We start from the raw sequence: 142569 nt of genomic DNA, 5'->3' as shown, positions 1-142569 counted from the left end.
AAGGACTTGCAAATTGGCAGGTTGATGAATATGTGAGGTTAGTCTGGCCTCTCTCAGCTAAAGCCAGCTGCATCCACTATCAGAGGAAATGCAGCCCCAGCCGGAGGAAGAAAGTGTGCTGGGTCAGATGACTGCACAGATCGTAAGCATTTCCAAGCTAGAGGGCAAATCGGTGGCTTGTGGGATGCAGGACTGTGTGGCTGTGGCTGGGGGGGATGGAAACTTTAATTGGCCAATATCGTGTCAGAACCTATCTGGTTTGCAATTAGAGGCAGGTATGCAGTGGGAGAGGTGAATTGTTGGCACCTCCTCAAGCCCTTGAAGATGTTCCAGAACAAATACTCAGGAGAAGTCCTAAGCCAGGCTGTGCTGCCCCCGGGCTGGTGTACGGCAGCCCATAATATCTGCAAAGGGAAATAAAGTACCAGCACAGCTGTCACTTGCACAGGCACCCTACATGCAGCTCATGCAAATCCTCCACTGCTGCTCCCTGTTTCCTGCTTCACCGGTGATCATCACATGCCAGGAACAGCCTGGTGCCATTGGGACAGCCCACACAGACCTGCACTGCCCACCCCACCTTCTTTACATCCCCTCTGTGTTGCCTCTGCCTTGTTTACCCATCACAGAAACACTTATTTCAGACCCCAATTTATGCTTGGCATATGATTAAAGCACCTCTTTGCTCCTGGGTACAGAAGTGCTCTGCAGGCCAAATTGGAATTTTCTGGGAAGTGCTGCCTACCTCCATAACTTTTGGGTGCAGCTCAGTGGAACCAGCTCCTCATAGCCAGGTTAGAGGTGTCAGCTCATCTCTGACATGCCATAACTTCAAACCAGGGCATGAGGCTGCACTCAGAGATAACCAGAATATAAAGCACCAAAGAATTTGCACTTCCCAGAAAGAGGGAAAAGAAGACTGTTTTGTTCATCCCTGACTCCAGTGGGGACTTGCTGCTTTCTACACATCAGGCTCCCAGGGGATCCATTCCCTGCTCTGTGCCATAGAATGCAAAGCAAATCTAAATTAGACACTCTACACAGCATACAACCCCGTCTCCTAACTACAGCAGGATCAAAGATAGCTGTAATCCCACTGACATGGGTTAGAGTCACCTAATGAATGCTCTGGGGAGGAAATCTGGCTGGATTTGGATCACTTGAGAGAAAGCAAGCAGAGCTTCCCAGGCTGGAGACAGAAAATGGGACAGATCTGAGACTTTTCAGGGAAGTTCATCAAAGCCTGTGTGGGATAAGGAGTGAAAACCAGATGAGGAAGGAAGGAAAGCACTGGAAGATGGTGCTCTACATCCTTTCTCATCTCTCTTCAGAGTTCTTGGCCCTATAATCTCCATGTAATTTAGCATCATCTTCTGAAAGAGAGAATCACTCCTGCTTTTCAGATGGCTCGTTGCTGCTAAGTGTTTCAAGACTTTCTACGTTCCTGGATTTTAGGCCTGGCAGAACTGAAAGGGTATGGGATGGCTTTGGCATATCTGAGACTATGGATCCAGCTCCAAAGGTGTGTGCAAAGATTAAAGAGTATTCAAGCTCCTACAGGAAATGTTTGTAAAAAAAAATAAATAAATCCTACTCCTTTGGATAGAGAAAGTAGATTTAAAACTGCATAGCAAAAGCAGGTGGAAAACACGTACTCCTGGCCCATTCATTTATGCTGTGCCCATGAAGGGCTTGCAGCACTGGAAGGACTTCACAAGTCAATATGGACTGGTGTCACCAAGTTCAGCAAGGGGTTAGAATTACTTTCCTGCAAGCTCCTCAAGAGCCTCCTCCTCAGCCTTTTCCTTCATGTCCTACCTGGTGCCCACTGGGCCTCTCCCAGGACCAGGAATGGAGCAGGTAGGAGCAGGTATGAAGCAGGTATGGAGCAGCTCTCATTGTGACTCTGGCAGCTGGATTTTCCAAGCAGGCACCCAAAACACCAGCCCTCCAGAGTTTTGCTGGAGTTAATGAAGCAGCAGCCTCTCCATCTTGCTCCTTCCCCATGTATGCCCTGCTCTGACCTGGCTTCACCAATATTGGCTCCTGCTTTGCTGAGTGATTTCTCTTTGGTGAATGGTAGTGAGTTAATGAGTTTGTTTGGAGTGAATGTCTGCTGTGGAGAAGGGCAAAATACATCCTACACTGCAGCTGGGGAACAGGGGCCCAACTGGAACCTCTGGCAAAGGACCTTAGGAGAAACCCAAGGTCAGCCAGTAGGGTTTTGGAGCTGGAGTTATCAGGACAAGAAGACCACTATACTCCCACTGAAAAAGAGAAATTAGCAGCCTATAAGGGAGTTCAAGCCACCTCGGGAGTTGCTGGGACAGAAGCATCTCCTTTTGGCACCACAGCTGCCTGTCCTACACTGGATGTTCAAAAGGAGACATCCCAAACACATCCCATAACCAGCGCTAGATGGAGTAAGTGGGTAGCATTGGTTACACAACCAGCCCGAATGGGAAAACCCTATGTCCTAGGAATCCTAGAAGAGATTATGAACTGCCAGAAGGCAGAGATTTTGGAACAGTGCCTGAGAAGGAGACTTGTGCCCAAGAAGCACCACCATATGAATTACCAGAAAATGAAAGAGGCTATGGGGGCTGGGAGAGTGTTGATAACACAGCTGCATTTTGGCTAATGTGGAGCAGTGCTGTCCCTGTGACATTCCTTCTCCCCCATGATGGGATTGGGAGAGGGCAAGGTCCTGGTAGGGCACACATCCAGGCCAGCTGACCCAAAGCAACCAAAGGGATATTCCATACTATATATGACAATTCCATACTATATATGACATCAGCTCAGATATAAAAGCTAAGGGAGTGAGAAGGATGGGGGGCATTTGTTATTCCACAGTGTTTGCCTTCCAGAGCATCCTCACTGATGGGGATTAGAGATGAATGTTTTCCTTTACTTAAGTACAAGAAAACTTTTGTTTCTTTTTTTTTTTTTTGCTTTACTAAACTGCCTTATCACAACCCAATAGCTCCCATCTTATCTGGCACACAGCCAAATGGCAGGCCTTTTTTGGAATTCATTCTCAAAAGTGAAAAGAACCCAAGACAATATATTTTCTACACATTTCACTTCCATTTCTATCCCAGTAATATCAAATCCTGCTCTTTTCTTCAAACATAAGCCTTTCCTACATTCCATTTATAACACAGAAATAGAAAATATTCCTCTTTCACTCCAGCAGTTCTTCCCAGGTGTGCACCACATGGGCAAAAGAGCCCAGAAATACTAGAGATGAAAAATATAATAGAATAACCTAGAACAGAATGGAGCAAAACACTACACAAGATATTTTAAATGCAACATTGCAAGCCCATTTATATCCAAGTAACAGAAAATCTTGTTTTTTCACTCCAGCTATTCCCATGTGTACACCAGGGCCAGGACTAGACCAGTCACAGAGATGCACAACAGGGAAGTGGGGAGATGAGCTCTTTGGGATGCAAGCAAAACATGATGGAGAGGTATCACAGTGTTGGCTTGTTTCCTTGTGCATTTAGAGGAGCTTCAGAACTTTTGAAGTATGAGAATAAGAGAAGTGAAAACACTGGCAGACTAGTTCCTAGGCTGTTGCCAAACAGTTGCCAAACTGTTACAAAATCTTTTCTCTCACCTGATGAATAGTTTTAATTTACTTCCTTCTCCTTTATCCGTCTCTTAAATTGACACTGATAAAATGCAATTGCAAACCTTTCCCATACTTTTTTATTCCCCTATGACCAAAATGGATCCAGTTTCTTCTCCCACTCCAGCTCGTGTCTTGGTTACTGGATATGGTTTCCAGTAAAATTAATTCCTCAAATTCCCAGTGACCTTCCTGCAGCTGCCCATGGCTCATTGGAGAGGAGAAAGCTCAGGCAGCTCTGCAGTGGGGAAATAGACATCTTAGCAACAAGAGAGAGGAGGCAGCACCAAAATACCACCAACAGCTGCTAAGGACAAACTATTAGAGGGTATTAGAGGGTTGCAGCTGCTCCTCTGATTAAGAGACAAGGATAGAAAGAAAAGCATGGCAAGAGGGGAGTTAAAATCTGAAAGAGCCTGTCCTGCATGACCAGGGGTGAGGGAAGCAGCCTATGCTTGCTCTCCCTCTTACAGCACAGGCTGGGCTGTGCATTTCATTCACTGTCCAGCCTGAGCTAACACACAGCTCTGGAGCAAGGCCATGCTCTTTCCAGCTCTTTATTCCCACTGCCTGAACCAGGACTAGATGCTCATTGTACCACACAACCCCTCATGGGCCCCCAGTTCTACTGCAAAGGTTTAAACATACCTTTTTTTCTTAGTACCACCATAGGAACAGGAGAGAAGTTCAACATGACCAGATTATAAAAGATCCATACCTCTCTTTTCCTCTTGTCTTCATTGTCCTTAGGTGGAGTTGTTACAAACAGAGCTGAACAAGCCATGCTCCTGCTCCATCTCCTCCTTCAACAGGACCAAGGACCTCATCCAGGAGGGCAAAAATGGGTGGTGAAGAACTGCAGCAGATCTCTGGGATCACTCTGCTCCCTGCAGGATGCTGAGAAAAGCACCCTGAAGTGGGAAGTGAGACAGGGTATGAGCTCAGTAGCTCAGTAGCCATAAAGAAGGGTGCCTTGCCCAGAGAAGAAATGTGTAGTGGCTTCTGGAGATGACTCCTCTTATGCCTCTGAGGAACAGAGTGAGGCAGTCACCAGGCCTCATGGTACAGCCAGATGAGAGGCTGGCCCTTTGCAACATGAATAAGACCCCAAAATTGCCATCAGCAATCAAAGGGGTCAGAAAGCCCAGAACCCCCAAAACTCCTTAGCTTTCAAACAAGTGCCCTACCAATTTCTCGACCATTTTATTTTTGGGCACTGCTTTATTGATGTAGTGCAGGGGAACTGATCTCCCTAAAATCTGTGTTTCATTTTTCAATCAATTACTTCCTGTACACGATGTGCAGACAACATGGGCTGGCAATAAGAAAGTGCATGAAACTCAAGGCTTTATACTTTGAACCCCTTTCCACATTATGCCATGGTGTCCAGGAGCCCAACTGGAGGTAGAGGGAAGGGGGTGACCCAGAAATCTAGAGTTGCACCACCAGCATGATAAAGACAACCGGTACTGCAGAGCTGGTGTAAGCTCACAGCTCTCCAGCTGTTAGTTAGGGGTGTAACCAGCTTTCCTGATCTTAGGCATGTTTGCTCCTTGCAGGAGCAGCCAGCAATTTGAAGCAATTGCTGTTCCTAAAAGCACTGCTGGACTAGATGGCTTGAAGCTGTGAACTTAAATGGCAGCTCCCACTTGTTGCTACGGGTATCATGTTCCTTGACAAGTGTTCAGTCACACATTATTTCAAAGCCCCTTTGATTTGGCCACTAAGTTTTCCTGGGGTACCAAGCAGAAACCCAGGGAGCTTGGTCTGGATGTGGGAAAGGGCTGCATGCTGCAGAAACAGCTGTGGAGTGGGATACAAAGAGGGGAATGAGGGCTGATGCCATGTGTGAGCATCTGCAGTGACAGCTCCAAGCCACCATGGAGAAAGTGTGAGCAGCTGGTAGAGGATGTGCCCTTGTGCAAAGGGATTTCAGCATTCCCAGTCCTCCACCTTACATGGAGGAAGGGCAGGACTCAGCAAGGTCAGAAGGTCATGGCCTCCACACAGCCTGTTCAAGGCAGTCTTGAGAAAGGGGACAGGGTGACTCAATGCTGTTTGATGTACAAGAGCACTAGGTCATTAGCTGGGTGGAACCACAGCAGAAGAGGTTTTAGGGTGATACCACTCAAAGAAAGCACCTGAATTTCCCTTCTTGATACAGGCCCCTTTGCTAGCATAAGAGCCCAATCCTGACTTCCCCAAAAGTCCATGACTGAATGGAAACAGATGAGCACAGGCCCTAAAGGCAAGTAGCATTCCTTGAATGAGCTCAGCTGTGTACCACACAAATGCACAATTAGAAGAAAAAGTGACACTAAACGATTGATTGATTTGTCTAATCACATACAAGAAGTGTAGCTGGGAGCTTGAATTTGTGTTGAGATCCTCTCTGGCACCTCAGAAAGCCATCACCATTTTTTTTCCTAGTAGCCTGCCAGGCTCATTAGGACTTCTGAATTTGTTACAGAAAGACTGAAAGAGACTTTGGGGATATTGAAGTGAAACTGTCTTGGTGTGAGCCCTGCTGTGCTTGCACAGAACAGGCTGGTTAATGAGAATGTATCCTTCACCTCTCCACTCTGAGATACCAGACAGGGGCTTTCCATGGCAGTACAGCCATTCCCAAACTGAGCACCTCTCCTATGCTGCAGGCACAGGGGTCATATCTCATCTCTGACCTCCATGCAGAAGCAATTTCTCCAGGAAAAGAAGCTGCTCCCAGCACTGGCAGGGCAAGAACCTGGCAGCACCAAGGTGGCCATGGCTGTGGGACCCTGCCCTGTCTCTATATCCAAGGGAACACCAGTATGAGACACACCAGGCATCTGCCTACCCCACATCATCCTCCTGCTGCAGGAACCTGTGATGGATCCTCGGGGAGGGCTGAACCTGGATCTGCCTCCCCACCCTTCTTCTCCCCACTCCAGCTGGATCTAATGGCTCAAATGTTTTCTGTACCCTGAAGCAAGGAGTTTAATATACCTGATGACATTTTTACTGCCATTAATTCTAATGAATCCTGATATTCTTGCTGTCCATATCTATTTAGTCTTTCTCTGAATCTTGATGTATTTTTTGCCCTTGGGAATTTCTGGGGCATGCTCATTGCATGTCACAGAGGAAAATAAATTAAAGAAAAATAGATTTTCACAGCTTAAAATTTCCTTTCACCTGTTTCACTGTCATGATGTGATAAGAGAGACCAATTTATCATTTCCTATACTCCCAGCCTGTCTTGTGACTGATTTCCCAGGCTTTCAAAGTGGCAGATTCCCTCATAAAAGAACCATCCTCTGACTTGCCTGCAGGCAGGTGTGGGTTGAAATGCCAGTCTTGCTTTGTTTTGCATTTTTTCTTAGTGGTGCTGCTTAAAAACCCTGCCACTATGCCCTAGTCACAAGACAAGTAAGGTTTCACCTCTCAAGAAATCTGTTAAATGCATGGATGGGTTTTGCATAGAGTATCACAAAAATAAAAGAGTAAGGTCACAGTTGGTGTGGAAAGCAAGTAAAAGGAGGCCAGTAGAAAAGGGGAGGGAGGGAGAGGTGCTGAGCTGAAATGGGTGACCCTACAGCCATCCCCATCTTTGCACAGTTCCTCTTGTGTTTGACTGCTCTACAGAATGTCTTTGGGTGGCAGCACAGGCCTGGCTCCTGTGCAGGCAGGAAGGAGGCTTGGGGGAGGAAGAGCAGAGGAAGGTTGTGATGCACTGCAGGCTGGAGGAGGTGTGTGAGCTGGGATGAAGTGTCCCCAGAGTGTCAGCTCTCTGGAGTAGAGCTGAGCTCAGGTGTCCCCAGAGTGTCAGCTCTTTGTACCTGAGTTGGATTGAGGTGTCCCCAGGGCGCAGTGTCCAGCTGTCCAAGGTGCAAAGCCCAGGCAGGGCCATGGCCGTGGGTGACAGCTCAGGGCTGCTGGCAGGAGGTTGGCTTCTGGGCAGAGGAAGCTCTCCAGGTAAGCAGGATTTTAGAGCTACAAGGAGAAAAAAGAAAGTAAGAACTCTTTTTGTCATCCTCTGTCCGCCCCTTCCTGCAGAGGCCAAGCACAGTTTGGTTGCCTTTGGGGTCTTCCTCCTTTCATCCATGACCATTTTCCATCTCCAAAGCTGTCCACACACAGCAGCAGCCGCAGCACTCTGATTCCTGTCACCCTGCCTGCCACTCTGGGGCAGAGGTTTACTCTGGCCTCTTTGACGATGTGTCACTGTCTCAATTTAGAGACAAGTTTAGGAGAAGTCACTCTGAAATGAGTCGTCTCTCTAAAAGGTTCCAACAATCCCTTTCCCCCAATAGGAAATTAATACTAATGCGTGACTGTGGAAAAAACCCCCGACAGTTTATTAACAATCAGAATGCCCACAAAGCAAGGGGGGGGGGCGGGAATAAATAAATGCTAGATATTGAGCTGTCAGATCTTATCCCCCCCTCCCACACTGGAACAAAACCCCAAAAAGCAGGGAAAACCTCACCCGCGATGTGACGCGCGGAACAAGATGGCGCCGCCGCCTCCCTGAGGGAGAGAACCCCAAACAAACAGGAGCTTCACGCAGCACTTCGGGCAATAAATGAAAACCTGGTGACCCTCAGGCGTCACCCTCCTCTCCACGGCAGAGGAAGCAGCTGAGCTGGAGCCTCTTGGTTTCCTTTCTCTCCCCAGCTCGGCTTCCCGAGGTGTGGGGCCGGGGCGGAGCGGCCCCTCTCGCACACGTCCCGTTTCTCTAGTCTCGCACTAACAAGCCGGGCAGTTCACCTCAAAGACAGCTGAAGGATTTCTGCTGCAGCTTCTCCAAGGCCACGGAAGGGAAAAACTTCTCGCCTGGGCTAACAAAACTGCGGTAGCCAAGCAAAAGCAGACTGCACCGCACCTGTCTGGGGATGAGGTTTAGGAAAAGCTCGCCAAAGCACCCTCGGCCTTAAAGATACGACAACCACTTTGGGGCACAAAGCAGAGGATCATGGAAGAGATTATCATCATAAATCACCCCAGGATAACCATTTGCTCGCTTGCAGTGGAGAATTTTTCTCTCCCAAATACATTATGTTAGATTTCACTTGAAGAGCACCAGGTCTGTTGCTGTGCTGCCTTCACATGAGCATGAATGGACAACAGGTATGATTCCACATGCAGCCAGGGCATACTGTAGTTGAGGAAGAAAAAAGAGGTTTATAACTAAATACATAGTTTTTCTATATAAGTATATATTATTATGTGTCTACAAAAAATATTTAAATAAATTTGGGCAGAAGTACAGACAGATAGGCAAATAGCTCTGCAAAATCTACCAGGAAAATATCACTGGAGCAAAGTACTATCAAACCACAGAGCCATAACTTTGTTTCTCATGCAGATTTTGCTATCTCGAGGCAAAGGTGTGGAGAAGGAGTCAGCTTCTGGCACACAGGTGAGCACATTGCTTAGGACACTGTTATTCCACCCTCAATATAATGAGTCAGTGTGTTTATGCAGTTAAACTATTAAGATAATTTTACTCCTCAAGGTCTCAAAGCTCCCATAATTAGCCTCTGGCAATTTTAGGTTTGGAGCTATTAACATGGATTGGAGGTTCATTCCTGTACAATTGCCTGTCCTGGCTGTTGGCCATGTTCGACTGGTTTGGGGGTGCCTGGGGTAACTCTGACAGCTACAGGCTCAAGTCCTTACACAGCTACTCCTGCCTATCTCTAGTAACTACAGGCAATGGTGTTCCTGGGATTATAAAGCAGAATGCCCCACTGAAGTAGCAAAAAAGTTTTGGTGATTCACTGGAGAGTCCCAGGAAACACATAGGTACTGGGAACTGTCTGAAAGCAGCACAGAATAGAGATGTGAAGGCTTTTCCCTTTGCTCTGGGTGGTTTCAGCAAGAGGCCTTAATTACCTGGGATTTCCTTGTGTTTTCCAAGGTTTGTGCTACGTTGTCCAAGCTTGGCTTTGTAGTGCCAGGCTTTCATGCAGGTAGCAGCAGATTTGCATGAGCTCCATGCACAGCTGCTTTCCTGGAGCCAGGGTCTGGCCCCCAGAGCCCAGTGCAAGCTCAGCAGAAGCCCCCAGCATCACCAGGGTTTCTCTCCACAGACTTCATGCATTGCACTGAAGACAAGCTCTCCTCTATGAATGGCTGGGAGGGAGGGGCTGAAGAAGGGGGATTTCTCACCTTGAGCTCCTGCAGTTGCCCCTGAGGGGCAAAAGTGTCACCCACTTTGCTTTTCTGTTAAAAACAGGCCTGATGGGACCTTCTCTATTTAATGTTTATGTAACCCTGGCAAAACACCATGTAAGTGGACTTGAAGCAACATGTCCAGTTCAAGCACACCTGAACACCAAAGTTCTTTGATCCCTTTTGTTCTGCACTCATGTTAGATTTCCTCAGATTATGGCAAATCTGAGATTCATCTCTGGAGACAAATTTTGGGGTCAAAGCAGTTCAGCATTTAGTCCCCTCAGCCACAGTGTCCTGTGCTATGCTGCCATCCAGGGAACTCTGAAGGTAGCCAGGATGTGTCACTGAACACTTTGAGAGCTCTGGCATCCAAGACTTGGTCCCAGCCAGAAGAGTCTTCAGACAAGTTTTGGCTGGTAGAAACAAAATTATTATGGATTTGCTGCATTGAACAGCACCTTCCTTCAGCTGCTGGCCAGGAAAAATCATTTCAGAGGTGCTGGCAGCCAGCCCGGGCACATGGATGTAGGATTGAGCAGCCTTTGATCGGCTCAGTTTGTTAATCTGCCCACACGTGCCACATGCCTCCTCCCCAGGAGCTCCCAGCTGCTTTGGTGCCTGGCAAACCTCCCATATCCACCCTTCCCTCCCTCCTCCTCCCTAAGCACCTGCTTTCCATGACAAGGGAGGGAGTGGAGCCCTGGCTGTCCCCATCCCTGCCAGCCCAGTCATTGTGCAGTGCAAATCTTGCTCTCCAGACGTGTCTGCTCAGCTGAAAGGGAGAGACAAAAGGGGAGCTCCCTGGATCTTGAGCTGTGCATCAAGCTCAGGCATCTCCCCACCATTCCCATGCTCTCTGTACTGCTGGGCCTTTGGCAGCCCTCCTACCATGACCCTAAACTCATTCCTGACTGTGCTTCTCATGCTCCACATGGGCCCTTTGGGTAAGCAAATGCCACCCAAAATCTCTGCCAAATGTGAGCCCTCTCTCCCCTGCCTGCAGCAGCCAGGCTGGCAGCTTCCAGCCTTGTGCCCTGCTGGGGTCCTCTCCTCCTGGCCTGTGCAGCTGTCCTTGGAGATAGTGGCAGCTGCTGGAGTGGGGATCTTCCAAAGTCCCAGTTTCTGATGGGCTGTCATGGGAAGGAGTTGAAAATGCTGAGACCTTCCCTGCTACACTCCCTGGCAGGGTGGGCATCCTCAGGACCATGTAAAACCTCCTGAGGACCAAACCAGGTCTGGATGCTGTTTCTCCCTTGTTGTTGTCTTGAAAAATCAAATCCAGGATGATTCTAACCCTCCTGGATGAGCATCATGACATGATGGTACAGTGGTGTTTGCTGGTGAGGTGAAACAGCCCACTTGCCTGTCCCCAGCCTTCCCCTACCATTCCTGCCTGCTAGTGGCTGCTGCTGGGAAAACCAGCAATGCATCTTCTCTGGAAATAACAAGCATGTGATTGTTCCTAATCCATCCTAGCCAAAGCAGTCCTGATAAGAACAATCTCTCATCAGGAGTGCTCCTGATGACCTTGGACAGAAGCTGCTCTCCATGCTAACTGTTCCCAGCTGCACCAATATTCTTCCAGAAGTATTTCCTATGAATACAGCACTCTCCTCCTCCAGAAATGCCTTTGACATACAGGGTCACATCTCCCACTCAAACTGGAGTCCCAGACAAGAGTAAATCATCACATGCAGTGAGAGGTCAAAAACAGGGAGTCAGGAAGCACCCCTAGCTGTGCCTGCCCCCATGCAGCTGCGTCCCCTCACTCACCACTTACACACTGTGTATGATCCCTCTGGGAGCTTCTCTGTGTGTTTTAAGATTCTTTCTGTGCTTGCCAGGACATAAGTAGTGTGTGCTTAGGACAGCTCTGTGTCTGCTCCCTCATGTGATGTCATACCACTGCCATATGGCCCTCACCTAGTCCCATCAGTCCCATCAGGTGCTGGCCCCACCCAGGCAAGCAAAGCAGGGAGTTGTACCAGCCAGCAGGCAGAATTTGTGCTTCCTTCTCCCTGTCTTTACCCCACAGAAACTAAATGCAAATATGTCTTTAAAAAAACAAACTGCAGGGAGCTGGCAGGGGGCCAGGTGTCATGTCTGTGTCACTGTGTCAGCTCTTGCAGGGCCTACGGCAGCATCACCAAGACAACAACCTTTTGAGGGAGGAGCAGTCGGTTCCCCTGGAGAACAGAGCAGCAGCCTGACCCGGCAGCCTCCAAGGTCTACTTGGCTCTAGATAAGCATCTGCTTCCCCACACAGCACTTACCTCCTTTTCCAAGGCTCTCATCACTGAAGCTAAGAGGTTGCATGACTGATTTAGCTTTTCCTACAAATTAGCTGGAAGGTGAGTATTACTTCATGCTAGAGATAAAGGCACATTGATTGAACTCACCTAGAAAGCTTGTTAAAAAGAAGGAAGATAATTTAAAGCTGTAGAGCCCTGGTATTGCTCATTAGCTGTGGGCAGAAGCTTTACTCCATGTGGGAGTGCAGCTGATCTCCCTACAAACAATTTCTCACCAAAGATCCTGCTAGGAAACCATTTTATCCAACCACCCTGTGGCTGGGGCAGAAAGAAGATGAAAGATGCTACCTGGTAGTAGCATAATGTTTCCAATCTTAGGTTAAAATTAGGGGTTTTTAAAAAAACCCAGGAGGTTGGGAAAGTGGCGGGAAGATAAAAGGTTTGAGAAACAGAAGTCTGAGTTCCTTATGCCTCTGGGGTTTGGCACAGGGATCAAAGGCAGTGTGTTTGGCCCACGTTGCTTAGTCTGTAGCTCTGTCTCCCTGCACACCTGCCCGTGTCAAAACTGAGGAGAGCCAAGGCTCAGCTTTTCTTTGCTGAGGACCCACCAGTGCCCCACTGTGAGCATCCCCAGTGAGCTGAGCCTGGCTTTCTGCCCCAGCAGATGTAAAGATCTCACACTCACTCCCAGCAGCTTCCTCTTCCTGCTGATGCAGGGAAAGTCCAGCACCCACCCCTCTAGACATCTCTGCTGGCACTGCCTGGCTGCATCAAGCACGGTGGGGCTGGGACAACAAGTGCAACATATCCTCTGCCCAAAGGGAAGGAATTCCTGGATGGAATGCACACACCATTCAGCTTCTGGCTCAAGCAATATCTTGCTGTGGTCCCGATGGGGATAGCAATGTGGCAGGAAAAACTAGACTGGTAAAAAGACGTGTGTGGGGGCTGAGGTGGGGAGAGGAAGAAGCAATGTAAGCAAAAGGAGGAAATGCTATGGTGAGCCAGCTGAGACTGCAGAGAGAGGTCTTCTTCATGTGCCAGAGATCTGGCCAAGCACTGACTTCACTGTTGTTCTTTGAAGAGAGATAAAAACACTGGTTCACTCAGACCATGGCCCAAAGAGCTTTGGGAACAAACCTTCTGTTACCTTCCCCTGGAGCCAGCTCTGCTCCTACAGGGAAGGTTTGCCATCCAAAGACAGCTGGGCTAGGGTGAGAGAAAAAAATTAAATCTTTTGAGTGTTTTTTGGTGCCCCAGAAATTAAAGACCCCATCTAGCATCATAAGGGCACCTAATTTCTCATGAAATTTGAGTACATCCTGGAAAACTCAAGCCTCACCAGAGTGGCATGTTTGGGCATCTGACTGTATGTTGAATTTTCCTTACTCTCACTCAAAAAAAACCTGCAAATTTTTCTTGCACCCTGATTTTTAAGGGCAGTAATTAAACAGGGTTTTTTTTTTGCTTTTTTTTTGTTTTTTTTTAAATTTTAGTAAAGCAAGACTGGCAGTTGGAAATGCTCACTTTTCAATGAGCACTGAAAGCTATAAATAAGAGGAGTCCTGAAATGCATTCAGGTGGTAGAGACTGCAGCACGCCCTGTGTGCACACAGAGTTTAGAAATAGAAATTTTTAGAAATAACTATGGTGCTGGTGCCCCAGACTGTTTGTTTCCTGGTTCATGCAATAGTTTCTCTTTGTTTACCTAAGATTAGGCCCTATCATCCCAGTCTCCAGGTTGTTTAATAGGGAAATGGTACCTTTGTGCCTTTTTAAAAAGGCTTTCTGCATGGGGACTCAGAAGTGTTGAGAGATGACGTTTTGGAGATGTCCCTCTCACCATCCTCATCTCTTCCATAGACCTGTGTTGTACTGAGCTGTTTTCCTAAGTGATACGTTTTGGGAATTTGGGAAAATACTCTCAGCATGCAGTCTGAAAGCTTGTTATTCTTACTCACTGGAAGTGAAACAATTCCTTCCCTAAGAGAAGTAGAGACTTGTGTTTTTGGGTCAAAACCACACTAAACGTGTGCCTTCTGGGGAATGTCCTTGACACGTGTTTTTAAATGTGTGTTAATGAACAAACCAGTGCCTCCAAGCAGAGTCACGGCTCCCAGAAGAACATCTTAATCATTAACCATAAACTGCACAATTTCCCTGCAACTTACAGATCTGGGGTTTAGATGGAGATCTCGTTTAGGGCCATCAGGAAACATCCCAGCTGCAGTGCCTGGGAGGTGCATTATTGCTTACGTCGACTGAAGATATTCCCCCCAGTTACTGCTCTGCAGCAAGCACAGGATTGAACTCTGATATTCATCCCAGGAGGACTTTAGTTTGGTCTCTTTACAGCTTAAAGAGAGGACTCTCCCCTGGATTCCTCTTATCATCCATTTTGATCAAAGGCATCCAGACATTGCTGAGCTCATCTCAAGTTCAGTGGTTTTCAGATCTGCCCTCTAGCATGCAGGGGGGAAGAGTTTAGGTCAACCCCAAAAGGAGCAACTAGGCTCACATAAACTCACAAAGTTTTTAATCAAGGCATCCCCAAGCTAATTTGTTGGTGGGGGCTTTTGTTTTGGTGTTTGTTTTTGTTATGTAGTCATACATTCCCATAGCCTTGCATGAGTGCAGGGAAGCTGCTGTGTGAACAAGTGAAACTCGAGGTGTGACCTTGGAAGGCAGAGCTTGCTTTGATTTTCTTAAGGCTGAGGACAGGGGAGCCAAGGAGAGCTGGAGGTGCAGAAGTCACTGCTGGTGGTTTGCCTTGCAAGGAGGCTGCCCCAGGGGCTAATGGCCTCCCTTTGTCAGCCCAGCATCTTTATCAGCTGCCCCACAAACACTCTGACTCCAGTCAGTCACACTTGCTCCACAAACACAATATTTGCTTTCAAATCCTGAAGCCAAATCAGTTGCTGTAAAAAACATCCAGGTACCGAATGGCCTGGAAAGAGAGAGTTGGGTTTTTTTAATGTCTATGTGTACTCAGGACACGTCAAGCCAACTCTGTAAACAAAGTAGTCCCATCAACTGAAAGTTCACAGGGTTTCCAGCAACTGGAGGGGGAAACTGGCACGATAAAAGAAAAAGCAAAGTTTGCAGCCATCACCAGGCACATGAGAGCTGAAGAAGAACAGATTTGGGTCACTGGGCCAAAAATGTTCTCTTTTATCATATGTTGACAGAGTTTGTGCTTTTCTCTATACCTTAATGCAGCATCCAAATAACTTTGTCCTAGAAAGAGGAGACTGAACAGCTTTTCAGTAACTCATCACTGCTTGCACTGTTCACAGAAATCTTGATGTAATAAAAATATGGATGCATTGATGGCTGGCAGTGACCAGTCTTCTGCTCTGTATTGGTGATGGGTCACAGTTAAGCCAAGAAATCTGTAATTTATCTAGGACTTGAGAAGAAAGCACTGTTAAAATAACCTTTCCCTTTCTGAGTGACATCCTCATCTTCTGTATTATCATTCCTAGAAATCCTATACAAAGGGCAGTTGGCCTTTGTATCAACTGCCTGGTCCTGTTTCTTCAGGGAGCCCCTCATTCTTCAGGGAGGATGCAGGGAAGACCAGTGAGTTCACTGCCAGTGACCTGAAAGCCACTGGGAACTGTAGGAGAGGCTTATGACTAAAGCTTCCCCTAGGGAAAGATCACAGTCAGGAGAGGCAAAGTTATGTTGCAATTTCTGGGGAAAAAAATGTGTAAATAAGCTGTTGACCCACTGAACTCCAGCTACAAGAAGAGGATTAACCAAGTAGGAAGATCCACTGAGCTGCACTAGACCCTGAGTCCTGCTCCCTCAGGTCAGGTTCTGGTGAACATCCTTAGAGCTTTTAAAGTAGCTTCTTTAAGAATCATCACCTACTGCTGCTTCAGCTGGCAGCATACCAAGATCCACAGGATCATCTCCTGTTTGACCCAGTGGGGATGACCTTTTGAAGCCAAATTTCCTGCATCTCCTGCCTAGTGTCTTTGCAATTTTACACGTTTCTCAAGCTGAACACATCGTCCCGTTACACTTCTCAGAGGTCAGCAAGCTTGTACTCTCCAGTTTTGCCAGAGCCCACACAGTGTTGCAACACCAGCAGCTTTCCAAAACAAAGCTTGTTCAGTAGATGCACAATGCCAGCCTTACACTACCACTGAAGCAACCTATGATACACAAGTACTGGAGGTGAGGCTAGTCTTGGAACAAAATATTCTATGAGAACAGGACCTTAAAGATTTGGTCAGATCCCTGCCAAGATTTCTAGTCCACTGCACTGTTCAGTGATGACTTAGACTTGACATGAGGAATCCAAGACTTGACAGGGAAAGAACATAAGATCATCAAGAAAGTGTGAACCTGCTTGTTATGCCAAAGGCAGGAGTACTAAATTGTGTCTGATGCAAACCCATACTGGAAGAGTCCAACTGAAAAAGCTGTATCCAGAGACTTGATTTACAGCTGAATTCTGAAAGCCTGGGTCTCTCTCACAGGTGAAGATAAAAGTGAAACATTACCAGGAAGTCTGACATCTGAGATAGAAATGCTTTGCAGTATATAAATATTTCAGTGGGAGTCTGCAGTTTTGTTAGCACTCTGGAATGCTGCCTTCTTACATCAAGCAGCAAGTGAAAGCAAGAGGCCTAGTTTGGCTGTCTGAAGACAGTGAGGATGCTGGCATCCCCTTCCTCAGGGCATTCCTGCCTGGAGGACCTTTGCTGGACATCCCCACTGCAGCATCCCAGGTTCACTTGAAGCCACTCTCCTCTGTTGGCAGCTCTTGGCACAGTGTCAAGCTCACAGCCTGGAAGGCTGCAAGCCATGAAGCTGTCAGGCAAAAGCAGAAGCAGCATCTCCAGACTGGGAAGCCCTTTCCCTGGAAGATGCATGCTTCCATGCTGGCACCTTGCTCTAGTGCAGGGCTTCAGCTCACAGTGCCCTGGAGGAGCCTTGGCAGAGCAAGGCCCTGAGGATGCCCAGTGAGAACCAGTGACTTGTGCAACAAGGGCATTTTAAAACTGCTATTTACAGCCTCTTCAGTTTTGTCTTTCTTTTCCATTCCTTCCTCTTTTTTTTGGTCTTTACTTTCTTGGGAAGTGAGAATGCAAATTGTGACACAAAGTGTGGTTTCACATACAACACAGCTGGCACATTCAGCCGTGGAAACCTCTGCTTAAGTATGACTTACTAGTTCTTTATCTTCTTTTGATTAAATGGAACAGTAGAAGGAATCATAACCATGAGGTCCACTTGCTCCTCAGGAAAAACTTCTATTTTACTTTAGGTTGCTCGCACTTTCAGACTGGGATGAAAAGACCTCAGAAAATTTCAAAAACCTGAAGTTTGTCTTGAGTCTTCATCCAAAACACAATTCAATGTAAATGAACTATGATTAAAAAATGAAAAAATGATTAATCTTATTTCTAAAGACAAACCAGTGTTTTTCCAAACTACTCTAATGAGGGATTTGTGAAATAACCATTTGTCTTTGCAGCTGTAGCCTTCTAATTAGACTTTCATTCTAAGGTGAATTTTTAAACCCTTCAGACCTGAGACGTTACACACAATCCTCTATAATCTCTTCCTGAGGAAATTGTATTATTTCATGTTCTTTGTGTTGGGTAATTACAGCAGGCTTCTTGCCTCCTTTCCATTCCTTGTTCTCTTTATGTACTTTTGCAGTGGATTCCTAGGGCCACAGTCTCTGCTACTTTCCAGCATATTATTCAGTGAGATGCAGCAAGAAATGATGGACACAGGCTTGGAGGGATTATTCAGCATGGAAGATTTTGGTTTTTAACACAGAAACTGCAATGCCCTTTGCCTTCAGTACACTTATCTAGACAAACACAGCATAGCAGCTGCCTCACAGACTGTAGGAGGAAGTGCAACGGCAGGGAGAAAAAAGCACATGCAGAGAGGAAACTCTGAGAGTTTCCAGATGGCAAACACCAGAGCAGAGGTCAGCAAGTGTTTGAGATGATTGCAGGCAGGGCTTTCCCTCTGCCCAACCAAAGGCTGAGCATCCTGCTGGGGAGGAGATCTCTGTCTCGAGGCAGGACACAGGCAACTGATAATGCTTCAACTCTGTTCAAGGCTCTGCCTTTTGGTTCTACTTTATTTCTCATTTGGTGGGAGCTGGGAGCTTCTCATGCCCTCACAGAATGTCAGAGCTCTTATACAGCAGTTGTCAGCCCTGGCTTTAAAAATTAGGAAGGATGGCTGATTCTGTAAGGCTTTCTGAGAAGATATTTAGTCCAGCATGCTGGGCTGGAATTCAAGTGCTGTGTGCTGTTCCTGGCTCAGCCAGAGCGTGCCTGTGACCTGTAACAAACCCCCTCACCTCTGCTTGCTCTCCTGCATTTTCTAGCACCATTCCTCAGACAAGCACTCCAGTGCCTATGCCACATCTCAAGTGGCTTCTGGTCAGGATGTTTTCTCCAAAAGCAGGACTCAGTGTATTCATGCAAGGCAGACTGGACTGCATTCAGACTTTATTAGCTAATCCCTATTTAATGAGACTGCTGAGAAATCGTGTGTATATATATACACACACACACACGGCCTTGTTTGTGCATTATAATAGAATAGTACTTAATGCTGAGGAAATAGGAGCTGTGCATACTTTGAAAATGAGAGCCATAAAAAGTGAATCTTGCATTAGGAAAAAACAAGTAGCCTGTTTTTTAGTGATCAGCTTTGTTGCCTGGGTACCAAGTACAGAAGCTCCTTTTTGCTTCTTGCCAGAAGCCTGTAAGACTATGCTGTATTTTATTTCAGTCCAGAGCCATTATGGCCATTTATCCATCTCCACAGAAGTGCTCCATTTGCTGCTTCACATAGATCCAGGCTGGCATTAGGGACAATTCTCCCTGCCTGGTGAGGGAACTTGCCCAAGGCTGCCTCAAGGATCTTTCAAGGGAGGATTTGAATTTTCAAAAGCCTTATTGTCTTCTTGGTAAGGCCCAGAAAACAGTGATCCTTCACCTACCTGTTTTTCTGTAAGCCAAGGAAAGAATGCAAGGCTGTGCTGCCCAGCAGCTGCTGGCTGTATCAGCTGAGATAGCTGAACTGGGATGGAGAAAAAGCAGCAGAGATTGCTGGACTTGGGATTTTACCAGCCTGGAAAAGCTGTGATAACTTGCTGATGTAGTCTGCAGACAAGACAAGACTGGTGTCTTGAGACACCAGCAGATTCAGTGTGATTTAACACAGCATCACTCATCAGCTGAACCTCAGGAACTCACAGCACTGCAGTTGGAAAGCAGAATACATAAAGCTGAAGTGCTGGCACTGGGGCCAAGGGCAGTCATCTTTATTCTGGGAATGAATTTGCCTTCTCATTTTGTATTGCAAATCAGAGGATTAATTCTTCAGTTCCAAGTCCCAGAGACTCTTGCAGAATTAAACTAGGTTCCTGCCTTCCCATCAACATATCTAGTAAAATTGCAGGAGATATTAGGACCCTGAACAACACAGCTGCAAGCCCCAGTGCCCTTGAGGGGCTTCCACAGCCATAATCACTGAGGAGACATAATTACATCCACCTGGAGGAGTGAAACCCAGCTGATTTAATTTAAGCTGCAGTACAACCTCAGCCAAGTCAATATGCAGGAAAAAGCAGAAATTCTCATTGATAGTAACAATTTTCAAGACTGAAATAGTAAATTTCCAGTGAAAGAGAATTGATTTGCAGAATTAACATTTCCAGATTTTTCAGAACACCTGTCACTCCTTCAAGCTGACAGGAAAAAAAGCACCAAACAACCCTGGTGAAATTTTCCCAGAAGTATGTTCAGTGCTGGGGAACAGGGATTTTCCAAAGTAACATCTGGCCCTTAAATGAAGAAACCTAGCAGTGAAAACACAGCAGTTCTCAAACACTAAGAGATCAAAATACTGGCTAATCTCAGCTTCTTCCACTCTGGCAAGTACCTTTTGCATTTGGTGGAAAGGCCTATAGTATCTATAGTATAGTAGTATCACCACTATCAAGGATGTTTAATTTACTGATTGACTGTATCCAATTCAGGCCAGAAATACCTACTTTTCCAGTTAAAGAGAAGGCCCTGAAACCGTGCAGAGAAAATCCTTAATGAGCTGAAGGTGAGGCACTTTGAACATTTGCATTTTTTTGTCTTACAGTACGTAGTTGTAGGAGTGATGGGGGTACATGCTACACTGGGCCAATTACCCACTGAAGAGGTGGCTGAGATGAGCTGTCTGGCTGGACAAGCAATATAGCTTCTTTAAAAGTAAAAAAATTTTCTTCTTTTATACCAAAAGTTCACATTTTCACCAGTTAATAGCAGGTCCAGAGACAAGAACTCAAAGTGAAGATAACCCAGCAATTAAGAAAGAGCTCAAGCACAAATTATTTTTATAAATCAACTAAAAGAAGGATCAATCAGTAGGTCTTAAACTGCCTTTCTGAAAAGCAAATTAGCTGGACCGTAACCATTTTGAAGCTAAGGAACTAAGAAATACTTAATACTACCTTTATACTAAATCTTATGAAGGACCAACACATTTAAATAGCTGCTTTATCAGCCTATAAATCAGCTTTAACATTCAGTGACTATGAGTAAGAAGTTTTTACTCCAGTTCCTTTGTCTAGGCCAAGTTCTCCAAGAAACCAGAAGGAATTTGCCACCAATAGGCAAACAAAAAAGAGCAGGAAGTGACTAAGCATTGTCTGCTCACAAGTATTGACTGACCTATGTCCCTGCTAAGTGTACCACACAACACTCAGGAGCATCTCATCCTTTTAAAAACCAATTTACATACAGAAGGCAGATGCTGGAAGATGTTTTGCTTTCCTTCAAGGTCTTTCCTCACCCTGAGATCACAGTAGAAGTGCTGGTGTACAGCTGCACTTCTGGGACTTACCCAAGCATCTCACCAGTGGACTGGAGTTTCCTCTCTGAATTTAAGAAGCACTGCAACTCCTGTTCACCTCCAGTCACAGCTTTCATTAGTTATTACTACTGTGACTGAGTCCTCTTCCCTATTTGGTTGTGAGAAATATGAAGTGATCCATGGGTGGTTTCTCAAGAACTAAAATTTATTTTTGGAATGCTTTCCAAGATTCCAGACACCTATTACATATCAATATTTTCAAGTACCTGCAAAGCCTTGTTCTGAACTGTTTGTTCCCCCCCTTTCCTATACTGCCATTTCCACTGGGTTTGCTGTACTGTGTAGCAGTACTGTAAATAAAGCCTTCAGCAGCCTAGAGAAACACTGCTGTTCATACTGGCACAGCACATGAAGTGTTTAGAGTAAAATTCAATATGCTGGTACCTTCTACCTTTGCTTTGAGAGTAGTCTACAGGGCAGATAGAGTGAAGTGCTTCAACTGAAACTCTTCCCACCTCTAAAGCTGTAGATTTAGAAACTGATGCTAAGTCTTTTTCATTGCTTGTTTTAAACACCTTTATATTAGAATTCAATTATACAATAAATGCTGAAGACACATTTAAGTAGAAGGCATATCCCAGAGCACTGAACCTGTATCTCAGTCTGGCTTTGCAAAGATCCAACAGAGATTAAGGCCAGAAATGGCATCTGTTTTATCCTGCAGTTGTAACAGAGACTCAAGAACGTCAGTGTTTTTAAGTGCTTTATATTTATTATAAAGTATTAATAACTGAATGTATGGAAAATGATTCTCTGTACAAGAGAGTAATGACAGCTTTTACAAGTTCTGCTATACAGTACATGAAATGCTGCACATTTTTCAGCCGCTTCAAACAGTATCTGCTATACAAGTCAAAAAGGGTAAACTTAGAAGTTTGTTTATAATACAGTGTGTTAGAAAGCACAAACAAGTAACATTCAAAATAAACAAGCTCCCAAAAATCAAAAGAAATCTTTAGATGGCATGTACACAGATTATACTCAAGTTTCAATATACATGTTATTGTTCCCCACAAGATGCTCCACTTTACTGGATTCCTGGAACATGATGAGAATTGAAGGTGCAAGGAAAGCACCTCTCAAGCCACATAAGAACTGGATGGGCAGAACAGCAATTTCCTGAAGTGTTCTCCACAGTCTTTGGCTCTATTACAGCCATATACTGTGGCAACACAAGAAGAGAGATGGGCCTCAATTACCAGTACTGTCAATGCCAATCCAGATATCTGGGGAGCTGCTAGAGCAATTCAAGGCACTCTTCCCAGTGCTGCCAGCCTGCAGAACCCCCTGTGCAGGACACAGCATTTTAAGAGAACCAGGCTGGGCTAAAGCATGTTCTTGAACAACATGGAACGAACAGTTCAAAACAAACTCCTTCAGAATGTCCAGTTCAAAGCTCATTCCTACTTCACTTCCCAGGCACACCAGCCTAAGAGAAACATTCATGTGTGTGTCACCAACACTTTAAAGCACGCTGCTTCAATGTGTTTAGTTGCTTCTGGTTAAAGTGGTGTAAGGTATCAGCAGCTTTGAAGATAGTGTTCTTGGGGCATGGTGAACTGAAACTCACAGTAAGATTTTAAGCCTACTTCACAGTTTAGCAGTTGTCTCCTTTGCTTTTCCTTCTCCTTAAGAGGCAGTGTCTACAAGTCAGCTTTTACAGCTATTCCACTTACAACACAAACCAGAATGCCAACACCCCCCAAAAATGTACCCACAGCAAGTTTGCTCTGATGCACATGGTATTGACACTTAATTGTAAGCTTCTCCCATAATACAAAATAGCTCCTAGATTGAAAATATTTAAAGATATTGCATGGTTGTATTTTACTTTTGCCTCCCAATCTCATTCCAACTATTTACGGAACTGTAAACAAGTAATTTTTATAGTCCTCAGTACTATACACCTGCATTCCCATGAACTGGAATTCAGTGACACCTTCATTAGAGATACAGTAGCCTAAGCACAGTGAAAGTCCTGTCCAGCTGCCCTCTTCATACAGTAACCAACAGGCCACTCATCCCACGTTCACACCTTCAGCTTTCTCTTCTGGTCAAAGTAGGCATCAAATCTGGATAACGCATATTCCTGGAGAAATAAGGGACATTCAGTATTCAATACAATAAATAGCTGTTTTCTTTTTTGGGATGGGGAAACATGAAGGTATTAACTGTGTTACTTTCCTAATCCATCATCTCAATGCACTAATTAGCTCTATTCAGAAGGTTAATCTCTCCAGAGGTGTTCTGGCTTCTTAAAATTTCTTCCAGTTTTGTTTCAGCTCTAACATAATTAGCTGATGCCAAAACATCAGAAAAAACAGGTACTAAAAAGGCCAGGACTTCACTGAAAAGGCTGGCTCCTGCAAGTAAAATATTCCATGTACCTGCCAGTCCTATCACTTTACAGTACACTGAGCACAGACCAAGAGCCAGACTGATCAGCTTCTCAAGTACAAGCTGCTACCTGGCACAGATATTGCTGCACAATGAGCATCATCATGGGACAATGTGCACTTTGAGTATTCAGTTAGAAATTCTCACTGCATGTTGGCCTCTCTTGCCTGGGATGTCTTACTGCAATATAGCTGACACATGGCTATTCACTCTCTACATAACCCTGGGAACAATTTCTGAAGTTTTTATGATCTTAGATGTTCTTTACATTCTTAAGGAAAGAGCACAAGCTAGTTACAAATGGATTTTTAAAAGCTTTACTCCACTTAGAAGATACTAGTTGCTGTGAGAGGCCATTCCATTGCCTTTTCAATAATTTACCACAGTTATTTAGATTATTCATTTTCAGTTGTATAAGACAATTTAAAAACTTACCAGGTACCCAAACTCAATGGATGAGATCTTTGCTTGTATAATAGACCACAGACCCCAGAAGAAGTGTGACGCAAGGGCAAACCTGAAATTAGAGTTATTGAAATAAATACCCAGCTAAGTCACAACACCTTATTTCCACATCCTCTTAGAAAAGTATTCTCTAGTTTGGAGATGTCCACACCTTTTCCTCAACTATGATACTATAAAAATAATTCCCCATGGAGTAGTAATCTCTTTACTCCACTATTAGTGTGTACCACACATCTAAATGTTACAGTGAACAGATTGTTCTTTACCACATATAAGTAGCTTTCAATCTCTCTTGGGTCAAGTTCCTCCACCCAGTGAGATATATACAAGTATAGGTACCACAGTACAAGTCTGAAGATTTAGTTGTACAAGGCAAATTACCTGTTAACTTCTACCAACACTTCTTCTTCTAGTTTGGACTTCTCTTCATTGCTCAGATTTTCAAAGCCATCATGGAATGCAGACAGGTAACTGGAGAGGAAATGAAGCTGGAAGGCAAGTAAACAACCGAGTTACAACTTTTCATCTCCATATATATTTGTTTCTTTTAGAGCTACACAGACCTTCTAATAAATTGGCATTTATTTTTTTTCCAAACATCAGTGTTGGAGTTAGCTTTAAGATCAATGGTGTTTCTAACAATTGCCTGCAAGTCTGGTTTAAGAAAAGTTATGATTATAGGACAGGCAGCATATTGCTGCTGCCAACTAATTTCATAGTTGAAGTCTACAACTACTGGACTTTTTGTGGTGGATGGTTACACAGCACATAGTAAATACTCTATTCTGAACTAAGTTATTATGATTTTTAAAGCAAAGGTAGTCAGGATTAGAGAAAGTATTACACTTATGGAAGTCATGGAGGAAATATCTTGGAACATAGCAAGTCCAAAAGAACTGAAAGAGTTAAGAAATGAAGACTGGACACTGGAATTTAGCTAGGTCTTTTGTGTCTACCTGTTGTTTCTTCGAAGGATATTTAAGAGCACTGGCTTTGAAGAATGGGTACTTTTCATACGAGTAATCATACATCCATTCACAGAAGTGATTTCCAATATCAAATCCTCTGAAAAAGAAAAGAAAGTACCTCAATATTTGCAAACTAGCAATCTGGGGGTTTTTTTTAAGCAAATTTTTTTAAGCAAATCCAAAATCGAGTTTAAAAGCACTGGGCTACTTGATTTACTGCAGTTTTGCTGGAGGCAGGGAATTGATAATGAGAAAACAACTTTTTGCAAGTTATTATAAAACAGTTAATAAAGACGGGCAGTTAAGAATAAAAGCTACCAGCTACATGAGAATACTAGACTCTGCTACTGAACTTTATACCAATGGAGACATTAAAAATACTTGAGAATGCACTACATGTCAGCGTGAAGTTAGACATCTCTAATATTGACATTATTGCAGGCAAAGAGATCATATTCAAAGTTTTCAGCATATGCCACTCATGCATTATTGGAATTCACTGTTTTATTAGGTTCCAGCTATAGTGATGTTTAACCCCAGTGACTGTACACACTTATGTCATCCTTAAAAACACTTAACTGGATGGCTGAGGGAAGAAAAACAAGCATGTTGCAATAACCATATAGTGAAAAATTTCTATTCTCATCTGCATAGATGCAATAGCTATTAGAAAGGACAGAAGGAAAAAACACAAAAGGAAAGCTGCCCTACATACACACACAGAATCTACCCTTCTCAGCTTTCCACTTTTCCAAAGAAATTTTGACATGCAAGCAAGAAGCCATTTGTGCATAAACAAGTCTTATATTCTGAACAACCAAGAAGCCCCAACAACTTTACCGGCTGTGTGCCTAAGCTCAACAGCATCAGAACCAGAGCTGTTTTGATTAGTTATGTTTGCTAACAATCACTATCAGAGCAGAACAATTCACTAGAATAGACAATCAGCAGTGCAGCACTTGGCCTCCCTGTAGCATGGAGAAAGGAACACACTTCCATGCTGAAGAGAAAATAAAGTGTTTACCGGTAATTATAGCTGCTGTATTCAAAGTCAATGAGCATCAGCTTTTGGTTTTCTGAATTCTCTCTGCCTTCCAGAAGTAAGATATTACCTGAAAATTGACATAATACCGTGTATTTAATAATGCAGGGAAATCAGAGAAAAGCAATACTATATAACTCCAAGGAACATTGTTCAGCTAATCCCAGTTTCTCTTCTATCTGCACAGAAGAATTATAGGTGTGCTGGTTTTGGCAGGGGTAGTTAACTTTCTTCATAGTAGCTGGCAAAGGGCTATGTGTGGATTTGTGGTGTTGATAACACAGGGATGTTTTTGTTACTGCTGAGCAGTGCTCCCGTAGAGTCAAGATCTTTTCTGCTTCAAACCCCAGCCCAAAAAAGCACTGGGGGTGCAGGCAGAATTGTGAGGAGATACAGCTGAACAGCTGACCAGAGGAATATTCCATACTATATGCTCACTGTATAGAGTGGGAAGAAGGAGGAAGAGGGGATGTTTGGAGTGATGGTGTTTGTCTTCCCAAGTCACTGTTGTGTGCAATGGGGCCTTGCTCTCCTGGGATGATTGAACACCTGCCTGTCCAAGAGTAGCAGAGAATTAATTTCTTTGCTTATTTTGCTTTCTCTAATTAACTACCTTTAACTCAGGCCATGAATTCTCACTTTTACCTGTCCAATTCTCTTCCCAGTCTCACTGGGAAGACTGAGTGGCTCTGTGGGGCTGAGTTGCCAGCTGGGTTTAGTTAAACCACAACAACACAAAAAGCCAAGTTGCACTGGCTGTTCACTAGCTCCCCAGAAGTTGAGATATATATCTTTACCTTGTCAAGCTGAAAGCAAGGAAGATTTTTTTGTACAGGAAGAGGCAGATTTGTTCTCCAAAAGATCCTCTTCCCCACTTTAGCTTGCAGCTGGCTCAGGTGGCTCTGTCAGCCTTAGCAGCCCTTGCTGCATTGTTTCTTTTCACAGCTTGAGATCATAAATTTCACAGCATCTCTTATATCTGCATAGCATTATCACTGATCATGTAACACTTGGGACAGAAACTGCTTTTCAGCAGCCTGGAAGTCAGTCTGATCACTGCTGTTCTAAAATATGTGGCACAACCAGTACCTATACAGAAGGTTTAGGTGATTGCTTGTGTCTTTCAATTCACATAGTCACTATAATTCATCTAAAGGACATCAAGTCTGCCTCTGTCAAGTTCTGCAGTAGTGTGACCCCCTCTCTGCAGATACATCTGTTCTCCAACAGGAAAAGCAGTGCACTATTTCACACACATCCCCCAAACCCCTTGGAGCTTTAGGCTCCCCAGCTTGCCTCAGCCCTGTTATGCTCTGACTCCTCCAGCAGTGCACTGTGGCTTATCAGCAAGGAGACCTCAAACTCCACCACTACGGACACCTCAGGTTAGTGGCCTTTTCCCTTTGTGCTGCCTATCCTTAAGTGTCTATCCTCCAGGGCAGTTCCTCAGCCTTAGCTGACAAAGCTGAGACCACTGACAACAAAACAGTCCTGCACACAGTCCCACTAGAGCATCCTTCCAGCTCAGCCCAGCTTCCCCACTGTTCAAGTGACAGGGCACACAAACCCAGCATACCCAACACATCTTCAGCCTTGCTTCCTCCTCATCTTTTTCAGTAACTGCTCAGGAAAATTGTTATTCCTTCCATGACTCCCAGAAAACACTAAACCGTGGATAAGGTTTTCCTAATGTTTCTTACCAGTACAAGTTAAAAACTGCCACATCAAACTACCCTACTCTCCATTTTCACCACCCACTTCTTCAGCATCTTTCTTTTAAAATGACTCAGGTATACCCAACTCTGATCATGTGTATTGCAGCAAAGCAAGGTATGGTTAAAGAGAAAACACATAAGAGTCCCCTCATCAACTGACCTGTACTAACAGAGCATGAGTACACTCTTGGCTTAACCCAGTCAAGACACCAGGGTTCTCTGAAAAAGCCTGAAGGGTTGCAAAGCCCAAACTTTGCTTTGGTACTGTAGCCCATCGGAGTACACAGGCTACTTGTTCAGGGCAGTACCTCTACAACATGGCTACCTCTCAGAGAGCAAACAAGTAACCAGAAAAAGGTGAACAGGACATCACTGAGCAATACTGAAATATTAGCAGCTTACCTTCTTGACAGTCATTGTGGCAAAATACAACTGGTGAAGAAGTAGCTTCAAGCATAGCTCTAGAAAAAAGCAATAGAGCATCTTTTAAGTAACAAATTACTGAGTTCAGTTTCACTTCCAGATAATTTTGCTGTAAGATTTTGAAACACTATTCCCTCCCAGCAACAGCCTATTTTCTTAACTATGAACAAAACATCAGCAAAATGAAGTTTGACTTCGTGATCAGTAAGTCAGATCATCCATTTTATCACAGAATTTTGTATTTGTATAAGACCCAGGTTGGTCACAGAACTAAAACATCCCCGGCTTGCCAAGTAAACTGAATATTAAGTGTTATATTGTATAGCATGTCTGAACAAGTATACAGAAATCCATCCAGAAACCGTGGAGAGTAGAAGATAGTGGTAGACAAAAGCCTACCTTAGATTTTTCATTTCCTGGGGGAGATTGTAACTGAGAAGTTTGTTGAGTTTTCTGGTTTGGGATTCTCTGGTAAATTTAATTCTCAGCACTTGATTTAGATACCTGTTAAAAATACAATAATACAGGATTTGTAATGAGTATATTATTCTTCCCATACTATGATACCATTTAAACTAATATCGAGGAAGTTTGAAAGTTACTAAAGAAAACATTACTATTCTTCAAGGTAATTGAAGTCCTTCATGTGATAGTTTCTGGGTACAGTGAAAGCCTGTGTTCTCAGGCATCCAGGAAGAATGATCTGCTTATCAAAACTACAACAGGTCTCCTTTTTCTCCCTCCATAAAGTATTGCATAACTTACTTTTCCATTGTTCCAAAAAGCCACTTAGGTTCCTTATTAAATGGCATTTTCATGCCATGAAATCTGGCCATCTTCTCAGCTATTTCAGCAGATATGTCAGGTAAGCTTAGTTCTTCAGTGTTCAGTTTCCTGCTCTGTAATAAAATACAGTATACTTAAAATACAGTTAATTGATGAGTTACAGAACTGTGATTAAATACCAGCACTAGGCTATATGCAGTATAGTGTGTAATACTAGCATAGTACTCAAGCAATACTCTTATGCTCACAGATGAACTTGCAAAGTTTCTGCCTTTGGAAAAGCTGTTAGCCAGCCCTACTTACAACTTAATCAATTCACTTCTAGATTCAAGACCTGGGGAGTATCACATCTCACACTAAGAATATCTTCAAAGCAGATCAAGTATAAATATTTAAGAACATCAAAAGCATCTGCTCTTGTTGCTGTTAAAGGCAAGTGTTACTCCACAGCTTCCCCATGCTATGTTTGGTGTCTAACAGGCTTTTTATCTTCATTTATTAGCCTCTGCTAGAGTAGAAGAGTTTTTAGATATCTCCCCCTGGCAAGAGTCTACAATGGGGCTCTCTAACACCCACTCTAACTGTATCAAATTACAGCCAGAATTACTGCAGGCAGCCAAGTATTCCATTCCCACATCCCTGTTTTTCTGGGCAGTCCAGAGACCTCCTTGTCATGATCAATTAAAACAGTTTCCAGCAGCCCACTAACTAATTGAGACCAGGACTTACGGGAATGAATTCCTCCAGTCGCCCTTGTGGGAAGATTCCATACAGCTTTGGGCCAAGCGCTCTCTCTGCAAGAATGGCAAACATAACACTTTCCAGAACCATGGCTTCTGCCCCCTATCAAAAGAATTCAAGTATTAGTTGGTGCTTGCACAGAAATTAACTTGGGTGTGCATAATAGCTAAACTGTTACCAAGTGAGAAATTTTAGGGTTAGCTTTGAAAAGACTCAATATTTTACTAATCGGTTTCTTGACTAACAACTTTTAGTCAGCACAGGAGCAATACAAGTATTTTGCTTTCAAATTTAAAGCTGGAGAGGAAAGTCTGTGCTACTTAACAGGTACTGTTGGTGAGTCAGGTCAAAAGAAAACTGAAAAGAAAACCAAAATACCCTCTCCTCTGTAAATTGTAGGAACTCTGCAAATTAATTTCCTGGTGAGTTCATCCCACTGAAACACAACACAGGACCAACAATATTATCCTATATCAGCTATTTTAACACTCTCCAGAACACTGCCTCTCAAAAGGACATTTTAGCTACACAAGTGAATGAAGTGAACAAACAATAATAAACACTGTTTTATTGAACAACTTCTAATTTAGATGAATGACTTATTTTCCTTCCATTAAGCACATTTAAGTATTTCTTTTTATTATTTTTTCAAATGAGGAAATAATTTAAGCTTCTGCTAAGGAACATGTGTGTGTGAATAAATGTTCTTCCCTTTCTACCACTAAACATACCTCGAGCTTTAGTAACTTATCTAATATATTGATGAAAGGTTGTCTTACATCAATAGGTTTGGTTCATAACAGTGACAAGCAGACAGCTTTTAAATATTTCATATTTCTATTCATTTTTAAGCATTTATATTAAATCTCAAAACCACAGTTAAAAAATCACTCAAGTGTAGCTTTCTGGATGGGTAAGATTATCTGTAAGTAAGCAGAGGTCACATTATAAATCTCTGCTTCTAGCAATTATGTTCAACAAAATTCAGCTCTACTTAAATCCTAAATATCTGCCAAGCCTCTGCCTACTTTTGAGCAGCTCATCTTAAAGTCTGACCCATAACATTTAAAAGTGTAAGAATGAAGAACATAACATTAATAAAGCTCAGGTATCTCTGCCCACAGATCTTTTTGCACTATTGCAGTCAACACAGCATCAGACAGTATATAACTCTATAAAAGTTCCACTCTTAAGTACATTCCAAGCAGCACTGTTGATAAATTTTTTTTATTATTGTCCCACACATTATTCTGAGATATTCAAGAAATTCTAGTATTTCATATTGAAGTGCAGTAAAGATCATGTAACTGTGTTCTGAAGCAGACTTAAAGACCATTTGTACATGAATGTACTGCATCCATGTTCCCTACCATTTTTTCATCCCAATTCCTCAAAGCACCAAATGCTTTATCCTCTAATGCACCAAAAAAAAAAAGTTTTTAATACTTTCACATGCCCTTGTCATCAGTGGTCTGAACTCTTTCCAAAACATAATGCCAAGCACCAAAAAGGAAATTAGTTACAAGCTACTGAATGCCCACTGTGTTATTAATCAACACTGACATGGACTGCACCTGGTAGAACAACAGGCATTTTAAAGTCTGTTCCCATTAAGGTGTCAGTTCCTTGTTTCCATATCTTACTGAAAAGCAATTCACTATTCTTGGATAACAGGAAGTATAAAAAAAATTCTGTTATTCATTAAGGCATCTCTTCATGCATCAGAAGTGCAAACACTAGAAGAACTTCCTCTATTGAAACCAAATGGTTATTTGAGCACAAGTCCAATGAGAGTTTTGGACCAATACCATCCATGTAATCTCAGGCACAAAGGCTTCTCCTTCGCAATATCCAAGGGACCTTTTACCAAGTCTCCACTCCACACACTACTGTCAAACACAGGACAGGTGTGAAAATACACTACTAAAGAACATGAAAAAATTATATAACATACTTCATATGGACACTGAATAAATCTAGCTATCTGATGCTTCAGATTAATGCTCAACTGATGACTTTACAGGATCAAGCATTGTAACTAAGGAAGTTACATACCTCAGTGCCTCCAAATACTTTGCAATACATTCATGCTGCCAAGACAACAACCTGTTATTTTAAGATCTAAAGCTCTGAATTTTGAGCAGTTCCAGATTCATCCATAAGCACTTGTATTTAGATTTCTGGAGAAAATTGGACCACTCATGTTTTTAAATGAATACTTAAAGATCAATGTTTTGTTTCAAACCTAACGATTATAAAATTTGTTTACAAGACTTTCCCAGGACACAACTCCTATATAGGCAAGGATATATCAAGTCTTTCTACACTTCAGTTGGAACTGAAGCTTCTGCTTTTTTCCTGCCTTAAAAATTTCACTATAAAATACACAAATTAGGCATAATCTAAGGAAAATTACTGCAAAATATAGCAAAACCAAAGCAAAACAAATAAATTCCTGTTAAAAAGCCTTACGAGCTGACAAGAGTATCCAATGTTTAGACAATTGTCACACCCCAGGCAGCTCAGAAGCTACAATGCTTTTGCTAGTGAAACCAGAATTTTATTCTCTCTAAAGGAGATCATCTCCTCTCATAACCTAACATAACACTGATTCAACAGTGAAGTTTCAGCACTATGAGATTAATAGCAGAAAACCACTATCAGCAGAAAATTACTATTTTCAAGCAACAAATACCACAAATGAAGTTCATTTGAACTTCAGTTCTGAAGTTCAAAACCTTGTTTCCTGTACTGCAAAACTTTATGAGCTTCTGTCACCAGGGTGGGGCTTGTTTGGACTTTTGTTTTCTTTTATAACTTTTTTTTTTTACAGGATTGTGGTAGAGGAGAAATCAAGCCATCTCAATTTTTCATCTTTGAAAAACCTGAGGTATGAAACCAGTACATTTTTCAGTTCAATCTTAGTTCAACTGATTGAAGCTGTTCCAGTAAGCTAAACAAAATTCAACAAAATTTCAAAAGCAGTCATTCAACAACAAAAAATTTAAAACCAGCTTCAAGTCACTAGGGAAAAATACCCCCAAACCAAATAAATGCTTGAAAATGTTTCAGATGGCATTGCCAGAAGGCAAAAAATACAAGGGGAGAAAAGCAGCCCTTATCAATTGAGTACAATGTACTTTTCCCTAGTCACTGCCAAAATCATTACAGAGCTGAAAACAGAGTACATAACAACCAAGGCATCTGGCTAGCATGCTGCAATGTTATCCCGTGCTGAAAAAATACTGCCACAGTGGAAATCTAAATTACCAAATCCCATTCACATGACTTTATGAAAAGACACACTCAGCTAAATATGCTTCAGGAGAAGAAATTATTCCAAATGTAAGAACTTTAAAGTTTGCAGAGCAGAGATGATTCAAGCACAGTGCTAATCAGGAACATTTGATGTTCAAGAGCAAGTTCTTTTCAGTACCATTTACTTTCCTCAGAAGTTCATCAATGTATTCAAAAATTAGGGATTAGGTAAATTAAAAAACTGATGTTCACCTATTTAAGAGTCTAATACTAGAAACAGCAGTACTGACACCAATATTCAAAATGGCAAGAAACCATTTAGGGAACTGTTTCTTCATAATGTGGGATGCTTGAATCTTTGCAAACTATGTCCAGACACTCACATAATGTTGTTTCTGTGAGCAAATATATTTCTTCATTACTCGTTACATTTTTCTAGACACAGTCCAGATGGATTAACTACTGGTTTAAAACAAGCACGATCACCACATTTCCCTATAACCTATGACATTCTGTGAAAAAAGCAAATTTAATTACTCACTTGCAAGTCATTTTCCTTCTGAGACTGTACAGACTCTCCCTTATTACAGGACCTCTATGAATGAGAAAAAGCAAACACAATGAGAAGATGAAATTTGAAGTTATTAACCTGCAACCACGAACAAAGGGAGTAGAAGTACCAGCTACAGTTCACTAAAAGTCTCAACACTGCCTTGGATCTGTGACAGCTCCAGCACTAGTATCCATCTGACCTCTGACCACCACACTTTCAACAATTCCAAAATCTTTCAAAAGGATGTGCCACTGAGACCAAACCACTTGTGTAAATACCTGATTTTCACTTATATTCTTATTGTTTCCCAGTCTTTCAAAACAAGATTTCAATGCACCATAAGCTCAGAGGAATGTTTTTAATTAAGAGAAAATTAAGTCCCTCTGCATGACATCTGGGATGAGATTCTTCCAGCCAAAGCACTTGAGACGCATTACAGCGATTACATAAAAGCCTTAGAAGGACTATTGGAAGAGGCATGTTATGAAGGTTGCAAAGCACTTCTTTTGCTTATTACCTTATTTTCCAAATTTCTTGTGGCTAGAATTTCCTTATTTAGAGTGTGTTGTCTTGGCTATATGTCCAGTGTACCACTGGGTGTGCAAATCCAAGATTTAGAATGAATTGTCCATGCAAGCTAAAGGTGTCTCAGTAGGAGACACAGTATACTAGCAAAACTTTAACAAGTTCCATGCATAATGTATTATGCTAGGGTTGTTAAGAGTCATTATAAAGCAGTTTCAGAACATTAAACCATACTCTCAGCAACTGAACCCTCAATGGCACATGCTTTTAATAGAGCTGCACATTTTAAAATTCAAGATGTATTAAAAACCTTGTCCTTTAAAGGGCTTGAAGGTAAGGAGAAGAGAAAGCAAATATCTGCTTAGAATTAGTGACAGTTTGTGGCTGCTATTTATGTTGCAATTCCACCATTGACTGTTTAAACCAGACTAGCTTTAGACTAGCCCATAAAGGCAGCCTGAATCTCCACCTTCTGAACACAAACATTGCATTCACAGAACCATGTGCATACCTTCCTGTTCCAAAGCTAACATGTCCAAAACAGGGGTGGAAATATGAACTTAATGGAATACAGTTAAGCAACACCAGCTGCCTTAAGTACAATACAACAAGCTAATGATTTACACAAGATCTGCAGTTACAGTGTTTCAGAAGCTATAGAAGAAGGATAGTTAACAACAATCCATGGTCTTTCAGCAAGTACTTCCCATAACACTACTACATGAGTTTAAAACAAGACAATATGGAAGCTACTATTACTTTATATTACTTTCAAGGAAATTAAAAAAAGTCCAAACATATTCACTACAGCTAAATATGTAACTACTCATTAGCATTAAAATCATTTACGGAGGGCTTCTCTGAACAAGCATGTTCTACATCAATACCACTCATTTTTCTTGAACAGACAGAAAGTTACTCACCATTCAGGAGTCTTTCCTGATAAATGGTGCTCTCAGAATGGTTCAGTTCAATCAGAAGGTAAGCACGTTAGACTTTTCCCTAGAACCTGAACTGGCATCTGCTTTCCAGAGATCATGCTGTATAAAGAGCTAGCCAGTTCCAAGAGTCCACCTCAAATTAGTATTGGAGACAGCCTAATGGCATCTTCTGTGCCATTAGAAAGGGACAGTTAGGGCTGTACTGCAGAGTCATCACAAGAGGAGACTTCCACAGCATCCCTTCCCTCTTTTCTGTTCCCTCAGCATGAAGCATTAGCTTCCAGAAGAAAATGAATACAGGTCTGCAAATAACTTGCAAATATGAATGGGAGCTTGGAGAGGATCAGTCTTCACAAGTGGCCATGTACTCAGCCTAGGATTAGGAAATTCTTCACTATATATGGGCAAGGAGAACAAAGCAAACAGGATGCAATATTATGTACCAGAAGTTTAAGAGTTTTAACAGATTAAAATAGTAGAATTTGATTATTTCCTGATTCCACAATCACCTCTGAGAACAGTGGTTTAAAATGAGGCATCTCATAATTTGATCAACCTATTTAGCTCACTTGTTCCTGGTGAAATCAATTGATTTCAGTTTTTCCATAACTCTAATAGCTCACTCCAACTAATGTCCAATTCTAGGAGTTATTTACATCAACAGAAATAAGGCAATTTTAATTACCTGAAAAAGAGAATCACTGAGTAGTTGCTAGAGCTTTTTAATCACTCTCTCTACATGGAAACTAACTAGAAATGGACATGTGTTCTACAGCTTCAAGATTTCTTCAAATATTTGTTCAGAGCTTTTTTTGTTGTGGGAAGATTTATTCTCAAAGCCCTGAGAAAGTTCACTACAGTTTTCGTAAGGGAGGACAGCTATATTTAAGAGAAGTTGTTTAGAGTCTAATTTGTGATCATGTAAATTGATTTTAATGCAGGATACAAGATAAGTCCTAGAATGGGAAACTGTACACATTGATCTGTGCTCAGATGACCAGACAGTGTTTATAAATCTGGCAATTTGATACAGAAAATTGAGTTCAATGTTTTCTTCCTAATGCCCCCAATTTATTTCTTTTGTAGCTGAAAGATGAAGTCTCTTATCAAAAAACACAAATGATGCTTGGCCAGAATTCTGTACAGAGAAGGAACTTTTATCTCTTTTCTTTCATACATAACTTTGAGCGATGCTCACAAATTTAAATATAATACAACTCAATTTTTCTGAGCTTACTCAGCTTTAGTTTTCAATACTTCAAAGTACTGCAATACATTGAATTAGATAAATCCCTAGGAATTCAGATCTTAAATCACAGCATTACAAAGAATTGTCTCAGAGGTTAGAGCTAACTTGTGCAGGAGAAACTTTTCTAGAAGCTGTTGGCAGACAATAATTTGAACTTCATTGTATGAAACAAAACCAGCTTTAGATTCAGCAATAACTTCAGCTTCTAAGGATCTGCCATTGATCACTTAATTAGACCTGAAGGAACTGATGTTAATTTGCTGAAGTCCTAAAAATCTAGCATGTGAGGAATTCCCAATTCAAGCTCTACAAAAGCCACAACTCCAATCCTCTACATTTCAAGTTACCATTCGGTTATGAGGGAGCAGAGAAAAGGATGGGACATTTTTGACATTTTGTTTTTGCTGTAAACATTTAGATGCACAGACAGTAGCTGGTGCTACTTAAGGCTTACTTTTAAACAATGAAATCCAGTACTAAAGAAAATGAAAGCTGTAGAGAATGCTCCACTTCAGAGATCTCATACTATACCGTGAATCGTGTCTGTCACCTGGAAACCAGAGTGCTCTAGGCACGATCGCATGGGCAAGCCTGCAGCAGAGAACACATGCATATACAACTAAAGTGGTACATTACCCCCAAACACCCTTAATGCCACCCAACACAAATATATCCCCGTAAGAGCTGCTTGGTTTCTTTCAAGCCGTCTGCCAGTGCCAGGGATTTGTAGTTACTCCATGCTACAAACAGACATGGACACCAACAACCACAGAAGACGTTGATAATTACAGTTACACAGCAGTCTGCATTTTATTTAGTTACACAAAATAAAAGGCAGCAAGGCAGGTATGGAAAAAGGTTTACCACAGAACTGTGGCAATTATTTATGCTCATTCTGCATCTGCTCACATGGAAATTGAGAGACCAGAAAGGAACATTAGGTATACTGGCTTGTATTTTGCTCATTTGTATACAAGATTTTGTTTTGGCTGTTGTAAAGTAACAGAGCCCCAATGAGTCAGTTCAAGGTTCTTTTGACATGTGTAAAAGAACGGGAATCAATCCCTGAGTTACCTTTTGATAGGTGAACTTAAATTTCACCTTAATTTGAGATTATTTTTTGTTGATGCCACCTTATATTGAAATCCCATTAGCATTTTCAAGATGCTGTTTTGAATTTAAGTAGAAACACTATAGTGATATGAATATGAAATCCAATTTTAAAGTCTGGACATTAAATGGCATATTGTTGGATAACCTTTTGTTTCAGTTGTTAACACTAATACAACCAACAGTTAAAGACATTTTGTCACAAGTTTTACTTTCAATGCTCCCCTTTAAATTTAGCAGCTAAACTGGAGCAAGAATGAGTGAAGCAGAGTAAGACATTTCCCTTTTTTCAGTGTAGGACATATCTGCATTGTGCCTCAAACATTGGAGTTTTAATGTGGTTAGTACTTTAACCTGTCACAAGTACAATACTCGTCTTAAAAAAAAAAAGCTCTGCTCAAGGATATACTCAAGAGAAGTCCTTGATTTATAAACATCCATGCCAGTGCGACCATTCATAATAATGGCCGAGCCAGCACAGTTCATCTCCACCCAGCTCCCCCCAAAACAGTCATGCACACAAAAAATTGGCTTAAACATATCAGCTATGACAGAGGAAGGCACAAAGCCTTCCCTGTGTGGCAGCTTTAGCCAGCTGGCATGGTTTATATTGGATGAGTTTCATGTACTGACATTTGTGTCTTCCAAGAGTCATAATAAGCAAACTGGAGCTATTTTCAAACTGCAAAAAAGGTTCCTTTAAAAGGTGGCTCAAAGAATTATGGTGCCAGTATCATTCATTCTTAAGTTAGTAATCAGGGATCCATTTTTCACTTGTATTTAAAATTTTAACTTAAACTTGTCTTCTATATGTACAACAATTTGGTGCAGTTACGATAGATACACAGTATTTACAGTAAAAGAATAAAGAACTTATCGCTGGTTTGTGCTCCAATTTCAACAGAAGGTAAAAATGGACAAGAGTTAAAACATGCTACAAAGGCTCAAACAAACAAATGGTAACTACTAATACCCAGTGGCAGTTACAATTAAGTCATTGAGAATTAAGCTGTGATTTTAGCATAGGTCTCAAAACTCAACTTACTTAAACAGTGCTCCTTAATTTCTACAGGGCTTTTAACTTAAGCAACTTTACTAAAGATGTCAAATTACTCCCACTTAACAGGCTTGTCATAACATTCTGCTTATGCCACCTAGAAACTCATAGGAATACTATGTGAGGTTTTCAAAATACCAATAAAACAGTTTGCTTATATTTTAACTTGCATTTAAGGTAAAGGGGCTGGAAGAGACAAATGTTTGTTGACAAAAATTGTGAACCTCAATGCAATCAAAGTTTTACCTGGGGACTTTCTCTGCTTACTTAATCATTAGTGAACTGCACCAACAAGAGCAGTCATTTCACTGCCACTATGGAAATAAAGGAAGTTAGACATCTCAAAAGATCCTTCAACACCAAGAGCAGAAAGGTTAGAAAGTTATGAACACACTTTCAATTTTCAAACCAAATTAGTTCTGATTTTAGAGCCCAAAAATTTATTTTGATTTCTTCAGTGGATAGGGGCAGAGAAAAGGCAAGTTAAAAAATACCCTGACGGAAGAAGAGGGCAGCCAAATTCTGAAGCCCACTTTATTTTCCTTTGAAAAATAAGGGAAAGGCCATATTTCTTTACAGCTCTTGGGAAACAGAAGCTCTACCACTACAATAGTTTTACAGCCCATGTTCCTACTCAAGCTTTCTACATATTAACTCCTCATTACATTTAAACCATTAACAACTCTTGAAAAGAACCCCAACTTAGCATCAATCCTAAGAGTCATTTTGAAAACAAAGTTCCACACTACCCTTTTTTTCACTCTGCTTTTAGTTTCTCTTTAAAACTAAAGAGTATTTAAGCTGGTATTACTGAACTTCCACACACTTCTCTTGTTTAAGAGTTTAACTTTCCCAACACACATATGGTGTTGTAACCAAGCAATTAATACTATTCCAAACCACTAGAATATTTTAAATATTTCTGGCAAAGTTTGTTACCACGGGAAAGTTAACAACTCACATAATATAATAAAAGAACACTTCAAAATCAGTAAAGCAACGGTATCTAATAAGACTTTTAATAGTAAGCTTGGTCAAGACAGCAGAAGCAGGAAGAATGGGCTGAAATTTCAGGAACAGAAAATCTTCTGCAGATATTGGATCAGTTGTTCAGAGCAAGTAACTGAGTACTGGAAAATATAAAATTAATGGATAAAAAACCACACCCTCTAAGTCAAATGGAAGCAATTGCCAACATACAGATGTAATGGTATGAAGCTGCAATTTCTCATAAGGTTAAACACTTACGTTATGATTGCTTATTTACAATATAATCAAGTGTGTAGCAGAGATGGATAAGAAGATCTGCTGTACAGTCCTAGAGTAGCAGTCTGTCAGCTTTAGAAGAGACCCATTTACAAGATAGTCTTGCTTTTCAATGTTACTATTTGAAACAGATTTGCCAACCACTTCACTTAAGGTGTGACAAATTTCAATACTATTTACATTTTACTGACCAAATAAAAGTACCATTAGAAGAGTTCAACAAAATATCTGGTTGAGCTTCTATGCCAGCTATAAGGCATTTCACACATTCAGGAAAGCATGATTTGGAATGAGATGACTGTACAGTATTGATGTTCACGCTTCAGTCTTATTCTAAAACTAGAGATCAAATTTTCCAGCAGCATAATTACCCATGATATCTAATAAAATGCCTAAGCAGTGTAAAAGTTTGACAAAACCTTCAACTAATCTCCAAGACTGGTAAGTGCTACCAAGATTAAAATTAAGCAGTTTAGTCTCTTGCAATCTAGCTATTTATGTCAAAGTCCTACATTCTGTACAGAAGCAAATTTTTCTGAAACACCACAGTCCAAACTTAAGACCATAAACGAAACATTAGTGCCCAAACAACCAGCAAACGAGCCTTCGGCTAAGCCACGCCAGTCAGGATCTGTGTAGAAAGGTGTGTAAGTTCTAGACAATAACAAAGAAAACTGCTTTCAGCTTGCAATCTACCCCCCACCAGAGAAACATTATTCCCTAAAGGATAAAGCTGCGTAGTGTCACAAATGAAGATCTCCAAACACATTACAGTGAAGTTACAGGAACCCTCCCACTCCCAAAGCACTCTATGTACTCACCATCTGCAAGATTGCACCGTACAAACGCAGGAGAACTTTCCGTGGTTCATCTGCAACTGTCTCAATGGTATCAGGTAGCGAGCACTGAAACAGCATGTTGCTGAGGCCACCTCTGGAGACAGAGAAATACAGTCATTAACTAACTTGGATAAGTACACCTTTTCAACAGATGAGAGGTGCACTAAACATCCTTTTGGTGTGATTAATTGGTCTCCTCTAATAAGAAAGTTTTCCAACAGTACCAATAACTCATAGTATATGAGACCTCCATACAACATTGGTAGCTTCATGCTTCTTAATGTACAATTCACCACTCTGAGCTATTGATCCAAATCACAGCTCAAGCTATTAACAAATGGATGCAAAATGCCACAAACAACTATGTAGACCTAAGTATCCAGTCTCAGTGATGCTGGAGTCTTGACAGATATACTTGGCTGCACAAGCAAAACAATTGCAGAATAAGTTTAAAACTGTGCAGTGAATATAAAAGTCCAAGTCCGAATTAAGAGCTGCTATCACTGGGATTGGCAGCTACAAAATTCAGCTATAAAAATTTAACCTGACTATTTGTGCTAAAGCATTGCTGATGAAAGTCTTATTTCTGATGCCTTTTTTTTAGGGATACATTTTCAATATGAAAATTTACAATTAAAGCAGTTTTTTGTTTGAATTAAGTTGCTTATGTTGCTTATGTATTTGACAAATCCAAGATCACACTCAGTTTCTCTGATCTAGTATCTATCTAGCTTGAGAAAGCTGTGGAAAACAAAGCAAATGCTGTCACTCTTTCCTGTAAAAATACTGTTGGTAAACAGCAATTACATGAAAAAAACCAGCCTGTTTGTGTATCATCTGAGTGACTGAAGCATAGATTTTTCAAGATAAACAAAGATGAGTTTCTAAGCTTCTTGATGTTCTTGTAGTCCCTAAGAACACCCATCTACTCAACCTACATTTTCTTTACTGCATTGCCTTTCTGCATTCTTTTAATTATTATGTTCATTAATGAAATTTTCAAATTTTCCTTCTGCAAGTGATTTTGCCTATAACATAATAATACTTTGCAGTGATCTTGGATTACAAGAATCTACAGCAGATCCAAAATGTAGTGGTTAAAATGCAGTTCTCAGTCCTAACCTGACATTCTTTTCAATGCTTTTTCAAATATTCTTCTGGGCTCTCTTTCAACACAGTGGGGTAGCAGAAAAGACTTTCTGGGAAAAAAAAAAAAAGGCTACCAAGAAAGAGATGGGGGCTGGCCTACATATCCAAAGTCAACAACTGAGAAGAAAAAAAGAAATCTCAAGAAAACAGGGTAAAACAGCAGCTGCACAATATGCTTAAGAAAGGAGACCGAAAAGAACCAGGTGGCTTGGCAGACATCCAAAAAAAGGATGTTTAGAGACAAGATATGAAGAAACTTTGAACCATGAAGGTGAACAGGTTGGAAAAAACCCCAAGAGACAGATGGAAAGGATATCAAAGGAAGAGCAGAGCCAGCTATTCAAAGGCAATCTGAACATTGGTTAGTTATACTAACTACACTTCTGGCTTCATCCAAACTGTGCTAGACAGATTTTTGTGAAAAAACATTTGTCACCTTTTCTAAGCCTCTGACAAACTTTGGTGAAAGTATCAATAATTAAATAGAAGAACTAAGCACACTGAAAAATACTTCACAAGAAATAATGGACAAAAGCTCAAGAATCTGTATAGTTACATGACTTAAACAAATGCTCAGTCTGCACAGTGGGTGAAAGCCCAGAAATTCTTTTTTTCTGCCAGACAAGCCAAAGTGGAGTCTCTTAGTGATGCTGAACTTCATTAAACAGACGTTTCACTAGAGCATTTAAGACTTCAAAAGTTACCTGGAAAAGTTATCGAGGAAATCCATACAGGAGCATAATAAAAGGCACTGTTCTTTTGAAAGGTCCTTAGACTCAACAGCTTGTTTAAAGGTCAAAAGGGCACATCTCACTCATACAGACAAAGCTACCAGTTACTTTACTGACAGTTGATCAAGAACATGATTTGGCAATGTTAATGGACACATGGGAGAATTCACATTGACTGAAACCAGAATCAGCAAACCGATATGATGCAGCTTCCAGAGATGAAAGTGGTGAGAAGACTTTTGCCAAAAAAATCCCATCTACCAATTAGCATGACTTTATACATTCCTAAGTTTCTGCTCATCTTTTCTTCTGCCAAATTTAGAAACCACCAAGCCATTTTGAAGTGGTGTCTCACATGAGATGTTTCCAATAAATGCAAAGATAACTGTGCTAAAATGTAAGGCTTTGGAAAATAAGTACCCAAGTCAGCAATACACACTAACACAGATGGAAACTTAATTAAGCAACTCAAACTAGACATATCAGACTAGTCTACTATTTAGGAATTGTACTGGTTTTGTAAAAATTTTCCCCTTTCATTAACACCTTATGATCATGTCAGTTGAGGAGAAACGATCTAGAAAAACAAATACTACCTGCACTGGCTCTCAGTGAGTTGCCGATTTTTCAATATGGCTTTTAAAATAAATTTAGAAATGAGCAGGATGTGCTTTAACTATACTTTTATACATCAGAGCTTTGTCAACTGTATGTGCTCCCTTAGATACTTAGGATAGATCTGTACATGTTTTGCTTTCAGACAAAAGTAGAAACATTGGGAAAGCAAACTGACAACAGTATCCTTTGAAACTGTCCCAGACTCTATGCTTGATCAGGTAGAATGATCAGTCTGGAAGATGTGAGTCAAATGGTGCATCAAGGGGAAACTCTGAACTAACATCGGTTTAGTTAAAGCAAAGTAAAGATGCTATTTAATTCTGCAAAGAAGGCAAAGATCTCCAACACATTACATCATATGGCTTACAGAACGTCGTCAATTTACATATTCCTGCTGCCAGCGTGCTGAGTCACAAGCACTCGTTACTGTGTGCTGTAGATGACTCACATCACCGGTACACCGCGTTTACCTGACGACTTCCCAGTGCGGAGCAGCCAGGGCCAGCCCGGCTGGATCCTTTCCCGGCAGAGCGCCCGGGGCGCGGTGCAGCGGTTTCTGCCGGCTGCATCCCTCTCACGGCCGGGCCGGGGCCCCTCCCCCGGCGCGGGCCCGAGACGGGGCCGCCGCCCGCCCGCACCGGCACCCGCTGCGGGCCGGGGTGCGGGAGCGCACCCGGCACCGCCCCCGCGCCCGCTAAACCCAGCTCGGGAGCGATTTAAAAGAAGAAAATGAAATTAAAGACGGAGCCCCTCGCCTCCCCCGCCCGAGTCGGCTCGGACCCGCGGAGCGGCCCCGTTCCCGCCCCCTGCAGGAGCCACATCCCCCTCCGCGCTGACCTGATGGGGCTGATGCACAGCTGCTCCTCCCGCAGCCCCCGCCAGGCCCCCGGCAGGAACTCCTTGCACCACAGATACGCCCGGCGCCGCGTCCGGGGGTCGAGCGGCGGCGACTCCTCCTCGAGCGGCGGAGGCAGCGCCGGGGGCGGGGTCGCGACGCCACCGCCTCTGCCCGCCGCGGTGGGATCCTTCCCCTCGGGCTCGGGGTGAGCCAGTGGCGACGGTGGCTGTCCGGCCGCGGCGGACCCGCGGCCAAGAAGGAGCCCGAGCGGGGACGGGTCGGCGTCGCCGTTGCAGAACTTGGTTTTCATGGCGCGGCGCGGGGGGGGCGCGGTGGCCGTTGGGGCGGCGGGCGGGGGTGGCAGCTCGCGTGCGTCCCTCCACCGTCAGTGCCGGCGGCGAGTGAGCTCCGCGCTCGCGCCCGGCCCCTCTTTTTATACGGCGTCCCGGCACGCGGGCCCGCTCGCGCCTCACGCTTCACGCCTGTTTGCCTGTGATTGGCTGGAGCCGGCTCTCGGTTCCGCCCTTGGAGCGGGGGTGGGTAGCGGAGACGGGAGAGGGCGCGCGCACCCGGCTCGCGGCGCCTCCAGGCGTCTGTGATTGGTGCGCGCGCGCGAGGGGAGCACGAGGCGCTCGCCCCCGGGACGGGGGCTGAGCCTGAGCCTGAGCCTGAGGGGAGCGCTGAGGGAAGGTGAGAGGGAGGGATGCAGGGAGGGAGACAGGAAGGGAAGGAACGAAAAGAAGGAGGGCGCTGAGCCTCAGGGCGCGCTGTGGAGCTGCCGCCACTGGGTCCGCGGTGATGCGGTGCGGGAAGGAGCCGGCACCCCCTCAGGCAGAGCTGGCCTTGCTTAGGGCTGCACAACGCGCCGGTGTTATTCACTCCGTGACGTGACACCGAAATATGTGGGAAATCTCTGCACGGTACGAAGTGGGTCGCGGCGACCAGCAATACACTTATTTAAACTCCGCTGCTTACTGAAAGTTACCGAGTTACTTAGTTACGGTGTGAGGGCTGGCTCATGCCCGCATGGTAAACTGGTCTGTCGTGGCTCGGGAGAGGATCGCGCCTCAACAGAAGGGTAAAGTTACGGGAGCAAGAATAATGTCTACACGCAGCATTTTCGAGCTGAGTTTCTTATCGTTTTGACATTGGAAATACGCTTTCCTGTTTTGGGAAACGCCAGCACCTGCCTTAGGGTCCTTCCCCCGCAGCTCCCGCGTGTGGGAGCGGTGATGGCACAGCCCGCTGCGGGAGCCGCGGCTTTCGCACCCCTTCAGCCCAGCGGGTGGGATTGTCGCCTAATATCTTATATCACCTCGTCATAAATGAGCAGTAAAGCAATAAATCCCTGCAAGCCTTGAACTACCTCTGCACTTCCCTGATTTTTTCCCCCTCTCCTTTGGCTGTTTGCCTTTGATAGTCTTTTTCTGTATACTCGAGACTTGCGGCCTCTTGTAATAAAAGTTGTCATTATTGTGGTGATCATTGGTAAAGATGGGGATTGCTGGGTTGTGAGGGAGTTCCTGATAGGCTCCTTCCCTCATCCTTCCCCAAACTATTTCACCACATGGGCTGCTCTCTCATTCTGTTGCATGCTTCGGCACTCTAGTGCTGGAAAATCCCCACCGAGCCTATGGATTTTCTGGGAAGTGGCAGTTCTGTTCCAAAGCAGAACTGGCTTTGGAACAGGCTTTGTGCTAGCAAAGGAGCTTCAGCACAACCAAAGCTGTTTTGGCTGAGGCGTACCAGACCCTAGTTAAGAGGAAGAGTGATGTATGAGTTAGGGATGCCAAACTGGGACAGAAGAGACAGAGATTTCTTTTTATACTTCAACTCTTCGTTTGTGAAATAAAATCCTTTAATTTGGGCACAGATTAGGATGCTGGAAAGGAGACATGCAATTACTGCTGGAGATAGCTACTCAGGACTGCAGAGGAGTCCTTTCTTTTTCAGGGTCCTGCTCGAGCACCTGACAACATCACTGATGTTGAGTAACTAAACAGAAAAAAAAAAATGTGGGAAGAAGTGGTGAAAATAGCAAAAAAATTATGCCTTACACGCAGGTCCTTCTGTTTCCGAGTGCTCGAGCTGCACACTGGTTTGTCATGACAGCATGAATAACAGGACTTGGTTTCCTTTCCTAATTAGAGTTATTTGACTGTTTTGTTTTGTGTTGTTTTTTGTTTTGTTTTTGTTTTTTGCTATCAATGTAGAGAGAAAAGGCAGTAAATTCAGAGAAAAGAAACATTTGATTTTCCTGGATATAGAGTGCTACCCACTTTTATTTGACAAGAAAACTCCACCTTGTTGCTACTGGCCATTTCACTGACAGTTGTTCAAAAGCTTTGCTTCAAAACTTCCAATAATCTCTTCCAATGTATCAGAGAATGTAAAAGGAGATAGGAAAATTATGAACGATTTTTTTACAACCTTTTTATTACAACACACCCTTTCTTAGTGTAAGTTTAGCTTGGGTTTCAGTCCTTTAATGACTTCCGTTTTGATAAGTGTCCTGGATCCATGTGAAGGCCACATGCATGTTCCCTTTAGATGTTTGCTCTGCTCATGGCACCGTTTACTGGTTTCATGTTTTCTTAGCAGTGAGCAACTCATAGCCATTCATTGTTGGTTTTACAAAAAGGGTGTAACTCACTTGAAAACAGTTCACTGTGTTTTCCAACAAACATGGTCTCTCTCCTGGGGGCGAGTGGACAACACAATAAAGGCAAGAACAAAATACTCATAATAGAGCTTGTGATAAGCATAAGGTGAATAATCATAAGAGGCTGCAGGTTTAGTTGATATGAAGGGAAACAGATATAATACTTGCCAAAATGACTTTTGTTTCATTATGCCTAAAAGTAAATATTGGTTATTGCTTAAGATGATGGTCATGTTTACATTGTGGGTAGGAGTTCTTTTAGCCACATACCCTGCACTGTACATTTCGAGTGTGGTTGGCTGGAGTGGGCAGGAAGTAATGTGGCAGCAGTGGCACAGGCTTGCTCTGACTGAAACCCTAGGCAGCAGTGCCAGGAATATGAAGTGCATGGTCTGAAGGCATGATTCAAAACTCAGTAGAATATGTGGAAAGATAGGAAAACAAATCTTCTCTTAGCCAAGAAAATTTTCTGCTGTTATCCAAGAACTTCCCCAGTTTGGCCCAAAGCATTCAGGAGGAGCAATGCATCAGTAATTTATACTGCTCTTCCATACAGTATGCATTAAACAGATAGAGTCTGATACTCTCCTTAGAGAGCTCCTAAGATGTGCTTGTCATAAATCTTAAGTCCACGTTCAAATAAAACAATTAGGAAAAAAAGAAAACAAAACCATTTAGTTATATGTGCAATATTTTTCTGCTTCTGAGGAGGAATCAATTACATTTGGATAAAGGTTGTAATCAAATTTAACAAAACTAAGGCTTCTGCTAACTTCAGAATTTATTGAAACTTAAAAGGCATCAGAAGAAAAAACCTTAAAGAAGAGAATTAAGTACTGAATTAGTGGCTCAGAAGCTCCAAGACTGACTGACTAGTTGAAGTACTGAATTTGGATTTGTGAAGCCTGATTACATTCTTGACAGCAACTGATGTCTGTTTCCATTTAGAAGCACCTTGTTGTTAGGACCACATGCAATATCCTATGCCATGGATTAGTCAATCAAGCAGCCATCTTCTTCAGTAATGGGAAAAGGCAAATGTGTCTTCATGATCCTTATGTTGAATTTTACACCATAGCAACCAAGCTGCATTAACACACTTTTGTAGTAGATGCAGGTTCTATATTTATGTTCAACTTCTGTCTCAGCCTAATAGGTTAATTTGATGTAGCATCTAATAAATGAGACCTATTAAGAGAATAATTCCTCAGCTGCCTGTATCCTCTGGATAACCTGGCTTTCAAGCCTGTGAAGGAAGTGCCTGAGATAAGGAAGGTTAGGCCACAGACAAACACATAGTGACTAATTCTGTTGTAAGCAAGGTACAAGCTGGACTAAGCTCTCCTTTTCTGGTGTGAGCAGAGCCTTGAGACTTTGTATGACCTCTGCTGTCAGCATGAAGGGAGACAAAACTGCTCATCACAGAAATCTCCTTCCCCTTAGACAGTAAAACACTTTTTTTTTTAATATCTGTCATTTACTTTGCCTTCAACTCCATACCATGACCATATAATCTGTTATTTCCATGGCTGAACAGAATATAATTGTCAGTGAGTCCACTATGTCCTTTGAAGTAATGGAGACACTTTTGCAAATCTTGATGGAAATTTCTATTTTTCATTGCCTTTGAATGCAGCCTTAATCATATATTCAATCAGGAAATAGTCAATCATGTCTCTTGTCTATGACGGTATAATATGAGCCTTTTGTTAATTTATTAATTTGTGTGATTTAGTAAAGCTTATTGGAATATTTTCCCCCATTTTTCTGTAAAACTTGTATACCTGCAGCAAAGGGAATTGCAGTTGGATTGGTGCAATTTTATGTGATTTTATTCACACCAATTGCATTGTTACAGCAGATATCTCTTATTGCTCACAAAAAAGCAAAGTCTACAATTCTGACTCATGAAGCACTCAACATTTCTTTCACAAATCTCTCTTTTTTATTCTGAGCAGCAGCAGATTTTACTGGCAAGATCAAATGCCATCTAAGGCCAGATCTGCCACATGGCATAAAGGGAATGACAGGGTGCAGATACTTATTTCATTTGGAAAGCTTGCAGACATCATAATGGTAGTTGTTGATAAATTGTTGATTCTTTATGGAGCAGTAGCAGGTTGGTACTGAATTTGTGAATCCCCTTTCTGAAGCTAGGCTGAGTCTGAGACCTTGACGTGGGAACTGTGCAGTTGTTGCAGTCTGGGTGAGAGCTTGGGGCTGTCCTTGAGTCCCTCATTCTCTTGGTTTATCTCCTCAGTGCACTGCTTAAAGGGGAGCATTTTGCCATAGCAAGGCACTCCCAGCCTAGTCCTGCATTCAGGTTGCACATGGAGCAGGGAGCCTGCTTTTGTTTTTTGACTCCTTGGTTCTACATCTGGTAAAATGCTTACTGAATATTACACAAAAATGAATGCTGCTGATTCTTATTCCCTGCATCAATGGCCAAAAAATTGCTACTTTGAAAGACAGAGATTCAGGCAGGTTTGCAGTTATGTTAGACACCTAGGCAAGGCACAGCTGAAAGAGAGGCTGCACAGCTGTCCCCCTTTCCTCTCCTCTGTGATTGGAAGGGTGGTGGGATCCTGGCAGACAACATTCTCCTAGATCTGTGTCTCCAGCAAAAACACTGCATGGAAACATAGACAGTAAGCAGTCTAGGAAAAATAGGGGAGCATAATATTTCACCTGAAGCCCCCTTTGCTTGTCCCTTCCTAAAAGAATTTGCATCTTCCGTGCTTTGACGTTGTGAAACAGAGAATTTCAGGGTTAAATTTGAGACAATCAGAGGTTGCTTTATTCTCCTGCTGTGTTTTTTTATTTTCCAACACCAAATAGCAAAAATCCAAAGTGCAGCTTTGAAGTAAACCTTGCCAGAGCACACAGGGTTAAGGAGGGTAAAGGGGAGGGGTTTACCTTAGGCACTGCTTGGTATTTGTGTCTGCTGTGAATGCAAGGGGTGTGTTCCACCAGACAGCAGCCCTAGCGAAAGGATAATATGCTCATTCATTTGCTATGTTGGTCTAAGGTAACCACAAAGACCTAGAGCTTGTACCGTGCCAGGTACTCCGAGCAGCACACTAAGATAACATTACCTGGCCTTGGTCCCAGAGAATGACTTTTCCCAGAGTCAAATTGACCAGATTTTTATTATATTACAAGATCTTACTCTGCACCAACTTGGGTTAATTGAAGAAGTACATCTTGGAAACTTATTTATGTTTTTTTTACTGGTTTAAAAATCCAGTAGTAATAAACTAAATATTCTCTTACGTTTTTTAAAAACTCTAGCCTTGAAACTCCTGGTTGTGGCATCTGCTGTGGTACAACACCAGCTCCAGATGTAGCTGCAACCCACAGAACAATACACCATGACGTGAGTATCACCTTTAAATACAGGCTCTCCAACATCTGCTTTACTTTTGGACGAGAGTCAAACTCTTCTGCAACCCTATCCCAGTTCCTCCCAGCGCCCCCCGCCTCGATCCCAACAGAGTTCAATAGTGCAGCCACGAAACCTTTGTCAAACGAGATTCCTGTAGCAACCTCCCTCCTTAGCCTGGGGACTGCACAGAAATCCCTTTGCGAGGGAGTCCCTCCCAACGTATGCTCAAAGAAGAAAACAGTTGCTATAGTAACCAGTTCTCTACCTGCACGGAATTGGCTCGCTCTTCCCTCTTAATCTTCTCTGGTTTTATTAGCTCCGGGCGAGAAGCAGCTCGTCAGGTCAGGGCTGTGCTTGGTTCTGCAGGCTAGAGGAATGCGTGGAAAGCACTGAGGGGGCGCGGGTCGTCAGCCATCAGGTGGCTGTCACTTGCTAACTTTGCCTGCAGAACAATGTCCGGTGTGAGGGTTGCCAGCAGCGCTCTTTTGTGGCAGAGCCACCCGAGCTGCAGAGGCGTAGGCACTTTGCTTCCCCTTCCTGCCCCAGCTTGTGGTAGAACCTTACTGTTATCTTGATCTAGAGCAGACCCACCACTTGCCAATCTGTAGCCTTCCTTGCACATCCTTTGCAGCCTCACTGAGATAGATTTCAGTGGAAAAAGAAACTGAATACAGTTTAGTTTCTTTGATAGCAAATTTTTTTGCAACTCTTACTAGGGTTAAGAATTACCACAAAACACTGAAAACACTGAGAAAATTCTAAATTATACTAAATTTTTTATTTTCCAATATGTCTGCTGTGGCCAGGCATTAGACTAATAGTTTTCTGCATTATGAATTCCATTGTGGAAGTGTATAGCTAGGAGCCAAACAAACCTGCTGTAAGGAATAACATTCCAAACCCACCTCTAGTTCTGCCTGTGCAATACAGACAAATTGCCTGCACAAGGTGGGATGTGTTCCCCTGGCAGCAAGTGAACTCGGGAGGGTATGATGTGGTGACTAGGGAGGGGGAAAAATCCACAGAATTAACTACTGATGATGTAGTTATGGCCACTAATAAGAGGTTGCAGAGGATCGTGTAGGACAAAGCGAGTAGTGCGCTATAACAAGGCACCAAGCACTGTCACTGCTTGTGTTAAATGCTCAGAGCCTCTGTGCTGTGAAGGACTCAAATGCATTGACTGGACACTGGGATAGACTAGGGAGGAGCAAGCTGCCCAGAAGACTTCCTTCTTATGTTCATGTAGCTGCCATTACCATAATACTAAATGCTTTATATTTAAGTACAACACAATAAAAAGATTCCAGAACACGCCCACATCAATATGTTGCTTGAACAACAGCTAGTAGTAAAATAGAAATGTGCATACTTTTCTAAAACATTTCAAAGTCTATTATTGATCCAAATAATGAGGTAGGTCACAGACTAATCTTAAAATTATTTTGACCTCTAAAATATCTTTTTTTTTTTCACTCTGTTTTTGCTTGTTGTGCAACAATTTGCTATGCTAAGCATGTACAGCAATGGACTAATTGCAAGCTGAAATAACTGATTTGTGATGGAACTTGAAAATCCAGTACTGCTGGTTATTCAAGCATGGTGCAGTTTCCCCTTATGTTAGGATGTAAAAAGGTGGATTCCAGATATAGATTCCAGACACCATAGTTTTGACTCAGGTGCTGATTATGCTTAAGCAATTGGCATAGCTTTTATGGCATCCTGGCAGTTACCCATTTAAGTCAAAGAATGGTTTCTAGCCGGTTATTTCCTCATGGGCCATTAAACCTCTAACAGTCAGCATAAGGAGGTGGCATGGGGAAGTTTTGGAATCTTTGGGGAGCCAAGCCTGCAGCAATGGCAGCAGTGAAACTCTGCCTGGGGCAAGACACATGTTCTAGGCAAGAGCCTCACCTCTTCACCTCACTCAGACCTATTTGTTCCTTGCCAGTGATAACAATTAACAGTCTGAGGTTAAAGACAGGTCATTGAGTTAGAAAATGATTCCAAACAGACACAGTGTGATTATTCATGGTGAGCTGACTGCCGAAGCAGTGGTCACTGGACTTGGAGCATACACGTGGAGGTAAACACAGGAAGGTCACCAGAAGAGAGGTTTGATCATTTCAGGGGCTGGCCGTGTTTTTCCTCACATGCATATACACACAATGATTTTCAAGTGCTCTAGCCTGAAACCTAGAAAACTACAGGTCTTGTCTGATTTACACATACACTGACAATTTCTTTGCCTAACTGATGAGATTTAAATCATATTGCTATTTATAGGAGGAAATACATCACTCTAAAGTTTCTGTGCTCATTTATTTTATATGTGTATATGTATAAATGCTCCCAAAAAATCGAATGAAAATGTTTAAGTCAGTCCTCTGACTTAGTATCTTTGACTAACAATACCTTGTTATTGTACAGGACTTTAGACTTTCAATAATATTTTAATTGCCATATTGGCATAAAATGAGTGGAGTGGATTTTTGTGTGAAGCACTCAAAATCATCCAGATAAATGGCCTTCCTTCAGAAACAGTCACTGATAATACCTGGGAGATGAGGGTAATTTTATTGACAGCTGGAGTGATTTTGTGATATGCCTAAACTACCTTAATGCAACAGCTGTAGACTGGCTTTTGACCCCAGAATTAAGATCACTGTTAATTGTTACCAGCATAGTGCTGTACAGAGCTTTTTAATAGTACATTACAGAGCATTTTGAAACACTTGTGATAGCAATTACTCATGATAACTAGAAAATACGGGTCACCAAGAAATTAATCCAGGTTAGAAACCCTCTGAAAAGAGAAAGAAACCCATTGCCTCTTTAAGCAGGGCACACAGTACTCGTTTGCAGGTATTTAACAGATGTATAAATTAAATGCAACATGATAGAATTAATTTTCCCTTTCCATTCTGATGATAACACGTGCCGACTGAATTTACAAATCTGGTTTGTTATGTATTAACCAGTCATCTGTGAATGTGATTGAGTAACACAGCAGTTGTTGCAATACCAAGACTCCCACATAAATCATGCCTGAGTCCTAAGTCAATATTGGTTCAAATATTGATTCCCATGAGAGATAGGGCTGCAGTTGAAGAGGTTACAGGTGCCAACTGAACCACTTCAGAGAGGACTGCTCCCTCCGTGTTCATTTGAGATCGACATCAAAGTGCTCACTTCAGTTTGGATTCATGAGAAAAGAGCTTTTGCCTTCACTTTTGATACTGACACTCTCTATCAGAACCTAGTTTTGATATGCTAAAATCAAAGGTATCACATCGTGTTTAAGCACTAAGTTATTCAGTTATTTATACTCCTTATTTATACTCCAGAGAGATATAACATCTGGGAAGAGCAGAGTGAGACACAAGAAGTTCTTCTTCATGGGGCACTAAAAGCAGAAAGGGAGGGAGACATGCAGGTATTTTTTCCTGCTTATAGATACTGTAACTGCTACACAAAAATAAATGAACAAGCAGAAAAAGGAATGTGAAGTTAAGGAAACATCGAATATCAAAATGAAAAACTGTCTTCAACACTTTGGAAAATAGGAGTCTCTCATCAGTTTTAGGAAGCTCGAGGGAGAAGGAATGCCACATCCCATTTGTTTTTACTCTAACAAGAGTGAGCCACATCTACACAGGCAATCTGGTTTTCCATTGCAATACAGTGATCTCCCTCACTTAACCTTGAATCCCAGCTGCTCTTCTGAGTAGGACAAGCACAGATCCTTCTGCATACATTTCGCAGTTAGAGATGTAAACGAGAATGAGTTTCCCCAGTCTCCTGGGCACTGCTGCCTTGGCAAATCCTTAGGCATCAGTTAGAGAAAAGAGTGTGTGTGCTCCATTGCAACCATTCTGAATCAATGCACTGCGAATAACACAAGCTAGGTGCTATAAATCTTCATGTGTTGTAGATACTCATTGTAAGAGTGGCACTGTAATTGCAATATTGACTAAAGCAGTTGCTAAGAAAAGAGTTTATACCAGAAAAATGAAGTTCCTTTTTTGAGCAATTTAAGATAAGTACATTTACATAAAAACAGCTCAACCTGGCCTACTTCTATCTCTTAGAATAGCTCATCGTTTCTATTATTTAAAGGCACAGAAAATAAATCTATGAATTATCTTTCAGACTAACACTGTTTTCTTAGTAATATTTGTAACAACTCTATTGGAATCAATGCTTAGAGCATCACACCACATGAGACATGATATAAGTCATAACATTTGGAAGTAAATAATACCTAACTAGTTACTAAATTCAGACTAATTAAAATAATAGAATATCCTGAGCTGGAAGGGACCCATGAGAATCATAGAATCCAACTTCTGACTGCATGCAGAGCAACCTAAAAAAAGGCTAAGCAAGCTAAGTGTGTTGCCCAAATGCTTCTTGAGTAGTCTCAGCTTGGTGCTGTGACCACTTCCCTGGGAAGCCTGCTCCAGTGCTTGAACACTCCTTTAATGAAGAACTTTTTTCTAATGTCTAAGTAGTCCAACAAAACATTCTCTAAGTGGCATCTTTACTGTGATATGCTTTCCACAATGCCATAGCACATAGCAGAAAATTGTTCCTTGAACTCTGTGCAGACTCTCCTTGCCATGGACACATCCCATGCATGCCAAGCTGAATACTTTTGGCCTGCAGTATGTGCTGTGGTTGAGCCTCCCTACGCTCCATGGAATGAAGAACAGAGCAAAATCAGTTATCTCTCTATTCCTTCTAATTGCCAATAGCTGTAAGACAAAATCCCTACATGTATCATTCCTCAGCACGTTGTGCAATTTTAAACCCTTTCCTTACAAATGTAGTTAGCAGATTGCTCTGAATTGCACAATCAGTTCCTTTGTCTACTGCTTGACAAACTAGTGAAGTGTTAAGGACTGTTTTTGCAATTCAGCTGCTGTAGCCGAAACAAACATGGTGGTTCCCAGCTCACTGTAGCTATAATTTTTTCCCCTATATCAGTGTCAGGAATTCAGTTTGCTAGTCCTCTTCAAAATAAGCTTCCTTTTTGGGACAGGATTTGGCCAGGTGGAGGTCTGCCTTAGCTTCTCTTCAGACTTTGACATAGGGCTAGTAAATCCACCATTTTGGAAGAGCAAAGGACCTTCAGCAGCAGCATATAGGACCTCTCTGTTGTGAATTCCAGTAGGACATCAGGGATCTCAGCTATACAGCTCAGCAAAACATGTCACACCTCACAGTAAGACATCTGATGATGCATGGAGTGATTCCTTGCTGAATCTGGGCAGGAGGATGAGTGACCATAGCACCCTTTCCTCTGCATATCATGGTGGGATCTGTGCCCCAGCTGCTTGGGAAAGCTTGTGCTGCCATTTGGAGAAATGCCAACAGCAGATTCATCAGCAGCTTGGAGAATGAAAGGTGTGTGGTACACAGCAGAATCACAGTTACATTAGACATATGCTGAAACAACTAATTTAGTAACTAACTTCAGGAATTGCTGCTCTGGACTTGATGTACACCTTTTCTGCTGAGAAAAACAAAAGATCTCTTGACCCACTTTGCAGTTCTCAGTACCACATGGGAGCAGAGAAAGTATTGTAAGCAAGGTGTGGTTGATTGTTATGTCATTCCCTCTCCACCCTTCTCTAGTGCTGGGTTCAAGGAGGTAATTTTGTACCAGTGACACAGCCAGTACTTTATGTAGAGGATTTTCTCCCACCTTCTCAACAGCAGCATATAAGAGTAGTGTGCTTTCTGGACATGCTAAATATCAAAATACTCTATCTCAATAATTGGGTCTGCTATGAGAAATAATTCTAGCTCATCAACCAAAAAGTATTGTAATTACAGGTTTGCACAAGAACAGGAAAAAATCCAACTCAATTTTAACTCCAAGCACAATATCAGTAAGATTCCTGTCACTCGGAGGTTTCAGGACTGTCTTACTGAGCTTTCAAAGAATAAGCTCTTCCAAACACAAGGCATTGATTTGTTTTCTTATTCCTGCACATAGATTTTGCCACACATTGTTTTGCAAGGCTCTTTGAAACCTACATTTATGCTAAATGAAGAGCTAGTGGATAAGATTTTTTCTTTGTGGAATGATGAAAAAGCCCATTTAAACCTTCGTAAGACATTTCCTTCTTTCATGTGTAACATAGCATGCCAAGGCTATGGCTGTCAAGGCTATTGCTAAGAAAGTTTTGATTCAGGAATTAATTACTTGCTTAGCACACTGACAGGGTATGCAGGATGTCAGTAAGGTGCTCCCCATGCAGGAGGTTTGAAGTGTGCAGCTATCCTCTTGTCTTTTGACAAGAGAATTTAACAGGAAGACAATTTCCCTCCTCCTGGAGGTTCATTGTTGAGAACATGACAACTAAACCACAGCCACATTGCATGACAACAGAAGAGCAGAACCAGGTCAAATCTTCCATGTCATTAGCCTATTTGGCTTGGGCCATCCTATATTTGTCTTTAGAAGGACACCAGTGTTCCCCTACCTACCTAGCCATTGCTATTCCCTGGCACAGTCCCAGCAGCCCTGTTATCCCAAGGAGGTGAGAGGCAGAGGTACAGCAGAGATGGCACCAGGCTGGGTCAGGCCATTCTGGCACTTGTGCATGACCCATCTGTCAATACAGCCTGAGGGATGCTGCCAATCCTGCCTCTTGCTGCCCTTCAGAATTGCTCCCCGTGGCTGCATGCCTGCATGCCACAGAAAGACACTGTTCAGTTAAAGTTCAAACTGAATTTGTAGCCAAAAAAAACAACTCCTGGTCCCTTCCTGTCCTGAATTAGAATCACTTCAAAACAAAGAGGGTGACCTCAAAAAACAAAAATAGAAGTGCTATGCATCACCTGCCTTCCTAGAAAAGCCAATTTCCATCATTTGCACCTACTGACAAGCCTCACAGGAAGCTTCAGTTTTGTAAGACTACACAGTCCAGCAAGCCAGCCCTGAAATGGATGACTTGCTGCCTGCAATATTTTGTCCCTCACACTATAGGGGTCTGTTACACATATTTTTCCCCATCAAAAAATTATCCATCTTCATGTAAACTTGGTAGAGTCACAACCTGAAAAGGATTTTTCTTGTTCTTGATAGGTTTTTCATTCACACTCTTATTGTGATCCACATCTTCCTTCCATCACAGTGCAGAATGACTTGGGTCTTAGGATCTTCCCTAGAATTTTATTACTCCAAGGTTGGGATTTCACCACAGACACCTGCATCTTGGTTCACCCCAAAATCCTGTGTGCACTCAACAGCACCAAGGGCAAGGTTTACCTAACCCTGAAAATTCTTCCTACAACTGCTAGTTTCTTTCCTTTGGCTGTTAAAGGAACTCAGACTGTCTAGCTTAGTGTTCACCTCTACTTTGCAGATACTTAGAATGATGATGTACACCATGAAAAGTGACTCTGAATTCTGTCTGAACAGAATTTACCCTCCTGATTATTTTCTCACTGTTCACACATATGAAGGGAAGGTTAAGCATGCCAAGAGCATGCTCCTTTTTTCCAGTAGAAGGGCCAGACTTCCTTTTGGTTTGTAGCTTTTGCAGCAAGGTTTCTTTCATTTAAAGCACAAACATATGAGATTAGACCCACCTAAATTCTGTATAGTCCTCAACATCTTGAATGAGACAGCCTCTGTTATGCCATTAAAGAGCATTTGCATTCCAGAGAGATGCAAAATGCTCACACAAGATTCAGCCCATGTGTTTTCACAGTTCTGGCCCTTACAGGGGCTTTTTGATCAGACATAATTTGTCATCCTTGGTTTCAAACTTGGCCACTTGTTTGTGATAGGGTCCCCTTGAAATGACAGAAGACTGCTATGCACACACAGAAGAAGAGGTAGCAACAGCTAGAGGCAGCAACACAAAGCTTAGAAAAGTCTACTGTGTCCTAATGATAAAAGCAATCTAGGACAGAAGGGAGCAGATTTGTGCTGGGAGGGTGGGAATGTGTGTTGGCCTGCTGGGAAGAGGGCAGAGGGCTTGTTTTTAGATGATGGTCAGGATTAGGTAGATCAGGTTGTTTGGGGAGGGATGAATGTGTCTGTGTCTCTTTGTTTCTTCAGAAAAGAGCTAGAAAAGTATCAGAATCAGCACAAAGTTTGAGCACGCATTCTGCAAAGACAGAAAGAATGGTATTTTCTGGTTTAGCCTAGTTGTTGCTTTTGGCTGATAACCAGTAAAAATAAAACTTTACTGTTATTATTACCACATTTCAGAGAACAGTGTGAAGGACAATCTTGCCACCAGAGAATAACACAGGAGAGAATCTAATAGCTCCCTCCTATCCTTTTCTCTTAGACTGTGCTAAAATGATAACACTTCCTTATCTGCAAACTAACAATAGCTCTGCAGCAGCATAGGAAAATTAAACAAGCCTTGAGTCAAGGGGATGTAGAGATTACCTCTAGGCACTGACTAAAGCTATAGATGACATACTCTTCTGAGGAAAAAAATCAACCTGAAAAAGGAGCAAGTTTTGAGGTGTTACCTGAAACTGTAGTCTTGTGGCTCATCATGTTCCACCTTCAAATATCTTCCCCAGGTGCTGGTCACAAGCTAGCAAGATCACAGACATGAAATGTTTTGCCTTTAGATCAGAATGTATCCCCTGTCAATAGCAGATAATGCTCTAGCTGTCGATTTCATCCATGCAACAACAAAAATAGGGAAGAAACCCTGACATTGAGCCAGCCATCAATAGACAGGCACTGCATGGTGACTGAACTAATGTGCCCTCAGGAACTGTCCTGCTACGGAGAGGTTTCCTGCACATAGCAGGGCAAGGAAGAAGTAAACTGGGAAATTTCTGATCTTTTATTTATGTTCAGAATCAGGTAGTTTGCAGCTGAATGGTAAATTCTTTCAAAGCATTCTTAAAGAAAAGACAGAAATGTAGCTTGGAGCATGTAGTTTCCTTGCTAGCACTGCATTAACTCTGAATAACTCTGCTGCACTGCCTCATGCTAAGCAGAATAGAATCCTTCTACTTAGACAGCTTTTGTGCTTCTAGTTACTGAAATCACAGGCAATATACTTTGCATTGTACTTGTATGATTCTCCTTCCATGCTACATCAACTTACTTAAAATATTAGAGACTTCTGAGGAGGGCTTTGCTCCAAGATATACTTTTACAATGTTCTTAGCTTTCCTCTCTGTAAGGTGTGTGGTGTGTTCTCCCACACCCACCCTTTGGCCTTGAGAAGCCAGTCCCTTAACAAGCCACGCCACGCTTTGTTTGTCTTAGTAATTCTTACCCAAGGTCTTTATCTTAGAATCCTGTTTGTGCAGCTTTGGACAAGATTCAGTACTTGGAGGGGAGGGTGAGTGAGGTGGGAAGGATTTTTGCGTGCCTTTAGTATTTAATATGTTATCTCACCTGTGACTATTAAGTAGATGATTTACAAGCTTGTTGACACTGAGATGGTGTGAGTTTCTGCCTCTTTACAGTAGATGCAAACACAACTTGAAAGAGCAGCTGTAAGAGGGGTAGGGGCTATAGAGAACTACGGTTTCCAGCCTATGCACAAAGCACCCAGGAAGTCTTTGGAGAAGACACCATGGTGGGTAGCACACTGCAAACCCTTCACCTGCTCCTGGCAGGTCTGCTCACAGCAGCAGCACACTAAAATGACATCCATCTTCTCTTACAGCTGCAAATTTACAGCTTAAAATGCTACTCCACACAGTGAATTTGCTAATGAGAGAGTTGTGTATCAGTCCCTGACCAGGACACACTTGCCAAGGCCAGGCTGCTGCAGCCTGAGCAGCATGAGCTGCTGCTGTGGGAGCTCAGCAGCACAATGCAGGAATGCCTGGAATGTTTCAGTCAGCAGGTACTTCAGAGATCCTTCTCTAGGAAATGCCTGCATTTCTCATAGAACTAATCCCCCAGCCCACTGCCCCTCTGAGACAGTAACAGTGGGCTCCCTCTTCTCATCTCCAAGCCCCACACAAATCAAATTTTTCTCTCCATCTCCAGTGTTAAACCCAGCTCTCCTTTGTGAGACAAAATAATGGGAAATGAAAATTCCACAAATCAGCAACATACCAGTGTCTTTCCAAACATGCTGTGGGTCTGGATACAACCCTGAAAGGCAGGCTGCTTTTAGAGGATGATCCCCTCCATAGCTGTGGGCCCAAATGCTTGCAGCCCATCAATTTAACAGCTTCCAACAGCTAGAAAAAGAAGTTGCTCATCAGCCTGTTTCAGGCAAGAACTGTCATAGTTTTAAAGACCATCTCTGCTTTTGGATTAATCTTTCCTATACTGTCTCCATCTTCCCCTACCTATCCTGAAACACCTTGCAGATACTATGAGCTAAATTTTCTGATGAGTGCTTCTCTGATTTTTCATATGTTTTAAACTTCCCACCTCTGCAAACCAGTGCTTGGTAAAAGACCTTTGTCCCCACCACACTAATCACCAGCCCAGCATATCAAGGACTTGCTCTCCCCTGTCTAGGGCTGTTGTGGGAAAGAAGGAGATAGAGTATGGAGCCCTCTTTAATACATCCTAAAAATGCTTCCTGAACTATTCCAGCTGTGAAATACCTCTGTCCATTGGATTAATTCTTATCATTTCTGGGCAGATGAAATGACTGTCAATAAACATCTTTTTCTCATTTAGAATTGGTTAAGAACCTTCACTTCTAGAAGGAAAGAATGTAAATCACTGTAGCTGACACTTAAATCGACTTAAAGGAAGGGTAGAGGTGTCAATTTGAGGGGAAATGAAAGCAGGGCTAGTTGCCAATGTAGCAGTGTAAACCTCTGGAAAAACACCAGCCAATAACATCTCCTTTCTTGTGTCCAGGTTCACTTGTCTTATTTGAAACAAGATGCCGTCAGCCAAACCAAACACCTGAAGTTCTATACCACCATCTGCCCATTAATGAGATTTGTGTTAGGAACACATGACCAGGGACAGCTGAACCATCTATTCCAAAATACCTTTAAGCCACCCTGTGCAAATAGAGGTCTCCTAGGTAAGCTGTAGATGCATATCTTGTACACAGGCAGGATATGCAGAGTTTTCTGAAAGAAGAAGTAAAGCAAATGTCAGTGTTTCATACACAGTGGCAGACACAGTTGACTTGCTGAATATAAAATATTAATTTAATATATAAATATGAGAGGAAGGAAGAAATCAATTCACTTAACTCTAATTTTCTCTATGCTGGCAATCTAGTAAAATCCAATAATCTCGGTGTTTAAAGCAGAGATTCCTCCAATGTTCAACCCGTTCATTGTCACTGTTGACCTATAGCACTGGCACAGGGCAGCTCAATCCTTCCCATGCATATAGGGCATGGAAAGGCTTGTTGGATAGGATGCCTCCACTTCAGTACCATGAAACCCCTCCTGTGACAAACTGCTGCTGCCTAGGGCTCAGCAGAAAGCCCTGGAAATGGGCAGGATCCCCTCCAGCAGATGAGCAGCAGCAGTGTTAGAGACAGACAGAGCTGCAGTCCTGAGCTGGGGAGCCTGGGTACCAAAGCTGCAGCCTCAGCATTGCTGAGAGGTGGGGTGTCACTCCCAGCTGGAACGTGCAGGACTGTAGTGTCCTGCCAGACAAGCTGCCCTGGCCAGGTTTCCCAAATGCTGTACCCAGAGACACACTGTACAGAGCATGCCCTACACAGAGAACACCTCAGTTGTGCTGCAGCTATTCCTCTGGGACCCAATGTCACACACAAATCCTAAGCAAGGGGAGAAATCCATCTGCCAATCCAGAGAAGCTCTGAACTGCAACAGGATGGGCAGCGCCTGGTCACGTGCTTCCTGTTCATTTTGTACTCCTGTAGGCAAGAGGATCCATCCTCAACTTTTCCCTGAAGCAGAGCTGAGTAATGGGGCCCTGCCTAGATTGCTAAAGGGAAAGTAGGGCCTGTCCTCCATGTGCACTGAAATGAACTTCAGGAAAACGGTAAAAAACAGCCACCTGAGCTCTTGAATACCACTTCTAAGGCCCAAGAGAGAGTTACATCAGCAAAAATAGGGCAGCTTCAAGGTTTTATTAACTCAACAGTGCACTGACATCCACACTACAGGCTTTGGTGAATCTGCCAAGTGTGTGGTGGAGTTGGTAGGACAGATTTCACTCAGTCTCTCAGTGGGTCTGGTCTGCCACTGACTAGAACTTCAAAGAAGATGAAAAATGTTACCTGCTCGGACTAGTGCCACAAACTTTAGAGGAGGAGTTAATTTGACATGTCTTAACTTGTACAGAGAGAGGAATTTCCTTTAAATCATTATTGCTCTACCAGCCATAAAAATCTCAGATTTCTGTTTGTGCATGACACTTCTTCAAACAAAGGATATACTGTATGTATGGTTAAAATCCAGACCCTGGGAACTACAAAACTGACTGTGTCTTCTGAAGAAGTTGCTTCTAGAAGAAAACCCAACTTGGGAGAAAGGGCAAAGTTTTTCACAAAACTGGGAGAAGAAACAGAAAAGTCCCTTACTCTTATATTTCTGCTTTCTACAACATAGTGTGTACGTTTCAGTCTTTCAATGCATGAGAAAATGGTTGCACAGTTGCCTGGAAATCTCAGTGCAAGGTCCCTCTGCTTCAGCACAGTTTAGTCTCGTTAATCTTTCCAAGGTCTCCCCTTTCCACTGTCTGTTGCCCTTCCTTCTCTTGGGCCATTGCTGTCTGTTATTCTCTCCTGCCAAGGTGACTCTTACCTCTCTTCTTGTTCCATTCTTTCTATCTCCCCCCTTCTCTTGCTACTATCTTTGATGCAAATGACACCCACTTTCTCTGTTGTCTCTTGCTTACTCATCCAGTCTTTATCCCTTTCCAGAGTAGCTGAAAGGCAGGAAATAGCTAGAAATAGGAGAAACACCAGCTTTCAAACCTGGCTACAGGACCAATGTTTCTGCTGTCCCTCATAAGTGAAAGTCTTTGCTAAGAGACTTTGCCTTTTTGCTCTGGGTGAAGACACTGTGTTCTCACATAGTGTCTCAGTTTGTAACAAAAAGGTTTGTACATGCTGAGTGTAAGAGCAGAGGAGAGACAGAACAGGAAGGGCTGGGAGGTTGTGTTCAGTTTGAACTGCAGCACATAATATTTCCAACTGGGAATAAGGGCAGTCCATGGTATCAGCTGCTCTGTTTCTGATGCACAGATCAGGAGACCTCTATTTTCCACAGCCCCATGTTCAGCAGGTAGCATGGCATATGCACTTCTGCAAATGCCAAAGCAGACAAATGATGCTCACTCAGTGGCAGTGATCTATTGATATTCCAAAATTAGAGATTCAGCTCCATCCCTGCACACTGAGTGCAGCAGTTTAAAGCACCATTGCCACCCTTGCTGCATAGTTTGCTCTCAGTGCATGAGTGACATAGGATGTCCTCTCAGTGCCCCAGAAGCAGGACAATAGCATAGGATTTACAGAGCCTGAGGGAATGATTTGCTGGAGCATAGTGTTGGCCTGATGCCACTGCCATGGAGGTCAGGGTCGAATCAGCCATTGGCTTATGAAGCATCTGTACTATTGAAAAATGGCACCCCTGGGCTCTGTGAACTTGGGCTGCTTTCTCTATCCCACAGTAGAATTGAAAACATCTTTCATCTGCAGCACTGTGGAGAAGATGGGCAGTAGAGAAGAGCTATCTAGACAAATGCCCTTTTCTCCCTAATAGCACTTGGAAATCTGCCCTTTAACCAGACTCCAACACAAACTTACAAAATCCCAACCATTTAAACAGGAACTTCCTCCCTACATAGATGTGCATGCAAGTAAAAGTGAGAGAGCTCAGCAGTGGTCAGAACCCATCTAAGGCCACATACAAAACTTCAGTTGAACTTAGCTTAGTAAGAACCTATCCTGTTTGGTATTTTTTCTCCATGTTTAAATAAATGCCCAGACTCGAGCAAAAAGGGACACAACAAAAATCCTGGGAGACCCACTATGCATGTTTGTCACAGTGTAAGCATCACTGTTTGCTTTTAAGTACAGAGATATCCAGGCACTGCAATGCCAGCAAGTAGAAGGAACATCTGAAAATAACTTTCAAACTTAAGATACACAATTTAAGTAATGAAACATAGAAGCAAAGAGCTAAAAGGACACTAAAATGAAGCCTAAAGAGACTGGGCAACATCAGTCTCTTTTATCTATCATGCTGCATTCCTTAACAGGAAGCAGAAATTCCTTGCCTAGGGATGTCTTCTGGACAAAATATTATAAGACTGAGATTGTAAACTGTCTAAGACTCTTGTCCCTTGGATGTACCAGCCAACAGGTCTATGCTGAGATAGCAAAATGAAGTAATACATTCTGTTATCTCAGAACACATTATAAGGTTGGATGTGGTATTGGTATTTATGAGGTGGAGATGGTATTTATATTGACGTTCAAGTCATACTTTTTTCAATAAAAATGTAATTCTGTGGCCCTACAGTGATTCTTCAGCTGTGGAAGTCCAGAGTCTAAGGTCAGGCCTTCATAAATGGGAATTTACTCATGCTCAGCTGACTGATGTTGCCCTTTGAATGGACACATCAATGATATGAGTTAAACTGCCTCACCCACTTCCATTTACCTCCTTCCTTTTTTATACCATATTGTGAATGCTACCTGAAAGCAGAGATGACAACTCAGACCTGCAAGAGTGAACTTTGGCTGCTGTGTGAAATGTTTACCCTGACCACTGTGTCGTGTCACCCACCAGGCTGCAAAATCAACATGAACTACATGATCTGATGGTTCAGATAACACTCAACAGGGACAGAGCACACTGTCATACTCCAACTGGTGCCTTGTGAATTGCACACTGCTTAGGTGTAATATATCCCTCCACCCAAAGAAAGGATACACAGAGCTTTACATTCTGTGCTCATGTACAGAAAAGGGGATGTAAGCATGGCCTACATACTGTTAAATGGGAGTGGAGGGGGCTGCTCACAACACAAGGTGTTTTTCAGGTGCTTGCATGGCTGCTTGTACTCTTAAAAGAGGCTATACTCTTAAAAGTTTACCCTGTTTCAGACTGTGGCTCTAGAACAGTAGTCTCCTAGGAGTGCTCTTAACACTGATACCTTGCACTGTCCTCAATCTGTCCTTCAGAACTCTGCCCGATGCTCTCTGGAAAATTTCCCAGTGGTTCAGCTGACAGCAGCATTAAAAATCACAGCATGTGTCTGTAGTCTTCTTTGTATCAGACACTCAGAGATAGCACACTGCAGAGATGCAATTGTTGCAGCTATGTGCTCTCAAAAGGCTGCATCTGTCTCAGGGAATGTCTTTACCAGAGATGACCATCTCCAAGCAGACAGCTGCAGATCTCATCCAGTGAAAACAGTTTATTCCCCTAACAGCTATATAACTTAAAGTCTTTGCTGCAAAATCCCCTACTCAAGTTCTGCCCTTAATTTGAGGGTCATCCATGCACAAAACCTCTTATATCTTTCCAGGGGCACACCACAATAAAGAGTAATACTATTATTCATGCCAGTTATTGCTACGACAGCCTCCCTGACACACTAGTTTCCCAGGAATGCTGTTGAACAGATACCTTGTGCTGTCCTCCTCATCCTGTCCTTGAGAATTCTGCCTATTATTGCTTGGAAATTTTCCCAGAGTGGTTCAGCTTACAGCAGTGCTAAGAATCACAGCATGCGTCAGTAGACGGTTTTATATCAGGTACACTGGGATACAATGCAGCAGAGGCTTGAGTATCATAAAGTTAGCTCTGTTATATTCCTCCTTTTTGGTTATGAAAAAAAAAAAAATAAAGTAGCCAAGGAAGGAATAAATAGTGAAGTAAGTCAACAAGAAACCACAATCCATTCCTTAAGTGGTAACCAGGCTACTGTGCTTTGGAACTTTTCCTGATACAACAAAAGACACCATGAAGACAGGAACTTTGGCAGCAGTGGTTTTGAACTCCACAACCCCCAACTTTCCTCTGTTTTTCTATGCATATGTTACTGGAAATATAATCATCTGCTAGGAAAACAGTCAACCTCCAAATGGAGCAGCATCAGCAAACCTCTGGAAGTTACTATTGCTAGAATAAAAAGGAGATTTTCAGCAAAGCAGCCCTAAATTCCTGAATTAACCGATGGCCTCCTTTGCCTGACCACTGTCACCATAGTGACCACAGGAGCTGCTGCTGAGCTGAGCCACTGTCCTGTGGATTGGGACGGAGGCGAGCGGGGCGCCGTGCTGGGAATAAAGTGGCTTTGACTCAGGGCCCAGGGATGGGGATGTGGGCTGTGGGACCAGGCACTGGGAGCAGCCTTGGGCATACTGTGGTGGGAAAAGTGGCTTACAGAGAAAAAAGGTGTAATTCCTGCCCAGACTGCGAGTCTCAAAGGGCCAGGCACTGCCAGAGCAGTGGAAGATTGCCAGAGGAGTCAGACAGTGAAACAAAAAGAGTTGATGAAGATGCATGAGGAGAGAAGGCATTGACAACAATAGAGCAAGGATGGTTAAGCTGGAACTGGAATAAGCAGATTCACCCTTCCTCAACATCATTTGTGTGGACTGCTCCCTCTTCTGGGGAAAACTTGGCCCAAAAAAAAAAAAAAAATCACAACCCAAACCGTCCTCAAGTAAATAATGCTCCCCCAGAGTTCGCAGGCACACAGGCCCCCTGCTTCCAGGTTCAAGTTGCAGAGAGCAAGGTGCAAGACCCCTGTGCTGCCCTTTCCAGACCGTGTCCTGGTTGAAGGAGCCCAGGGTGGTGAAGCCAGCTGTGACCTCCACACTCGTGCACAGCTAAGCCCTGCTCCAGGCTGCACAGACAACAGCAACACTTCTCCCTGCTTGGTGCTGCTTCCAAGCACCACTCAGACCATCCTCCACTCTCAAACCTCTGGAGTTGTCCAGTGGTGCAACAGGCGAGGATCCAGGAAGTGCTTGCAAGCATTTTTCAGAGTGACTGCTGGAGTACAATTTCCTTTTTGCTGGGAATTGGACAGAAATCACCACTTCCAGTCCTTAGTGCTGGCAAGGACTGACAGTTTTTAGCCACAGAAATACATTTTCGAGTCTGTGAGTAAGGAAATGGAAGGACAACCTTGAAACATACTCTCATGGTGAGAAATATTCACCACTTATTTAATCTTTGCTGCTTTAGGATTCCAAAGTTCAGTTAAAATCTTTGCAGTGAAGCTATCTCAGAAGATCTTGCAATACGATTAGAACCAGCTGGTAAAAAATGACACGTTACTGCAGCCAGTAAATACCCACATGAACCAACCCTAGAGAGGTGAAAGGCTGTGCTGAGTTTAACAGTTCATGAGCATATACCAGACTGCCTGATACTGGTGTATGAGCAATGCCTCTTTCTCCTAAATCCTTTCCCAGCTGATAGCCTCTGATGTGGAAAAGTGATGATTTAAATGCATACAATTAAAAATGAGAAAATAATTATTTCCATTTTACAAAGAGAGGGAAAGACTTGCCTGTAAACAGAAAGCAGTGACAGAGTGTAAAAAAAACCCAGCCAAACAGAAATACTTTCTGAAACCTTGGAATGTTACCAAAGTCAACCACCTTGTATACTTGCACGTGCTTTGACAGCTTTGTGGAACCTTTCATCCTTGTGTTGCAAGGATGTAAAAAAGCCTTGCTTGAGTCTTAATGATCTTTGAGAGTTATCATATGATACCACGTCAGGCAATCATGCAATCAGCAAAGGTCACAAGACACACAGCCATTCCTCTTGGCTTTGCAGCTGCTTTCCACAGCCAAGACTCCTCCTTCTTACACTATTTTGAAGTCAAGTGCAGCAGCATTCCTGCCTGCCAAGCACTGGGGATCCCCGCCATAAGTCAGGCCCTGTAAGGGGCACATAAATTTTTGTGTCTACAGGTGCCAAAAAGAGAACCATAATGGATTGGCAACATCTAATTAGTCTAAATGGATTCTTATTGGCTGCAACTGCATCTGCTTGGCAACATAAAAGAGGTGCAAGTCACACTTGTACAGATATGATAGGTTGGGGCAGGGGTGAAGGCTTTTCCAAAAGACAAAATCAAATGTAGGAAAGTAATTGTTGCCCTGTATCTTCTACAATCTAAAAGGAAAAAAAAAAGAGGCATTCTAATTATTTTACTGTTCTAACTATGTGAGATACAGGTACCTAATTCAAGGCTCATACTACATACATAAAAATTCGCATAACTAGGAAAAGTCCTTTTCCTGAGAAGCTTACAGCTTTACTGGACTGAAAGGCTTTATTGGGTGATGGGCAGAATCATCTCTGTTCTGCAGACAAATCACAGATCAGGACCCAGATTTCAAATGCTTCAGTGATGTGTAAGGCAAGTCTAGTAAGGCCAGGCTGAAGGAAACACAGGAACAGAGTTAATAAATATAAGCTGGGAAAGTTCAGGACTGTAATAAATAATACCCAGTGCAATCTTCCCTGAGCAGTACAGCCAAGGAGTCTTGATTCCCAGGCACTCAAACAGCCTCCTTTCCCAGAGACTGCCCCTCTGCTTTTGGGAATGCAGCATGGAATGGCAGCATGGGATGGCTCAGACTCCAGTGCACAGTGCTATACTGTCACCAACCCACCTCCATCACAGATCATGTGTGCAGACTGGGAGGGCTGCAGTGAGAGGGCAGATCCCCTTCTGCCTCCCCAGTCTGCTACTTCTGACAGAGATATTTATCAGTAAGTTGTGGAAAAGCTCAGTCCTCAGGGCCCTTAACCCACTGATAACTATGACTACTCAGTCACTGATTAAAAGTATCTAAATAGGCTGTTTTGGTAGATTTTATAGATTTGGTAGAGCCTCCTATCTCCTCACCTTCCTTTTTGTGAGTCAATTTGACTTTCTGGAGCACCTAACCTAAGCCAGAATTTCAGAGCAGATCAGCATTTGGGTATTGTTCTCCTTTTTCTAAACAAGTGAAATTTGGATTCTGGGACCCAGTACAAAGGTACACAAGCAACTTAGCCAACCAAGATTGCCTGCTCCCCTGACTGGATGCCTCAGTCAGTCAGGGAATTCTTAAACCTCCACAGAAGGTCTTTTCTCTGCACTTTAACCAGTGTTTAGGAGATCAGTGCTATTTCAGAGTGTGTCACTGCCCTGTTTTTTTATGGAACTAATTGCTAACTGTAACTCTGATCTCCTTCAAGACCACTGGGATATGTGGTGGACTGTTGCTGCATTGTTCTGGGTAATTCTGGATCTAAAAAAAGGGATGGGCAAAACTAAGAGTCTGTAGACTAAACCCCATGGTTTCTCTGAGAGCAGGAAGGCAGGGCTGCAGAACAAAGAAAAACAGCCACATAGTTAGTTGAAGGATGGTCAGGTAGTATTCAGCTACATCTTTAATTTTTTGTATTCATCCATAATTTTTTATTAAGATTTCACAGAAATTATTCTACCAGGTCTGCTCAGATAATAAATACCTCCCTGTGTGGGGGAGAACAGCAAGTAAGCCAAACATGAGAGAGTTCAGTATTCCAGAAAGAGATGCTGCCTAGATGGCCAGGATCTTCCTACTGCTGATAGCATGGAGGTGCAATCCCATAACAAATACTAATTAAAAAATTCTGCACAGCAAAGGACAGGCAGCAGCCAACTTGCTCTCACTTGATTTTGGGAGCTGTCAGACCAGCCAACAACCCTCCCCCCTCAAGAACCCATCCAGCATTCCTGAGGTAAGTGTTAATGCTGGATCTCGACCAAGAAAGAATTCCTATAGACTCAGGAGACGAAAGGAGGATGATACACTGCTTGCTTTTTTCCACTCTTCTCCTCATGCCCCACTGCTCCTGCATTGTTGGTGCCCCTTGCACAAGGACCTTTAACACAGTGACAAGCGGCTCCCAGCAGGATGCAAGGCACAGCAGCACGCGCGGCCTGCCTGCCCTTGGCCAGAGTTGTTTTGACTAACAGAAACAGCAGAAACTCGAGAGACAGGCATGGAGAAGGCTGGAAAGTGCTGAAGGGGTGAATTCCTGGTGGAATGCAAAAGAATTAAAACCGGCAAGAGCACAGCAGCATTCAGCATTAAGTTATTCCCAAACTGTCCTTGCCGAGTATGGCTGGTTGTTTTCTTCCCCCATCTAATGCTCAGATGCACTCCCGGGATACCTCACAGGACAAAACAATAAATGGCCAAAAAGCCACTAACACAGACTGGTCTCCTCACTGGGAGCAGAGCTGCTTGGCTGAAAAGTCCTTCTCTTGGAATCTAGTGCCACCTTGTGCTGGGAACGGTAACAGTCAACGGATAAAAGCTTGTCCGGACCAGCGGAGAGAAAAGGGAGGAGAAACCGTCATTGCATTGTGTTTTGATCTTTCCTCTTGGTACAAACCGGCATCACTCCCAATATCCCGCTGTAGGGCAGTGTCCTTTTATGAAGGGACAGGAGGGCTACTGCGAGCACCTATTGCAGGTTTGCCCGGACCCCAGACAGTGGCCGAGTGACACCTCCAATGCCACCGTGCACAGATAGCTGCAGCTGGCAGATGCACAGGCAAGTCCAGGGAGAAACATGGTTTCACCCCAGACAGAAAAATTTTGCCGAGTATTACTGACATCCCCTCTGGAGCCTAGTTTGCAACAGGTAAACCCACAAGTAGTGCAGGTGTGGAAGATGAACCAGTAAAATGCAACAAGCATTTAACAGAGCAATTTCCAGATGCAAAATACTGCTATCCTAAACCAATGCGCAGGTGAGAGGAGCCAGTTGGTTTCCCTGGGGAATATAAAAGCAGGGTATGGTTTTCTAATTTCTTTCTTTTTAAATTATTTGAGACTTTTCTCTAAATATGAGTAAAAATTCCTTCTGGTCAAATTTCAATTTCGGAAAATGTGGCCTTTCTACACTGAGTTTAGGGGAGCTTTAGCATTAGTAAGCTTCATGGCTTTGTTTTTTAATTTGTTCAAAAAAGAGAGGTTATTACTTTGTGAAAAATTGTATTTCAAAGTCAGTCACAAAGGTTTTGAACTGCTGTTGATTATGAAAGTTTTACCTTTTTACTCCATGGAGTATCTTTGCAAGTTGGCTGTGGAATTGCAGTATTGCTTTGATTTTTATTCATTTCAGGATTTCTTTACAAACTCAAAGGAGGAAAAGAAAAACATTTTGAAAAATATTTCTGTTCTAAGGTAGGAATTCTCTTGGAAAGAAACAGGGTGTGAGTATCCTGCCAAAGGGGCAGGGTGAATGAACACATGAGTATACTGACAGGGATGGGGCATGCACAACTTCTCTGGGCAACCCGATCCAGTGTCTCACAACCCCACAGTGAAGAATTTCTTCCTAACATCTTGCAGTTTATAGCCACTGTCCTTGTCCCTTGTCCTATCACTTGTGCCTTCCTGCAGGCCCCCTTTCAGCGTGGAGGATGCTCTAAAATCTCCGTGGGCCCTTCTCCAAGCTGAATAACCCCAGGTCTGAGCCTGTTCTAATAGCCTCCCTCAGGCTCCAGCCTCATGGAGCATAGGGTGCTCCAGCCCTCTGACCATCTCTGTGCCCCTCCTCTGGACCTGTCTGTGTCTTTCCTGTGCTGAGCACTTCAGATCTGGACACAGCACTCCAGGTGGGATCTTAAAATAGCACAGCAGAGGGTGAGAGTCACTCCCTTGACCTGCTGGTCACATTTTACTGGATCTACCAGATCAATTCTGTTGTAGTGCGGAATTACATGGGAATGACACAGAATCAGAGAATATTCTGAGTTGGAAGGGACCCACAAGGATCATCAAATCAAATTCTGATATGAATGGGGAATGAAACAAAAAAAAAGGACTAAAAGTCTAATTATGAAATACAACTAACTTCTGATAAAACATCCTACAGCACCAGTGGAAAAACCTATGGTTTGTTGGATCCATCAATAGCTCCACACTTGACAGAAACTACCAAATACACAATCTCCGCTTGTTAAGCCAAAGCCTTTCCAAAGCTACAGTTTCACTGGCTCTATATCTGTTTCAGCATTGAGATACCTGCACATGCAACAAGGAGTCCTTCAACAACACCACTTGACTACCCAAGCTCCCATGTCTGTGGCACGAGTTGTTCTGATAAGATTTCTTGTAAGGATGAATCCAATTAAAATTACAGTTAAATCAAATGTAGATGCCTACGAAGAAGTAATGGATTTCCTTTGTGGGGAGAAGCAAAACTGAAACAACCTGTACACCTTGCAATAATAAAAACAGTTGTAAAATATTTGTAAACAAGGTATGTGAACTCAAGCACAACAGCCACAGAACTTTCCTTGGTTGGCAAAAAGTGGGAGCTATAGAAGGCAAAAAAAGAGCAACTGTTAACTGTTGCTACCATGGAGTGATGCTAAAGAACAGCAACCCACCATAACCTCCTTACTTTCTGAAATCAAGAGTTTACCAAGGTGTAACAGAGATTATGCCAGGCCATAGGTTGACTTAAGACCCAGCCCAAACAAGAGAATACTCATGGGGAGGGGGATTTAGGGAAAGGCATGATACTAGAAGATACAATGTAAACTTTGTAGACTTTCAGTTGGTCTCATTCTGCACAGCTCCCAACCTTCAACTTTTCATTCTAAAAAGGGCGACCCACCATACAAATATGGGAAGTAAAGAAATTCTGCTTATGAGTTGATTTTTAAGAAGGTAAACAGGCAGTATGAGGCAAAATGCACAAAGAGAAACCAGAAAAAAACCCCAGCTAACAGGAGACATGAACATACTTTGGCTATGTGAGGGGTTGGCAGCATAACTGCATGTGACAGGATGCTCCCAAATCTGCAGCCAGCCAGCCTGCCATTTTCATAGCGCTTGGGATGTTTCTTTTATAGCTGAACAACCTGTCACACAAAACACACATCGAGCTAGCAAAGCCCATCTATAATATGCTTCCTCCAGTCCTTCAACCTGCTATAAGGTGCTGTGGTCACCCCAACCCTATATTCAGGTGTGGCATCTTTTCTTACCACTATCCTGGGCAATGAGACGTCAAGGCTAGGCTTGTTCCCTGACCATAGTCAAACTACTGTGCTTTGCAATCTGGACAAGAAACATGGCCAGCTTGTTAGATTCTCATATGGGTGACAAACACACACCTTCCCTGCTACTAAGGTTATGGAAACATTGAGATCCACCAATTCACATATAGATGATGAAAGAAAACCAGCCACTTCCTGCATCATGGGAAGGGGGCACAACTGGACTTGTGGAAGATCTGCCTGCCTGCCCCACTTGGGGGAACACATTTGTTTTCAAGGTATCTGTAACACAAACATCTGTATAGCAGGACAGGGCCATGGAAATGACTGGAGGTTTTGTTCCAGATTCTCTAAGACAGGAAGGTTGTTCAATGAACAAGACCAATCCAGACATCCCAATGCCCAGAGTTACTTGTACTTACCTTAACACTAAAGGAAAAGGACAACAGCGCTCATTAAGGGCCTGGCTGAACTATGAGGTAAGAGGATCATCCACTTCAGGAAAACAGCTTCTCCCTCTTAGGGAGGATTCACTTACAATTTCTTCTGTTTTAACATCTGCTCTCATTGCCTGATGCTGGTTTAGCAAGCCCTAAGCTTGCTTTCAAGCACACTGGTCATAAATACCTGCAATGGCAGGCACTGTTTAGTTGCTGCATTGACTTCCTTTCCCTCACACATCCAGGCGAATTACATTACTGCAAACCAACCTCCCACTACACCCACCAAGGCTGCCAGAGGAGCACTGAGTATGAACCTGCAAGCAGCAGCAGGGGCACAGAAGGGCTGCAGGTAAAAGTGTGCAGCCAGATTTCTGGTACAGCTAGAAATGCTTGTAGAGCATCCAGTGATGATGGCTGTGAATTCTAGAGTAAAAAGCTGTATTAGTGTCATTTGTCATCAGCTGTTTCCTGGACATTCCCAACTTTAAGGCAATCCCTTAATAACACATCCCTCTCTCCTTTAACCTATTTTATGATATAATCCAATTAAAGACCCCATAAGGCAAGTCACCACAGCTGTGAGCATACTCACCAAATCATTTGTGTAATCTTCCCTCAACCGAAGGCCAAGGTGTGACAGTGTGGGTCATGGACTGCACATACAGATCCACCCACGTTCTAAAACACACACCCTGGCATGACACAAGGCCTTTCCCAGAGACTGACAAAGTTAAAAGTATCAGGCTCAATTCTACACTTAATTCTCTCCACTAATGCTTTCACCACTGGGTAACACCCAGTGTAACACCCTGGGTAACACCACACAATGGTAACACCCAGTGGCCATATAACTGAATCTCTTGATCTTTAGGGCAGAGAAAGTTGGACTTGACATGAAAATCCTGAGCAGCCAACAGTGGATTCAGCTGACCCAACAGCACCTGTTTGAGGATGCAACTTGTGTTTCTATACACCTAGATACAAAAACTCAAAACCTTAATCCACAGTCAAGTAGAAACACAAATACCACAGACCAAAGCACTACACAGTTATGTCAACTCTGATGTTTCAGACCCGTTTGAAAGAAATGGCTTAGAAAGCTGATTTATACATACAAACAATCCATTGTGCCCAGAAGTTTCCTAACATTCTTTTATTAAAAACCAAAGAGCCAAAGATCGCCCTGATGCTCTTCATTGTTATAAAGCAGACTCTGAAGTATTAAGTGAACTATGTATGAGCAAAGAACTCCAACTGATGCAGAGTTTAAAACTAGGTTTACAGTTTCCTATTTTATTGGCATGGATGTTTTTCTAAACTTAAAAACCCTTCTGGCAAGTTATCTCAATTTCTTATGACAAAATTTCTCACAACACACAAATATTTACAACATATACATATTTTTTCATTCTTTTACAACTGGTTCTTAAAAGACAAACAATTCTTAGGTTACCACAGAACAAAAGCTGTGACTTAGTTGTTTTTAATTTGATAAAACTATCATAAGTTAAAGTGAATAGATTTTTCTTTAAATTCCTTGTAGCATTTTACAAGTGCAACAGAAAAATATGAAGAACCAATTTAGGATAGCTGCAGTTCATTGGATAAATGTTGCCCGTCGTAATCACATTATTTCACAGCAAATTCTTGAAAAAATAAGCACCAATCATTCTTGCAAAGAACAATTTTATCTAAAAGTATTGAAAAGTGTTAAATACAAGGTGTTTAATTTACGGTAACAAGCAATAAATACACCATATCCAAACTTTATTCTGCATACTGCTACCCTTGTACATATAATGTACTAAAAAGTCAGCAAATTGTCAACACCTTTTCATATTTTTTTTCTCTTTTTTTAAAGAAATCAATTTGACTTCCAACCAACGGTTTGCTACTATAACAAAGGCCACAAACAGTACGTCTGGGACAGCATACAGTGTTAAAACTGACAAACTCCAAGGGGGAAAAACCATCTAGCAAATAAATTGGAAAGCTGTAGATCATTGCTGGTGATGTTAACATATACTAGAAAACCTTAATATGCTGCTACTATGATTTTGTAAATTGTTTAGTCAAATACTGTAAGAGCAAACTAACGCTCCTACTGATCAAAAATAATTCTGTAGCCACACTGTATTCTCATTGTCCTGCATGGAAAGATCTGATGCAATTTCGTAACTTTGCTTGAGCCTTTATTTTACAACAGAGCATTACCTCTAACTCGGAATTGCACATAAGAAGGCTATTAAAAAGTACAATAAAAATCTGCACAAATCAGACTTAAGAAGAGTCAGTATGCTGTACACTTTCTACAATATTACGTTGATAGGTGAATAAAGAAGTGCTGCCACTAAGTTTTTCAGAAAGTTCTTTAGTTGAGGAATAATCAAATGGAATTTTTGTTGGATTTTTTTTTTATTTTATTTTTTTAATTTTTGTGGTTTTTTTAGAAATGACATCCAGGTCAGTTTAAGACCTATAAGCTTATGCATTGAGCCTTAAAGACTGATCTTCTCTCCTCCTGGAAGAAATATCAATATCTATTGAATCCTTGCCAACAATAAGCCTTAATCTCTTCGCTGGAGGAAGAGGAATAAAGTCATCAAATTCATCATCATAGTCATCCTCCTCTTCATCATCCTCTTCTGATGAAGACTCATCTGCTGTTTCCTCTTCATAGTGACCATAATCATCTACTTCCATTCTTGACTCCAAAAGGGAGAGAGTTTCACTACAACACACACCATTTTCATGAAGGTCCTCTGAGTATGTCCCTCTGTTTTCGTCCTCTCGTTTTAGCTGTATTTTTAATTTTGTTGAACTATTGCCTGATCCTGAGTTAAACCCATTATTTAGCTTTGCTACATATAAATTATTATCTTTTTCATGGTCTTTACTTAATTTTATGCTTATTTTTGAAGAATTCATTCCATCACTCTCTTGATCATTTGCCTTGCTACTGCTATCATGGCGCCTACGAAGAGTCAGTTTAGGGATCCCAGAGCTATTTTCAAGGATAAGTTGTGCATCATATCTCGTGATTCGTCTTTTCTTTTTACTTTTTGCAGTTCTAAAGCTGTCTTTTGCTTTAAAGTTGTCAGTTGTTATCGAGCAGCCACCAGATCCAGGGATACAGTCTTTAAAGCCAACTGGTGTGTCCACCACGTTATTCCTCTCTTCAAGTTCTGAACGAGAACTAATTAAATCTGGTACTTCATCCTTCACAGGTGTATTGTGCATAGTATCAGTTTCCTCTGTTTTTGAAGATGGTTTCACAAGCTTTCCTTGTCGAGATTTCTTTTTTGATGTGCCTGCATCACTTTTCTGGCACCGACCCTCCCCTTTATGTGACGGTCCATGAGCAACGTTGCTGTCGTTTAACGCACGAGACTGCTGCTCTGCAATGTCCGATTGTGTTCCAGTCAAGTTACTCTTATAGCTATCCAACGTATTTGGTTCAAGCTTTGTGTCAGAGGTCTCCTTCAAACTCATCCTTGTTCTCATTGACCTCCTCGTGATGTATGTGCAGGGTGCAATATCACCATGCTCGTAAGCACCTTTCACAGAATTCAGTTTATGTTCTCTAGCAGCATGCCTCGTTAAGCATCCGCTAGAGACTGCAACTTTGACTGGTCCCTCCAATTCTTTATCCTTTTTAATGGGCAAGTTTTTATATAAAACTACTTTAGGCTCTTTGAGAACTAAATTTCCCATTTCAAGCTTTCGAGAAGCATTCTTTTGCTCTGGCCTTTTGCACTGATTTCTCAACTTTATCTTTGAAAGTAAAGGCTTTGCAGGCTTTTTCAGTCTCTTTGGTACCCTGGAATTATTTAAATGAGTTAGTTTAGATGAGGTAGAATTTGATGATGCTGGAATTCTTGATATAGACTGTCTGGTTAATGTTCTATTTTTGCTGTTCTTTTTTACGCCAATTGAAGATTTTCTGTTAGCTGAAAAAGAAAAAAAATAGTTTTGTTATGACACTGCTATAGCCTGAATTTCTCACTCCCAAATACTGCAGTTACTTAATTTATTTGGGGCACTTCAAAAAAATCCATGAGACAGTATGTAGTAAGGAATGAGACTGCTTAACTGGCAACTCAACACATGAAAGGAATTGCCAAACAGGCCACACATACATCAACAACTCCAGGTACACTTCCCCTCACTACGCCCAGTATAGCAAGCTATGTTGTTACTGAACCCCAAGCACCTTTATCTAATGTAATGGCTTCAGTTTCAGATTAAACTACTGCAGTAAGCAAAGGAGTTTGCCCAGCAGAGGTGCAACTCTAAATACTGGTCATTAGAGACCATAAAAAGATTTGGAGACATCTTTTAGGTTTTCTTTTTTCTATTACTTGGTTTCATATGTTTTGTTTTTGTGTTTTGGTTTTTTTTAGTATCACAGCATCAAACAGGAGACAGATGGAACCGCAGTATTTTACATAGCTCCTGACCTATTTACCAGTTAAATCAAAGTTCAAATTATTTGAATTTTGCCCATACTGAGGTTGGTGGAGGTGGGGAAAGCAAAATAAATCATACTCACTACTTCATGGAGAGATGTCTTGTAGGAAGATTACAAACAAAAATCCCTTCCAATTTCTTCTGAAATCACTAACTGTGCACTTTCTCTGCACAAGAGGTGCCTGAACTATCAATTCTGGATGTGGAAAGGGAGGAGCTGCCCAATTTAAAAGACCTCTAAAGGAAACAACTATTTGTTTAATAATATCTACTAAGAGTATTTATTTAAAAATTCATTTCCTAAGAATTCAAACTATGTAAGTTCTTTCCCAAACCATACTACTGCCTGTGGTAGTTTACTGTATTTTGAAATACAGAAATTACTGGCAGGACTTTAACTGACATGCTTATAAAAATTTGCTTTTGATATTAAAAAAAAAAACAAAAAAAAACCAAAAGAAGAACATACCACCTATTGTTCTTCAAACACTTGTTGAAAACCATAAATTTGCTGTTTAAATTGCCTTCAGATTCCTGAATAAATTAGCTTTAATGACCAGTACATGAGAAACATCTCAGCACTAAGAGAGGAATTCTGTGACTGTGAAAGTTTTCCATGTTTTTGTGAAGACTTTAATGACTCCAAGCTCTTCCCCTTACTTACTTGCATTACCTTTTTCCTGAGTGGTATCTGCATCAGTGTTAGAGCTGACAGACTGGCTGTCTGAATTCTTGCTGCTGTCACCCAACTTTTTAAGTCTGTTCAATCGTTTGTCTGTTTCTCTCAGTCCATATTTACTGTTAATCACAGGAGTAGGTGCTGGCAATCCCACTCTTGATTTAAAAGCACCAGTTCCACGTCTACAAATAAAAGGCAGACACAAGGTATTAATAAATCTTAGTGTAAACCCAGAGCTTTGTTTCATATACAGCAATGTATATCTGGATCAATGATACCAGTAGTCACAGAACTTGTTAACATTTTGTGGGTTGTTTTGTCTTCTGCCTGTTATCTTGGGTGCCTAAATGTCTCAGTTGGCCAGCAAGAACAGCAGGATCACCTAGGAGGAGTACATGGACATATGCAGAGAGATGCAAATCTTCCTGGTGGTAACTTCCACAGGCTTGAAAGAAATTGTACTGGGCCAAATCTCCAGTGCTCCAAACACACCCACAGATCCTTAAATGGCAGCATTTTACCATGGCAAATTAACACTCTTTACAGCATAGTTAAAATTGAGATATTTAAATTTTTTTTTTTTTTTTTTTTTGTGATTTAAAAAGTGCCTTTTGCCTCACTGGTTTTGAAACAAGCAAAAAATGAGTCCTTATTAACTCCCTCTGAAATAACATCTTATATATTTGACTGCCTCTACCAGAGCTTTGTAACAGAAAAGCAGATTACTAAAGTTAGAATTACCCAAACATTAGCTTAACAAAGTAACATATTCATGTACTTAAAATATAAAAACAACAAGTTAATGAAAATGTTCAGACATATAAAAGTAGCTGTCCTGAATAAGAAAGTATGCCCATATTACACTGAAATCAATGATCAAAAGAACTTGAGAAAAACCCCACATTGCTCCAAGTAACAAGGGAAGAACAATTCTGGTGCTTATTTATTCAACCCTTTTCAGTCTCCAGGACTGAAGTACATTTTTAATAGCAGCTTTCAAGATAAAGTCTGAGATTGCACCCTTCACTTGGAATGACCTACCAACATGACATGAGTTTGGAGGCCTACACCAGAGCATTTTCCCTTTAATTTCAAGATTTGTTAGTGACCAAAGCAGCCAATAAAAATGAAAGCAGAATTATTAAACTATTTATACACAGGTGTACTAAGCTATTTCTCAATATGAGCAATAGTTTGTCCTTTATAAGGTTTTTCTTCCTACAGTTAGATCAAACAGAATGGTGAGTTCTGTGCAGCTCCTCTTAATTGAGTGAAGCTCCCAGATGATGCTGAGCCTCTCTGCTCACAGCGAGCAGAAGTTTCAACATGGCAAAAACCAACTATGGAATTATTCCACCTGATTTTGTGAAGAAACCAGGTTGGGACAGCACATGTGAAAAACAAATACTGAGTGATGGACAGAGAGAAGCAAATACTGTCCAAACCAGTAGATATTTACAAACACACAAATCCCCAACTTCTAACAACAGTGGGTGAAAAACTACTTTGCCCATTCCCAGCAGGAGAGAACTTCAGGCCCACAAATAAAACATTACTGGAATTTGCTTTATAAAGTGCAAAGAGCAAAAGTTGGGGATCAGTTCACAATGATCTTGTAGAAGCTTTTCCTTCCAATTCTACTTTACTCAGTACAAGTATTATTAAGAATCTAAACTGTTTTGTTCTGTCTCATTTCAGGCTCATCTCCAGAAAACAGAATCAAAAGATTAAGAGAAAGCAGTTTTCAGGAATCACCACCATTCTGCAGCAACACAGAAAAATCATTACAGCAAATAGGTAGGAAGCAATTATTTTGTGCATGGGGTACTCATAATAAAAGACTTTTAGTTTCAGAAAATAGATCATGAATATGCCCAATTTAATTTGAAAGCTATTTATATCAATGCATACCTTTCACAGGTGTAACATTCGCAGTATTCATTATTTTCTCCAAAAAAACCATCTCCGTAGTAACAAGAGATTTCTTCTCCAGGTTCAATATCTCTTAGAGCTTTCACACATGCTGTATCTCTGCCCGTTGATACAAACTGGAGAAGGAGATGATAGGAAGGGAAAAAAAAGGTTAATCATTAAGGCTGCACACTATCTGAGTAAGAAATAGAAGTAAAACAGGTGGGGGAGAAAAGTTGGAAGGAAAAGAAATAAAAAGTGGGGTACTTCATTAATTTATTAATAATTTCTTGCTTACCTTACAGTTAGGTCTGCAATCTGAAAAAGGTCCAAAAGATAAAGTCAATTAACTGTGGATAAGACCTGAAACATGAATAGTTGTAGATATCTAAAGTAAGGATTCACTTTGACTTCAATTACTGCAGAATCTCAACTAAATACTGGGAGTTAAGTTAGTACTGCACAAAGCCAGACATCAAAAGATTCCTGCTTTGCTATAGCGATGTTTCTGAGCTCTTCCCTATGCTACCATTAATGTCCAGTTTCCCTCCTCTTTAAGGTAAACAGGATCATCTTCATCTTAAATCCTATCTGCTATTCTTCTGCTACACAAATGCAACACAATCAGCTAAGCTTCTGGTGCAAAAAGTAAAACAGCCGTAAGAAGTTCACCTAATAAAGATGTTACTATTGACTTTCACAAAGAAATTACTATTAACTCTTACAGTAGAGTTCACAAAGAATTCAAGGTAACCCACAAAATGCTCCACTAATTTAGCTGCCAGCTCCAAAGTCTCTTTCAAGGAAGAAGGCATTGCTTTCTAGAGCTTCTCTGAGTTTCACAGTTGATCAGCTCTGGCTGGGAAAATCCCAGTATGATTTTGTCCTACAGTAATACAGTATGCCAGATTCACACATTTTTCTCCACGTTCCTGTGCTGTTTGGCTCACATACAACACTCCTGAATTTCTTATGCCCTCCAACATGCTTCCTATACTTACTACTCACCATGATTGATAAATGCAGCAGGACCAAGCCACAGTTGTGCACAGTTTTTTCTTGTGGAATACATGACGCTGAAGTCATTTTCCCCATGTCTCAGCAGCATGTTTTCTTCCATTTCTGATAGTTCAGCAATACAGCCCACAAGTAATTCTATTTTATCATTTCGTTTCCTTTAATGTAAAAACAGTAGCAGAAATAAGACTACATGTACCAAAATTACAAAATTATTTCACAGAAAGAAAAGCTATTATATAATCAATTACATCAAACCTGACGTCAGAAACAATTACCACTATTGTTTCTACAGTTTCCTGAGACTGCAGGCAAGAAATTGCAAGAGTTGATTACTTCAGCTTCTGCAATTGTTAAAACCAAAAGCAAGATCTTTTCATTTGTACATACTCCCTCCCCATTGCTACTTGAGAAATTTTGACTTCCTCCAGCTGCTCTTGCTTGTGTTTCCTAAACTTCTTCCTGTGGCCAGGAAAACCCAGCATAATGAAAATGCTTAGAGCTCCATGGCTTTTCAAATGAGGCCCAGTAATGACACACACAAAGACTGGAATTCAAGCAAGATGTTTTCCTCTCTCATGAGTAGTTCTTCAGCATGAATCTGGCCCTTGAAATAGAGTGGGGAAGGGAAATGACACCTACAAAAATCAACAAAACCACAAAGCCTCTGTGTGCAAAAGCCAGCATGCCATCATGGCTAGAGCAGTGCAAGGGCACTGAATGCTCAGCCTGGTAGAAGCAGGGTGTTTCCATTTTCTTGCATGGGTGTTGCTTCCACTGCTCTTCAGAGTGGCATGCCACATTTTGGCCATACTATTTTGACACAGATGAACGTGGAGATAGTAAAGATAAAAGGCTTCACTTCTAGTTTGTGTAAGTGTAAATTTCTCCTTTGACAGAGAGGGCTGAGAACTCTAACCAGTTTTGAGTCTTGACAGGTTTCCAGATATCAGCAAGGTAAGATGCAGCCCTCCTGTCTTGCTCACTTCTCAGGCTACTCTAGATTTTGAGCATGAAAAGTTAATCTATTTTCAACACATCTACATGCAGAGCTTCTACCCCCCAAAGAATCAGCCAAGGGGTAAATTCAAACAACACCACCAAAACAAACCAAACAAACCCAAAAGCAACCAACCAAAAACCACAAAGCAAACACCCAAAAATCCAAACAAAAAGCAAAGAAACAAGCCAACCAACAAACCCCCCAAAAATCCAAACAAACAAAAAACCCCAAAACAACAACAAAACCAAAAAACAAAAACGACAACAAAAAAACCCTCCACTCTATCAGTATTTCTGGGTTGTATCATGATTGTGAAACTTTCAGCTCTGGTCATGAAGAGCTGGAATCTTGCCTCAGCCTATTTAAAGCCTCCTCTACAACACATGGAGGTTGTGTTGCCACCAGCAGGGCGTCCAGGCACTCAATCCTGGTGTGAACAGAAACACATTTCCTCACCTCATGTGTGCAGGTATGAAAGGATACTGCCACAAAGCAAATACAATTGGTGTCTACATTTGACTTAATTTTAAAATCTGAATTAAGCCACAATCTGCTGATGCTGCCATGCACATAATCAAACCCAGATGTGCCAAAATGAGATGAGGAAATACACTGGGGCTCCAGCCTTGTGTTTCCAGGGGAGATTCATCTTTAACAATCAAAATATGCAAGTAACACTCACTTAAAAAAGGCAAAAAACTCACTTCCCCCACAATTATTTGCTGTGTAACAAATGTCATAATATCACATTTCTTATGGAAGGCTAACAACTCTTGAGTAGAGAAAACAATTATGTGACTGAAAATAAGATTAAAAAAAAGAGTAAACACTATATGTATAAACCCAAATATACAAAGGAGTATCTTCCAGAGGCATGGATCCTGTATTAAGTAATTATCAAAACCAGAACAAATTCCATCTGCAATTATCTATACAAAACGATCTATTTCACTGGTCGCAGTTTTAATTCTAAGTAACACTTTAAAATGTATTTTATAGAATCTTTCAAATAGACAGAAACAGAATGCAACAGTAAACTGTATTTCTTACCATTCTTTTGTTGCAACGATTTTGGCTCCATTTTGCTCAGAAGAATACCGATTGCAAGGCAGTATCTCAAACCCACTGTCAGTTGCAAACATTCGTAAATAAATAAATACCTGCAATGAAAAAACCCAGTACTTGTCTGTTACAAGCAAAACGAAAGCTGTGAGGAACTTCTTATATAAATAATGAAAGTGAACTGTACAAAACCACACACAAAATGGATACTGGAGCAGAATAGGGTCTGCTCAAATATGTTTCTATCTGTTTTATAATGTTTCTATATATTTAAGCTATATATATTATGTTGATCTTATTTCTTCATAGTAACTTGCAGGAATCCTCACACAGGTAATGTGATTTTTCCAAAGAGTTTAAGAAAATTAAAGATAACTGGACTGGTACAAAATTGGTCCAACTAACGAAAATGGATAATTTTTTTGTTAAAGTAACTGAACAGCTGCATTCAAGAAACCTCGTGTCTTTAAGAACCACTGAGACCTAATAATCTATAGGAATCAATTTTATTACTATTAATTATTATTAATAATATTAAATTCTGAAAAAAGATATTTCTTCTACAACAAACCTAGATGCTAGATTCAGGCACTGTTGAATTATTTTTTTTTAGTTGAGGTATGACTGTGTTACTCTAAAAACCACTTTAACAAAGCAGAACTTTTTCTGCTAACTCTTTCTTACATTACCAGATTTGGTGCATTTTAAAGAAAGCCCAATTCCTTTTGGTTGTACCTGGAAACAAAAGACTCATTCCTGAAGAAGTGTTTTTTTTTTTTTTTTTTGTTAAGTAAACAATACTATGGTTTTTTTGCTTTAAACTTTGAGAATAAAACATATTGATGCTACATATAAAATGGATTTGGGGAATCAAAAGTGGAAGAAGAATAACACTCCCAAAGAAAGTCCCTTTACCCACAACAGCTGGGGTATTCTGAGGTAACAAGGCCAGACCCCTTTCCTGTATCTTCCTTTTCCACCCAATTTGATTTAAAACAACTATAAGTAAAAAAAAAAAAAAAAACTAAAACAACCCCTTCCGCAAACAAAAACCCCAACCAAACCACAATATAAACAAATGATGAAGGGGAAAAAACCCCTTTCTTTCTACACCCTATTAATAAAAGGCAATGTAAATTAACAAACAAACCAAAAAAAGAGGGTGTGTCTAGTTAGGCTTTAAAAAACAAAGGAAATTTCTCATAAAAAAAACCAAAAACAACATATAACAAAGCACTTGATTGCTTTACTATTGCTTCATTCTTAAGAAATTTTTTACATTTTCTTTGCCTTTCACCCATCTGAAAAAGCACATTAATTACAAATACACCTACATGTTCCTTGAACAACCTTTCCTGCATTTTGTTCTTGTTAAGAAAATAGTGCCGGGCCCAGTCACCTGACGTCAAGGACTTGAAGGCTTTTTCTAAGTGCTCATCTTTCTTAAAACGTTCAATCACCTCTTTGAGTTCTTCTTGCCTTCCTTTAATAGGTCGAAATCTGAAATTAAAAATAAAGCTATTCCAGTCCACCATCAGTTACTCACAGCACACAGTTCATTTGCCACCCATATTAACTCCCTATATAAAGGCACTGACCAACTTTTGCCAAACCCAAAGCCTTTTTAGACCGATAAATCCACTATGTAGGTTTCCATGGATTGCAAACTTAACAAGTGCATTCATATAAAATATAGCTCTTAATGACAACACAAGAAGTATCTACAAACACTAACACACAGCAGAGATGCTGCATCTGTAGAAGACTGAAGTTCCACAAGTTAGCGCAATAGTAGGAATTTTTCCCCCCCAAAAGAATAAATCTTTGGCATGTAAATAAGAAAACAAACATCAGTACATTAGCAGAGAATTCTGCCTTCTTCCCAAACTTTGAAATTTAAGAAAAGCTACCCTTTCTATCTTCAGTGGGAAAAAGCAACAGAAAAACCTGCACGACTGCCAGAAGTGGAAGCTCCATTTTGAGCTGCAAAACCACCAAGAGAAAGCAGCTCTTAGTCAAGAGATTTTGCCAAATCTCTATAAACTGCCTTAGACTGAGCACATACCCATATATGCTCTGCTTTGGGGAAGAGGTGGGGTATGGGTATTCTTAAATGTATGCCACACCCCAGGGGACTATTCACAAAGACAAAAATTTCCCAGGATCATGAGAAACAGTTTACTGCAGCTCTTTTTACAACTTGAATGTTTGGCTTACAGAGCATGTGACAGAAGTGCTAAACAAACTAAAAGTTTTGAGGAAACGAGCAAGAGAGTCTCGTTACTTGTTGCTGGAAGTGCATTACTATGCTGATTTTATTTCCTTTACTTGCCAAATGAAATCTGTATTTCATTACAAAAGTAAACAAGGGGAAAAAAAAATTCTTGAAGTTGATGGAAGAAAACCTCAATCAACTTCCTTACTGATACCGTATTTTTTAAATTGCCACATCAACTGGCTTATTGTCACCTTGGAACACAGAAGGTTGCAAGTAACTTCTTTTAAATGACCACATAATATTTGCTTGTTCCATGAAACTTGTATAAAGGAAACAAAAATGTGTTACCTCCTGATTTTGTTTCACTTTGTAAAATACTAAAGAGTCTAATCAGAAATAAAGTAACAACCATGAGGACTTAATTTCCTTCCTTAGGAGAAAGATGCTGTATTTATGCTCCTGATACAATGAAGACACATCTCCTAAGAGCAGAATCACTTTCAGCAGGTTTGCAGTGTTCCATGCTGCTGCTTTTATAAATCTCTCAGATCTCCAAAAGCTTCCTTGTGACATGGTAACTAAGCACCTTTTAGACCTTTTCGAATCCAGCAAAATTTATCAGCATAAACCTGTGGGCTTTCAGAGGACATGGCACAGTAAGGAGTTCTGAGCAGACATCATTTCTCTTCCGGCTGGGATATGAATTCAAACAAGACAGCAGGAGTCAGTCAAGAAACAGATGCCTGCTTACAACTGTAGCACACACCATGCCACAAAGTTTCAAATCAAGTTCTTTACTGCAGAATAGCCTTGTATCATCATCCCAAAAAGCTAACTACCTAACAAGCTGAGGAGACCTTATCATACAAGAAACCTCCCCTCAGACTAGAGATGAACAATCATTAGTTTTGTTCTGCAGCACACCAGTCTTCCTCAACTTGCCAGACACACATCAAATATCTCTGCTCTCCCAAAACCAGAAAGACTTTGCCCAGATTTGGTAGTGATAAATCACAGAGCTTCCTCATACATGAAGGGAATTTAAATCATGTAGCCTGAACTGAACTTGACTAGTTTCAGAACAGGATTTGCTCTCACTTTCAATTTCAAGCAGAAAAAACTTTCCCAGCCAGGAGCCAACTGTACTTACACCAGGAGTAGAGCGCTCATCAATGTGCACAAAGGAAAGGGTAGTATCTTGCTTAGACTTCTCTCTGCAAACATTACAGGAGGGGAAAAACCCACAGGATTTACAGATAAAATTGGTCTTCAGCTATGTCTGTTCTTGCTGGGCTACATAAGTGATTGCCCTCTTCCTTACAATGTATTTTACATGTAGAAATCCACCATCTTTTAGCTAAGTGACCTGCAGGAGCATAGATGGGTGGAAAAGCCATCACTTTTGAAATTGCATTAGCACCTGAGACAGGCAATGTACGTGCTGATAGACATCATCACACTTACTCATCATCAAGAAACTTGGTCTAGGCTAGCTGAAGAAAGCAGTATCCCAACTGAACCACCAGGGTAGAAAAGAAATACAGAAAAAAAGAAAGAGGGCAGATGCTAAGCTTAACAGTGGCTCTCAAGACCTATAGAAAAAGAATAAACACCCCACATTTTCTAGCAATTGGAAGCACATGTTACCACCCCAAGTGCTCATATTTTATGTCTTTCACAACACATTAATCTCAGAGGCTGACTCGATGTCTACCTGACCAGCTACCTTAGGTAGCTTGGAAGCTGGCCCCAGCCTTTGAAAGTCACTTTGAATGGCACACCTCCATGAACCATATTCAGCAGGTGTCTCTATGGATTTTTGTTCCAGGCAACACACTGCTGGTGGAATTCATTTAAAGGATTAGCAGAAAGTTTTGTAACACCATTCCTACCAAGTAAAATAGTTAGAGTATGCCCAAGCCCTGCAAAGGCCAAAAAGATGGCTGGAAACAAAGGGATGAAGAGATTGTAAAAGCCCCAAGATATTACAAGGTCAGATGAATGCTGGACTGCATGGTAGGTATTTCAAACAGGAACTGGGTTTTTCAAAGAATGTGACACTGAACCCAGAGTTTCAAAAATTAATTCCAAGGACTCTCTGCAGCACTTCTATCAAAATGTTGTTCTTACATAGTGACAAGACAGAGATAATGAGAAAAGATAAACAGGAATCCAAACAAGCAAGAAGTACACAGAAAGATGCTGGAAACCAACATTATGCTCAACATTACACTCCAAGGGCTCCCAAACAGATGAAACACTGTGCACCCTGAGCTTAAGTTGGAGGGCTGTTCACACTTCAACAGCACACGTAAATAGCACTGAGAGCACGTGGTTTGTAAGCAAATTCAGAATACTACAGTGCAGATTCCTCATGAAAGCTTTAGTCTTTCACAGATGTATCTCCATATAAACTTTAAAAGATATCTTCTCACTTGAGAAGAACTGAAGAAGCCAAGAAAGCCTAGAAGTCCAATGTTCCTTAAGAATTTGGGTCTGCTGATAGATACTTCACTTCTCCCAGGTGTATAATTCATTAGTTTATTCATTAGTTTTCTGCAACCAAAATACCAATTGATTTTGAGAAGCAACCTTGCATCCTACCATTTTGGTGTTACAGGGCCTCCACATTTACACATGACATCAAAAAAAACCCCAAAAACCTACACATCTGCTGAAAGAGTCTACACAACTCTTTCTGAACTCCACCATGAAGAGAGCCTGAAAAGGCCCCACAGCTAAATGTATACATACAAAATGAGCCAAAGAAACTGGCTTTTAAAGTATCAGTAAAACAAGAGACAAGTTCAAAGAAGATACATAGAAAGAGCACAAGGAAACCAACAGAACAAACCAGCCAACCCAGTCTCTGAAAAAAAGGCAATTAAAACCAGAATTATTTATCAGACTTCTGGTTTCCTCCTCTGAACAGTTACCTTTATTAAATTCCAGCACGGAACCGAACAAGATACTTTGGAATTTGAATCTGCTCACAGGTACAGACTCCTTGAGCCACCCTGTGAGCAGCTTCATAGGTTAGGTCTCATGGGACATGAAGCCTGCTGCCAGACAATCAGGTGTTACAAGTGAGCCAAGAATAAAAACCTCTGAAATGACAAGTATCTTTAAAGAAAATAATATCAGCCCTTTTTCCTGACAACCTGCAGAACAGAAACTTTTCACACTTCCCTAGAAAATATTTATTTTTTCCTAGTCAACAAGATCTGATAAAGCTGTGGCTTACTGCAGTTTCAAAATCAGATAGAAGATGATTTCATCCCAGTCAGGGGCAAACTGACATGGTCTCAATAAGGAAGATGTAGGAAAATGGCTTGGGGAAGCAAAGCTCTTTCTCTCTCAAGTTTCTCTTACCTCAGGAGTACTTAAAGACTCTTGGAACTCCAAGGTATAAAGCCAAAGGTCAGTGAGATGCTTGCCTATAAAGGAAGTTAAAGGAGAGTTTCTGGTAAGTTCAGAAGCACAGTACCTTGCTCAGTCTCAGTCACTGAGAGCAGTGAGTTTGAACAAAAAGGATAAATTGATCCTGCAAGAGATCCAGTATGGCACTCCACACAGCATACCAGTGCATGATAAAGAGTTTTACTTCCAAACCTTGTTTCTTAGCTTCTGACTAGGGAACATCAAGAAGAGTGAATTTATCAAAATCGTATCAACCCATCAGCCTTTTAACAACAGGCACATTGTCTGGATGCTATTTCTACTTAAGCAGCTCTGAGAAACAGCAAGTTTATGTTCACCTAGTAACCAGAGACACAGAAACTAAAACCACAAGCCTGTTAAGCATTCAAGACTGCAGAACAAGAGCTGAAAATCATCTATTTAAAAGAAGCATAAACAACTTATTTTATTAACATACATTTTGGCTTCCTCCCTGCTCAACCTTGTTGAACAAGTTATGATCAACTTGTTCTGCATTTATTGCCAGCATTTTCATACAGAAAAAAACCCCCACATTCTTTAACGGCCAAATTTCAAAATAGCACTTCTAATGAAGAAAGTAATCCAAATTACTTAAATTTCTTGAACTGACACTAAATACACACCAGTGTGGTCACAAATATACCTGAGAATAGAAATAAAGAAAATTCTAAGACACACAATTTAATTCCCCCTAATATGGTTAGCAAAGTAGTACTTTCGAAAAATTAAGTATGGAGGACACAGGAAACCCCCCAAATTAACAATCTAACACTGTCCTCTAATCCTGTTCTGATGCTCCACATGGTGAATTTAACTTAGCAGTTAACATGACCACTGGATGCAAGCCACTCCATGTTTTGAAGATGTAACAATTTTTGCTGAAGCTTATTTCTTACAAATAAGAAAACTGTAAAAATAAGGTGGTGGGTGTTGGTTTGAGGGGCAGGACATGGTTGTTTAGGGTGGTTCTTCGGTTGTGATTTTTCATCACTTTTTCAGCCCCCAGAACTCACTCAAGATGAACACTGAACCCTTTAATTATTATGTTGAAAGGAGTTAAAGAAAACAGAGGAGATTCAGCACAGGCTCATAAAAGCAATGATATGGAACTGCTTTGGTCTCTACAGCCTAGTGGTGACTCTGAGGGATGAAGACTGATGTACCTGTCAAGTTCTGTCACCTGAGTCAGTGACTGCTGTTGAGGCAGTGTTGAGAGAAGCAGTGTCTTGTACATCATCCCCAAGCACTTAACGTTTTCAATGGAAAATGTGGAAATTCTTCCAAGTTTGATCCTTTAGTCCCCACATAATCAGACAAAACCATCCACATCACACACCTGTTGGTAACTTCACCAAAAGCAGCAAACAGACTGCAACATATCTGACTTCCTAAACCACTTTAAAATTTAAGACACATTGGAAGTGCTCTCAGTATTCCCTAGCATGATGCTGGTGCTTTAGGGAACCAGGAAACAACACTGACTGGTAACAGCACCAATATGATTGGGAGTCTGGCTTAAGGTTTAAAGAGTAACACCTCTGTATTTGAGATAGTATAAAGAGCAGATTAGCCACTAAGGCACCTGACTTCAAGATTCAGTGCTCAGTCTAGGGCAAAGCACCCAAAAAGAAGAGATGGTAAGATAGGAAAGAACTCACTTGGCATACTGCAAGTATCAGTTTTATCCTCTAGTGTTTATCAGCCTTCAACTTGGGAAGTGTAGCTTGCAAAAATGAGTTTTCTTTTTACCACAACAAACAAAGGCTGATGTAACAGGATTTGTTCAAGAAGCAACAAAACCTCTTAGAACAGCAACACTTGACAAGAACATACTTTCCAAGACATGGGAAAGTATCTTTTAAAAAATCTTCTGCTAAGCTGCCATTCTGTTGAGGTAAGAGCTATGAATTTGATGCAAGAATGACAACTGGGCCTGTAAAGAGGGTTGGAAGCTCTGAAAACAACCTGCTTTCTCTTGAAAATCCAAGAGGATGAAAAAAGATACTTTTTGGTAAAGCCACTGAGGACATTTCCAGAGCTACATGTTGTACTGTCCTTCAAATCCCTAGTGACAAGAAAACATTACAGAGGAACACTGGACAGGGGGATTCAGTTCTAAGCTTTAGTCTTCAGCTCTCAGACATTCCTGACTTGACAGTTTATAGAGTCAACAGCCCTATCCTCAAGATGGTGGGCATTCACAAACTGCAGGACTTTATTTTTATACACCCAGAAAAAAGCCCTCCAAACCAAAACACAGAAACTCAGCAAGCAGAGTAACAGTCATGTTCTTGTCACCACCCTACCATAAGATCATTAACTCAATAGAAAGAAGATGGAAAACAATGACATTTCAACACCGATTTAGATACTTTACTATGAGGGTCTTTTTTCTTCAATCAATATACTCTGGACAAATCATATTTACAAACTCTTCAACTGGATGACTAAGTAGAAAAAGCACTTACAGAGAAGACACTCATGCATACAAAAAGACCTGGCTTCCAGAGGTAAGGGAAGTAGAATTTCAGTAAGTGATCATCAATTTACAATGGGCTGCAAAAACACAAACCTCTTACATGTTTCCAACACAGCACAGCAGAATGGTGGTAGACACTTTCACAGACATCTTCAAACAAATCAGAACAAAGGAATAGGAAATCTCAGCTTGCCACCACAACTGGCTGTCTTACTTTAAGTATATCTCCATACACAAACTACTTATCTAATGTGACTCCATGGCACTGAAGCAGAAGATGCTCAAATATAAACTGCAAATCTTCATTTCTACTACATCATAATATCTGGGTACCAGTACCTGGCATTTTGGAAGCAGCATAGTTTTTTCATACCTGTTTTGCCCCCAACTTCCCTCCAAGATATTAAAACAATAGTAAGGAACTCTAGAGCTCTCAGGAGCACTAGAAAGACTACAATTTACTAGATGGAAGAAGATAATCTAAGCATGACAGCCACAGTAACAAGCAAGTGTCATCACTGCACCAAAAAGACAAACAAGAACTATGCTGATGCCTGGATTTTAGTTATTACAACATCAGAAACTTTCTCAGTAGGACAAAATGACAGAGGCAGAAGGTGTGTATCTGGTAGGAGATAAGCCTCACCTAAGTATTTCCCATAGTGCTCCAAAATGATGAACTACTGTCCTTGAAGACTGCCTGTAACTGTTCTCCAAGTAAGAAAGAAAGAAATACACGATGATTGCCTTTGTGTAGCCTTTTGGTTCAAAATAGTAATTAAAGAAGTATTTTAGTTGCCAAACTATTAATATAAAACAACATTTGTGAAAGTAGCTTCTGCAACTATTAAACATTATTTCTATAGCAAAAAGCATAAGAACTAACAACCTGTACATAACCTGCAAACTATCATTCATGACATGAAACAAAAAATTCCTTTCAGCATAAATGCTTTGCCTGATTAGCTCCTGAAGATACAAAGACACTTCTAACTGAACTGTACTGTAACAATATCTACAATGTGCTACTATAACCAATAGCAGGAAAGAAAGGAAAAACTCCAACATCCTTCTTAAAGGTGGATGTTGCACTCTCCAGCAAGAAGAAAAGATCTTTGAGCAAGTCTTTACAGTTACTAGGACCACGCTGCTGCAATTTCATGTGCAGTTGATGCCATCAGGCTATACCAACAATTACTTATGTAACATGAGAACATCAATTCCTCTAGCAGTCATTTTTGAATCTATCAGTTTGTTGCATACGTATAGTTTGCTTAACCGATACTGTGTGTATGCGACTGTGCTGCACAGGTGAACAGTTCTTCAAAAATACAGCAACAAAACCAGCAACGGGGCTGAGAGTCTGTTTCCCATGATGCACTGCCTGGAAATTCCAGTTCTTATTGCACAGTAGTAAGCACTGCCCTTAAGAAATTTACAGTTTCCCCATTGAGCTATCGATACAGATCTTGTAAGTGAACAAGCTTAAGAGAGATCTGCAGAACACAGCTATTATCATCAGCAGTACCTCTGTAACAGAGGGAAAAGCATCAACAGCTAAACCCTGAGATCATACAGCATTCACAACCAAAGCATTCAGACAGATGTGCAAAAATAGGTGCACCTCTGGTAATCAATTTTCCAGCTGGCACATTTATTTATCTTATCCATATAGACACATCTGAGTAGCAATTCCTTCAGCAAGGGTCTGCAAGAATTTCAGGTCAAGTAGCACCAATACCGAACTGCTCAGGAGCTACATCTTTCTTCTGATGTTTAAAAGTAAGAAAGGAAAAAAAACATATCCAGGCACATGGAATAAATAGAAAAGTTACCAAACACTGGCTTCTGCCTTTGAAAGATTTCAAATGACTACTAATTTCTAACTTACAATTAGTTAACTGTTAAAGCTGGAAAATGGTGCCTTTTATCAACCTGTTCTACAGCACAAATACACAAGACTAATGGAAGGACCTATGATGGAGCATTGAGAGAGGCTGCATTTGTACTGTTGAGTTCCAGACACACATGCAACACCATTTTAAAGGCAGAAACTACTCACAAATTTGCATTCTTTCACTTTCTTAAAACAGGCATGAAATTCCATGTTTTTGCTGATTGACATCAACTAAGAAGATGAACTCTTTTCTAGAAAAATAAAGACAAGTTACCTAGTATTCATTTTGTGTGTCTGAAAACCTAAATATGGATCAAGAACCAAACTAGTTGCTAGGTCATCATTTTCACAGAGTTCCTTGGCAGACATTCCAGAGGAAGGCACATAACGACTTTGACCCTCAAATCCTGAAGCACCGCTACCTGCAAATAAGAGAGCACAAATTAGATATCATTTAAGGGACATTACAGAGCCCACTTACATTTGGGGACAGACAGACACACAGGCTGGAGGCAAAAATGCAGAACAATTGAGGAAGATGATGAAAAATCTGGAGAAGCAGAATAAAGGACTTTAAAGGACATCAGAATAAAGGACTTGAATTTGCATTTAATCCTTCATCCCAGACCAAGAGCAAAAATAAGAATCCATATTCCTTAAAACCACTGCAGAATGGCTATTGATATAAGTGACTGGATTAAAAAATGGGGTTTATGTCTATAAGTGTATTCACTATAAGTTGGGCAAGTACTTCAAGTAATGTTATCCACTTAAATCATACTAGTTGTCACTTAACGCCAATCATATATTTTATAATTACAACAGTTCAAAATTTATTTTTCACCCAGTTATTCTTGGCTTTTAAACTGATCTGAAGAGATCTATATTCCTGAAGGAAGTTAACACATCCAGAAAACACATAAATAACTAATATTTCTGATGTAAGCTCCAGCCTGACTGTAGATCTCCCTCACGAGTTAAGGTAAGACAGAAGTCTGGCTTGCAAATTAGGAAGTGAATCATAGCACTAAGCAGCAGAAACATGTACATACATCTGCTTGATCTTCTCTCAACTCCATTTTTGCCTGTCTTTGGATTCTCCTTTCCTGCATGCTGCAATTTGGTCTGTGTGTGGTCATTAGATGACTTGCTTCCACTTCTCCGGCCATTCACTACCATGTTCTTGGATTCTCCCAGCCACTTCATACCCACAGACAATCTGACTCAGTTGCATTTAGTCACTTTTCAAAAGGCTTGGAGAAGTGGATGAATAAATTCAGTTCCAATTCCTACTGGAAGTAAATACAAACATAATTAGAACTTACTGGGAAACTGTTTTCAAGACACAGAGTTTAACAAATAATAATCATAATAATACCCCAACAATAACAACAATAATAATAAAAGAAAACTGAAACACACCCCACCTGCACCACCTCCCAAAAGAAAAAATGAGGAAATGTAGGAGGAAAGATGGCAATCTGTATTTGCATTATTAAGAAATAAAAGCCATTCATTAGAACCAGTACACAGAACTGTGAACAGGTGAAGTACTGTCCTACAACTTACAATAGCATCTGCCAGAATTTTAAAGATCATGAATTGCTAATGACAGCTCATTTTTAAGAGCTGGATTATACCCATGGATACACCTGTACAAGCAAACGTACACATGGATAAACATGCCCAGAGCTACAAGACTCCAGACCCAGAGTATCTTCAAATACATATCCAATTAAGATTCTATCTCCTAATATATAAAACCCATAACCTATTGGGAACTCTACAGCAAAGACTATTTTACAAGCATTCTCCAAGAACTAAAGATGAGCAAAGTTTAGAAAAACAAAGGAAAAAACCTAACCAGAAAATGGACATTTCTGGAACGAGGTTAGGGGAATGATGTTAAATCTTTATTCAAAAATTAGAGTTCAATAAATCCTGGATGATGACCCAGGCTACTATTCTTACTGTTCCATATTACAAAACAAGCCAGTCACAACACACCTGGTTCAATATGCCAATACTAAGCAGGGTATAAGGAGAGTTTCAATTTTACAGTACATAAATGTCTAGCAAAGCACATGCTAGTTTTTGTCTGCAGTTTCAATGTCTTTAGCATAAATAATTATAAGAAAGCTAATAACGTTTTTGTACACAGTTGAGTCTCACTTTGTATAACTTGCAGGAAAAGATCTGATTTACACAATTATTTTACAATTGCATTCACGCATTAGTAATTAATTCCCTTGATTTTAATTCACCCTCCTCCCTACTGCTTCCTCACAAAGAAATAAATTGTGCCTTTTCACTTTACTGTAATAATTTAAAAAAAGCAATGCTTTGCTCACAGCTGGTAACAGGCCATTGTAACACACATTTCAATCTGGTGGAACAAAGTCACAACAAACTAACAGATGTATGAAATATTGTCTTTTGTATAAATTCTGTTTTTTTATCAGGTAAGCCTAACAAATGACTAGATTTCTGTTAGACACCTATGTGATCCAGTTACCTAAAAAAATGTTTATGGCCAGGTGTAATCTAATTATTTACAAAGATGCAGAAAATTGAAGCAATTAGGGAAACACAGTAAAGACAAGTGTGTTTTATATAAACAGATGCATTGCCTTAAACTCTTATTAGAACATATTGCCCAGAAACTGACAGGTTTTCAAACCTGTCACAAATTGTTACAGAAGGGCAGTACAGATCATCAGTAAAGTGTAACAGAATCACACTGAGCCAAAGCTGGCTCAGGTACCACGTCAATATCAAGAAAAAGAACTGAGATTGTTTCAATGGACAAAGAATTTTTTTCGCTGCCAGTAATAGAAGAGATTTTCTTTAACCTCATTAATTCAACTATAGGTATACCCAGTCCTTTTTACAAACTACCTCCAAAATACCCTTGGATAGGCTTTTTGAAATTGACAGAGCTTGTCTGATAACATACATCTAAAAAAAAAAACCCAAACAACAAAATCTAAGAAACCCCCTTAAACTTTGTTAAGCATCCAACCTGAACTGTCAGAAGCCCAGCTCTGTGAAGATCTGCCACTAACTGATTTTGATGTAAACACTTAATGACAAATCCACTCTCAAACTTCACTTTTCTTACTTCTCAATCTATTAACTTTATGGGCCCATATACTCTAATTAACTCCTATTTCACCATGTTTTTGTAGCATTGGTAATGAAAAGCATTAAAACAGAAACTACATTAAAGACTTGCACAAAATTCAGTCTTGGTGTCTTTACACACCAGTGCTGAACTCCGCGCTGTGCTGTGCTACAGCTCAAGAGCAGGTGAACAGGTGAATGAAATTACCATGAAGTCTGACTGTAGATGAACCCTGTATTGTATCCAGCAGTCTAGGGGAAGTGCTTACTGTACTGTTTTCTGACAATCTCCAGGTACATTAGCCCCAGCGGGCTGAAGGAAAGGTGTTGTCTGCACGGAGAAGGAAATGCATCTTTCGCAAGGGCCATTTGGGCAGGGTGAGTACTGTCTGTACTAACACACTTCTGCTTAACCAGTAACAGCAATGACAAGGAGTGCCACTGCAAAGGTAAGAAGTAACATGGCCACAGAACGATACTCAAACTACACTAAACATTAGGAAAAATACTTTGTTCTGCTCCAAAATAGATTGATACAGACATACCGACATAGCAACATGAGTCCTCCTCAAGCAAAATCAGGTCACTTAGTGATGTAAAGCAAAATTTTGGTGAAAAATCATTATTTGTTCATCAGCCTGATGAGCTAGAAAATATTTGCCTCCATCTACTGCTGTCTCTAGTTTCTAATATCAGCCAAATGACAAACTTGAAGACTGCAAGTGTGTTCTTCAGCCTCTATTCAACAGGACAAGAGAATGGGCAGAAACAGATGCACAGCAGCTCCACCTGAATACGAGAAAGAATCACTTTACTGTGCACGTGAACAAGCACTGGAACAGATTGCCCAGAGAGGGTGTGGAGCCTCCCTCAGTGGAGATATTCAGGATCCATCTGGACACGATCCTGTGCCGTGTGCTCTGCAGTGGCCCTGCTTGAGCAGGGAGGCTGGGCCAGAGGACCCACTGAGGCCCTTTCCAGCCTGACCCATTCTGTGACTCCTTCGTCCAGTACTCATAAACTGCTTTCTAGACATGACATCAAAAGACAAAAACAACAGCCAGGATTCCTTTCCCCATCAGTATCACAGCTGCTAATGCCAACAGAGAACCTGAAAGGGAGCAAGAGATGCACCACTAACCACTACCACATGGTATTTAATACATCATCCAATGTGATTTGTTCTCACTGCTTTCTACTTCAGATTGATATGACAAGTACTGTAGGAACTGAGGGAGAAAAGGTAGAGATGAACACTACCTTCCCATTCAAGGAAACATTCAAATATACCACCACATACTTTGAAACTCTTGCTACAAAGCTCTGCCATCAAAATCTAACACCAAGCCTGGACCACTTAGGACTTGGGGTTCACCTACAACTATGAAGTTTACCAGCACAATTAGAGCTTCCAAGGGAACTTTTGTATTTCAATATTAATGACCCCACTGCTGTTTTAACCCTTAATTAATAGCATCACTACATTTTACATTGCACTGCCTTTAGCAATTCTATTATTGTAGTTTGACAGGCACACTTCCTCACATACCAAAATACTCAACTGGTACCTCTCACTGCGGTATCTGGCATTTCATTGCAACAGTACTCTTAAAAATGAAAACTCAAGTATCATTTACTTAGTTCTAAATTTATTAAATTTATTAACACTTTCTGAGCATTATTTGCATGTCTCTTTTGAAATACAGTTTATGGATCTAAAAAATTATTTTTAAGAACTCAAACATCTACATTTTGGCTTGCGTTTTTTTTTTTTTTTTAATTTTTTTTTTTTTAATAAATTAACAATAGTTGCAAGAAAGATTTCCTCAATGAAACAGTGATGCAGAGCAAATATAAGACACACAAAAAAAACCCCCAAACCAAAAAACTTAGACTCAGATCTTCTGGACAAATCAGAGGTATCAAGAGAAAAGACAGGTTTCATTATTGATAGCCCTAGAAAAAGTTACAGACCTCTGAATTCCCTTCTCTGGGAAGCAAAAAAATTAGTTTTCCTGTGGGTTCACCAGAATAAAAATGACTGATCAAAATCAAAGTTGAAGGAAAACTTGCAGAGCTTTAAGGAGCTATTCAAAACAGTCCCAAGTCTTGTTTTGGTTACCATGTTTGGGATAAACTGGTTCAGTAAACTGGACCCCCAGAAAATGTTTCTGAGTGTTTCTTTTTTGCTAGTTAGTGCTGAGAATACACTCAGTGCAGAACTGGGCATGGATCAATAGTGGCATGGGGAGGCTGTAAGACTGTGGCAAACCTGCCTCAGGTCAGGCCAGACTGTTGCAGAACTGCAGCCCCAGGATGCAGGCTGGGGAGAGAGCACCTGGATCCAAAGCTGACCCAAACCCAGGCTCCAGTCTCTCACCAATAGCTCGGCCTGTACATTCCCCTTTTCTCTTCTGCAGACACGTGATTTTTGTGTATCCATCTGGATACTAATCCAACAGTACAGGTACAGAAGCAAACCAGTACCAGCACAAAACGAGTGTCAAAGACCGAATTAACTTCAGCAGCTCCTGCCCCTTCTCCTCTGTCCTGCCATGCCCTCTACTGGTTGTTCTCCCAGGGTGAGGCTGAGCACAGCACTCCAAAGCGTGTGTGATTCCCTCAAGTCACTGCAACAACTCCAGCGTTCAGCAGTCACAGAGACAATATAAAAGTTTGCTGCTTCCAGGAGAGGGAGAACATCCTTCCTCTCAATTCACACAAACATTTCAAATCAATTCCAGTGCTCCGTGAACCTCTCCACAACCCAAATTAACTCTGTGTGCACAGCTATGCGACAGGTTCAGGTTCAGTTCAGGGCACCCTACCATGGCTGAATCAAACAGTTCAATGAAGACTCCAAACCAGTGTAACTCCAAAAGCAGCGTTGCTGCCTCCCCAGCTGCTTGTGCCCACTTCCACACCATTCTCCCTCTGTGCCAGCAAAACAAATCCAGAGCCAAGTGACCTGAATGATTTGGTCACCAAATCAGGGGAATCATCAGACAATTCTGAACCTGGCTGCTTGAACCATGAGTGGATGTTACGGGGCAGGGGGAATACACAAGGTCAGAGAAGTGGTCAGGATGACTTAAGCTGGGACTTCTTTGCATCCTCAAACCACAGCTCTGGTTTGGCACAGGAGTATCACACCTTACATTTACAACGCTGACTTGGGCAACTGTCTGTTACTTTAAAGCATGTGCTGTCTGCAGTGAAGAGCATACTGGGAAGTGTAGTCCTGCAATAAGATAGTGCTAACAGAGCAAAAAAAGCATTCAAGAGCCCTAATCAGTACTGTTACTGAGTATACAAGGATACATCATCCCACTCATTCATTCTATATGCAATACATTAAGCAATTGCTTTAAATAAGTCTGAATTTCCAGTTTGTGAGCTCTAGTGGGTGTGAAGCAGAGATGTCTGTGTCTATCTGGTCCTCATAAGAAGAGGAAGAAAGAAGAAATAAGAAAACAGCCTGATAAAGAAACAATAACATCCAACTTTCTAACCAAGTAAGCCGTAATTTCTTCCCATATTGTTACTTGCAAGGAAGAAAGCTAAGAACTAAAGGGAAAAGTTCAGTATTAATGAAAATTGAAGCAGCCGCATCCATAGTTAGAATGGTCAGATTACGGAAACAAGGCATGGCTCTATAAGAACTTATCCTACAATACATTTTAATCTCATTGAAAAAAAAAACCTGCCAGTATGTAACTATTAATAGTTACACTATTAACACTGATCAGACTGCCATTTCATATCAAAGAATCAATTAGGTTGGGAAAGACCTCTGAGATCATCCAGTGCAATCTGTGACTGAGCACCACCCTGCCAACTACACCATGGCATTAATTGCCACGTCCAGTCTTTCCTTAAACACCTCCAGAGACGGTGACTCCATCACCTCCCTAAGCAGCCCATTCCAATGTCTAATCACCACTTCTGTGAAGAAATTCTTCTTTATGTCCAACCTAAACCTCCCCGGCACAACTAAAGACTGTCGGTTTGTCCTGAGACGTGTTGCTCTGCGCTGACTTTAACGCACCAGAAAACTCCACGAAGTTCTACACTTCAGGTTCTCGCACTGCCTGTGACACACCCTGACAAAACACCACGCACTCTCCCTCTCACTCACCGGCTTTTCGCGTCTCCGAGAGTAACGTCTTAAAGGTAACTTTACTTTAAACTTTCAGATACAGATGTTGGACAAAGACGTGCCTTTTAGCCCTTTCCTAACGGCATGTATCTTCCGATGAAAAATCACAAAAAACTACCCCACAAAAAAAACCAAACATACCAAAAAGCCCCCAAGGCAACCAGTCCGGCCATTCCATCAAACCGAGGCAAGATCGAGAGGGTCACTAAAACCATCGAGCCAGCTGTGGAACTACCGGACCCGGCGGAAACTCCCGGCCCAGAACGCAGGGCCGGGCCGGCGGAAGGGAGCGGGACCGGGTCCGGCCCGGGCGGCGCCGCCCCCGCGCCCGCTGCTGCCCCCTGGCGTTCCCCGCCCGCCGGCGCCGCCGCACGCCCCGGCCCGCACGGCCCCCACCGCCCCCGGCCCCGGGGCCCGGCCCCGCCCGCGGCCGCCCCTCCGCCCGCGGGTCCCCGCTGCGCCCGCCGCTGGCAGCGCCCCGACGGCCGCCCCCGCCCTGCCCGCGGCGGCCCCGCACGCTGCCGGACCCCGGGCGCGGTTCCCCGCGGTTCCCCCGCGCTCAGGGGCGCAGCCCCCTCGCCTCCCCCGCACCACAGAGCGCACACAGACCCTACTCAGAGACCCAAACTCACCGCCCCGCGCTGGGGTCCCCCGCCGCCGGCGCTGCCCCCGCTGTCACTGGGGGAAAATGAATCATCAAAGGCAAGGGTGCGGGGTGGGGGGGGGAAGGGGGAAGGGAGGAAGCTGAAGGGGGGAAAGTGAAGATCGAGCCAGGGAGGGGCGGAGTGGGAAGGAAAACTAAGGAAGGGGGGAGAAAAAAAAAAAGCGGCGATAGTGATAAAAAATAATTCCGAGTGGGGGGAGGAAAAAAAAATGGCGGATTAAAATCCAAGATGGCGGCGCCGAGGGGCGAGCGGCGCAGGGGGGAGGCGGAGGGGAGAGTCGCCTGGAGATCCCTCCGCCGCGCCCCGCGAGAAAGAGTCCCCCGGGCTCCCCCGCAGAGACCCCGCGGGGTGGCGGCGCGGACCGGCCGCAGCTTCCTCCTCCTTCTCCTCCTTCCCTGCGGGGAGCCCTCGTTCTGCCGCCCTGCCGAGCCAGGCGAGCGCCGCGCTGGCCGCCGCGCCCCGAAGTTTCTTCTTGTTCCTCCCGGCGGAGCCCGCGACCTCCTCGCCCCGTCCGGGGAGACGCCGAGTGCCCCTGCGCTCCCGGCGGCGGAGGGACACCGCGGACACCCGCCGCCGCGCAGCCCCGCCGCCGCGGAAGGATACACCGCTCACAGGGAAACACAGCCCGCCCCCAGCCGCGCCGCTCCCCGCCGCCGCCACCGCCCCCTCCCGCCGCCGCTTCACCGCGGGCGGCGCGGGGGCGGCTGGGTCAACGCGTCCGGCCGCGGAGCGGGGATGGCGGCGGCCACGGGGCCCATGACCGCCCGGCGCGGCGGAGGGATCCCGCCGCGGGAGGGGAACGAGGCCCGGGCCGCCCCGCACGGCCGTGTGTGCGGGAAGAAGTCCCGCTCCGGGATCCCTCCGCGCGATGCTGCCCTTTAAACGCGGGGGACTCCCCGCCGCGGGGCGCGCACCGGGATGGTGTCGGGCTTGGGTTCCTTGTGCCGCCTCGCGGTTCCTCTGCCGCGCCCGTCTCGGGGGTCCGTGAGGCGATAGCTCGCCCTGCCCCGCCTGAGAGGGGAGTGGGACCGCAAACTCAGCTCTTCCGGCACCTGCTTCCCCCCAGCGCCGCTGCCTGACAGAGGCATTTAAAAATGGCCCCCGCGGGCCGGAGGGGCTGGGACGGCACCTCCCTCCTCCCCTCCCTCTCTTCCCCCCGGGTCGGGCAGTGCCGGAGGCAGCGGCGGCGGGGCCGGCAGCGGGCGGTGGGGCGGGAGCGCCCTCCAGTGGCGGGGCGCGGCTTTCCCCGCGCTCCAACAAAGGCGATGGCAATGTCGCGATAGCGGGGCGGGAGGGGCGGCTGCGATACCGCCCGAGCATAGGAACGGGCAGAATGTGGCGAATAAAAGCCTGTTAGTGCTTTGTTTTAGTACTACATTAGCGGGGCTTGGAAAGCTCGGAGGCCAACGTTTTCCTGATGGATGTTCAGGAATTCTGTGATGTGCGTGATATTTCACATTGCTTATTCTGTGTTTTGTTGCACACTAAGCTTGTGGTAGTACAAATTAATCTCCAATAGGAGCTTTATTTTTATAAGTTCCCCAAAGCTTGCGTTGTTTGCACTCATTCTAAGACAACTAGAAACGTCTGTGGAAGAGGGAAAGCTTTTCCGTGTAACACCTATCCTGTCAACAGCTATAATACCAAATTCTCAGCTTTATGCATGATGCTAAAGATTTTCAATTTGACATAATTTTGCATGTGACTTTGTTTAATTTTGCTTTAATAACACCAGTGAGACGATATTTGGAAATGCCATGTGTCTCAACAAGCCAAATTGCTAGGCAAATTGATTTTCCTCTAATTTGATAACGAGAAATTCCCTCTGAAGCTGAGATTTTGTCTGCCCATTTGCTAACCCATTTGCTAAAACAGACTTTTGCAGGTGAATTATAAAACGTCTAAAAGATTTAATTCAAACAGAAATGCAGGCAATGGCCCTGTGATACTGTTAGTAACAATGCCTGTATACTGCTTTGTAGTGCACCAGGTTGCTCTGTAGGCTTATGGGGATGGCTGCAATCCTTTTGGAAGGTTGCATATCGTTAGATTGGAAGATGTTGGCTTCAGTTTTTGAGGCAACAAGAGTTTTCCATAGCCCTGGCAATGGCTGGTGAATCTCAGTGTGGTTGAAAGCAGCACACAGAAAAAACCCTATTTACATCCTTTCCCTAGACTCCAGCAGGTGATCTGGTGACAAAGCCCTGGCTACTTCTGAAAGGAGTTTTTTTATTTTTCTCCCCAGAGTTCATTTATCTGAGAGTTACTTCTTCTGTTCTGGTGATAATTCCAAAAGTTTAATTTAAAATAATTATTATTTCCACTTCAATTATAGTTGGGTTTATTTCTTCTGCATTGTAGCGATTTTGCATTATAGGCCTTTGATTCAATAGAATAAAATCCTGTCTTCAAAAATAAGAAAGCTGGGTGGTCAAACCGTGATAGGATGTTTCAAAAGTAAGTTTACTGTGTAAAACGTGCCTTTTGTTTTGGGTATGTTTGGTTTTTTGTTGTGATTTTTTTTTTTTTGTTTGTTTGTTTTGGTTTGGATTGGATTTTTTGGACACTAGCAGATACATGGTAACTATATCCCACTAAATGTAATTTGGGTAATTTGCTATATTTTTATAGTATGTTCAGACTTCAGTTTAGAAACTATTTAAGTTTTACTTTCTAAGTTAATGTTACCACATCAGTCTAGACCCTCACCAGAACATGAAAAATCCCGGGTAATAAACCTCTGTTGTTTTCTACTTAGTTTTCAAAGGATGGGAATGATGGAATAATTTGTTAAAGGTGTAAAAATTTCAGTCAGTCACATGTTGATTTTGTGACTTCTGGAGATTTTTTTTTTTTTTTGCTACTCTTAGACTAAAATATTTTCAGCATGCACCAAGGCCTAGATAAGTTTCTGTGTGCATTGGCAGGAATCAGTAGTTTTAAATTAGAAAAGTAGTCTTCCTAAATTGCTACAGTTATAAAAACATTTGTTTTTTGCAGATTTTATAGATGTTCCCACTTTGGGAATAGTTTTTACATTTTCAGCGTCTCATATATGCTATGACAACACAGTTCTAATACTGTAAACATTATTGGTCATCCAGTTTTTAGTGAAAATTTGTAGTTACTAAAATATTAATGTGATGAGTTGTTTTGTATCAGCCATATCTTTTAAGAAGTAAAAGGTGAACTTTAGACTTGAGTTGCTGCACTGTGATCTCTGGGTCTTTGTGTGGGCCCAGACCTCTGCCCATGGCTGCAAGATCAGAATTCAGCCCTGAGCCTCCCTCTTCCAAACCACCCCTGCAACAAAACCTTGCCATTGATATGAAGCCAAATCCAGCTTAAGCTGAAAAAGATACAGCTCTAGTAGAGCAAATGGTGTTCTGTGCCTGTGTGCCCACTCTGACTTTATTTGCAAATCTGATTTACAGGCTGTGGCAGTGGGTAATTTGGAGAACTGCAAACATACAACCACGGTTGAAAAGTTCATCACCTGCTTGACAGTTCTATTCTGCCATGCATTGGGGTTTTATTTCTGAGTTTTATTCTGCAGTGCTTTTACAGAGACCCAGCATCAGCAGCTGTGACAGACATCTGGGAGTGTTCCTGTGCCAGTGTCAAAGCCAACTTGTCCTGTATGTTCTGGCTCTTTAGCACACCTGCCAGGCTCTAAGGCACCCTCATGCCATAGGAGTTTTAAAGCACACATAACTCGTGCTATGTCTTAGGTAAAACTTGTGTTGGAATTCTAAACTGGAAATACTGTGCCCAAATCTTTGCTTGTGGCAATCTTAGGAGCCCAGCAGTGTCACCGAGTGGAGGTGAACTATGAGGAAGCAGACAGTGTTACAAGGAAGGAGCCAAAGGAAATCATCAGGTGTAATGAGCCTGATCTTTAATTTATGGTGGTGTTTTATATTCTGTGCAGGGCAAGGAGTTGTTCTGTAGCCATCACTTTCACTACTGGGAAGAAATTATGTGCAAAGAGGTTTCACACTGCAAGTAACAACCCTCTTCTGTTGGCCTGGTCACGCTGAGAATTTGTTTCCTTTGTGTGCTGGGTGGGTAAATACCTTCCTGTGGTACCTGTGAGAGGATCAGTCCCTTCCCTCTGTGCAGGAGCAGGATATTGAGCACCAGCCCCTGTGCCTTGCCTGAGGTGGACCCAGGCCATCAAGGTGTGACCACCTCTGGCTGATGTCACAAGCTGGTTTTGACTGACAGTCACAAACCCAAAGCTGGATATCACAAGTGACTGTACTTAGGAAGAAAATCAAAGATGTTTCCCACCAAAGTCTTATTAATTTATCAAAAATGTATGTATTTTTAGTAGCAGATGGTCAATAATAGATGATAGATGGCCTCCTCTGTGTAAATTAATGGCTGTAATTCACTTGAGGGGATCTGCTGATGTCATAAGCTGCCAGAGTGGAGCTTGAGTGATTTATTAACAGCTGCAGAAATCCTAGGCTGAATGACATCCTTGTATTCACTTCGGGTCTGCAGATTTTTATTTATAAAATGTGTAGGTTTGAATTTCTTGATGATTATAGGGATCTCTTCTTCTGTGACTCTAGTACAGGGGCACAGTGAAGAAATACTGACTATAAAAGCTCAGATGCCTGCCAGTGCTTAAAGGCAGATTTTCTCCACTGGTGCATATCAACATCACCCCTTTTCTTTATTTTTTAAAATCTGCTGATCAATATCTGTAGAGGTTTACAAAAATCCTGTTTCGGGTTTTGTTCCCCCCACCATCAAATATAAATTATATCCTTATCTTCAGGTACAGGAACCTCTGTCACTCAGTGTTGTAGTCACAGCTTCTGTGCATATTGGGCTGTGTCCAGCACAAAAAGCTGGGACAGGGTTGAGGGCTAAATGGAGTTTAGCTGTAAGTGCTATGCCTAATAATAACTGGATTCTGCTGTTTAGAAAGAGGGCAACAGACACAGAAGGCTAGAAAAGGTGCCTGGAAACCAAAAGTCTTTGTGTACAAGGAGGAGACTCTCCCTGTTCAGGAATAAAAACCTTCCTTTCTTCCATAAAGTTCTTGAATGGTGAAAATAAAAATTCTCTGAATATGGATCCTAGATTTATCACACCCTACTAAAATATGAACAAATGCAAGCAAATGAAACAATATTAATTTCAATTCCTTTTTCCTCCTCCCCAAAAAATTGGAGCTGATTAGGATGATATTGAATCCTGTTTCTCAAACAAGGGATGCATTTCCAAAATGTAATTCGAGTTGTAGAGGAAGAGGAAAAGAGAGATGGGAATAAATTATGAAGAATTGCATGGCAGGAAGGAACAGTCAGAATTCATTTGCAAATAACTATGCATATTACATTTGCTAAAGATGCAGAATTTCTTGAGAGAACTCAAAGCAAATGTTTGGATGCTAGTTTGAACCCAGTGAAAACCCTTCTAGTTTTCTCTCTTTTCTCTCTTCTTGGAATTAGTTTTGTTTTCTAATAGTTAGATTTCTCCAGTCCTTGGAAGAGTGCTGCAGTTATTGTTCTCAGCAAGGAATGCTGATTTATTATGGACCAAATATTGCTTTGCTCCTGCTTTCCTTCACCAATGTCCATCTGTCTGATCTGTCTCTGTGTAAGAGATACAAATAGAAGGAAGGTGATATTTGTACAGAAAACAAAGGTTAGAACTTGAAGAAAAACAGGCTCCAGGTATTGTTCCCAGCCTTGAGGCAAAGCCCTTTCAATTCATTACGAGTTTACTAATTTCAGTAAGCTTAACAGTAAGCCTGTTATTGCTCTTACAGTGTCATGGACAGAGCCAAATCACATCAGGGACCCACAATGTTAGATATTATATAAATGCACAGAAAGGTATCAAAAAGGTATTTTAAGTAAAATTGAGGGGGTTTTTTGTTTGGTTTTTGTTACTTTTTTTGTTTTGTTTTGTCTTGTTTTGTTTATGTTTTTTTCTTTTTTCTTTTCTTTTTGTTTGTTTGTTTGTTTGCTTGTGGGGTTTTTGTTTTTGTTTTTCCCCTGGAATGAAATGCTCACTTCTGGATGCTTTTAAAATTGCTTATAGTTTTGCAGTAGCACATCTCTGGAAGGTTGACTCTCCTGGCTTGCCTTTATCTTCACAGGAAGTGTACATCCAGCAGGTGACCAGCTGGACCATGGCCAGCCCATGATTTGCAACTTCCAGGGCAGTTGTGAAAGCATCCTCCCTTTCCTCTTGAATTGTACCTGTATCCATCCCTTTCCTTTTCAAACCCAACTTAGGCTAGTTGGGATTGCTTTTCCTTGTCTCTATGTGCTTTTGCTTTGCTTGCTTACTTTGGATGCAGTTTGTACAAAGGCTGCTATGCAAGAACATTGAGAGCTTGGCAAGTATCTCCCTTAAGCTGTATTGATCTCTGTGATTTTTGTGTTTTGGAGGGAGGAATTGTTACTGTCCCAAAGCTCCATTGTTACTCAGAAATTCATTATAATGGTGTGAGTTTTTAATTTTCCTTTGCCGTACCAACAAGAAAGGCTGCTAATTCTGTATTTTTTTTTTATAACCAGCCTTTTCCTCCCTGCACAGACAGGCAAATCAGTGCAGGATTACAGAGTCCCAAGGAGTTATGATGCACAGTGTTTATTTCCATTTCTGATTATTCTACTGGTTCCAAGACAATTTGTTCCACAAACAACGGCAAGATGCCTGTGTTTTCAATCCCCCAAGTTCTCTAAAATAGAGACAAAGCAGAGGTAGTTGTTACAGCTGACCTAATCCTGAGTGGCCACCAGAAGAGACAGTGGACTGCTTATTATCTTTCATGGTAAATAGTAGTGAACCAGGTTCTGCTATGCAGACTCTTTGGGCTGCCTGGACCACACCTGTTAGAAGGGAGGAAGGAATTTCATTCATTCATTCATTACAGATTGCTGAATCCAAAGAGATTTGCAGTCACTGAACAGTCTCCAGCCATGTGAACAGCAGTGGGAATCTGTGTGTCTAGTGATGGAGCAAAACCATGGATTTCACCTTGCAAGTTTTGTTCTCGTAAAATGTTTGAGTGCTTTTCTTTTCTTGGAGGGGGTTGTTTTGGTTTTGAGGGTTTTTTTGTTTCTTTGTTTGGTTGATTGTTTTGTCTTTAAATGTACAGGATCTCGGAATATTTCTGATGGATACTGACCTGATTCTACCTGAGTATACTGATCAAAATGTTATTTGTCCATCTATATTTATCTATATTATTTGCACTAATACACACCTGGAAAAAGTACTGTCTGTTTCTAAAATTTTCCAAAGAGCAGAGAAAGGGCAAAAAGGAATCAGAAATGTGCTTGTTTTATGTTCTTGTTGCAGATTTTCATGCACTCACACTGTTCTGCCATTATCTGATTACAGAATCTAACAGTAATTCGTTCTCATCACTGCTTTTGGATTTGTTGGAGAGATATGTGGGTATTTATCTTTCTCCCTCTCCTACCAGAGCCTGTCAGGCCTTTGACTTTTCCTGTTGGAGGATGGTTCTTGTGTATTTTTTCGGTTGGATTTTGGTGTTTTTTGGTTTTCGTTGTTTTTGTTGTTTTGTTTTTTTTTTTAATTCATGGGATGCTGAGTCTTTTTATGCTCCATCAGCACTAAAGAGTTACCTCACAGTGAGCACTGGATGCACATGCAAATCATGTATCCCTTCTGACATAAACCACACAGGCACTTTGCCAAGAGTAAATCCCATGAGAAGGGCAGTAAATCAAGCACGATGTTCTGTTTTCCCTGTGGATACCTCAAGCCCCAGCTATTGTTTCCAGGGAGGCTGCCTTACCCAGCAATGGTGCAGTAACATGGATAATTTGTGCACTTCTAATTTTGACTTCATATCCCAGGGTTGGCATAAGAATTTTTCCTCTCCTTGGGGAAAAAAAAAAAAAAATAAAAAGGAAAAAATAGAGAATTTCTGTCAAGTAGCAAAAAATGCATCTCTGCAGCATTTCTATCAAGCAAAATGGAGTTTACTTGTTCACTACTGGCTCAGAAAGGGGAGTAATGTCTTCTACCATGTGATTACACATTTTGGAACAATTGAAGAGGTTAATTTAGAGCAGGGAAGGATGAGGAGTTTAAAAAATTCTTTTTTGCCTCGTTTATGTATTTTGGGGAATAATAAAAAATCTGAGCTGAAGTAAGTTTGGACCAGATGATCTTTCAACACCTGCAACAATGGAAAATGTCTCAGGATTTAATATATGCAACTACTGAGCATCTTTTTTTCTTGCATGTCTGTTACATTGGAGGCTTGCATCTTATGGAGGTAGCTTTGAGAGCAGTTTGGAAGGAAGCCAGAAAAAGTCTCTTTCAAAGCCAATTTTTGTTAGACATTTGGGTACAGTACCAGCTATCAGTTATATAGGAAAAAACACTTTGGTTTTATTTGATGTTGAAAGACATACAGGAGTCTTGGTGTTCTTCTGGTGATTCAACTCTAGAGTGCAACATATCTGCTTTGCTGTATCGCCCTTGCAATTCTGCAGATGGGAGTGTCACACCATTTTACATGATGTTGGCCCTAAAACTACTTGATCAGCCTCAGGAGAGGTTCATGAAGGTCCAAGGCAATTTCACTCTGTAGAGGTGGAATTTTCAGTGACTTTCCCTTTGATTTTTCAAAATCATTATCCATTTAGGGTGCCAAGCCTAGGCTGATTGAGAGAGATTGTTGCTCTGCTCTTTTGGCAATCAGAGATCACTGTAAAATGTCACAAAGTGGGGCCTCTGTCTGCTCTTTAAAATTTTGGTCATAATGCCAGTTGCCTACTTTGATGTAATGGTGAGTTCTGCTAAGTCTCTGTAATAAATAATTTATTTACTAAGAGTGAAAAAAAAATAGATCATTTGTCTGTGCTTACTTCTGAGGCTTTTCCTCAGAGTGTTTGTGATAAGTATGTGTATCTCAGTGCAAAGGAATTACAGCTTTGATAAGGTGTCTTCCCTAAATATGATAGAAAGTCTTTCTGCACTCCAATGAGCAATGCAGTAAATCTACCTCAGTTATTATCACTTCAGGAACTGTCATAATTGACCTGCTTCCTTGTGGCTGCAAAGCACATTGAACTATGTTACTGTAAAAAGCCTTTTCACTCTCCTCTCAGCTCTGTCTGGGACTGAAGCATGGAAAAAAAAAATTGGTTACTGCCATGGATGTACATGGAGGAGGCTTGATGCCTCTATTCTAAGGTATGGAAAGAGACTGTGTTATTCCTGGAGGCAGAATGGAAAGCAAGACATGGACATTTTATCTGTACTCATTTTTTCATACAGGCAAGTGAGAAATTACCAGCACATCTGGATTGGGCTTTGCCTTGGCAACAAGGGGGGCGGGTTTGGGCTTAACAGGGTTTGGTTTTGTTGTTTTTTGGCTTTTTTTTTCCTTTTTCCTTTTCCTTTACAGACTCCATCCTGATGACTTTGGCATTTGTGTGAAACCACAAAGTGATAGATGCAAGAGGCAGGATTGCAAGCTCTGAAGTTGGTGAGTGGGCTGCTACTTTTAAATGACAGAAGGGTAGAAACAGAAAAGAGGGGATGTAGTGTGTTCTAGACATGCCTGCCTATTCTTCTGACTTTGTTTTTCTGCAGACAGCACCTTCCTCTTGGTCAGTCTCAGAAGGTGTCTGCCTGCTTTTCTTCTTAGTTGTAACATTTCACTAGCAGTTTACAGAGGGAACATAATGAAAATACAAAATTCTTTGCTGGAAGTGGCACCATTAGAGGATAAGGGAAAGGCTGGGATGACAGATTCCTCAATGCAGTTCTAGTTTTGCATGTGCAACATTGCAAAAATTTCCTGTCTCCCTCTGTCACTTCATTGTCTCTCTAGTGTTTTTTATACCCTATCAGTTAAATAAGTTGATGAAGTCTATGCCAGAGGTCTGCTACGTGACTTTAGAGTGTTAAAAAGTGCATTGCAGTGAAGTAAAAGATCCTCCTGAAGTTCAGCCTTTCACATTCTCCTCCTTTCCCTCTATTTGGATGAAGAGTGAACTTGTATCCCGCTTTCTAGATGAGCTAGAAGAAAAAGTACTTTTTGATTGGCTGTAACTTTCTGGTAACTTTTTATCATTCCTTCTCAGCCTTCTGAGGAAGTAACCATAGTCATGGCAGTGCAGTGATAGATCTTGCACGATGAAAGCTGATTGGCAGTTTTGGCTTTCTTGAAATTTCTGTGGGTTTTGAAGGCCCAGATCAGCTTTCTAGGAGAGTATAGTTTCACCATCAGGAGCAAGGAGGGCCCAGTGTGCAGATCCTGCTTCAATGAAGCTTTGACAAAGAAGCAGCCTGTGCTCCAAGACTGAGGGCAGGTCGGGCTCACATGATTCAGGCTGCTGAGTCTGTAGCTGAAGGCCAGTCACTTAAATGCCAAACCCATTTACTTCTTTGAAGAATTCCAAGATACCTCTAAGGGTAGGTGGAGACAAACAGGGAAACTTGGCCAGTGACACACCAGGATAAACAAGGAGTTTTCCCTGTTCAGATTGAGAACATGGATGGAGTGATCAGAGTAGATGCTTGTACACATGTCTACATAAAACATGTCTACATCAGTTTTGCTTGTCCTGCTTTGCTGTGCTTTCTCATTCCCATTACCTGAGGGCAAAAGGACATCTGATCGTAGGGGAAATTTTTCTTGATTCTTAATATTGATGGGAACCCCCTCTTTCTTTTAAGTAGTTCTGGCTTTTCTAGTTAGTGGTTTTTTATACAAAGAGGAACATGATGTGCCATCACGTCAGAAAGCTGCTTCCCCAACAGATGTCTGCCAGCATGAGAGTTCATATCTGCCTGACCTGCCATGAGCAGAGAGAGGCTGCTGTTTCTCTCTCAGGGACTCAAAGCCCAGTTTATCAATACAGCCTTCTTCATCTCCCAGCTACTCTGGAAAAACAGTTACTTGCTGGCAGCTAATAAATGATTAGTCCTAAGAAAATGCTGCTAGGTTCAAATCTTTTGGTGACATGGCAGGGGGGTGGGAGAGGACAGCTGTCTAGGTGGCTGCAGGATGCAGGGATTTTTCAGGGAAAAGTGAGGTCAGTGGGAAGGCCCTGGTTTTGCTGAGGAACCTTGAGGGTAAGAGCAATGTCTTATTAAATGTCTAAGTTGTCTGATAGACTCTGTCTTACAAACAGAATTCCAGGCTTGAGATCAGGCATTAAGAACTGCCTTGTGTTCCTGTGCATAAAGGGCACTGTGTGTAAGGCCCAGCTGCCAGAGATGTTGCTGCATGTGCAGTGTTGTGCTGAATGCAGAGATTACTGCACCTTCACAGCAAACCCTGAAGGTTTTCCTCAGCTGACTCAAGAAATACAGCGACTTTATTCTTTGCTTTGAAACAGCTTCTGTGCTGAAACTGACAAGTACAAAAGAATTAAACTTCCTTTTTCCAGTCCAGCTTTGCTTTTGGTAGTGTGTTCCTCTCCTCAAGAAAACCTTAGACCTGGTATGTAAGAGCAGTGTCTTTAAAGGATTCTTCATGACTGAAATCAGAACTTTATTATAGCTCAGTTCTTTATTATAGCTCCCTCACAGGTCTTGGTCTTCTTTTCATTATGGTTAAATAATATAAATTCACTAACTTTTTCATAGAAACACCTAACATCTGATATAGGTTTTCTCTTGGTTTCTGCTATCCTTTTTTGTCCAGAAAGTATAGATACACAGAACAGATCAATGCTTTCAATTATGTGTTTTGGTTTTTTTTAATATTAAAATAAACTCCAGGATTCTAGCTTACAAGATCCTACCCTGCCCCAGCTTCTTTGAGGCTACAGTCTATGTATGATCCCCAGTCTGCCAGTCCTGTTGCACCCCATAATAACCATTAGCCTGTTCTCTAGGCTTTTATCCTTTTCATCCAGTATCCATCCATTAGGTGTAGCAGGCAGAGCTTGTAGGACAGGGTTGGCCAGTCTCATCATCCTTGCCCCAAAGAGGGCACTGCTCTGCAAAGGCCCTTCCCCCAGGCATTGTGTCAGAGCTGCTCTGACCACCTGGCCATGCTCAGGATGGGCAGTGGACACCCCTCATGAGGCTGCTGTGTCTCTGAACCTGAGCTCTGTCTGTGGGTTTGAGGCCATACCTTCTGCATTCACACAGAAATGCAAACACTTTTTCACATTCTTCTTCCATTTCCTTTGTGTTTGGGATGGAATTTTAGATTACAAATTTGACAAACAAGCAGCAGTGGTCAAGTTACAGTCCTTGTTAAGCTTCTAAAAGCCAAATGGCCCTTCCTAAGTGAGAAGTCATCAGTGTAGATGCCAGCTATTTGTTACATTAGCTAGACATAAAAAATGAAAAAAAAAATCCAATCCTCTCTTAGCTGTTCATTTTTTCCTCATGTGCTTGTTTACTCAAGGCAAAAAAATGTTTGGTTAAAATACTAGTAAGTGGAATTTCCAGGAAGGGCTCTACTTTAGGTGTATTTTTCATCAGTATTTTCTAGCTAATGCCTAAGTTCTGTACTGCTGAGTTGTTCTGCTAGAGCATGTCCTAGCCCATGTTCCTCTCTGCTCTGTAAGGGAATGGAAATGCCACAGGTCATAAGCCAGTAATATATTGATTCATGATATCAGACAGACACTATAGAGCAGGCATTTGCAAAATCCTGGTGCTTTAATCTAGCTGTTCATCTGTCTATTTCTTCTTGTGGAAAATTTTCTTGTATCTGGTGAGCCAGTTGATCTGATTTTTATGTGAATTTTCAATTTCTTTTGAAGTAAAAGGTTTTCCGAAGTGGAATTTTGCTGAGGAAATCTGCTAATGCACTGTGTCTCTGTAGCCTCTTGTGGTGAGACAGTAGGTATACACAGGACAGACTGACAAGGCCAGTTTTGTGGGGGGCAAGGGTGGCACAGAGTGAAGCTTGTTTTCAGACAAGGAATTACTGGATCCTTGTTTGCTTTCCTGCTGTTTGCAGTCTTATTTATGAGTCTACTCTGTCCTCCTATTTTAGGAGAGAATTGTGTAAAAGGTGATTCATCCCTCATGTTGCCTGACACCCTCTGACTCTCTGGAGCCTGGATAGTTTGTGTACCCTGTACAAACTTGGGTGACTGCATTAGTTTTGTGGCTTCCTGTGGTCAACATTTGATCCTTTTGGGGCATCTCTCTCTGATTCTCTTGATTCTGGAAATACTGACGTACTTAGATATTGTGACAGGGACACGCATGTTCTCTAATGGCCTAGGCAAAAGACACTAGTAAGCTTGGCTTACCTGTCATTTGACTGTCATCCTCTTCATCCCAAAATGAATTGAGAATTGTCAGTTTTTCTGTTAGCCTCTCCCCAAGTGGTAGAGGCATTTCAAGGTAACAGTGAGACCACACAGGCCATGCCATCTGCAAGGTGTTGAATTTCTGGTTTGGGTTTGTTTAGTCAGCTATGCATTATCCTTCTGGCAGGACACAGGGCTGGACACAAATGAGGTCAGCACAGCTGTCAGGAATGAATTTAGGCTTGAAATTTGGAGAAAATGGCAGTCCCTGCTTGTGCCCTCTGAAGGATTTCACATGAACTCTGTGTTCTTCACACTGCTTGTGCCTCAGGATTAGCCATGAACTTCAGGAGTCAATGGGCAGAGTGTTTTCTTCAGGAAACAGCTATTTGTGATGTTCAATTTTTGCTGGCTTCTGGATAGCCAAATGAAATGTGATGCATGATGTCCTAAATTGATTGATTCCTGGTTACCTGGAGAAGAGGAACTGATACTGCTGGTTACAAGACTGTCTGAGGTATCTGGGTTAATAAACTCTTCACTCACAAGACAGCTGCCAGAGAAGGATCTAGGAGTTTCCTTGAAAATGAATTTCTGATGAAATGTTTTTCCCCCATTAGGCTGGTAGCCTAATTTATCGACTTTCAGTTCATGTTTTGTTTCTATACTTGTTTTCCTGAGTACCTAAAAATGCAGATGCCTGTGTGAATGCATTTGTCCAAAGTTTCCTAGTGCTCTGAACAGTGGAGACTTGGACATACTGCCTTCTGTGGAAAACTGGTTCTTGAAATATGTTCAAAAATTGTATTCTGTAACTGCTTAACATTCTCCAGTATTTAATAGGAATATCCTGTTACCCTCCACAGGCTATGAACTTAGAAAACTGAGAGCTAAATAGAAACTAGTGATTGTCCCAGTACTGACCTTCTGACTACCCATTTCTTTCTCACTGCCCCAAATTACTTCTTCACATTGTTCTGCTATAGAAAAGGTCTTACTTGCTCTCTATATTTCTGTAAGGGCAAAAAAATTACCAGGATATTTTAAATTAGCTCTTAATAAAGCCATTCTGATTTATTGCAGACTCTTCTGGAAAGTTAAGCCTCCCATAAAGTCCTGTAGCAGTGATTTGGAAATTTAATTATGTTTTTGCTTCAGAGGTTATGAAAAAAATTCTGTGTGAGGGAGGGGAAGGAAGCTGAACTTTTGAAATCCATCTCTTGCACTGAGAAAGGCCAGCTAGAGCTAGGTTCATGAATAAAACTTGTTTTTATGGAGCAAGGTTTCTAAGCAAAGGAAAAGACAAACTGCAACTGAGAGCTAGCATTCAAGGAAGGTCTTGAGGCCAACATCAGCAACACTTTTGGTTTATTACCACAGCTCAGGCACAGTTATACTGATGTAAAATAACTGAGCCAAAAGAATGTTAGCATTTACCTCTGTTATGAATGCTGAGTATTAGGGCATGCAGTTGCTCATTCTGGGTGGCAGTGAGGATGATGATGCACAGGCAGGACATTGCCACCATCTCTATCCAAACCCATGAAAATCCCTCACCACATGGTTTTCACATGGTGGAGATGCTGATGCTGCTTTCAGAAGGAAGAATGAGTGTCAGGACCTTGATCTGTCAACTTTAAGACCAGATCTTTGCCCTTTTCACCCCTTCTATGCCATTCAGCTAGTGCCTTTTAAAAGCTTTATTCTAGCCTTATACATTTACCTACAGCCACACATCAAAATCGATACCTTCTCTTTAGAATTCATTTGATGCATTACAGTACTGGAGAGAATTTCCAGTGGGAGCACTGGGAAATTGGAGATTAGTTACCAAGTAAATATCTGAGGTCTGGTGCCAGAAGGCTGTTCTGGTTTCATAAGCACAATTTAATAATTTTTTGCCTTTGTGTATGTCGAAGTTGTTGTGTTTCTAAAGAAATTTGACTGAGATCCTTTTCTCTTTTTTCTCTCAGTGGCAGCTTCTGGAGTCTTTCCACTCGGGTTGTGGAAAACCCTGGTCTAATAAGGCTGCACAAGACCAAATGCATCCCCCATCTTGGTCCCCTGGGTCATCAGAGCAGTTCTTTGCTTTGTTCCTCCTGATGTTTAATCCAACCTGCTGTGCAAAGAAGGCTGCTCTAATTGTGTTTGCTTCCTACACAAATTTCTGTGGTAAACAAAGGTTTTGCCACACTTTTCACTATGCTAGAAGTCTTAGCAAAACACTTCCTCAACTAATGACTTTTTCTCCCCCAAAAATTTGGGTCCAGCTGTTCATTTAACAAATAACGGTGTTGCTCTTTTCTTTTAGCACCCTCTAATAAACCAAGAGTAAATTACTGACTGACCTACTTACTGGGATTGTTTAAATAATCCTCAATATGGCAGTATAATTTGATGCCTTTAAAATACAGGGCATACAAGCTGCAATTTAAAAGAAGAAATACTGGATGTTAATACAAGTGGGTAACATAATAGCCTGAGGAATATTATGTTTCATGTCTAAGGTTCCCCTCCCTTCAGCAACAGCATTTTGTTCTCCCCTCTTGTACATGAACTAATTCCTGAATTTCTGAATGAATATTTCACCCATCTCTGAATGGTCTGGAGCTAAACTATGTGTTTTCTATCTTTAATAGGTAGTATGTTTAGAAGGGAGAACAAAACACATGCTTGCATTATACCATTTCTTGCTTTGTGCATTCCTTGTCCATCTCTGAGCATTTATCAGTGATGGCCCATTTAAAGAAGAAGAAGAGAAGTATTTCAGGAGTACAGGGAATCACTTACATACCAAATTTTCTTTTTTAAAAAGATGATAGAAATGTTTCAAAGTCAACACTCAGGCAGTTATCTTCCTGATTGAGCAAAATATTGTAGTTAATTCTACCTAAAAAGCATTTTGTGTTACAGATTCATGCTTTAGCACTGACTCTCAATTTCTTTAGATGCAGGATGTCATAAATCTATAACCATATTTATCTGTTTGGGATCATTTCACAGAATCACAGAATGGATCTGGTTGGAACAGACCACAATGATGTGATCCAACTTCCCTGTTCAAGCAGGGCCATTCCAGAGCACATGGCACAGGACTGTGTCCAGTTAGATCCTGAATATCTCCAGTGAGGGACACTCCACACCCTCTCTGGGCAATCCAGTGCATGATCACCCACACAGTAAAGAAGTTCTTCCTTGTGTTCAGGTTAAGCTTCCTGTGCATCAGTTTCTGCCCACTGCCTCCTTGTTCTATTGCTTGGCTCCCTCCTCTTGGCACCTGCACTTCAGATACTTACTAACACTGAGGAGGTCTCCTCTCAGTCTTCTCTTCCTGAGGCTGAAGGCCCAGTTCTCTCAACATTTCCTCATAAGTGAGATGCTCCAGTCCCTTAACCATCTTTGTTGCCCTCCACTAGAGCTGCTCCAGGAGCTCCAAGTCTCTTGTCCTGAGGAGCCCAGAACTGGGCACAGCACTCCAGATGTGCCTCCCCAGGGCTGAGCAGAGGGGCAGGATCAGCTCCTGTGACCTGCTAGCAGTGCTGTTCCTAATGCACCTCAGGATGCCATTGGCCTTCTTGGCCACAAGGACACTGATGGCTCAGGGACAGCTTGTCCACCAGGACCCCCAAGTCCTTCTCCACAGAGTTGCTTTCCATATGTATATAAATGTATGTGTATATGTGCATATACACAGAGTTCCAGTTCAAGTCTTGACAAGGATGGATCTACTTTTGATTATTGTTGCTCTGGTAAGAGACCTTCATGGCAATTGTATTCATCATGATTCACCCTGTTTTATAATAGAATCTGGCCTCAAGCTCCTGTGCATGGCTGCATTTCAGAGTTGCTGAATGCATGTCCTGGTCATCACTTTGAATAAGTTATTTCATTGCAAACCCATGAGTAATGGGATTTCTAATTTCCACTTTGTTGCTTAAGTAACCTCTTAGGATCTGGACCTTCATGTAGATGTCACTGAAGACCTCCAACAAATGTGTGGTTACTGGCAAACTAAAAAGTGTTGCAACTTCAGCTCTGTAGAAGCCTCTGCTCATACATACGCTCTTGGGTTAAACAAGGACCATTTATTGCACAATTAGGAATCCTCTCTATATGGCTTTATTTGAGTTCTGTTCTGACAAGGACAAGTGTCAGACATTAAAAAAATTAATGCCTGATCCAACCTACTTTATTCTGCCAGAGGAAGGCTTTATTGAATGAGAAAGATCTCCACAGGAAACTAAGAGAAAACAAAGCAACTTGGAGTTGTTAGAAAAATGTGTCAAACCTATCTTAGCAACTTTCAATAAAGAACTGGGAACATCTGGATTAAAATGAAATGCTTGGTCACTATGTATGGAACAAGACTAAAAATTACCTAGTGACAGTACTCAGCTACTGGTTCTCACCAGGCAATGCATTACATTCAAACAAGACAATGAGGTAGAAAAAAGGACTGAAGAAAGAAGAACTTGGCTGTGCTACAGAGGTTTGGTAACTGTCTGGTGGTAGTTGAAATACATGAAGAGAGAAGTTGTGGAGCCAGCCTTGTTTACCAGATGTCTTACAGAGAAATTAGAATACAACTTCTCTTGCCTAATATGAACTACTGTCATGTTGTCTAGGAGACTGATGAATTACCTCACAAAGAAAATGATGAAAGCATTGTTATGACAATGTAAGACTGGACTGATAAAACAGTACACCATATTACAGAAGCAATTGCATATTGACCCTATATTGGGAAGGACTCAGTAGGTTCAGCAATCTTTATTTCAGTAATAGAGACCAGGAGAAGAGGAAAGGAGAAATTAGTAAAATACATGTGATGCCGCTCAGCTGCATTTTCCATCTGCTCAGCATCACAAGTGTTTAGTCAGCATTATTGGCAGAGGCTTATTCTAGCACCTAATTCTTGTTCAGTGAGAGGCACTACAACACTTGCTAAATAAAAGTGCCAAAATTGTGCAAAAATCAGAGGGAAGGATGAAGTTCAGTAGATTCTTTGCTTTAACAAACACTTCTTGCCTGCTCTTTCCAATCAATTTATTCTGGTATATGATCACAGAGGGATCATTGTTAGTTGTCCTTATAGTAAACCCTGCAAAGTATGTTAATTTTTGTACATTCTCTGTGCTTGCCTTTGGGGAAACTCCATGGAGATATTCAAACTAACTGCAGAACAGCAGGTGTAAATTAGCCTGTATGAATCTTTCTGCCACATATGCTTTAGGGTTTTCAGGATCTGGGCTAGCTCTTTTAATACTCCATGTTATGATGACATTGGAAGCTTACTAGTTTTCAATCTCCATGTTGCTGTGAGGTTTTCCCTATGGCATGAACAACTATAGGTTGTGCTCACCTGCTTGGTGTTCCATGGTGAATGTCTGGTATTTGTTTTGGCACATGAGGTGCTGGAAAGAGACTGCAGAATCCTTCATTGCATCAGCCCTTCTTATGCAGCAGTCTGTCTCTAAATTTAATGGGCATGTCAAATGAGAATTCAATTCTTCAATTTGCAAAGAAAAGTTGAAAGAAAAGAGCAGTAGAGAATTTTCTTAGCAGTATCAGGAGCAGGATTTCTCCCAACACTTGCACTGTCTACTGAGACACATTCTTTCTTAATTTCCATTCCAGAGGTCAACAGGTGGAAGATCACATCTCTCTGTGGGAAAACCTGCTCTGAGACACTCCTTCCAAAGGGTTTGAAAGGGTGTGGTTATATGTGCAAGTCCCAGCAAGTGCCAGTTGCACTGCTTTACCTGTCTGGAAACCCTCTTGAAGTTTTCAGTAGTAAGGCAATACTCTACCTGAGAGGGAGCAGGGAGAGAACACAGTATTCACAGTACTTAGAAGTTTTTCAGGTCTGTAGACAAGGTAAATTAATGCACTGGGAGCCAAAGAAGAATTGCAAGGGGAAAAGAAACACAAATTAAATAGTCAAGAGACTATGGTTTCATGTTTAGTCTGGAAACCTGTCAGGTTGTCCTGTAGTTCATTATGGCTCCAGTGGTGTTTCCCATTATATCACACTACAGTCTAATCAAATGAACAGTGTTTATAATTCTCAGGACACTTTAAGGGACCTAAATTTCTACTTTTTCTGTTGTTTTCCTTTGGGCAGGCTTTGGGAATTTATTGTGAGAAGACATGTTTTTTTCTGAGCCACTTGTTTTGTTCTAGCAAGAGAAGGCAGCCTCCTTTATTGCTCAATAAAGGACAGCTCTGCAGTGAAGTGTGTGTCTTGACAGATGAAAAATATGCATTGGCAAGGAATTGCTCCAATGAGATGGGTATAGGGAAAACATTCCCATCACCTCATGGACCTAGGGGCATAATGGCAGCTTGGACTGTGCAAATCACTTTATCCAACAGATGAAGCCCTAAAATGTTATTGGAGCATCTGAAAAAGGAAGATAGTCTCTAAAATCAGGAGAGATCAAAGTGTTTTTCCAAAGCCCAGCAAAGCAAAAGTTTTTTCTGACCCACACGTGTTTTCCTGAAGTAGCCGGTCTGAAACCTTGTGCACATGGCTTTTAAAAGCCCTGAAATGTCAGTGCCTTGTAGTTTGTGGAGATGAAACAACATTAATTTGGTAGCCTTTAAGAGTCTGGCATGGTGTCAAAGATGATCATCAGTGTGTTATGAGCGAAAGTTTGTGTTTGCTGTGATCTACTTTTGCTCAACAGTCCGGTGATGTCATTTAACAGATGAGAGGAAATGAAGAGTGTTTGGTCTTTGTGCTGGTATTGTTTGAGTAGAGTTACTTTTCTTCTCAATAGGTAGTGTGGGTCTGTGTTTTGGATTTGTTCTGGAAACAGCTCTGAAAATTCAGGGATGTTTAAGTTATCATTGAGCTGTTCTTACACAGACTCAAGGCCTTTCCTGCTTCTTGCACCACTCCACCGAGGAGGAGTGGAGGTGCACAAGGAGTTGAGAAGGCACACAGTCAGAACAGCTGACCCCAACTGACCAGTGGGATATTCCAGAGCATATTGCATTGTGCTCAGCACATCAAGTTGGGTTGGATGATATTTGCCTTCCCAAGGCACCATTACACATGATGAAGCCCTCATTTCCTGGGGAGGGTTGAACACCTGCCCATGGGAATTGAATTAATTACTTGTTTGGTTTTGTTTTCCCTATTAAGCTGTCTTTGTCTCAACCCACAAGTTTTCTCACTTTTACCCTTCTGATTCTCTCCCCCATGCCACTGGGGGGATTGAGTGAGTGCCTCTGTTTGGCTGAGTTGCCAGCTGCTATTGAGCCATGACAGTCTCAGATTCAAAAAAATATTTAATATAAGAATTGAGAGGACAAGCCATAGGGTCCAGAAAAATTATGTATGAGTTTTGTATATTCCAGTTTTCAGAAGAATATAATTTTACATCTTGATGATTTGAGATTTTTAATCTCCTCCAAAAATCCTTGCTTCAGTATTGTATCTATTTGTACTTTTTGAATGGTCCCTGTTGATGTTTCAGAGCAGTAGAAGGCTGGTCTTTGGAGAAAGTAGAAGCATCTGGATATGGAACACTATTAAATATACAGTGCAGCAGAAGCTGGATGCACTCTGCTTATTTTCAGCACTGCTCCATTTCATTTGAGACCATGTACTTAGCTGAGTCTGGAATTCTGTTATCTGGGGGCTGCACAAGCACAAGACTCCTGTTCTGAATGGCTGCTAGACTGCAATCTTTCTGTCTAAACAAAAAGCTGGAGATGAACAGGGAGGGAAAGGAACAGTTTTAGAGATGCACAGAATCTGACCCTCGCTGTCATGATTTGCCAACTTGGCCATGCTGCATCCTCAAACTATCCAGGGAGCAGAGCAGTTGCCAGTCTCTGCCAGGGTACACACACTGCAGCTGCACAAAGAAATGCAACAAGTCAGGCTGGACACAGGGAGAAAACAGCAGTGCTTAATTTGAACTGACAGCGTTTGATGCAACACATCAGGACCTGTAAAGGGACAGGAGGCATTTCTCTTTAGCTGGACTGCTGATGTCAACTTGGATAGCAGATGCTCCAGCTAGATTACAGAGGCAGGATAGAAAAGGTCTCACTTTCTCACAGGGTCTACCTGTTAATCCTACTGTTTTTCTCTAGCTTTCTCAGCTTTCTCTTACACTACACTGACACCTCTGATTTTTGTACAGAATAAGTGAAAATGTGAGGTCCTAGTTCTGCATCACTTCTCCTATAGAGGGGCAGGATTGGCAAGAAATGGTGATTAAATATTTGCACTTTCTCGCTTTCCATTTATTTCAGGAATCAGCCCACACCTGCACACATGCACACATTGAAAGCTGAAGCTGATGTGCAGTAGTCAAGGTTCATACCATCCTTTCATTGTGCCTTGTGCAGTCAGACTATACTCAGTGATATGGTGCAGAAGCGTTCTGTGGGGATCTCAGCAGTGGCAATCTCATTAAATCATTGACAGGAATGCATAATCTGCAGCCCTGCATAAACCCTGGCTCCTAAATCTAAATCTAAATCTGACCTGTACGGTATAAGGAATTGCTACACTTGAGATAACCTGAAACAACTGGAGAAGGCTCAAGTGCAGACCTTCCTCTGTTTTAGACCCCTGCTGGCCCAACTCAAGGAATTCTATCCTGATCCTGCCAATTGATACATATTCATACTGCTTATTGAAAGAGACAACACCCTGGCCATTAAATCTCATACTTCCTGGTGGGTTTGATGTTGCTGCTGCAGCTGTTAAGCAAAATGTGTAAATTTTATTTTCTTTTTACATTGTTCTCTAGGAAGTTGTTTTAGCGTGTTCAAGTTGCTTTGGTATGATGGATTGTCTAATCTCTGTACATTACTATTATTCCAGTAGAGCCTGGAGAAAAACTTGGGTTTGAGGTGCCAAATAGAAGGCACTGTATGTGCATATTATCTGCTTCTCTGCAGTGCTTTGTTCTTGCAAAGTTGCTCCTACAAAACACAGCACAGAGAATAACAGGAAAAAGTGAGACTGGGAATTCAGAGCTGTGGAAATTACCAGTTAGCTGAGGGTTTGTTCCTCTTCTTGGTGTCTTGAATGGCTGTTGGTTGGGTTTTTTGTTTAAATCCTTGAAGACTGTAGTAAACGAGTAAGAGGCAGTTCCTTTGTTTCTGCTCTGCTTGTATCAGTATGCAGCTATTGGTATGAAATCCTGCCATTCCCTGAGCATCCCGGCTAAACAAAAACCTTTGGAACAAAGTCCTCAGAAAGGGCAGACAAGAAGTGTGGGCTTGGGGTGGGGATACGTGTGTGAACACTGGCGTTTAATTTACACTGATATTTCTTCGTCCACCTAGAAAAGAGTTAAACGGCAGAATCACCTGATCCGCTTTTCACCTCCCGAGGTTGTTCCTTACAATGAGAAATATTTTCCTATCCGCTTTTGAAAAAAAACAACTTCAAAACCTTTGTGGCCGGGGTGGCATCATGCTCTGCACAGCCCGGGTTCGGCTGGACCGAGATGCAGCCACCGTCAGCAAGACAAAGGCAGGGATAATGAAAACGGGAACTAACCCAAAGAGTTAAGGGGACCGAGCAGCATCTGATGAGAGCTGAAAGGAAAACCCGGCTGGTGTTTCCGAGCGCTGTGTGTTCATCTCCACTGCGAGTGACCGGTTTCACCGCAGATGCCAGGAGGTGAGGACGAGACCAGCAGCTCTCTGCGCAGAAGGTCCCATATCAGTCACAGCACAGCTTCTGGCCAACTACAGGAGAGGAAGCGACACAAATGGAGTTTTTTCTTCCTCCTCCGGCAGAATTTTGCAGAGAGATTGGAAGTGGAGGGAAGGAGTTAATCTCTGTGCAGTCAGGCTGTGCCGCCTCCCCGCAATTTTCTCCTCGGCTCCTCTGTTGTTGCTGCACTGTGGTGCTCGGGCTGAGCTGCCGATGGAGCAGCTCCCTGATTGCACCGCCCAGGCACGAACACCAGCTGCTCCAAAACTCAGGTGGATTACTTTTTAAATTATAAAAAACCCTCAAACACAAAACCCCCAAAACCAAACAAACAAAAAACCCCACCCCAAAACAAGACAAAACAAAACAAAACAAAAAACAAACCCAAAAAACCTCAAACCAAACCCAAAAAAAACAACCAACCAAAAAACCCCAAATCAAAGAAGCCCTCAAAAACAAAACCACTCATAAAAGGGCTTATTTAGGGTGTGCTAGCAGTTTGCTTTCCTCTTCCTTTAGGATTCAGCATTTTAAGTCTCTGTGGCAAAGCCTCAGCCATTGCTTTCTTGAAAGCACTCCCAGACACTCTGTAATTCTGCTGCTTCTGTGCATTCCTAAGCAACAGCCGCCACCACTGTCAGCTCTGCCATGAGGATCATCCTGCCTTCCCACTACTTCTTCTTTTATAAGCTCTGCTGCTTCCAGAGATCTGTGTGATTGTTCCCATGGGGCTGCTGCAGAATGGCAGAGTTACAAACTTAAATCAGAAAGGATCATTATTATTGCCTAGCTCCACCCTTCCCATCTAACAGATGGCACAAAGCTTCTTGCTGGTAGTCTTGAGTTGGATCTTGTAACTTTTGGCTGAAGAATAAATTGCCTAGATACCTCTCTCCACCAATAGAAGATAGCAGAGAAAATTCTGGATCAGATCAGCACTTTGTTTACCCTAGAATCATATTTTCCTAGGTGCTAAAGTAATTAATACTTCAAAGACTGATATTTTACTTGCAAAATTGTAGATAGGGGGTTGATCATAATACTTTTGGATTTTGACATGAACTATTTCCTGACAAGAAACAAGAATGGTTCTGCATAAAGTAAGATCTCAGTATGGAAATTTGGAAGTTGCCAAAGTCCATCATGCCAGTGTACACATTATTATCTGTCCTTATTTTGTGCAGACTTACCCACAACATCTGACCTAAGCAGTAACCCCTCACTCCTTTAAAAGGTACAGGTAGGATGTTTTTGTCCATTTTCACATCCAGGAAATGCTGCACCTGGAACTCCCTATTTTGCAGTATGAGTGGGGGTGCACACAGCAGCCTGCACTGTGCTTTTCATTTAACAAAATCACCTCCTTACCACTTGGCCCTCTGTTGGTGACAAGGTCTGAGTTTTTATTTTAATATTTAAACTGGAAAAGCATTATTCTTTCAAGAATCTCTGAACATCAGCAATTCTAAGCTCTACTTAGGATTCTTTATGACATATCTTGATTGCAATAGAGTCTTTTGGAGTTTATTCCAGAGGTGTGCACAAGTTCAAAATCTTCCCAAGTACAAGCATACATGGTCTCACCTGGCATGAGGGATATCTGCTGTGCCTGTGGGGCAAATTACTGAACTGAATTTGGCCCAGAGACATAAGCCAGCCTTCTGCTTCCCTTCCAGTATGAGAAATATAATCACCTAGCCCTGTTCCTAGACCACTCCTAGACAACACAAACTCTGCCAACAGGATCCCAGTTTTAACTAAACTGTGAAACCAAGGAGCTGTTGACTGACACAGGGTGGTGATAGTACCAGAACCTCATAGAAGAGTTATTGACTTTTCTCTGCATCATTTTATTTTCAATTACAGAACCAATCTAATCTGGAAAACCATTGTTGGGAAATAGTCTATTCATTGGCAAAGTCAATGCATTGACTAACGTGATTTTAATTTTAGGACTAGCAATAAACTTCTCTATTTAACACTGGGTTTAGTTTTATCCTTTGAAGATCAGCCATGCTGGCTCTTGCTTTTCACAAGGAGCTCAACTTGCCATGACCCAAAGCTTCAGTCTTCTTTATGGAAGAAAAATAAACATTTTCTTTAAGAGGAGAAAGAAGAGTATTTTTTTGTAATGCTTGAAGTCATATTGCAGCACCTTGCAAAGTATGGAAGAAAGATGTGTGACTTGCTCCCTTTTTCAGGGCCCTCAGACACAAAATATTCATATTGTAATGCCCTTTGAAAAGAGGTGTTCCTCATTAAGAATTTGATAAAGTGAAGTTGATAATGTAAATTGTCCTCTCCTGAGGGAATGTGATGGTATGTGCCAAACCTCAGTAAATTCAGTCACCCTTGGGATGAGCTGGGAAGTGTATGTTGCTTCAGCACTCCTTGAAACTCTGGATCTCTGGAAAATGAGCTACCCATGGACAGGCAGTATAAATGTCATCAGGCACGAGCTCAGCCTCCACACAGTAGCAGTGATCCTTCCTGAGCTGACAAGCTGTTGGGTTTCCATGGCAGTTTAAGGCATGCTCAGATTTCCACTCAAGCCTTGAAAATCTTAGAATTTGAATCCATGAATTGACTCTGTCACCTCTCATAATTAAGAAGAAGCAGAGACTTATTTTCCCTAGCCCAAAAGACATCCAAAAAAGGTTTCTCAGGGAGCAGGGGACAACCTGAATCACAGCTCTCGCTGGCCACAGAAAATTTCTAGCAGAGAAGTGGGAAGCCAAGGAAAAAAAGCAGATTGACATAGTTTGATCCCTTATTATTCTGATGTGCAGGCTGTACAAAAATTCATGTGTGCTTTGGACTCCACTTTACAACAATGACCTTCCCCAGTAACACGAACCTTATCATTAGCTATGGGTGTCTTATTGTCCCTCCTCCCTGCTCGTTGAGTCTTCCTTGGTTAATGAAGCCTTTACATTTTTGAAATGCTGTTTTCAAGATTTGAATTCCATCCAGAGGGGCTACAGCAGATTTGGTTTTGTGATAGCCTCATTTCACTTTTATGACTGTCCCAACGGCTGGGGAAAGAAGGTAGAGGATTGGGTGATTTGCACTTGTTTCTGCAGAGCTGTTAAATTTCTTAACAACATTCTTCAACTAAGACCTAATTCAGTTTGCACGTGGTATCCAAGGGAAAGGCATTTGGGGCATGTCCAAATACTAAGGCTGTAAATTTTATCAGTGAGCACAGTTAGATGGGAGGAAGAGAGAGAAGGAAGGTGGGGCTGCTGCTCTGTTGCTTTTGTTGATGTCTTCATCTGGCCACAACAACCAGAATGCTGCTGATCCTTTGCTTTGAGCTGTGTATGAGGAGTGTATTTGTGTATTTATCTGCCTGGCAGCAGATGCCAGTTTAGAGGTAAGGAAACCATGGCAGCGAGGTGCAAAATAACTTAAACCACAGAGCTGTTCAGTGCAGAAGTCCAGCTGTTTAGTTTTCTGAAGCCAGAGAGGTTAGTAATGCTGCCTGGTGAAAATCCCCTGCCCTGAAGCTGTGGGGGGTCCTCATGGATTACAGTGTAATCTGGTGTCCAGATTACCTTGCTACTAGCATAGCTCCAGAGTTTAATCATCATGGATATCCCATGTGAGGTCCTGACCCATGTTTGCCTCCACAGGTTTCAGACAGCACTAAGTCTGAATGTGTGGCTGCTGGATGGGACTGTCCATTACCAAAAATGCAGGCAAGGGAGTGTATACCTGCACCTTGCTCACAGACAAACATTTCAGCTTCAGTTATGGGTAAAGGGGACTTTGAACTGAGACATGAGTCCACAAAGTGCAGCACCCAGCAGTTTCTCCCATTCTGCCAATTGTGCTGCAAGGGTTGCTCCTGCTGCAGCAGGGCTAGCACAAACCTAAGGATGGTGGTATAGTAGGCTACCCCAGGAAGAATTCATGAATTTTGCTCACCTGAGTCCATAAACTTGCCTCTATAAATTTGCAACAGTGGTTTTAATCATTCAGTTTCAATCACTACTCTATAAATCAGGCTGGGGAGATTTATTCTTGTAGATAAATCTCGCACCACTGTTTCTGCAGTATGTTAGAAAGGGAGGGTGCCCCTTTATCCTAACTCAGAAGGATGTTTTTATTACTGTGAGGTAGTCTGAAGATGAGAATAGCTACATAAATGATCAGATATGGACCTTGCATTCATGTATGTGCATTTTATCACAGAATCACAGACTATATCAAGTTGGAAGGGACCCCAAAGATCATTGAATCCAACTCCTGGCCCTGCACAGGATACCCAAAGAATCCCATCACGGGCCTTGAGAGCAGTGTCCAAAGGCATCCTGAACTCTCTCAGGCTGGTCCTGTGGCCATTTCCCTGGGGAGCCTGTTGCAGTGGCCAAGCACTCTCGGGTAAAGAACCTTTTTCTAATAACCAACCCAAACCTCCCCTCATGCAACTTCAGGCCATTTCCTCAATTCCTATTCAGAGAGAAGAGAACAGTGTCTACCCCTCTGGCTTCTCTCAGGAGTAAGTTGTAACTGCAGTGAGGTCTCCCCTCAGTCTCCTCTTCTCCAGGCTGAACAGACCCAGTGACCTCAGCTGCTCTTTATACAGGTTCCCCCCAAGGTCCTTCCCCATCCTCATGGCCCTCCTTTGGACACTCTCCAATAACTTTATATCATTTTTATCTTGTGGCACCCAGAACTGTCCCCAGCACTGGAGGTGAGGCTGCCCCAGCTCAGAGCAGAGCAGGACAATCCCCTCCCTTGCCTGGCTCTGTGCCTGATGCCCCCCAGGACAGGGTTGTTCCTCCTGGCTGCCAGGGCACAATGACTCAGATCCAACTTCCCAGACCAGGATCCCCAGGCCCCTTCCACAGTGCTGCTTTGCAGCATCTCATTCCCCATTCTGTCTGTGCATCCAGGATTGTCCATATACATGTGTGTATATATAGGCAGTGTTAAATGTAGATCTTATTTGCCACAGACTGATCTAGAAGCACTTTGGAAATTGGAAGTGCTCCACTCCCCCTTCCTCCTACACTGACTCTGGCACTGGTGTTCTTTGGACCCTCAATGTTACTCACAGGTTTGCAAATGGGGAGCTGAAGATGCCAGAGCAGGAGAGACAGAAGTAAACAGAATCCAACATCTACAGGGGGACTGATCACAGCCCAGGTACAATCCTCTCTACTGGTAAGGGTGGCATGAGATCACTAGTAACCCCACAGTTCATCCAGTTCAGCATGACTAAAAGATTTCCCTCATTGTTTAACTTGGTGTCATTTGTGTTGAAACCACTGAGAGTGAAATTCACAGGGAATGGAAACATAAGCTGAGTCCAAAAAAAAAAAAAAAATAAACCCTGTTGTGGCATAGTCCCTCTGGCCCCCCAGAAATTGAGTTTAGTGTAAGTTAGTATCCCTGCTGCCTCTCCTGAGGATACAGAATTCTGAGTAACCAGAGCACAGCCAGCAGTAGCACAGCTGCAGGCTAAGAATGGTGGGAGGAAGGCTAGTTCTTCAGCTCTGAGCTTTGTTGACACTGGCTTGTATTTTACCAAGATTGGTGTTTGTATGCTAATATGCTAAAGCAGAGGCAGAGCTGGTTTGACTGATGCACGCTTGTGTTACAATGAAATTCCTGGAGCAGTGAAAATTTTCAACCATGCGGAAATCTTCTGATGTTGCAAACTGTTCAGAATGGCAGTACTTCTTCCTGGAGCCCTTAGCCATAAGCATGTAGATATTGACTTTAAACAGAGACAGGATGGCACTGGGTGAAGGTTTTATTGATGGAACACTCTTTGACACACAAACCTATTTGATACGACAAAGGTAGGGAAAAGTCTCAAAGCTGGAAGATTTTTTTCTTCTCTCTTGAATGTAACAGATGCATAATCAATGGATTTATCACTGAGTGAAATCAGATTTGCATCAACAAGATGAACTGGTTGAGCACATATTGCAAAGACCAGTCCCAACAGTCAATCTGAAAAGGTAGAATTGCAGTCATTTGATTATAACAGTTTCTTCAAGTGTGAACTATCAGTTCAGAATTTCATTATCAAGTGCTGCTGAAAAATGTATATGTTTATATTTGGTTATACAGCAATCTGCAGCTACATGAGGAGAGCAGAATTACAGTGACATATACACGATGAAGTTTCAAGTTTTATTCCATTACTGGAAATCTCTAATATCACATGAGTTTGGATTACTGTGCTTTATCTTAAACCCTTTAAGATTCAGCTTAGAATTGAGCTTTTGGGGTCAAATTGGGGTGAATCCAAGCAAAACTTTCATATTTTTCATTACTTCCACCTGAAATTACCACTCTAGTCAAGCCAAAAGCTTCTGAAAGGGAGCAGGCTTTAGATAATCCAGTGAAGTAGTGTGTTTGCACTGAAACCTGAAGCTTAATGAGATGCACATGTTTGATGACAAGTTCTGTAGAGGTCCAGCTGTGGCATATGGGTAGCCTTCAAGTGTGTCTCTCAGCACACCAGGCTGTTAAATGTCAAAAGAGAATAGGGACAGAGTATGGTGACAGCCTACATTGAGGAAAGAGCAGATATATTTAAAAAATCTTATTCCATTCATTGTTTTCATTTGTCATGAAGGATTTATTGCTAACCTGTCTTGCTTATCAAGAAAACAGCAGTACAAAATATGAGATATCTGGAAAGAGAGGCAATATTGAAAGGTGCTCTTGAGCCTGAGCAGTCTTGAGAATCATGGGACACACAAATCATGTATGGTTGTAGAAAATGGAAGTTAAAAGTTTCTGGGACAATGATCTGGAGGAGCAGGAAAGACTGCTCAACAGTGCAGACCCAGGTGTGTGACATGAGACCATCACACTGTGTGCTGGAGTGTGGGAGTAAGGTAGGACATTTTGTGAAAAGTCTAGAAGTGGTAAAGTGTTCTTGCTGAAAGAAAAAAAGAAGTAATTTACTGTGGGAGGGCTCAAGGTGACAGCAAAGGGAAAACAATACAGTGAGCTGTTCAGGACTAAGAGGTTATTTCTATCATTAAGGGATATTAAAAAGTTTACTGACCGGATAGATGCTGGATGCTCTGTCTTTCCTAAACATAAAGGTGCTGAAAAGATCACTTGCTGCTCATAGCTGTCTGTATTAGGAAGAAGTTAACAGAATGAAACTTGATGGAGGGCAGAAATATGAGAAACAGAAAACAATATCAGTGGTGTGGCAATCAGTGCAAATGATGGAAGAAATATGTAGAGCTTGTGACAGACTCAGGTCACTGTCAAAAACATTTACAAAATGCAGGAAAACTGCATAGAGAGCAAGGATAGAGATTCCTAGGTCATGAGAGATGTTCTTAGGATTGTAACACAGTGCATCAAACAGAAAAGGATTTTTCAATTAAGAGTTGCAAACACACCAGTACTAGCAATGTCACGGTCAGTGTGAGGTATATGTCAAAATGGAAAGGTGGCAAACAAAGCTGCAATGAACTGCTAGTTGACAGAAATGTCCCTGAGCTGGCAGGGCATGCCCTGAGAAAGGGAAAAGGTTAGAAAATTAAAATGTAAGTCATCTAGTGTGGTGATGTAAGTACATGCTCCATCTGTCAATGCACAATCACATTGTCTGCATCAGACATTTCACACCCATGATAAGGCCATTGTATCTCTGTTCCTCTGGCCATATGGATCTCAAGTGTGAGTCAAGTAAAAAAAAAAAAAAAGGCTGCAGGCTTGCCAGAGGTTAAAGAAGGAGATAAAGCTTCACCCCTAATCTTTAATTTTTCCACTGTAAAAATGAGGTCTCACTGAGAGGCAGGTGCACAAACCTTCAGGGAAGGCCAAGGGGCACTTACCCTTTTTTCCCCCTTTGTGTTCAGAGATTGTTCCTGTGCCTAATTGTTGGGGTAGAGCACAACATTAAACTGGCAGCCAAAATATCCTGTGATAGCCCTGATTGCTCTGGTCATGTGATGAAAAATTACTGGACTGAACAGCAGAAGGACATTGACTATATCTAGAAGAAGGAGGCAGAGAAGTTCTGTTTTGGACATAGCTCAATGAAGGCACAACACAAATGCAAGAAAAGCAGTCAAACATGGACCAGCCCAGAAGAGCAGAGATTGTCAAGAGAAAGGACCGAGACTGCTCAGTGAACAATTTTCAATTTGAGGGAGAAAGATAGAATTTTGTGAGGATGTCACCAGCCTGTACCTTGTGAGAGACCATGGGATGAGACTGGGGTAGGTGACACTTGACTGATGGAGGAGATGTAGGAGATGTTGAGACAGATATCAGCAGGTCAGCCAGGAGTAGGTGTTTAAGAACCCATCAACATATGTGCCCACACATATCCCTGGCAGTCACACCCAATATTGGAAATGATAGGTACTGTCAACAGACATATGGGTATAATCTGGCTCATGTGGCTCCTTGCATCTTGCTCAGTCATAAAAAAAAAGTGAAATAATGAACTCTACACAATGTGAGTGCATGCCCAGGACAAGGAAATTGAGATCAGATTCAGAGGTTGGAAATTATTCACTGAATTATTTCCTTGTTAGTTCCAAAGCTGAACAATCTGTTGCTAGTATGGATTTATCTAAAAAAAAGTTACATAACAGCAGATTAGTAAGATTGACTGAAATTCCAGAAAGTGCCATACTTACCATGATTTTCGAGCAATCTGAATACTTATGATACTTTGTCTTTCACAGGTTGCTATCTTTACAGGTTTTTAAGAAAGAAAGGAAATTTCAAATGAGTTCTAAAAAGTGGTATGGTTTGATATAGAACAGTAGTTTTTAATCTGTTGTCTATGAGACATCAAGAGGTAGGATGCAAAACATTATCAGTTTATTTTCTTTAAAACCCACGCAACATATTCCCACGTATTCAGACTGGGAAAATCACCTCGAATTTAGAAACATCCTACAATATATCTCAAGAACACATTTATTTTAAAAGAAAGCACTGTGCCTGTAATAGCCCATTCAACTATTTTTGTAACAATTGCACCCACTGTACTTAAAATTGCTTTGTTTTCATATGATCTGGCAAAATGACAAAAACCAATGACACATGAGCACAATGGCAAGTGCTTGTCCCAAGAACCTCAAGTATTGTGTTATACACTTAAGGGGTGGGTGGGGAATCTGATTTGAGGGGGGAAGTTTTGCATGCTGACAGGACAGCGTGGGATTGAAAATCTGGTTAAACCTGGTTGCTGGCAAGGGAAGACTGGGGAGGTACAGAACACATTTCAAGTTTTAAGTACAGAATTAGTGGAAGTTTTTGTTCGTTTATTTTGCATGTAATTTCCACTTTTAGTTAAAGGTTCATCTGAGATCAATCTTGTCTGATAAGCAAGCACTGCTTGTGACATTTCAACATCACAATGTTGGGGTCTGTGCACCATGAAATACAGTGTAATAACTTTAGAAGAGCCTGGCAGGAGACTCAGTTGGCTCTCTGGTGAAATTCTCTGCATTTTTATGTGGTCTGTTTGGTACACTGGCCCACTGAGCATTTGCATGATGTCAGATTTCCTGTCTAGGACTTTACCTTTATAAAGCTTTTTGTTGTTATGGTGTGACACACCAAGCTGCAGAAAAAGAATGCTTCTCATCAAAAGAGCTGAATTAAGGGTCCTTGAACTTGTGATTCTTGAGCAGCTGAATTATTTTTGGTTATATCTTTATACCTTGCAAACAGCAGAGTGGAAGTTAACAGGATGAAGTTAACATGCATTCTGGTTCTCAGGGGAGTCAGGCACACTTCACTACTGCTGGTAAAACTTGCTCAGATTTTTTCATAAAAAGAATTGTAGAAACAATAGCAACATGGCCATTACACACATAAGAAATATTTGCATTGTTCAGAAAAAAAAGGGGGGCTTCTGTTTAAATGAAATAAGAGAACCTAATTATGATGTACCAGTAGTAAATATTAAAAAATACTTGATCATGTAAATGGGGGAGGGTGTGTGTGTGTGTGTAGGTGTGTGTGTATTTAAATTTCTGTGAAGATTGCTGGAAGAAAATGATTGTACATCCCTAAAGTAGGGTGCATTAGGCCTATCTCAGATCAGTGAGCCTTGTGTCTGCTCTGTGCATCCCTGCATACCTCTGAGATAAGTGGTCTGCCTCTTTTTGGCCAAAGCCTGGAGCTCCTTTCAATTAGCATCACCAGACGTGCATCACTTCACCATCTAAGGGCAGGAGGAGCTACAATGGGGAGTGGAGAGAGATTTGGGGGGCAGGAATCCACACTGGACACAAGAAACATCTTGTTTAGTGCTTTGTTACAGAAAAAACTCTGGCATGAGAGATGCATGGGTGGAGTTGCGAGCCCTTCCTCTGCTGGAAACAGCATCTGGTTGTATCTCCAACACACCCTTCCTCCTGCCCTTGGTGCCTGGCAGTGTGGGGACACGAGGGAGCTGCCACTGCAGGAGAGAGCAGCCCTCTGTGTGCTGCTTCTGTTTCTGTTCTGGGAGTTTTCTCAAAGGGGAGCCCGTGCTTGTCTTTGCTGGGTGTTTCAGGGCTATATGTGTGTGCATTTAGCAAACATGAGCGTGTGCTCTGGTTCTGCCAGGACAGGCGGAGTTGCTCAGGACTGTGTTAAGATGAACTGTCTGCTAACAGCAGGCAGGGAGTCCTGCAGCTTTCCCTGCACCCTCTGGGCCTGGCCTTGATGGTGAGATCATGGCCAGCTACATCAGGGCTGACGAGGCACACACTTGGCTGAGTTGCTCTTGAGTTGACAGTCCCTACTGCTCCTGTTTAAACAAGAAATTGCATTGAAAAAAAAAAAAAGCAAAGAATTGCTTTAGAAATTGCAATGCTGTTACCTGGCTTGTGCACCATCACCTAAAAGGCAAGCAGGTCTGACAGCAAACGTGACCAAGGAATAAATGGACTTGTACTGCGTGACTTCATGTGCTGACCAGTGACAGGAACAAAGGGAATGGCCTGAAATGTCAGGGGAGGTTTGGTTTGGATATTAGGAAAAGGTTTGGGCACTGGAACAGGCTCCCCTGGGAGGGGTTACAGCACTAAGCACAGCACCAAGACTGACAGAGCTCAAGAAGTGCTTGGACAATGCTCTCAGGCAGAGGGTGTGACTCCTGGGGTGTCCTGTGCAGGGCCAGGAGCTGGACTTGATGATTCTTGTGGGTCCCTTCCAACTCTGCATATCCTATGATTCTGTAATTCATATGTCAACAGGAGAGGGAAAGGAGAGAATGTGGAGGAGGGAAAAACCACAGTAACTCACAGCTTCATTTCACACCTATTTCTCTCTCTGCTTCAGTGATACAGGTTCCTGGTTAAATCTGGACCCTCCCATTTTTCATTCTGAATGATTTACTGCAATTCTGAAACAGAAACAATAAAGTAAGGTCTGTCTATGCCACCCAAATAATTATGACAGCATATCTGTGGCTAATGATTACCAGCAGCATTTGCCTTTGCCCAACCAGGAATCTTTGCCTGCCTCTGTAGGAAGTGGTGTGACTCACTTTTTTTCTTCAGAGGGAAACATTCCAGTCCTTAGCATAAGGTGAGGAGAGTGATTCTTCATCCCTAGGCTGTTATTTCTAAGGATGCAGGAAGCAAAGAAATACACACAGTTCTGTGAAGGCACAACCCCCCACACTCCATTCTCCCTTCCAAGAAGGATCAATTCAGGCTGTAATGAGTATGCACAAGAAAAGGTTGCTGAGATGATCAAGGAGTGAAGATCCTATCTTACGTGAATAAATCAGAAAGGCTGTGGCTGTTCAGCCAGGCAATCAGGAATGGAGGAGGAGAGATGATTCCTGTCTCTTAATCCTGCATCTATGTATGCATTAGCTGAGAAGAGAAAAAATAATGTCACGTCTTGGCACAAAACCTTACACATTTATTTGGGATATATAGGAGTATATCTAAATTTAAGCAAGAAGTTAGAAGGGCTTTAGCTGTTTCAGGGATGTCTCAGCAGCTGGGCAGCTTTAGAATAAAAGCCTTTGCTTTTCTTTCCAGAGTATACAACAAAGGCATTATTTGTCTTTCCCTGAGAAGTGAGAGCACATGTCCTAAAACATTTCCAGCAAAGACATGCACTGGAGCAATTTGTGTTCTCTGACTTCTGTTTCTACAAGGTTTCATCTTAGACTGATGCAACAATTTCTTAAATTAAGAAACTGGGTTTTAACCTAGTTTGTTTTCTTCTTGCCTCCTGCCCCCCCGCGCCAGACTCTCCATTTCTCTACAAGTGCTACTGGTCTCTCTTGAGCTTGCAGGGGTACAGAGTAATTTCTGCTCTTGCTATATTGCTGTGGCATCAAACAAAGCAGAGAGAAGGAGTCCAGAGGAGTTTTTCTGCAGCATCCTTATCATAACTGGTCAGTCATGTCACAGACAATGTGATTTTATGGACTGTGAGTGTAGCATTTCCCCTTCTTTTGCCTAGTTTAAATGAAGCTTAAAAGGACTATGGATGGGTGTGATGGATTTGCCTGTGAAATTGGGGACAGTGCTTACAAGCCCAAGCAGTGTTTTCTGTCCTTATGTCCCTTTTCATTCAGTGCAGAACAAACTGGTACCTGAAGAAAGTGCTGTCCTGCTTTTTGGATGGGATGCAGAACATGAATAAAAACTCTCTGGTTTCTGGAGTGTTGGAGCTGTGCTGGGAGGGGAAGGGGCACTCATTGCTGCTGGCTGCTATCAATAGCCTGGAGGTATTTTAATGGACAATGAAGATGCTGCTGGCATTAGGCTTTGTGCAGGCAAATCTTCCATTCAGTTTCTGGAATAGGAATAAAGATAGGAACCCAGATGAAACCTGATGTAAGTAAAGGCACCTTTGCCCAGGAGTCAAAACTCCTCTGAAAAATGTTTTACCCTGAAAGCCACAACCATGACATAGATTTCAAAGCATCAACTGAAACCTGGATTGGCCCACTGTACAGCCCACCTGCCCTGCCAGAGCAGTGCACCAGAGATTTCCTTGCATGCTGCCAGCTGTCATCCATGGACAGCAGTGTGGCTGACAGGGAGCAGACTCCTGGGCACAGAAATGTCTCTGGTGCACCTGTCCATTCTGCCTGTGATGTGACTCAGTGTCCTAACAAACTTGGTGAGCAGCTGGTTTGTGGTAAAGTCCTCTCACAGGGACAATGCATCTATATCCTTCTCCTTCAGAGAGATGAAAACAATGTTAGATAAATTTTGCTCAGACTATCATTCCTCATTTTTCAACAGCTGAGAGGCAGAAAAGCTCAGCTATTGTTTTTTTTTTAAAGTTGGGTTAGAAAAAGGAGAGTTGAAAAGGGAAATATATATATTTTTAACCAAGTCTGAAAGTATTCATGATGATGGTGATGACCTGCTAACATCCCAGCTGTAAACAACAACTATAGTATTTGTTATCAAAGTTCAAATCTTATGAGGAGCAGCTGAGGGAGCTGAAGTTCTTTAGCCTGGAGAAAAAGAGGCTGGAGGGACCTCATCCCACTCTACCACTGCCTGAAAGAAGGGTGTGTCTGGTGGGGGTCAGTCTCTTCTCCCTGATAACAAGTGATAACACAAGAGTAAAGCCAGCCTCGAGCTGCACTAGGGGTGGTTTAAATTGGATATTAGGGAAAAGTACTTCACTGAAAGGATTATCAAGGGTTGGAACCGAGAAGTTGTGGAGTCACCATTCCTGGTGGTATTTAAGACATACTGGTGGCACTTAAGGACATGGTGTAGTGGTGGATTTGGCAGCATTAGCTTTGACCTTGATGATCCTAAGGGTCTTTTCCAGCCAACCTACATGATCCTATGATTCTGTGTGTACTGAGATTCAAAATTAACTAGGAGACATCTCTCACAAGATTGTTAAAGCCTATGACAACTTTCTGGGAACAGAGAAGTTCCAATTTTAGCATTTCCTCTTTCTAAAATATACTTTATTATTTTTTGGGAGCTTTATTTTTTACTGCCAGGGTGGTACTGGTTTAAGTACTCTACTTTCTCTGTAGTCCTAACTCTGACCCCTCCCTCCCCACCTCAGCATCATGGCACTCTGTTGTATTGTGATGTCCCCTTATCCACTTCTGGTGTCACGTTCTGTCACATGAATGGGCTGTTGTGCCACTGCCAAAAATAAATGCTGTGCTGGCTTTTCCTAAATATGTACAGACTCAGCTGGGTCTCCAGGACTTTTTATAGCCCTCCAGCGCAGTCCTATCTTTGGTAGCATCAGCATTTCCATAGCAACTAACTGTGATGTCAAAGCAACTTGGGTTTTTTTTGGTGAGAACAGGCAGGAAGCAATGAGCTCTTCATAAGCAAAGATCCAATTTTAATTCAAGCGTCTCTCATAGTGTCTGCCACCACTGCTGTTTATGGTTCTAATCCTAATTATCTCACTGTTACCTTGCTGTCCCCCATCTGTCACACCCACCTGCTGCATGTTCTTTGGTTAGGTCCTGCAGTGTGCCATTCCTTACAGGAACATGTGTGTGTATTGTTGAGGAGAAAGGTGTGTTCCATTCAAAGCAAGAAGCACCAATTGGAATGGGAGAGATACAGCAGTGGCATTTATATACAAGCTTTTGTTTTCTCTAAACCAAAACTAACATAACTGGTCAACACCAGCCTTCTCCAACCTTTTCCAGTGGTGGACATATTTCCAGTGAGATGGGTAGGTTGTAGTGATGTGACCTGAGCCTTCTGACTAGACTTTCCAGGACCTCTTATGGTCAGGTTCTCCAGGAGGAAGGATCGTGGACTGATGTGTTACACTGACAGCTTATAAGGGAAAAAAGGGAATAAATGAGCTTCTGAACCCCAGAGGTTGTTTGCTAACCCTATCTTAAATGAATGCTCAAGACCTCATAATTCTGCTTCAACCTTGTCCACTTGCAGTACTGCCACTTTACATGTCCTCTACCCAGAGCACAGCAGGGAACAGTAGGGGATTTAACTTTTAATAGGATCTCTCTGTCTTTATCTGCAGTACTGCATACTCCTTGGACCAAAGATTCACGTGATGGAGACTGCCTTGTGGTATTAAGGATTAAGCCTGTAAGAATTTTGATTTGTAGGGCAGACTTCCCCCCCTGCTGAGGATGGGAGAAACAACACGTTGTGACTTAATGCTGAAAAGAATAGAATTTATCTACTCAGAGCTTTCCTAGATATCATCTGTTTTGTGGGACTGGTTGTGTTTTTACAGTTTAAGTGAAGATATAAGAGTGATTTTTCTATCCACGAGAGTGAATGAGGTTTACCCAGTTCTACTTTGGGCAAGGAAGAGTCAATGCACTCCTCCCTGCCCAACCTGAATCAACAAATAAATGAGTTTACCTCCTCTTTAATTACAGGTAAGTCACTGGCTCATTGGCAGCAGAAAACGCACTGTGGTTTCTCCTGCTTTTAATTCTCAAACATTATTAAACAAATACATACATATAAAAAAGAGCTGAGAGAGAAAAATGAACTACTGATTCCCTGGCCCTGCAGAGGAGACAAGCTCACACAAAACCTCCTCTGCCTTTACTACATGGGAAGATATAGGCAGGGCTCTTACTCATCTATAAATTGCCTTGCAGACTGACTTCTCCCCATCTCACAGGCACTAATTGGTGCCCTGCATCCTCTAGGATCATGTTGTGACCGTGGGAGTGCTGGACCTGGGGCTCCTTGGCCCAGGTGAGGCACAGTGCAGCACTGCACAGAAAAGGGACATCTCATCACTCAGTGTCCCTAGGGCAGAAGTGTCTCCTACCTTCTGTACCCATCACAGCATGACAAGACCATCTGCAGCTCCCATCTCATCCCTGTCTGCTGCAGTTAAGCTGTTTGCTGTGCTGAGCTGGCTGCTGGCTCCAGCAGCAGCAAGACACTGCTGCACACAGCCAGGGGATCTGCACCTCACATCCCCAGCCTCCACTCATCCACCTTGGTGCAGCCATCAATCCTGAAAACTAATGATAGCCACAAACCTGGCACGTATTCAATTAATCATTTAGAAATAAATGCATATAAACTCAGTATAATGATAGTTCCTCCCATAATATAGACATCACTGTTTGCAAATGCTAGTTACAGTTGCTCATTACAGACATACTGCAACTTACTTCAGTTTTGTCACCATTTCTCAAAAATTCTATCTGTGGCAATGTTTTTCAACCAGTGTGATGACAATAATAATTATTTTAGGGAAAATCAAGCTAGTCAAACCAACAAATACATAATGATACATGTTTTATGACAAAATATCCTAGCAGAATATAGATAATATATTGTGGTCTTAAAAGTTGTGTTTGATGGGGTCTTGTCTTGAGACTCTGCTGCCCATCCACTTCCATGCCAACAGAGCTGAATAAGCATTTACTGTTTCTCAAAATAACACCCAAATGCATTCATCAGAGTACATGCCTTTTGCTTTTCTTTTTTTTTCCTTTCTTGTCTGTAATGCCTCCTAGAATCTGATCTGCAAAGGTCAATCAGCTCAGATAACCAGTGTCTTCCCAGGGAAGATAGCCAGGTAGGTCCTCAATGGGATTTAGAAAAGGAAACATGTATTGGCACTCAAGCATCTTTTTTTAAACTCCAGCCAGACTTCACCCACTGCTGATCTTCTTCACCTGTGACACTACCAACAAGATGAGGTAAATCAATGCCTAGAAATCTTTATTTCTTCCTCTAAGTTTGGCATTTCAATGCTATTATTAGGAAGTTGGGGTTTCTTCTATCATCACAGTGTGATTCCATGCACTCACCAGTACATTCAGGTTTATGGACTTGGTGCAGAAGCTGATCTTTAGCTGCCCCTCCTAAGCAAAATCTCCTGCTCCTGCTTTCTGGATTTCATTGTGATTTTTGCAACTGCTCTGTGTATCATTTTCTGCATGGAGTTTTCTTAGCAACAATGTTAACAATTGCCTCAGATCTAGACCCTAACATTAGCTCATGTTTTGGTTCATATGCAGTGCCAAAAAAAGGTGGGGGAGGAATAATCTGCTTATTGGTAAACCAAGATAAAAGAATGTTACAATTTATAAGCCTAAACTTTATAATTCTTCCTCTACAAGAATGAGCTGAACCTGCACAGTGCTACCTAGAGAACAACTTCCTGTTTTTGTTATGGTGTGAGTATAATGTGGGATTGCAGCATGACCTGCATCTGTCCAATGAGTAGCTGGTTGTTTTCTGATAGGCCACAAGTAATCTTGACCCCATGTATTTGTAGAGATACTGGAATTTAATCCATTTACTCAGCAAAATTGTATTTACTTGTTTGGTTAGCAAAACTGATTACCGTTTGATGGCTGTACTAGGTAAAGGCTTCAAGTTTCAGTCCTGAATGTTTGGAAACCTGGAAAGAAAAAAGGAGAAAACATAAATTTGATAAATTATCCTATGTCTGAGGTGCTCTTCATGCCAAGAAGAAGGCCATGATTATTTTTACTGGCAGAAGAAAGGCAAGATGCAAAGGTAATACAGGTAAAGGAAGAGAGCTTGTGATGCTCTGGAGACTATTACAAAGGAGATATCTATGGCTGCTACACTTGTTATGTAAAGCTGACTGAGAGAAGGAGGGAGTTAGAACAAGTGTCTCCAACATCAAGTCTGTGCCATTTGGTGTTACTGGGATCACCCCTTTTCTCAGCTTGTGCCTGAATGCCTGTACAATACAGAACCCAGACAGCACTTTTCTGTCCTTTCCCTTGGAAATGCTCAGTGCTGCACAGGCCGTTCCAGAGAAGCAATGTAACAAGCACATCTCCCTCTGCATGCCCTACACCTGGAGGGAAACCAAGCCAGACTGTGCAGGATGTGTCTGACACCTGGTTCCTTCATGGTGTCTATCCTGTGTCCACATTTCCCCTCTGTAACACAAGGTATACCAGGTGTAGTAATGCTTCTGTGGCTTGCTTGAGCTGTGGGCAGCAAAGACAGTGAGCTTTGCTCTTTGCCATTCAGTTTGTTCTTCCTGAGGTGGCAGGGACCCTCTCAGACACTGCTGAGGTGATGCACAGGAAACAAACAGGGTACATGGAGGAGTTGAGCTTCCACCTGTAAGGCTGTGCCTCTCCTCTTGTTCCTAATCCATGAGTGTCCTATCTTAATAGCACTGCCTTTTTGGGGGGAGGTGAGGCCCCTTATGAAGCCTCTTCTGAGAAATTGCTCTGCCCAACTGTGAGGAGGCAGCTTCTGGCTTGCAGTGGGGAACAAGGTGCCTCAGACACAGAGAGCTGATGTGTGACACCAGTGAGTTTATGTGTGACACCAGTGTATTGCTCACGAAGCAAGGAAGGTTCATCTGCTTTTGGAGCTGCTTGTTACATTTAGATTTTTAGTTATGTTTCCCTAAAATAAGAGGCAGCAGGGGAGGACACTGTCTTCTACCTACAACCCTTTTCCAGATGCCAGGATGCCCCAAGGGGCTGAGACACTCAGGAGAACAGGTTCTTCCAGCAAGCTGGGAGAAAAGCATCT

At 42.1% G+C, this 142569-nt stretch overlaps 2 protein-coding genes and 1 long non-coding RNA gene across 13 annotated transcripts; 1 reads left to right on the top strand and 2 right to left on the bottom strand.

Annotated features, from left to right (window-relative positions):
• Window positions 1–21653: 21653 nt before the first annotated feature.
• Window positions 21654–44056, bottom strand: LOC306802904 (choline kinase alpha-like). 2 transcript variants are annotated; one of them, XM_079307550.1, is made up of 12 exons: window positions 43638–44056; window positions 40285–40396; window positions 33304–33357; window positions 29493–29606; window positions 28743–28876; window positions 28377–28481; window positions 27957–28015; window positions 25822–25909; window positions 24786–24894; window positions 24211–24317; window positions 23800–23881; window positions 21654–23056 (listed from the first exon to the last, which is right to left on the bottom strand). In XM_079307550.1, exons 1-12 carry the CDS (start codon window positions 43946–43948, stop codon window positions 22997–22999), a joined length of 1335 nt encoding a protein of 444 aa, XP_079163676.1. In that variant the 5' UTR covers window positions 43949–44056; the 3' UTR covers window positions 21654–22996. The 2 variants fall into 2 exon arrangements, with proteins under 2 accessions (XP_079163676.1, XP_079163677.1); XM_079307551.1 differs by lacking the exon at window positions 33304–33357.
• A 177-nt stretch (window positions 44057–44233) lies between these two features.
• Window positions 44234–81131, top strand: LOC306803995. 2 transcript variants are annotated; one of them, XR_013774762.1, is made up of 4 exons: window positions 44234–44328; window positions 49592–49676; window positions 79918–80016; window positions 80690–81131. It is a non-coding gene; the product is annotated as an uncharacterized lncRNA (long non-coding RNA). The 2 variants fall into 2 exon arrangements; XR_013774763.1 differs by lacking the exon at window positions 44234–44328 and adding an exon at window positions 44419–44558.
• Window positions 74346–102364, bottom strand: KMT5B (lysine methyltransferase 5B). 9 transcript variants are annotated; one of them, XM_079310011.1, is made up of 10 exons: window positions 101162–102364; window positions 94300–94539; window positions 93522–93669; window positions 84547–84712; window positions 83201–83310; window positions 81139–81305; window positions 80429–80448; window positions 80131–80267; window positions 78205–78401; window positions 74346–77020 (listed from the first exon to the last, which is right to left on the bottom strand). In XM_079310011.1, exons 2-10 carry the CDS (start codon window positions 94451–94453, stop codon window positions 75555–75557), a joined length of 2565 nt encoding a protein of 854 aa, XP_079166137.1. In that variant the 5' UTR covers window positions 94454–94539; window positions 101162–102364; the 3' UTR covers window positions 74346–75554. The 9 variants fall into 9 exon arrangements, with proteins under 9 accessions (XP_079166137.1, XP_079166136.1, XP_079166142.1 ...); XM_079310010.1 differs by having other exon boundaries at window positions 94300–94536; XM_079310016.1 differs by having other exon boundaries at window positions 78214–78401; window positions 94300–94536.
• Between the last annotated feature and the right edge of the window lie 40205 nt (window positions 102365–142569).

Source organism: Erithacus rubecula (genome assembly GCF_903797595.1).
Source record: "Erithacus rubecula genome assembly, chromosome: 6".
Classification (NCBI taxonomy): domain Eukaryota; kingdom Metazoa; phylum Chordata; class Aves; order Passeriformes; family Muscicapidae; genus Erithacus; species Erithacus rubecula.
This window is presented reverse-complemented; position numbering and strand designations above follow the sequence as displayed.

What these genes read in the sequence shown, in the direction of transcription:
- LOC306802904 (XM_079307550.1), bottom strand. Translation starts at nt 43,948, where the DNA reads ATGAAAACCAAGTTCTGCAACGGCGACGCCGACCCGTCCCCGCTCGGG. An exon ending in CTTTTTGGAACAATGGAAAA is followed by an intron (nt 28,482 to 28,742) that starts GTAAGTTATGCA and finishes TATTTTTAACAG; the next exon opens with GTATCTAAATCAAGTGCTGA. An exon ending in CCATTGAGTTTGGGTACCTG is followed by an intron (nt 23,057 to 23,799) that starts GTAAGTTTTTAA and finishes TTATTTCTCCAG; the next exon opens with GAATATGCGTTATCCAGATT.
- KMT5B (XM_079310011.1), bottom strand. Translation starts at nt 94,453, where the DNA reads ATGAAGTGGCTGGGAGAATCCAAGAACATGGTAGTGAATGGCCGGAGA. An exon ending in ATCGTTGCAACAAAAGAATG is followed by an intron (nt 81,306 to 83,200) that starts GTAAGAAATACA and finishes TTTACATTAAAG; the next exon opens with GAAACGAAATGATAAAATAG. An exon ending in GAATGTTACACCTGTGAAAG is followed by an intron (nt 78,402 to 80,130) that starts GTATGCATTGAT and finishes TTTTATTTGTAG; the next exon opens with ACGTGGAACTGGTGCTTTTA.